The following is a 120,309-nucleotide window of genomic DNA, read 5'->3' as shown; positions in this document are numbered from 1 at the left end:
TATTTTGTTTTCTCTGACAAAATATTTTTGTGTTTAGGTGTAAAAAAATGTGTTTTGTCCATAAATATACGGCCACCTGAGACGTAACTTCTAGCATCTTGGCTAAGTAAGATTGCATCTGTATGACTGAATCAGTATGATTACAGATGTGAATTATGTCAAGCTCTGGAAGTAGAAACAATGCCAAGGCTTCAAATGTTATTGTTTGCCTGAACATCCTTCTTGTACTTCTGCAAGTCCTGTTTGTTTAACATTGCCTTCTAGCACTGCAGCGTCTGCTGAGCAAAGCATCAACTGCTGATAAACTGTATCTCACTGATGTGAGATGTAAACCAATATCTTCCTGCACATGGCCTAAATTCATTAAACTAAAGACACTTTCAGATATTATAATATTCCATATGCCTTGTCTAGCACAACAGGCGCAATCATCAGTTTAACAGTAAAGTTATGGAACAGAAGTTAAGAATTAGTAGTTTGGGATGGATTCCATTTGCTTTAAAGTTGACAACTCTTTTACTTTCTTTTCAGTCAGTGTCTTTCCAAGGGGAAGATGCTGTTTTCCCTGTAAATGTGTTTCCTGTGTTCATTAAGCTGATGCCTGTCTCACTCTGCACCTACTGGACACTCTACAGTTCCAGAATGTACTGTTCACAGATGTCTCTGAGCTCATCAAGTGTTTCTGTGTTTTATTTGGTATTTTGGAGTCTCAGTCATCCCTCATGCTATACAAACAACAACATCTAGCAAGCTTCTAACCTGCTGGAGGTTAATTTAGTGTGTCTTTGTGGTCTCTTCTGAGGCTTTTTTGTTTGTTGTGATCCTTTAGTCCTTTGCCTGGGACTTGCAACATTGGTTCTCAGGTCAACTACTTCTCTATAGTTTCACTTTCCTTTGTGACTACAGCTTAGATCAACATTCTTGTATGGTTCATTTTACTTAAGAGTATAAGAGCAGATGAAATAGGTCATAGCATAGATCTATATAGCTCAACATCTCTCAAGAGTGACAAGTAATGGACATTATGGGAGACGGGGTGAGTACACAGGGTTCCTTCCCTTTTTATATCTTCCAGTTTCTAGCAACCAGCAGTTCGTTTTTTTGAGCCAAGAACCACACCCAGTCCCTGGTCTGAATGTTAAGCTGATGTTATTTTTTTTTAATATTAGCATTTACAGTGACTCCAAGATCTCTCTGTTGAATGTCAACGGCTCATTCAGAATGATATGCATTTCCTAGGGCTGTACTTTTCACAGATGCACAGTTATCACAGATGCATTTATCAGCGTTGTATTTTCTTTACTATTGTACTACTCGGGCATTTGATGTGAAATCCCCGTACTAATTTGTCAGGCAGCTTTTCTTATTGACTAGTGGAAATGACTTTGCATCATCATCCACCTTGGCTATCCACTATCTTTTCCAGGCCATCTGTGAATGTGTTGGACAAAGTAGAGTCTGGCACAGTCTCCTTTCCCTGCCTTCCTCTTCTAAATTCCTTGAATTGTGAAAAATGACCAGTAGCTCCCACCTTTGCTTTTCATCACCTAACCAATTACTAACTCACAAAGGAGTCTTCCTTCAGACTCAGACTTTTTATTGAGCTCTTGAGGATGTAGGGAATCCTATGAAAAGTTTTCAGAAAATCACCAATATATAAATGCTGGGGGAAATTGGAATGGGGAGAAGGATGGAGAGTGAGAAAACGTGAAACAGTTTGACTCTGAGACCAGAAATTATTTAGTCTTCCATATGTGGTTGAGTCACCATCCCTGGATGTGTTTAAAAACTGTTTGGATGTGGTGTTTGGGGACATGATTTAGCAGAGGGCTGTTAGAGTTAGGGTAGCATGGTTAGCTTGTGGTTGGACTTGATGATCTTTAAGGTCTTTTTCAACCTGAGCAATTCTATGATTCTATGATTTTATGTCTGAGCTTCCCCTGACCTGAGAGAACTGTGTAGTCTGCCAGACCATTGCATGTGAAAAAGCAGTATATTTCCACTGAAATCCATCTGGCAACGCTGATGACACGAGTTGAACATTCTGCTAATCTGTATAATTATGAAGTTTGGTTTCATTAACTCATATATTTGAATCTGTTCCCATTAGTAAAAATCCTTCTCTCTTCATTGTTAACAACTGTACTTCGATCAGAAAGAGTCAAACCCACTTTGATGGAATTCAAGAACAGTCCAATTCTAGCTAAACAGAAGTTGAGTAGGGTTAATGCAGATTTACTCTGAAGTCAGCGAAGGCACAGTCAGGGTTTGTGTTTGTGCTGCCTAACTGGAACAGCTTATGCTGCCAGTGAACTCAATGAGGCTTTGTCATTGATTTCGGTAGGAACAGGAACACCATTTGTCATAAAAGAATCACTTGACCTAATCTTTTTGTAAATAAAGAAAGAAGACGTTTCAGAAAATTTCACAGTGTCTTTTTTTCTTTTTATTTTGGCTTTACCTGCTTTGATGGTTACTTTATTTGTCGTCTGGCAGAAAATGAAACTCTTTTTAATCTCTTTGAATATCCAAATAGAGCTATAATGCACATAGATAGGCTTGAATTTAGGAGTGGTGCCAACACTGAGTAATTTTAATATATTATATAGTTGATAATATCTGACCAAATATTCTAGAATAAGTCAATATAGAAATGAAGGTAGGTTTCCTGTGTGGCTTACAATATCAAACTAAAATACAAAAGAAACCTGACTAGGTTTCAGTTATGAAATAATAGATACTGAGCAATTTTCAGATTTGCTCCATATTGCTAAAGTATTTAGGCAGGTGTGTTTCACAAACTTTGTGAAACAAAAGCTCGGCTGAAAGCAAATCAACATTAGGAAGCAAAACCAGTGCTGAGTGATAGTGCTTAAAAACTGTGAAACAAGAGTGGTTTTAAACAGCAACTGAAAAGATGCTTTGATGTTTTTCTAAGCACTCCCTTATACTCTAAAAACATGTTAGAGTTTTCTGTAGTTACACAGAAGAGACTACATCTTATGCTAGTGTTGCAATGAACCTAAAAGCCTCATCTCTCCACATGATCAATGGTTACCCTGTCAGTTCACAGGAATGAAAATATCTCTTTGCAATGCATGCAGGACTGACCCAAAAACGTTTGCTGAATTCAAGTGGAATCTGTAATGCAATATTTTAATTTGATTTCCATCCTTCCCTTGCACTGTAAACTGCATAAATTCTGTCCCTACACAGAACGACAAGCTGTCTCTCTCTGAAACAAAACAAGGCTCAGCAGTAGTAGAGGCAGAAGCATTTAGGTCAAAGCCTGCTATCAGAGGCAAAGCTGGACAGTGTGACCTGAGGGGAAATTAAGAAAACCTGAAGAATTCTGGCTGATTTTATGGAAGTCCCTAAAAGCCTTGAATTCATCTGAATTCACCAAAAGCAAAGCAGTTAATGCCTGAAAGTATACAGAAGCCTTTTGATAGTAGGGCTTGCATTGTATTGCCCTCCAACACGACTTAGGAAGATAAGACATGAACAATGGAGAGTTATTAATATGAATAATTTTCCATGCAAATTGGAAACACCACAGAACAATACAATTAAGCTACAATGGCTGTAGCTTAATGACACCAGGTAATCTGCAGGACTGAACATAAAATATCACGGTAGGAAAGAAATAACAAAGACAAATGCTGCTAGAACAAAACTACTTTCATAAATGACCCTGGGCAACTGGACTACAAGATCCCTTCTCCTGGATGTGGCTCCAGAGATTCAGTGCCTAGAAAACATGCCTGAAATCCCAGAGTTAAGAAACAGATGCAGATTTTCCAAATCTGAAGAAATTCATGAACCCGGCACACGAATCTGGTGGAAGTGTTTAGATTTAACTTCATTCCACCTCTTGGAGTCAGGAGGACTATGACAGGTATTTGATGGGTGAACTAAATGATCTTAGTAGTCTTCTCCAACCATAATGATCCTGATTTGCAAAAGGCTAGCAACTGTATCAAATATGTTGACCCTACAGTATAACAGGAAGCAGAGAAACACATCACTCTTTCAGGAGAGGCTTTATTGGAAAGGATATAGAAAGGAAAGATAGTGGAAGCTGTTGATATTGGGATACAAATACCCTGGGTGGTTCTTGTTTCTGTGACTTTCTCAAGACAAATTTCTGCTTTCTCTGTTGGTATGAATTACACCTGAGTAGTGAGCTGATGTTGATTCAGGTGACAGTATCTCATTCTACTTGAAATATCAATTCCAAGAAGCTCAAGGGAAAAACTGTTCACACAGCAAACAAAGAGATAGCAGCTGTTCCACTGTCTCCACTATCCTCTCCTCTCTGAGGCCACTTATACATAACTATACACTCACAGGAGTGATCATACAGAAGAAAAGCATTTCCAGCTGATGTTTTGGTGGACAGTTTTTGTAGTAGCAGAATGCACTCTGAAATATGTAAATCTCTTTTAGTTCATTCACTCTGACTGGGGTTTCTTTTAGAATACAAGCAAAAGCATTAATATATTCTTCCATTCTGCAAGGGTAGTATGGTTAGGTCATGGTTGGACTCAATGATTTTTAAGGTCTTTTCTAACCTGAATGATTCTATGATTCTATGAAAACCAACAAGGTAGAACACTGACTCTTGAGAAACAGGAGCTATATCCAGTCCGTGCTGTAAATTCAGTATATTTCTGCTCTTAGAAGAAATTTGAAATAGACCTTCAATAAAAGGGGCTGCATTTACTTATGTCTGCCTTCAAAACTCCCACATAGAGCTTTGACAATGGAAGTCCCTGAGCTGCACATTACTGAATACTAGAAGAATATTCTGGAGAAGCTGTACTATAGTCTCACCTTACTTCTTTATTCCCTCCTAGGCATTTGGGAGGGATGCCATCACTGGAAAAGGACTAGAAGAACATCCAGTCTGACCAGGCACAACTGTTCTTACTTTCTACAATTGACTCAAAGTCTTTTATGTACAGTAGCATCTACTGCCCATAGAGCTCAGCAAAAGTATTGTTCAGCTCTATGAATTCAAAATTAACATCTCAGGGGCAGTTCTATACTGTGAAGTGGGGCTTCATGTTGGTCATCATCAGTAATTTCAATCAAGATGACTTTTTTCTTTCTTGAATTTTTTTTCTCCAGAAGATGATATTATGACCCTTAATATTTCCTATGCAAACTCATTCTTTTCAGGGTGACTGGAATACACTGTAGGACAAAAGCACAGGGCATTTATAACTGAGTTAAATTGCGTAAGTTCTTGCTGCAAAAGACTGATCATTCTCACACAGAAATAAAACATTTTCTTCTTTAGTTGGTCACGATTATAAGATGAACAGAGATAAAACCAGGGAAAAACAATCTTCTCGTGTCATAAATCCAAGTGGTGATGTCAGTTATCCCAACAGAAGGTGAAATTCTTCCATGATGTCTTCAGACTAGAGCCACGTTTGAATTAATATTTGTCTCTTCTTTGCATCAGACACCGATCTCTTTTTAGGCTGCAGTGAACCTTCAGTGACCATATCCCAGTGTTAGCTTAATGGCTGACCAGAGAGAAGGCTGCTATTTCAACAGAAAAATGCAGGAGAAATTGTGAATTACACAGGCAGCAGCAAAGTCAGAAGAATGACACTTCTTGGAAATGAAAAACACCCTTGAAGTTACCTCCGGATTAAGAAACAGAGGGAAAACTTCCCAGTTCCTGAGATCAGGTACACATTTTAGTTGCATCCGAGCACCAGGACTGAAGTTTGACCTCAAAACACACCACCTCTATATCACTGACACCTCAGTAAAGAAGTCTGGATAGGCAAACCTTAAAGAAGCTATAGCACATCCCAGCAGTTAATCTGTAATTTAGCAAAGTGCTAAATTACAGATTATGCCTAGGACCTGAAATGTACTGCTTCAACTATAAATTTTACTTACCAGCCTTGGGTTGCTGTTCAGCTGGAAATCTGTTACATGCTTTGCATGCTTGTTGTGTGCTTGTGACATTCAAATTATTGTTTCATTGTTTTGTGATTCCCTGAGACACTCTTTGACAAGAAAGGCAGGGTGTCACTCTTGGGTATGCAGCACTGAGGTGAGAAAACAGGTCTGGCACCTACAGAAGAACATCACATTACTAAATTACAAGTTGTAACTCCCAGTCTCAAATATTAGTACTTATGCATTTTTTCCATTACAGTTAATATTCAGTGTAGTTTCAATTGTCATCCATGGGCAGAATTTTTAAAACCACAGAGCGTAAGATTAACTCTGCTTTCACCAAAATCAACAGCGTTTTTATTGAATTTGGTTGTGCGTTTCTGCAAAGCCAAAGAAAGCCTCCAAAGAGAATCCTTTTAAATTTAAACAATTGTGTCTTTCTCCAGCACCCAACACAGCCCTGTAGAGGCTCACATTTGATCAGGCGGTGGAGGGTGGTTAAGCACTCAAACAGGTGCCCTGAGAGACTGCGTGTAACCAAAATCCAACTGGGGAAGGATAGTAGCTGCTTGCTGCTAGCCTTGGCCTCTCTCAAATCTGTTTTTTAGCTCTGCCATCCTAGTGAATACTCCGTTTCTGTATTTCACAATGGTGTCTGCCAATGTTTCAAAGACACCACAGGCAAAACTTTAAGCCTTTCTCCCTAACATCTTTCACACAGTCCAGACAAACATCTTCAGCTCAGTCTCACTATTACGTGCCATCTTTTACTCATCCAGCTCTGTAAACCGACATATTCAGTCTATATCTAAATGGTCTGTTTCCTTTGTACATCAGCTCTCTAACATTCATCCCTTCCTTTCAGTCATCAGGGGTCAAGACACAGAGCCAGAGATCTGAGTTTTGAACTTAGTACTACATCTACTTCTATTCATCAATTGTTGTGATTTTCCCTGTAGTCTTTGATAAATCCTTTAAGATATTCTAGATTATCACAGATTTTTCTTCCCATAATTTTTCCTTTTGCTAAAAGTGTTGAGCTCTCAATTAATTAAGTAAATAAATTCTGTAAGATATGTGGGAAGATTAATTTCATGTTCTTAGCTCTCCTCCCAGTTCTTATATCCTGACTTTTTTCTTATTGGAAGACAGGAAGGGTGTTAGCAAAGATACTGGGTTTAAGATTCAGAAACCTCAGGGTAATTTCCTGCATTTGGGTAGGTCTACACTTCAGAGCTTCATTTGAATTAGTTCAGAGGCAAAAGTAGCATAGCTGGAGCACGTTAAGACTTTTATAAGTCTGATTGACATCATGAAAGTAGAATTCTTTATTTAAAGCTACCTTTGATATATATTTACTCTACTGAAGTCTACAGAGTAAACATATACAGTGATCATGCTAAAAATTGCACCTCAGGAAAATGAGGATAGCACTATTTCCTCCCTCTTTACCCTCCTTCATCTGCTTAAGCTGAATTTAAGATCGTTGCAGTAGGAATGCATTTTGTTTGCAAAGCAAGATCAGATAGACACTCTTATAAATGAGTGAACAGTTTTATGCAGAAATGAGGAAAAAGAATAACAGGTTTTACTGCTTCGTCATTTAAATGCCAGTTTTCTAAGAAATTTTTCTTTCTCTATGCTGCAGCCTTTCTTAGAGAAATAATGAGACTAAATTTTCTTATTTAATCTTAGTCCTAAAATTAAGGCTAGGAAATGTTGCTGAAACTATAATTTTCCATACAGTTTCTCTTTTCTCTGAATATTTTTGAATATCAGATGACACATGTGGGTGGGGGAAATTGAAAGTTAATCTTAACCAAATCTCAGCTTTTGCTGGAACTTCCCAAAGCCTTTCTCACCCTTTGCTCCTGACTGAAGTTTCACTAGTTTTGGGTGCATTCCAATTAGACCTTTAAAAAATTTGGTTTGGTTTTGTTGTCCTGCAGCGTTCCAAGTATTTCCAAGTTTCATTTCATCATTTAAATCTATCCATTTATTCTTCAGTCCACATTCAAACAAACCTTCTCATAATTTCCAAAAGACTTTTTATCTGAATAAGGAAGTAAATAAAATAAAATTAAAAAAAAATCTTCTACTGCAATCAATAGAGACAAAATTTAAAGGACTGAAGTAGGGTGAATCCATACTAACAGTAGCTTCCTGGTACCATTTTAGAAAGAAACCATGAAAGGTAACTTCACTCTGTTTCAGTGTAGAAGGATCACTCATTCTTGTAACCATCAGAGGAACTTTCTAATGTAAGAGGGTAGATTAGTAAGATGAGATCTGGAGAGCAGACAAACAATCCAGAGCAACTAAAGTCTTTCGACACTGTTTCTCATATGAAAACGTTAGTCTTCATAAAAGAAAAAGGGAAATGTAAACTTAGAGCAAGAATTTATTATTAAAAAGAAGATGATGGGAAGAGAGATTGATTAAACTGGAAAAATCCAAGCAGGGCAAAAGTGTTAAGGTAAAAACCAGAATGTAATGTCCAACAGAATGTGTCTCCTTCCTGGTTGAGAGCTCTGTACAGATGTATCAGAATATGTGCTAAATCATACCAGAAGCCACCAATTTCTTTCAAGTGATAACTGACTAAATACACTGTGATATTCTTCCCCACTTTAGCTTGCTTTCAGTTGCTCACGGTTTTTCTTTCCTTTTCTCACCTAACACGTAGGAATTTTATTCCTGCTTTCCCCATTTAACATCTTCTCCCACTACCATGATCCTTCCCTCTCCCGGTTCTTGGTCTATTTTACACCTCCTTGCATCACTCCCTTTCTCTTTTTTCCGTAACATTTCTTTCATGACTGTTTGTTTCTCCTCCCAACACAAATAACCTTGCTCTTACACTGTCTTTAAATCTGCCACTTCCATAGCTTTTTCTCCTTTCATCTCTGTTGGAATAAGATTCATTAGGTAAATATATTTTTATCAATGAGGCAAAAGTCCTAAAATTATGGCCAAAATCAGCATAGAAGAAATTGATGCAAATATGAACAGCAAATTTTTCTCTATAAAATCAGTGCAGTGTTGTCATAGCTCTCCCTCTTGATTTTAAACTACATTTTTCTGCACTCTACCAATTATACCATTTTCTTTCATTAGTTTGGATTTGTTTCAACAAATTAGCATTGCATCAGTGAGGTTGTTTTGTTTTGTACTTTTACCGAAACAGCTACCTGTTTTTTAACCTTACATGTATTTACTTTCTTCTGACTAATTCATACTATACTACTAGACTTCTATAGCTATTTTCTGCAGGCTTGATATTGGAAAATGGAAGAGCTCGTACTTACTGAATTATTTTGCAATAAGGTTTAACTTAGCAAGTAAATTTAGCTAATGATTTCAGATACTCCAAGTTTGTTGAACATGTGAGAAAAACTGCCTAAAGCTGATTTTATAATTTACATCTTAGACCTCCTCCAGTTCAGTTCCTGGCAACTGAATTCAACTCAACTCTCTAGTGACTTCTTAACTGAACCTTACAACTGCAGCACTGCAATCATCTCATTCTTGGTCTGCCACATCTTGACACAACTGCTGTCTATTTCTGAAAGTTTGGCATTCGTTAGCTTCAGTCTCCATTCTCTCCACCTCTTCAGCAGCTCACAAACGGTTTGGAGAACATCTTCAATGCCCTCCAGCACTAAAAGAGAAACAGTGTTCATTTTGGCTCCTTTCTCTCCCACTCCTTTTTTTCTAATTAGTCCCTCAGTGCGCTTAACACCTTCATACTCACAGCTTACAAATCCACGTTTCCATTCTAGCCATGAATCATTTTCACTTAACTAACCATGCAGCTTGTCCTCCTGACAGCTCACAGTGGATGTGAAATCATCAGTGTAAGCTTATTATGGTTAATCATCCTCCCCCAGTAATCTCCCACCTGCTCTTTTTTTTTTTCCTTTACAGTGGAAACATCACCGTCCTGACAATCAATTGGGCCCATAAAGGCAGCATCATGTTCAGCTTGAATTTCTCTCTTGATCCTCATGCAAGGCTACAAGGAAATCTTGTAGATACTTTCTGAATAACAGCCTTAAATAAAACATTTTTCTGTTCATCCAGCTATAAATGTTTTGTTTCTCATCATGCATCATCTCAATGCTAGCAATAATCTTCTTTTCCCGGCTTTAGCAAAACCATCCTGCACCATACAGATGTTTCAGCCAAAATGAACTTTATACCTTGATGTATTGATTTAACCTCCTTTCTTGTGACCTCTCTGCTCTTACTCTTGGCTTTCTATCATTACAAATAGAACGCTACTAGTCTTCTGTTTGTAGGATCTGTTACAGTATAGCCCTCAACGCATCTGCTGCCTGTGGAACAGCCACCTGTTACATTTTGAGATTTTCTTCTGTCCTATTATGTGTTCCTTCATATTTTCCTTTAAAATGTTTCTTTGTTGTGAGTACTAAAAAATTATGCTATAGCATACACTCTACACTACTAGCTGTAGCAGCTGTACCTCTCTTGTCTCTTTGAGTTGCTCATAGATTATAAAGCTCTGAGAGGACAGTGATGATAGCAACGGGTTTTGTGGCTCCTGAAATACATGTAAATGAATAGATAAGTGAAAAAACAACAGCTGTGTTATCCTTGCACTGATGCTCTGGTACTCTTAATACTACTGACCCCTAACACGTCAATAAATTATACATTTTCCAAAATAAATTTGCTTCTAAGCTAGACTGACCGAAGTTTGTAAATGCTTGCATAATTCAAATGATTGTGTACAAAAATGTACAATTTAATCATACTTAATTACAGTATTAGATCCATCAATAATTTCCTTATTCTACCAAAGGCAAATAAAATGAATATAATGTAAATAACTCAGTGAAATGGTGAAGCATTACATACAGACTTGTGCAAATAAATATTACTGTAATTTCCAGGCACAACACATTTTCAGTCTAAGCACCACAGTAAGGCAAATAAACAACAAACAAACACAGAACAAACACAGAGTTCTCCTGTGCATCTAAGCAGATATTTTAAAAATACTTTTTTTATACCTCAGCACCCAGTTCATTGCAGTGACACAGATACATGTGCAATTACTGGAATATAATGTTTATCAGGTGATGTGATTATGCTCTTGCGTGACTGCAAAAAGGCTTTTCATTTTAGAACAGCATCAATAAAAACTACAGAAAAATGTCCTACAATTGCTGGAAAATAAAAAGGTGAATTGGCAACAAAAGAGCATCTGTAAATATTTCATATAACCACTTACTATACAAAGAAAGATGTAAAAACATTTAGGGATGATAGAAAATTAGGCAATGATAGAAATCACTTAAGAAATACAAATTCTACACATTATGCACACTTCTTCAGAAACAAAAGTAATTTGACTTTGAGATTTTTTCCTGAAGCTAAATGAATCAGTTAGCTCTCATTACATGCTATATGGCATGCTATAATTAATGTAACACTACACTCTGCTGAGTGACACAGTTGGTTCTTTGAAGGAGATGCCAAGAGAAGGAAGAGAAAAAAGGACTGTGCTTCTCATCTTTCAAGGAAGTTCTTACGAGACCCAGAATTGATTGATGTTTTTATCAACACTTGGAATATCTCTTAAATTCATTTTCTGCTGTCACCTATCTAACAGTTTTCTTAAGATGGGAAAAAAATAAAACCACTATAGTCTATCTTGTCTTTCATCCTTAGTAAGATCAAACCACTAACACTTCTATTATCATTCAAAAAGAAAGTGATAATCTGGTTGAAAGATCCTATGAAAGAAATAGTAAAATTTCCATTAGTTTGGATAGGTTCAAAGTCGAGGTTCCAAAGACTTTCTTTGAGTTGTTGTCACAAGACAAATTATCTAAATGGATGCAAATGTATTCTTAAATTTACATCCTAAACACAGCGTAGGACAATGTTCTCCTGACCTATTAAGTCATTGGTACAATAACAATAATCAAAATTGGTCCTGAAAATAAATATTGAAAGAATAGATTCGACTTGTAAATATATTCATCAGCAGTTGAGCTACACAATAGACTTCCCACTGTGCCATACCTGCCCCTGTATTCACACACATACAAGTATATTCCCTACCAACTAGCTCGTGAATCAATGTGGTAGATAAAATTTCTACACCCCGACAAATATGCCTGAATTATTTGAGTATTATTTTTTTCATTCTGCAAACATTAGAGGCCTGCTCTATTGCTCCTTCATTTGGCTGGATCCTGACAGGTTCAGTCAGCTTTTTCCCAATGTTTTATCAGGCAAAAATTCCCATCATTTTCCACAGCTTGCTTTCACCAACTTTCCAAACTCGCTGTTGCCAGGGTGTGGGACAAAGATAGCCAGTTTCAACATGGAACAAGTAATAGGTTTAGTCTACAGGTCTCCAAAGACCCAGTTATGTCTACTGGCATGCACAGAAGATTGTCTCCACAGATGTTTTTGTTTCTCTGAAGCAATTCCTATGTCCTTTACACCCCTCTCTCCCCTTGTCCAGCTGTCTGGGACTCCCCACTTGTAGCTGAAGTTGGATTTTCCCTTGAAGGGAGAAGTTTTCCAGAGCAGAAGGAACTCACAGAGAAATGAATGTGTCTCCAGCTGAACTGAGCATTGAACAGATTTCCCAAGAGACTAACAGAGGGACAATGAATTTCTTCCCTTGAACTACCTCTTCTATGAAACACTGCGCTCACACAACAGAAAAAGGAAAAAGGAAAACAAAAACAAAAACAAAGAGAACATTGAAAAGTATGAACAAGAGCATCACAGGATGACTAGGCAGACACGGAAGCAGGGATAAAGAGTAATCAGGTATGCACACTTCCTTTGGCTGATATACCAGCTGATCTCAGTAAGACTAAGGAGAACCAAAGTACAACGTTCCGCTCTACCACTCCTAAGGAAAGCAGGAAGAGAAAAGTTGGCCCAGGCAAGGATTTTCAGATCTAGTCCAGAATGTTTCTGGCAGAGGTAACCCAGAACAGGAGAGCAGGATATGCAAATGGAACTGGACATGGAAAGAGTCTGGATATGCCTGCCGATGCAGCTGTCCTGGTAATTACGCTCCTAGGAAAGCACTCCCCTACAATTTTGTCGGATTATAATGCATCAATATAGCTCTCCTTTCTAAAAAGGCAATAGGAGTTTGACCTCAATAGAACCATGACAATTGATGTGCATAAGGTACTAGACATCTTTCTAAGATACTTAATGTAACCCTATTGAAATATCAAGGAAATTGGGAGATAATATATTCCTTTGGTGCTTTCTTTCCTCCAACATCTACTGCATTGCAAACTTCCCCTTTTGTTCTACTCTATATTATGTTTTGCCTTCGTAATCCACAAACTTTCTATTCTCCATATTCTTCTTTCATTTTGGTTTGATGAATCACCCTGCATCTTCTTTAGGGTCAAGAACTTCACATGATATGATGAGTGTGAAATGTGGGGGCATTTACAGGAATCTGGAAGCATTTCTTTAAGTATTCCTATTAAGAAAGGAGCTACATAAGTCAGAATTTGGGTTTTTTTTCAGACAGAGTAGTTTCATAGATTGTCTTCAGTGGTTTCCCTTTGTATAAAGAAAGAAACCAAAAAATATTCATTATTGTTTCATGATGGCATGATCTGAACAGTTTCAGACCAATCTTTAATTAGCTCAACTCTTTTTGTATCTGATAGTGACATCTTTTGTTTATATTGAAGTAGTGCAACTAACATTCTTTTCTTTGGATAGTTTCTTTGAAGGGGGAATTTTTTGTATCTGCAATTCAACAGACACACATTATATAGTATGTATTCTTTAATTCACAAGTCCAGTTATGTCTTTGTCTTGTGTTAGGGATGAAATGAAGATTCAGACAAGCACTGAAATTCATATCTGGACTTGTAACTGAATCAGATGTAGAAGTTTCTCACTTGACATCCCACTTCCTTCCCATATCTCTACGCTGCATCTTGAGATAAAAAACAGTTTCTACTAAATCCTCATACCTCAGACACTAATTCATGTGAAATTATTACTTACTCCTCCTATTTTAAGGAGACATGAGTTAGATAGAGCCATAGGAAAAGATCTGTATTAATAGTTTCCTGTGGGTGCCTATCAATGTATCTTGTCATAATCTAAATCAGAGACCAATTTCTATGTGAAAAATATGAAAATGGAAAAAAATAAAAAATACAGAAGACTGAATCTCAACTCTGATATTCTCTTTTCTTGCACGTACAGGAATTTTAACAGTAGCTTCATCACCAAAGAGAAAAAAAATGAGCATTAAAAAAAACAATAAGGCAGAAAATGGAACTTCATTTCAAGACTAGACATGATTTTACTCGCACCAGTGTTGCCTGGAGAAACTTGGGTCTAGATTGAAGCCTTCAAAGAACGAAATGCTCTCCTTCTCCTCAGTTTCATGAAATAAGCAGTGAAAAAACAATGCAATGAACTATTGAGATTAAAGGAATAAGTACTCCACTGCAAAGGAACACTGCCCTAATTGATATTAGGCAGTTCATTACCTGGCAAGCTCTACCTAGCACTGCAAAAATCTCTGATCATTCCTAAGAACTTGCACTGTACATGACTTCAGAATGTGTCTACCAGTTCTTAGGAATAAACAGATTTTCATACTTCACATGAGTAAGTCCTTCTTTGATCAGCCACACTGTGTTAGCTACTTGGAGAACAATTGGAAAGAGTCAGCCAGCATCTTCACCGCTTGAACAAATTTGCAGAAATAGGGGCAGGTTTAATCAAAAGCACAGCTACAAAGACCTCCATGTGAAAGGCTAACACTTTGCAAATGGAGCCAATAGAAGAAAAAGTTGCCTTCTCCACATCCCAGAGCAGGAGTGTAGGATCTCCCGATGTGACTGCGGGAAGCTTTTGTACCCACTACCAAAGCACAGAAAATCTTGACTACTCACTGCGTAATTAAGAAAAGGGACTCCCTTGCAATTCTATCTGCAACTCGGTTCTCCTCTGAAATCTTTTCTCTGTGGGAGTAGTGAGATGAACTAGAAAGCTAGCTTTGCTCCTGAAAGTGCCAGATGGGAATTTCAGAGAAAGCTTGCCATACACAGTGAGCCATAGAGAACAACTTTCCAGGAAAAGTCCCAGAAACTACCAGTAGGAAAAAAAGCCTGTAGAGAAGTCTAGTCATAATCTTTTCCAGGCAAAATTGGCCTCACTTCAGGTATCACTGAGTATTCACTCCCTCGCATCCCTAAAATATTGTTAGGAATGACCAAGGATCACACACAGACAAAGATATCCAAGCATTTTACCAACTTCTAAAACTGGCATGATACGTGGAAGAAAGCACAGAATGGTATAAAGATGACATCAAATTTGTTGCACTTGTAAAATATCCAAAACTATTCAATCTGTCTTCTGCAATAGACTTCCACTGAACAGCACTGAGCACCTTCCAACCTCCCTGTGCTCAGTCAAATGCAAGAACAATCTTTTGTTCCCATGAGTACAGTGAGATAATCAGAACAAACATGGGAAAGTGCTGTCCTTCTGGAGTAACTCAGATATCATACAACAAAGAAGATTTTGTTCACAACTACTTATGTGCACTTTAAAAAGAGGGGATGGGTAAAGGGGCAGAGGGACTCCCCTAGGTTGCAGAGCAAATGGTAACATTTAGGAGTTTTCTGGAATTAATAACCTAATCTTGGCCTTTCAGCTCCAGAGAACACATACAAACACTTTTATCATCTTTGTTACCTATTGCCTCTCACTTGCAGAGGATGTGGGTGATGTGGGCTACCAGAAAATGTTGATAGAATATGTTCTTTTGCTTGAATATGTTCCTTTTGCTTGAGAGCACATTTCACAGCTTAACTAACCGTTCATTAACAATTTCATACCGATCCTGCACTACTGTCTCTGAGTCAACCTTCCTTCAGGGACAAAAAGTCACTAAAAGATAAGGCTGGTACAATGGATATGGTTGATGGGTTTTACTAAATATTTTGTTTCAATGTAAATTACTAGTATTCTATTGTAGGTTTCATCCCATGCTTTATGCCTCCAAATAATTCTAAAATTCCTTCAACTACAAATCAGTTTCTTAATAAATAAGTCTTTTAACTTTTGTCCTCTTTTCTCAATACAGAGCTATTTTAAACCAGAGCTGGTCATGTTTCAAGAAAGCCAAACTTTACACTCATCAGCAAACCTTAAACACAGAATCACAGAATGGCCAGGGTTGGAATGGACCTCAAGGATAATGAATTTCCAACCCCTCTGCCACAGGCAGGGTCACCAACCTCCCCATTTAATACCAGACCAGGCTGCCCAGGGCCCCATCCAACATGGCCTTGAACACCTCTAGGCATGAGGCATCCACAACCTCTCTGGGCAGCCTGTTCCAGCACCTCACCACTCTCAAAGTAAAGAACTTCCCTGACATCCAACCTAAATCTTTTCTCCCTCAATTTAAAACCATTTCCCCTTGTCCTGCTATTATCTACCCTTTCAAAGAGTTGATTCCCCTCCTGTTTGTAGGCTCCTTTAGGTACTGAAAGGCAGCAATGAGGTCACCCCGCAGCCTTCTTTTGTCCAGGCTGAACAAACCCAGCTCCCTCAGCCTGTCTTTGTAAGGGAGGTGCTCCAGTCCCTGATCATCTTTGTGGCTCTCCTCTGGACCCTCTCCAACAACTCCCTGTCTTTCTTATAGTGGGGGCTCCAGACCTCAACACAGTACTCCAGATGGGGACTCACAAGAGCAGAGTAGAGGGGAACAATCACCTCTCCGTCCCTGCTGGCCTTTACACATTCCTTTATGAAGAAACACCTTCCTTTACCAGGAAACACCTTGTTCATCATGTAAAGCTCTTCTACATTAAGAAAATACATTCGGTGCAGCACCATGATGTAACAATTCATATTTCTGAGGCAAAATACTGGCTTCGATACCTTCTTGAAAATTAACTACAAAATTGCAAAACACCTGTTATCAATTGGTTGCCTGCTGGAAGAGCTGAAATGCAATCCTACTGTCCCAACCATACTGGCCCTTGTGAGTATCTTTGGATAATATAGAAAGAGTAAAATTAGAGAAATATGGCTTCATTCAGTTTCTGAAGAATTAAAGGAGAGGTATGCATAAGGTCTGGAAAGTATAGGGAGAATGGGCAAATGGCCGCATTTTGTCCAGGAAAGTGAGTTGGACACTACTGAAGTAGTGAAGTAGGTATACTCAGGGAGGCAGAAATCATCAGGGAAACAGTTGCGTTCATCATTCTTCTGTTGCCTCAGGAATATCTTAATTTCTCCTAAGATCCACTGTATCCCTCTCCTAATTCTTCTGGCTTTTCTACCTCTACCCAGCCTCGATATCTTTGGGTATGCACTGGCACTGGGCTGGTTCTGGCCAACATACTGTCTTAGTAAGTCACCAGCACGAGTACAGTGATACTGCTCACATGGGAAACATTCTGAGTCACCAACAAGGGAAGAGTTTTCTGGACAGTCAAGGAAATGAAACAAGGGCCGATTGCAGAATACAGATACAAAGAAACTAAAGAAAGAAGCTTAAACAGCTCCTGGAGAAAGGAAGGCCCACAGGCTAAGTAGTACTTTCATCACTCATAATATAGTTTCATTATGTATGTGGTTCCTTCGCTTTCTCTCATAACTTCCTTTTCAAAAGCTTGTGTAATGCACATGCAAAGATATCACGTTACTGGGAATAGCCTCTACATACCAATCAGACTCCTCAGTATCCTCCTAAATCTCTCCATGCAGACTGCACTATTTTTGTGCACTTTATAAGTGAGCTCAAGGTGTCTTCTCTCTCAGCTCCTTCAGCATAACCCCCAGCCAGGTGAGTTTAAAGAAAATCAAATTATGTAACAGAACATAGATACTGCTAGAGCAGCCCATCAGAAGAAGGAAGGAAGCACAGGACTTTTAAACAACTTCTCCTTTTTCACAAGACCTTCCCATGAGGGCTTTCACAGGTCAGCACTGTCAAGTGTGCAGCTGCATCAGGCAGCAGTCTCATACAATCCATTCACCCTTTTCAAACTTCAGTGTTGATTTGGGTACCTTGGAAAGCTTGTTGCTGAGGGCTTATAACCCGTTTTGTTTGTTTGTTTGTTTTAGTATTTACATAGAAAAGATATTATATAACAGAGCTGAGCTCAACCCTCAGCAGAAGATCCTTCATAAAAGCAGTGACTGACAGGTTGTGAATTGATTTGGTTTAGTGTGCATTGTAATGCATACTACTACCATGAGACTTAATAATATTTATCAGGAATATTAAATTAGGATGTCCCATGGATCAAACTCTTCCGCATCAGAGACTGGCCAAGTATCTCATCTGAAGTTCTGTTGCTACATTAATAATAGATTTACCAATATTGGAGGCTTAAACCACACAAAAGATTAGCTCATCCCACCTTTCAAATTAGAAAGATGAGAATACAGATGTGAGAACTTTTCTGAACAGGTCTTCATTTCCAAGAAAGAGTTTTGGAACACAAACACTAAAACACATAACTTAATTAAATATACCCTAATTAAAAACTGGAATAAAAGCTTTTGGTTCCTTTTTTATAGAGAAAATATCTATGACTGCAGCTATACTTTCGTAATCGTGTACATCATTGCACAGCTATATTAATTAATGCTAATCTAGAGTCTCTTTAAGTGGAGTTTGCTTTCCAACATAGAATAAACTGCCACAAAAGAAAATGAAGACAATGTTTGTGACAGAAACAGCATCTGAACTATATATATTGATTTCATAAAGACAGGCTATTAAATCTGAAAAGCTGAAGTTTCATTAGATGTTGCTTAAACCTTGTACCTGACTGATGTCAAGAGTAAGTAGCTCCATGTCCAAGTGAGGGCTAGTCCTTCTGTTGACAAAACAATGATTTATTATCAACAGATAAGATTTTAATCTAACACTCGCACTCTTGGTTTCATTCAATTTACTTGGTTTTCATTCTGTGTCTTACTGAAGACCTTGCCTCAGTTTTCATACCTCCAGCTGTGTTTCTCCTACTTCTGTACTACCTCAGAAGGCACAGGAGGTCTCTAGTTGGAAAAATCAAGTACACAGGGGAATGAAGGTTCACTTTCTTCTTTCACATTTGCATTATATCACCTACATACAATCATCTCTTTCCATACACCCACATTCTTTGTTCAAGAACCAAAATTATTAATAAAATTTGGTATATGAAACTGTACAATCCTGGGATCTGAGGACAAACAAAATTAGTCTTGCAAGCCCAGACACAAATTTTGCATCTCTACGTTTGGCTCTATACAAATCTTTCAAACTCACAGGGAAGCCAGAGGAAATCTCTCTGAGTAACGTATCTCACACACATCAGCATCACTGCAACAGTCACAATTTCTACTAGATGCTTTGCTTCTGGCTCTGAGCCACCTCCCTCTGTATGCAACATGCCTAACTTCTCCCTCATACAGTGGGGTTACGTGTATTGTGCAATACAGCTTCAAGCTGAACTGTTTTCCTACATGATGGTTGCTCAAGAGCTCTGCTGTGGGCAAGGAAAAAGTGAAGCACATTTGACTTTTGACGAGATCACTACCATTTCCTTCTCATTACAGATTCCCCACCTCAAGAGGAGCTCTCAGCAGAGTTCAGAGGAAGGTGAGCAGTGGGTGACACTGACTGATGATGACGACACCATCAATAAATTCATCAAGAAGGTGGATAACCAGACAGATCTTGGAAGACACAGACAAACACGCATTCCCACTCCTGTTTCAAACAAGATAATTGTTATTTTCTTAAGGTTTTATATGAACCCTAGGATGTAAATATAAGTGGGCAGCTTTCCAATATACACCTATATTGTGGAAGTGAGAAAGGAAATAATCAGTGCTATGGGATATAAGAATTATTAAGAGGTGGTTCCTCTCTAGACACCTTTCAACATAGTGAAAGAATGATTTCAGGTTTCGTACTGCTCTAGGATTACAAGTCAAGAGAAGAAGTTGGATATGGTAATCAAAATGAAATTGAAATGTTTTTTCAAGAATGATATTTTCCAAAAGCAAAGTCATAAAGAGAGGACTCAGGTATCCACATGTCAAATACCAACCTGCACCAGAAACCATAAGAACAGCTTTACAAGTGTTACTTGCCACGAGCATACACACAAAGAAATGAGTCACTACATCACAAGGGCTGAAATTGTAAGAATTACCAAACACTCTGCTCATTGCACTCACACAGCCTTCAAAAGTCATACTCCAGCACACATGAAGTCAATAAAAAGCTGGCCTCTTTCCAGCTTGCATGAAAATGCTTTACTTCAGAAGATAATACAGGTGAGAATGGCTTGACTAAATGTCTGTGCAGTGTAACCACTGTCACCCATAGTGTTAAGCAAACAGTTCACTATTTGTCCTATGATTTCTGTTAGCACAGTGCCTAAAGGATTCCAAGTGTGACTCCCATTGTGTTAGGTACTGAATATCATGCAGTTCTGCTTGCCTGTACTACTGAAAATATAGTAATAAGTCCTGTCGTGCAATATAGATGCTTGAAGGAGAACAGTGTTGATGCATTTTGGTCAAGGGTTTGGTATGCAAACAAAAATAAAAGAAAGAAATTGGTTTCTGTTAAACCCAGGCTAAATTTTCCAGCTCAACCCCTGCCATACAACTAATTAAGCAAATGACTAGTAATCCACAGAGGTTTCTGCTACTTTATTATTTTTAACTCAACTCTATGATGCATTTACATAGGTCAGGAACATGTCGTGCATGTTCCTGTTCCCATTTCTCTCATCTTTCCAATCGTGTTTATTTTTTAGATCCTTTCCTACAGTTTAAAAAAAAAAAAAAAAAAGCCACCTCTGGTTAAAAGTTGAGCATATTGTTTGACAGTAACATCTACGTCAATGGGTCTCTAAGAAACTCACTGTAACAGAGACTGCGTGACCCTGTGGCAATCCACCTTCTCAACATGGGTACCCAAAAATGAGATACATTAATTCAAGTTTAGTGAATGAACGCTCAAACTAAGGGTCTATGCAACTTTCCCCTTTCAGAACAGATTGCAAGTGGGAGAGATGAAGTTTTCTTGTTTCCCAGTCCTCTACTTGTTTCCTTGACTATTCTGCAGCTAAACTAAAAATATTTTTTATATTGCATCCACCAACAGTAATGCACACATTTCAAAGTAAAACTTCCATAGCAGTATTTTGGGAGGTGAAGACACAAAAAAAAGAAAAGAAAAAATAACCACCACCACCACCAACAACAAAAGCAACCAACATATATTGCTATGATATTTTGCCATACAGCATAACTGCAGTTAGGACTTCTGTTCTAGAAGTTTTGAATACTACAACCAGACAGAAGAAAAGACAATGATCTATGATCTATCTATCCAAAAAATTGACAAAGATTTTTTTTTTTTTTCAGCGCTTGAGTTTGCAGGAGAAGAGGAAACATGGTGAGAAAGGGAAAGAAGGAGAGGAAAGGAGAAATTCAACTCTCTTTCAGTTTTCCACTTTGGGTTTCATTGTTAGCTATTTGTACAGCAGTCACAATCCTGCACTTTAGGTTGAGCCCCTGAACCACAACAATTAATACCAGAACACATTATTTGAGCTTGTAAGGTAGTGTGATGCAGGATGCTAAATGATGACAGGCCACAGAAAAGGTCAAAAAACCCAATGGGGCAAGCAGTGCACGTGTTGAGTACTGTGAGAGCTATGCTGAGTAGCTGCACGGATAACTGAGTTTGGGGGATTTCTCAGTTCTGCTCATTGCTCTCAGAGTTTGCAGTGCTGCAAGTAGCAAAGAAAAAAAATGGGGGAGGGGATGGGAGAAAAGCTGTGCAGATGTATGGTGAGGAAGTAATTCTGAAATGTGGCAGCGCTGTTGCAGCGGTGGTGGATCTGCACTACTGGTTACAGTGCTTCAGGGAAGTATATTTTGTGCTTGAGTCTTTCATGTAGGAGGTCTGGGCACAAGTGGGGATATCCCAAATCAACGCTGAAAAAAACAGGGTCAAAGCACACATACATCTATACTACTAATTCCAGTTAGTACTGGGGATGTCTCTCTCTGAACCATGTACTAAGTTTATAGAACTATGTCATACAGAGCAAGTGTAGATGCAATCTAAAGTAATGGGGCACACTGAGGTGATTTTAGTCCAATTATTGCAACAAACCTAATCGCTTTAACAATGCGTTGCTCAAACCAGAACTCTCAAAGCACACGCTAAAGACTAAGCACATGTAAATCATTCAATTAACAACTTACATGAATATGTAATTTCATATCATCCTAATGTACTGACAGGCTGTCATCTGCCAAAATCTACTATATTCCTTGGTTTCCAAGACTATAATATTCTACCTTACAAAGCAGCTTACCAAGTCATGTTCTGCACTGATATTGCAGGAATACCTCTTGTTGTGGTGAGTTCCTTCTCCTTCCCATGCACGTGGAGAAGGCACATACAGACAGTGGTTACATTTGTTAAAACTATCCTTTCACACCTCTGGTGAGTGCCATCCTGAGTAGGCAGCCCTCCAGCCCTGAAAAGGCTTACGTTATATATTCAGTATTTTAAAAGCTTTTAGTTTTATCTGAATCAAAATTGAAAGCACTACAGCCCAGGTGTGCTTAGGAGCTGACCTGTGGGGACTGAGAGGTTGAGATCCAAGCTGCTGCTCTCCTCTGCTCGTCAAAAACCAGCTGTCCCCAGGGATGGTCTCGGCCAGCTGCAGCTAGAATCAGGACAGCTCAAAGAGAACAGCTGAAACAAATATCCAGGAAAGATGCCTTGAGGCAGAGGGCGACATAAAGGCAATGTTCCCACATTTGGGCAATAGTGAAAACAGCAGCTAATACCAGGAATATGTCTTCAGCTATCTCCTTCCTCTAACATTCTGGTACATCCTCAGGGAACAAACAGGCACAGCCTCCCCATACCCAGAAGCAGGCATTTATTTTTTCCAGAATGTATGGGTACCACTTTCTAATTTTCCTCTGTGTTATAGCCCAGTGACTAACACTGAACTTCAAGTCGTGCAACCAAGCATTTTGTCATAAGTTTCATACTTCAGTGCACCTTGGCCATCAAAATGCATGGTATTATAGCTAAGCAGGAAATTAACAATGGGGGGAAGGTAAGGCATCTCCCCAGGCTAACGTGATTTCAATGTGCAGAATAGAGTTGAGAAACTGACAGCTCACAAGCAGCAAGACTGTAGCCTGCTGGTTTGTGTCTGTTATTGCAATGAGGAGAAATCTGGACCACTGCTATTTCTCCAGGCATCATCTTCTGCATTTATATTACACAGTCATTACCTAAAATTGTCCTGGGAAAATTCTAAGTCAGAAAGTTTGGACCAGATGGATTTAAATATTACAGATTAGACAGGAGAAGAGTTCACAGGGCAGAAATCTTGAGCATAGGCAGATGGGAGATGGCTATACGTTCTGCTGAATCACTCAGACTCTAAGTATCAGTTTGCCTATAAAGAGAACATAAACTATCATTAATATATATAATTATTATTATATTATTCTTGTTTTTTACCAATACTATAGCAGTAATATCTGCTCTATGCATAAAGTGCTGTATGTGAGGTGAAGCTCACATTATATAGATATTTTTCTAGTATAAAAATAGCCCAAGAAGGGTTGGTTGTGGTAACAAAACAGCTGCTCAACTGAATTGCACAGAAATGAAGCAATGAAAATGGGTCCTGAAATACATCTGGAAGATGGCACACATGGCATCAGCATACACATGCATTTTGTATCTGCCAAATGCAAGAAAGACTTTGACTAACTCTTTTTTTTTACTGATCTGTCGAGAAAGAAAGTTGGTACATGGCCTGTTCACTATATTTCAGTGACTTAATGCTTTTAGAAGTGTGTTCTCACCTCTCCAGCACCCTCTTCTGGGCTCTAGCTAGTTAAGCACTATACTCCGTTTTCTAATGTTCACCACAGGCCAAAATAATGTTGGGATGCTAAAGATTATGAATTGTTTCCTTACTCTTGTTGAAGCTTTAGGGATTATTTTTGTGGCATAAATTCATAGGAGCTACCCCCAGAATTATGTCTTCTGTATAATAATCTGACTCAGATTCAACTTGTCAACCAGAAGATCCAGTTCCTTTTCCATGGGGTGCTCTCCAGCCTCTCTTCCCCTAGTCTGTACAGATATCCATGGTTGCCCCTTCCCAGGTGCAGAATCTGGCACCTGCTCTTGTTGAACTTCATGTGTTTGGTGATTTCCCAGGCCTCTTATTTGTCAAAATCTCTCTGTAAGGTCCCTCTACCCTCAAGGGAGTCAAAAGCTCCTCCCAGTCTAGGGTCATTTGCAAATTTGCTTATACCTCCACATCCTTTATCCAAGACACTGATGAAAACATTAAAGAGAACTCACCCTAAAAAGGAGCTCTCTCATTAGTGACTGGCTGCCAGTCTGATGTATGCCCATTTACTAGAACCCTTTGATCCCAACCTGTCAGTCAATAGTTTAACCTTCATATTATGTTGTTGTCCAGCTTTATGCTGGATATTTTGTCCAGAAGGGTATTGTAAGGAACAGTATTGAAAGCACTGCTGAAATCCAAAAAGATTACTTCAATTGCCTTCCCTTGGTCAACCAGGTGGGTAACCTTGCCATGAACAGAGATTAAGTTAATTAAACAGGACTTTCCCCACATGAGCTTGTATTGGCTGTGACCAGTGACTACATTGCCTTTTCATTTGTTTTTCAATAATCCTTGAGCTCAACCTCGTCACAGAAGGACAGTTTTGCTACTTATAAATAAGTAATCTGCCCTGCACTTTTTGATTCAGAAGTCTGGCCTGAGATACTCATTTGAACACAGACTGAAATGTCAAATCTGACTTCAGCTTCAATCTTCATGTACAGAAGACAGCAGATCTAGGATTTGCCTTTATATCTGAATAATGAGAATATTTGCCAAGGCAGAGGCAGTATGTCTTTGCCCCATTTGTGATAGAAAGGCAACAGGGTGTGAATGCACTGTCTCTCAATTTCTTGCAGTTGTTCATGGGAATGCAAATTAGAATGAACATTAAATAGTATCTAAGCAGTTTACATTTCAGGGAAAGGCACTGGTGCAAATGACTGGAACTAGAGGCAGCAACGCATTAGCTGTGATGCTAAAAACATGAATACATGTGAGCATGGTTTTCTGAGAAGGTATCCTTAGGTCTGCAGATACCCTGTATTTCCACCTGTTTTATTTTGAATACTAACTCCACGCAGAGTTTTAAAGATTTTTTTTCCTCGGAGGAGAGTGGGACAAAGGAGTAAATTTTTCAGAGTAATAATTCTTCCTTTAGATGAAAAAAGAAGCAATCAAACAAAAAAACTTAGAAGGCTTGTTTTTGTAGATATTGCACTTCAAATTTATTTCCTACCTCAGATGTGAGACTTATATTTGTTTATTATGGAGAAAAGGCCATATGTCAAGCTAACACTCTGTTTGCATATTCAAGTTGATGCTTTTCTAAATTACAAAAATGAGGCCAAAATTGAGACTAGCTGTTGATTGAAGCCTATTAGAGCAGAGGATGAACATAAAATTACATAAAATTTAGAATTGCTAAATTGCATTTAGGTATCAGCAGATACAAAAGGTGCCTTGAACAGAGATATTGACAAATTAGACTGGGAAACCACCAGCTACATGAAGCTTAACAAGAGCAGGTGCCAGTTTCTGTACCTGGTACAAGGCAGCTTTGCATACCTGTATAGACTGGGGGACAAGAAGCTGCAGAGCAGCCCCACAGAAAGGGATCTGGGGGTTCTGGCTGATGACAAACTGAATCTTAGACAGCAGTGTGCCCTGGCAGACCAAAGGTCCAAACGTACACTGTGGTGCATCAGGCCCAAACCAAGGAAGGGGCTGTCCCACTGTGCTGTGTGCTGTGCAGGTGCACCTCCAGCACTAGGTGCAGGTTTAAGTGCCATCATATGTGAAGGACATAAAACAGCGACAGGACCCAAAGGAATGACATGAGGCTGCATCAGGGGCGGGTCAGGTGTGGGTTAGGGAAAGGTTCTGCACCAGGGCAGTGGGCACGGCCCCAAGTGCTGGAGTTCAAGGAGTATTTAGACAATACTATCAGACATGGAGTTCAGATTTCAGGTGGTTCTCTGTGGAGCCAGGAATTGGACTTGAAGATCCTCATGGGTCCCTTCCAATTCAGCAAACACTGTAATTCTAAAAAAAAGTTTTAGTGTGCAGTCTCCTACCTAACATCAAGATTAACAACCTGGTATTGGAAGCAATGAGCAAGACAGTGCTGAGAATATACTTCCAAACACATTAAATTCCTAAAATACAGTGAGCAACAGATCCATGTACCAATGTCTTGTCCTCTTTCTCACCGAAGCAGCAAAACAAAAAGGGAGTTAGTCAAAGCCCTCCTTGTGTTTGGCAGATACAATATGTATGTGTGTTCACCCTATGAATGCCATCTTTCAAATGTATTTCAGGACTCGTTTTCATTGCTTCATTTTGCTATTATGTTACCACAACCAACCTTTCTTGGGCAGTTTTTTTTCCTATCAGACAAACATCTCTATAACCTGAATTTCACCTGTAGCTATAGTTTACTCATAGAGCAAACACTGCTGTCATAGTAGTTGGTACAAACCAAAAATAATAATATAATAGTAATAGCTTATATTCTATGCATAGGCAAACTGATACCTTAAGACAGAGGAAACAATTCAGCAGAATTTATAGCCACCTCCCATCTGCCTTTGCTCAACATTTCTGCCCTGTAAACTGTTCTCCTGTCTAATCTGTAATGTTCAAATCCATCTGGTCTGAACTTTCTGACTTAGAATTGTCCCAGGACAATTTTAGTTAATGATTGGTAATGTAAATGCAGAAAACAGAGCGGGCCCCTTCTAAATCAGGAGATTCTACGATTCTATGAAATTTATGCATTGCATAGATTGATGCTTGACTAACTGCCCCCCTAATGCCTTGGCAAAGACTTGCTAGGAGAAGTTGTAATTAAGTTTCAAATTGATAGAAGCCTTAAATATATATTTGAAAGCATTCTAAAACATTTCAGCATTATTAAATATTTAACATCGCAAGTTTTAAAAACAAGTTGAATGACTAATCGGAATTGCTTCCCAGGACACTGTCCTCGTTGATGCTTTGTTTTTCACTTAGAGATACTGTATAGTTCTTAACACAAGAGGTTATCGTTTTCAATTTCTGTTACTCACTCCCAGACAGAGGCTGAGAAGAAAAACAGGTCACAGTAAGAGGCTGTTAGTTACGTAGTCTTCCTGCTTGCTTCCTTCCTGTTTTTCAAGCCTATCAATTCTACTGCTTTAAGGAGAGAGACCCATATGAAGTTGACTGTCTCCTTTTTATTGCCTCACAAAACAATCACAGGAATAGCAACAGTGTTATAGAGACACATATGATGGTACAGTGCAGAATTTCAGCATTCACAGCTTTAGAACTACTGTCTCGTATCTTATTCTCTGGAATGTTCACTGATAACTAATTTTGTAGAGAGTTTCTCCTATACAGTGATATGCATCATTTTTCCTTACTGCTTATTCTCACTGTGGCAAAGGTTCTTCAACATTTCCTCTGGAAGAGAACCTGCATTAAAGATGAAAAACTTGCCCTCGATGAAGGCTTCATTTCACTTTAACCACCCCTGATAAAAGTGCAAACCCTTGCACTAGGCACTAGAGGGCACAACAGATGTCCTTTGGATACATACTTTAAAATCTTAACACACTATTGAAGAGAAGTAACCATGTGTACAGTAAACTTGGTATTACTCCTCAGAAAACTGTAAGGAAACTAAAATCATTCCTGTGTAGCTATAATCTATTTTATTTACTTTCCAAGGAAGATGACTGTACCTTGCACCCTAGTTCAACAAATCACTTTTGGTCATAGGGGACTAGCAGTGATGGCCTGTTGTTTCACTGTCATACTCAGTGCAAGAACGAAGGGGCATCAGCTGGAGCTGTTAGGAATCAGATGCAGAACAGCCAAAAGGGATCATTCTTCACACAGAAGGCAAGTCTGAAAGTTTTTGCTAAAAACTTTGCACATTTAAGGAACTGGCATGGATTCATAGGGAGATCAGGCAAAGTACTTAACAGAGAGGTAAACTGAAGTTTACCATACAAATTGCTATACGTTCAGATCCAAGGTAAAGATATCTGCAGGCTAAGCAGTGGGGCAAATATCCTACATGCTTACCCTGCCCTTACTCTTTTGAAGGAAGCTACTCGTGAGCAAAGTTGAAGACAGGATACTAAGTTAAACAGGCCCTTGGTCTGAATCCCTACTGCCATTGTTATTTTCTTAGGATCTGTGTTTTGTGTTAGAGAGGAGAACGTCTGTGCCAATCAAAAGTAAGATAAGCTATACATATACGTATTTCTTATGAAGTCCAACTCAGTCAGTGCTCAGGGATAACTGACAGGGACAGGAGAATTTTATTCCATTTTAATCACTGCTACTTTTTTCATTGATAATTAGCAATGAATTCCTTAGAGTGAGAAATATAAAAAAACAGAGTGAGAAAAAGAGAAGAACAACATCCTTTTCTTGCTACAAGAAAAGACTGCAGAGATGCAAATACAATGGAAAAGAAAAAAAAAAAAGAGAATAAGAGAGATTTCCAACCCGCAAAATGAAATTCTCATTGCAGGTGTACGCTGTTCTTTGATGATGTCTGAGCCACTCTTAACACTTTACTGGGAACTAATGAACATTAAAAATGAGGGGGATGCAAAAGAGGTGGAAGGGAGACTATAAGAAACTCCACTCCGTCTCACAGAGTTGCCCAAACCATTCCTCCTTGTCCTATCACTATCTAGCCACATAAAAAGTTTACTTCCCTCCTACTGATAAACTCCCTATAAGTACTGAAAGATCTCCCCAGAGCCTTCTCTTCTCCAGGCTGAACAAGCCCAGCTCCCTCAGCCTATCTTCATAGGAGAGATGCTCCAGCCCCCTCCAGACCTATTCCAAAAGCTCCCTATCTTCCCTGATGTGCTCCCTGAAGTCCTTTCTCCACATGAAACAGACTCTCCCGTTAATGTGATCTCTGTGTACAGGTGAACCTTTTCAAATATTGTTGACATTAGCTACATATGTGTTAACAACACATCTTGAGGAGGACAAAAACATTTTGTACTCAGAGAAAATCTGTCCTTCAGTTGTACATCTTAGATTCACTGTTTGCATTACAGGAGACCAAGACGGCTGTGACTTCTGTGCCAACTATGTCAAAACATAGGAATTGAACTGCTTCATGTCATGATAAGACCAAGCACGTCAGCTCCCATCAGACTGTGAGAAAGCTCTGGATTATTTGGAAAGCTTTTTGGCTTGGGAACAGCCGTCATTCACTCTGAGCAGACTCCTGATAGCAATGGGTGTGGATAGGAAAGGAAGCAGGAGCTCAGAGGAGGCTGCGTGCCAACAGAGACCTGGTTGATGTTCAGGTGATGCCCAGGCAGCAACAGTGATATTGAACAGGACAGAATCCTAGAATCATTTGAGTTGAAAGGGACACTTAAAAGTCATCTAGTCCAATTCCCAGGCAATGAACAGGGATGTTAACTCCTAGATCAGGTTGCTCAGAGCCCTGACTGGTCTGTAAGTCACTGCTGTCACCAGTGCCTGCAGTACATTCTCCCTGGGAAGTAATGGGAAATGCCGTGGGATTTGTGTCTCCCGTAACTTGGGCAGCAGGTAAAAAATGCCAGTGGCACAAGCTTTGCACAGAGATTTTCTCACTGTAGGAGGACACAGGTAGCTCTGGCGTTTATTGATCACTCAAACACTTGGTTTTTCCCTGAGATTCTCCATTTGGAAACCCCAGAGTCATTCTCAGCCCCTCTACACACGACAGTTGGAGGAGGTGCTCAACAAGCTGCTGTTGCCAGCGACGAGCATCGGCCTTTACAGCAGACCACGAGCACGCGATCATCACATACATACACCTATACACGCAAACACAACGGGAATGACAGCGTGCAGCATAACCAACGCCTCCAGCGGCGGCAGCAGCCGCAGCCTCGGGCCGTGGCCCGCCCCGCATTGGGCCCGGCCCTCCGGAAAGCGGCGGGAGGGCAGCGAGGACGCGCAACGGCCGGCCGGCCGGGCTCCGCTGCGGGTAAAGCACGGCGGGAAGCGGTGCGGAGCCGCCCCGGGGTCTGCCCTGCAGCGAGGGTGGAGAGCGGCGAGAGGGTCTGAAACGGGGTTTGAAAAGGCTAGGGAAGAAAGGCCGAAACGCAAGCGCGATTCTCTGCCTCGTCAGGGGACGAGGAGAGATTTAAGAAGTCCGTTCTCGCGTAGCTCTGTCTGCCCGGCAGAGCTCACGAAAGATCTGCTTACGGGCCCCCTGCCCCGCTCCTGCAGGCAGAGATCTTCTGTACCTCCTGGTGGTGTTCCTCACCTAAACGAACGCGTCGTTTGAGCTTACAGGCCGTATAGGAGTCACAGGACAGAACCTTCCAAGCGCTACTGGAGAATGGCAGGTAAGAACAACTGCTGATACAAACGCGATTCACTTAGACCCTCGGCAGGCTGGTGCATGGAATGCCTGTAGTGTTGACTTGTGATACTAAGCCGTTATTTTGTCAAATCACCTCAATTCCCTCAGCGAAGAATACATTTGAGAACTCCAGTCTCTCCAAACATGGTGTCACAGTGCCCCCAGCTCCACTCCAAGGGCAACAAATCAGTGGAGAAAATGAAATCATGAGATGCCTGAATTACGCATTGCCAGCTGGGAACTGAGAGCTGCTCGTTTTGCGTATTTCTTTGGCAGTTGCGTATCCTTGTTGGCAGTTTGACATAAACCAGAAAACTCACTGGCACACTAAGAAAAATCATGTCACTTTTTGTTGGTGTCCCCATGAAGACACTGAAGTGCGATAGTGGCATCTGAACATCTGATGTTGCCGCTCGCACAGCACTGAAACAGAAGATGTAGAGAGGACCTACAGGAAGGCGCTCCGAGCTCCCAGAAATCGTTTCTACAACAGTTTCGAGGATGAGTAAATTGGTGCTGCTTCGATCCCATCCTGTTTGCACAATTGCTGCGGCCTGTCTACCCGGCTGAGGGAACTAAATCAACAGAAGGCTTTTTTTTTTCCCCCGTCGCAGGGTGTTTTGTGGGGTAGTAGTGGAATCAGGCAAACACAAAAGCTGATTCAAGAGGACCTTGGCAGAAGGAGAAATTGGAAAGCCCCAAGTTGAGCTGGTGTAGGGCAGCGTGGCCTGCTAAAGAAATACACCCACTGTCTACTGAGTTCCACCCAGGAAAACCCAGCATTAGCACAGAATTGTTGGAGGGGCGCTTAATTACTTCCTCATGAGTCACCTCTGTCGAGCAGGAATCAAATGCTGTTGCTGTGATTTTCACTATTTTGGTGCTGCTCGCAAAACACAGCACAGAAAGTGTTTTGTATCTGCCTGCCTCAAAGGTGTCCTCTGCTTTTCTTTCTGCCTCCAGGGAGAAAAGTCCTGATAGTCTACGCACATCAAGAGCCCAACTCTTTCAATGGATCTTTGAAGACGGTTGCTGTGGAAGAACTGAGCAAACAGGGCTGCAGTGTCACAGTGTCTGACTTATATGCAATGCAGTTTGAGCCACGGGCAACAAGAAATGACATCGTTGGTGAGAAATTTTTCAACAGTAGCAGTGAGACAAATTTGCATCTTGTTCATGCTGTGCATTAACAATCTAGAGCCCATGCTGTTAGGTGCACTCTGAAAAGCAGTTGCTATCATTCTGCGCAAATGTTACTCAACTAACAAAACTGATTTTTATTTTCTGCAAGCACTGATCAAGAAATGTCAGTGTAAGTATCACCTATTTTTTAATAAATCTTAGAAATGCCCCCTCAATTAGAAAGATGAATCATCTGTATAGTACAGACCTGTAAAACAGTGTTCTGTCTATAGACTGAAGGGAATCAGGGATGCCATTGTTTTCCTGGTATTTGCAATCAACTGAAGAGACACTTTAAGAACAACCTCCCCTTAATGAACAATATTGCAAATGCTTTCTGCAAATTAGCTCCAGACGTTTAAGTGCATGGGCTTGAGAGTCATTTTGGCATCCCACAACTATTTAATAGCATTTAGCCATAGTAATTTTTCTAGTCAAGAAAAATAAAACACCATCTATGAGAACTGACAGTCTTTCTTTAGAGCAAGAATCAAAAAGAAACATCACAGGTCTGAGGTGAATACTGGCAAATAAAGGAGATGCTTACCGACAGTGAGACTACAAGACTTAAGCATTTCTAAAAGTCTACTCCTGGGCATGACCCTTGGCTCACAGTGAGATTACTGAGAGACAAAAATGCATTGCACTTGTTCAGAATCAACCTCTCATCTGAAGTCCATTTCTCTTGGGTGAGAAATGCCTTCAGATATCATTGTACAACTTAGTTCAGTTTATGAGGTTAATACTTCCACCTTCCTATACTTTTAACCAGTCCTTTTGCTGAAGACTGATGAACTGCTAATTCAATCAGCAGGAATGGATGCATAGTTTGATTTGGATATACTTGAATCATGAAGGAGCCAGCACAGCCAGCGGATACTGGGGAACCACCCAGCCTCTGCTGAGTTGCCACAGAAACTGAAGAGCAGCTACATAGTGTTGTGACTGCAGTTTCAGTAATCTCTAATGCAGAGGCAGAACAATTAGCAAAATTCTCATATACATCTTCTTAAATCATCCACCTGCATCACCAGATTAGATCTTTTTGCACATCACACGTTACTTCAGAAAGGTGAAAGTTTCAGTACTCTGAGATCACACATTACTCCCCACTTTGCAGTCAGGTCATCATCTATCAGCTGTGATGATACTGAATAGCCATGAAAAAAATGTAAGTGGGAAAAAAAAGGCAAGCAGTAACTCGTTTTAGAACTGTTTGATTCTTATTTGGCTACAGTGCCGTGGATGGAGTAAGCAATGACTATGCCCTTCTCTCCACAGGTTGCTTGCACAACTCAAACGAGTTCAATTATGCAGTGGAGATGACAGAAGCTTACAAGAAAGGATGTTTGTCCAACGATTTGATGGAAGAGCAAAAGAAGGTGCAGGAAGCAGACTTACTGATTTTTCAGGTCATTATTTTAAATTGCATTAAAATACTTCCGTTGTAATGTACAGGGCTGAACAGCCTCAAAGGAGTAGTAAGTGAGAAGATTACAGATTTCATTAGGTACATTGATTTTAGCCAGAGTGAAAACAGGCAGCAGTTCAGCAATCAACATAAAATGGTTTGTACCCAGCATAGCAATTTCAAGGTGTCAGGTTTTTCTGATATGGTGTATATTTCAGAAAACATCAAAAATACCAGATCGAGTGTATTACTGGTGCTAGCACAGTAGGAATTTTTCACACAAATAATGGCTCCACACTGACATTTTTAGCAAATAGGAAGGCATCTGAAATCAGATCTTGAAAACAGCCAAGTAAAATTCACATCTGCACTTCACTTAGAAACTAACATTCAAAAACAGTGCAATTAGAATACTTTTGTGAAGACTGCTTCTTATGCCACTGTACTCTGAAACCATTGCATGGGTCCACTCAGACTATCAAGTACTGAGTGCAAATAATGCTATAATTCTCAGTATGAGAACAGTGCCTTATTATCATGCAGCCCAATACTATACTCACATCTTGGAGCACAAGCAAAGCAAACACAGATTTATGTACAGGAACGTAAGGGTTTAAATGCGAGTAAGCAGTTTCAAGTTTGGGAAACTGTAGCAGACACCAAACCATCAGCTGTAAGGACAAAGGTTTCGTCTCTAAATAATGGCACAGGAACAAGCACAGATCAGGAGTACAATTATTGGAGTAGTTATAACAGCAAATCCAGAAACTTGCTGCAACAAGGCCAAATGTAATGTTGTATATTCGCAATGATGTACCTGACCATGGTTATCAGGCAGCAGGAAGCTGGGCATGGCTTCTTTTATGGGCAAGGAGTTTGGGGCAGCCAGCAAGCTTGGGGAGTTCTGACTTCCCCAACTGTACTGCCCTCTTTCAATGCTGAGTTGGACAAGCAATGTCTGGACTTGCTAGCTGACTTTTACAACTCATCTCTGCTCTCTTCTGCAGTAGTCCTGCCTTTGGCGTGCACAAGGCCCAGAAATATCACAGGAAGCAACACTAGCCCCACAAAGTGGAAAAAAGCATTCCCTATGGGAGACAGATGCCTGGGTACAGAGCAGGTCCTAAATGAAACAGCAGCGTCAGCAGTGTAGAGAGTGAAACGTCACATATTTGTGCAAATGCAGTCAGTAGCAAGGATAAAGTACACAATGTACTGGCCTACAGAGTGCTGATATTCAGGAAAATATTGTGACCAAATTCGTAATCAAACTGTTGGCCTAGCTACAGCTTGCATATATTCAGCTGTCCTGTTCCTGGTGAAATTTAGGATATGACTGCATCCTGAGCAAGTATTTCAATGCACGTTTTCATCATTTTCAAAATATTGTTTCTCAGATAAGTATCAGAACATCCTCTGATGGAAGAGGTTGCTTTCTACTTTCTGTCTGTAAAATACTAGGAGTTGAGCACATTCTGGTGCAGAAAAAATATAATAATAAGAAAAGAGGGGGGGAAAAAAAAAAGGAGATCTCCTGTTAGAGAGGAAGCTTTCTTCTCAAAATAGTGGTTCAAGATCATCATGTCAGTGGGCTGCAAGACAGTGTCTTAAAACATCATGGCGTTAACAAATGTCAGATCAGAACTGCTCACGAGATGTCCTGGTAATAGGTCTCCCTGTGACCATTTTGGCAACAATAACCATTAGCTTCTACATTTCTTTTGCATTTTGTATGGTCTTGAGTTTGAAAAAATGACATTTTCCAGCTCTACCATTTTCCAACTTCCATTCATGTGGATGTTCTGACATTCACCATGGTATTAACGCACTACAGCTGCTTAGCTATGCATGATTACTACAAACAGAGAGCACTTCAGTTATTTTTGCCAAGCATAGTTACTGCCTCTCCGTCCTCAAAGATGTGTACAAGATCTGAACAGATTAGAAAAACAAGAGATTGCCTACAGACCAGGCCTAGGGACGCCCTATGCTCTCTGCACTAACAAGGTCATTCATTTTTTGCCTAGTTTCCCTTGTACTGGTTCAGCATGCCAGCAATCATGAAAGGCTGGATGGACAGAGTCTTGGTCCAAGGATTTGCCCATGATTTTCCAAACTGTTATGACTCCGGTTTGCTCCAGGTATGTTTCTGAGACTGTTTTATTAAGTTCAAAATTTTTGCAGTGCGCTTTAGGTAATAGTCTTTTCATAGAATAGCATGGCTTGGGTTGGAAGTGACCTGTTCCATTATACTTTCAGCTGTCCTCCATTCCGTGGAGGAATTACTTGTTTTTAGAAGCCTCTGGCTTTATTCAGGCCTTCAGCACTGCAGTTATGAGGGCTACTCCAAAAGTAATGCCTCCTAATTTATTATGTTGGCCCATGATGTCAGATGGTGGTTATATGCTTTTTGTATCTGTTGTAGTTTCTCTGAAAATAAATAGAAGGCATTACTTTTGGAGCAACCTTAATACATTAGTTCAGGTCTTTGACACTGAGGTACTTGTCAGTCCAAAGGGACCTCGAGCAGCTCTCAATAGTTGCTTGTTAAGTACAAGGAATTACAAAAACTGCATTCTAGTCCATTACTGGGCCTCATTCCCTCAGCTTCCTCCAAAACATAATCCAGACATCAATCCTCTTCAATACATTGCAAAAGGCAAAAAAAAAAAAAAAAAAAGAATCATTTTAGAGTCAAGGGGGGGAAGACGTAAGTTCCATGCTTCCAAATTCCAGCTGTAGCAGTCATTTTTCGTTGCTACTTAGAGATATTCATACCAGCTCAGACTAATTTGGGCTATAGCAGGTCAATATCTTTATTCTTCCAAACAATCCTTCTGTGCACTGTCATCTATATCATTTCTGATTTTCACTATTCCAAATATTTCAGCTGGTTTACATTTGAGAAATAGCTGCCCCACTGAGATGAATAAGAGTAAACTGCGATCATCATAGCTGCAAGCTGATAACAGACAAGGAAGCTGAGATACTGCACTGAGTCATGCCAGGAAAAATGTAATTTTAATTACTAAGACAGAGAGAACACATGCTGGGTACAGGCCTGTGGCCAATACCACAGTTATTGAATCAGAAGAAACACAGGGGTTTTAGAACACCTGAGAAATATTTGGAAAACCAGTTATAGCTTGAAAAGCGACAAGCAATCCCAAGTCTGAATGAAGACTGTAGCATTCAATTTTTGTGTTCATGAGAGAAGAGAATGAAGATACTCTCAGTAACAGAGTGTTTTCCAGCCACAATTTTCCAAACATTTAATCAGAGAAAGCGAGGGTCAGCCCTGTTTCATAAAAGGGTGTCAGTATACGTAATTCCTTTTCTTTATGATGTGTCTCTGCCTAAAACCCTGATGCACAGTCCATCATCTAGCTGCACATGCTCAGCCTGTGACTCTGGGCTGCTGCTACACCTGAATTCAAACAGGACACCCCTAGAAATTAATGATGTCCAGGTTTCCCTGAATCTCTCTTAAACTGTTCAGCAACTCTTCTTTAAACATGCCTAACTTAAGCACTGTGTTGTTTTGTTTTTTTAATTCTAGAACAAGTTAGCTATGTTTTCTTTCACTACTGGAGGAACTGAAGAGATGTATGCAAAAGGAAGTATGAGTGGTGATATCCGCTATATCCTGTGGCCCATGCAGGTATAATAAATGAAATCTATTGTTGTTGTTACTCATTTGCCTGAATTTTTACTATTCAATTTTTTCTCTCATTCATATTGATGTTAGTTTTACATAAAATTTATTGTATATTATAAAAAGAAATAACTCCTTTGCTAATTCCAACCATCTGCAAGCTAGGCCCTATAATCCTGCAACTGCTTTGAAAGTCCAGAGAGTTTTAAAGTTGTCTTGTACATTCTTTGAAGAAAGCCTGTGTTTGTCTCTTAGCTTCTCTGGCGTAATAGGATTTCCTTTAGCTCTAGCATGCAGTTTCTTTTTCCCATACCTACCTGAGTCATGTAGGATGGGGGACAGGAGGGCACTCAAGTTATCCTGGCATGTCTTTTCTTATTGCTGCTCTTTTGTCAGAGGTAGAAAAAGTGCTTTGAGTAATTAAGGTGGTAAGGCAAATTGAGCCAGCTACTTCTTGATATAACATAATCAGTATGTATTAATTTCTCTAGAGATTCTTTGGTCTAACCATTTTGAATACTGGCTGTGTGCCCTTATGAGGCTACCCAGCTGCATATCTTGCATCAACATAAAGAATGCTGAATGCAGCTGTGAATTCAGACATGCACAGAGAAATGGCAAGTTGAGCTGACAAATTCCACAGACCAGGATCAGTGAAGCTGACCATATTCAGTGCAGTGTATGCCATTCTGCTTAATGCCTGCCCTTCAACACTAACCAACTGCCAAGATCAATATTAAATGCCCACAATTAATTTCCCTTTTCCTGATAAAGGCACTGGCTTAGAAAACCTGTCTCACATAGGGTCATAGAAACAGTTTTAGATTTCAATATTCCACATGCTAGAATTGAAAGTGAAAAGCTAACCATCTGCTAAGGCATTTCTTTCTTTTGGGTTTAGCATGGCATCATGCATTTTTGTGGTGTGAAAATCCTTGAGCCTCACATCTGCTTTGCTCCAGAATATGTCTCTGAGGAGAAAAGGAAGGAGATGCTTACTGCCTGGGCACAGAGACTGAAGACTCTTTGGAAGGAAGAACCCATAAACTGCACTCCTGAGTGGTATTTTAATTAATGTTCGAGCACAAGACTACAGATGCTTTTTCTATTATTTTGGTGCTTTATCTCAATATCAGAATGTTAGCTTCAGAATTCACATGCATTATAGGTATCTTGAATACTACAGTTGGCAGCCTCGCTGTCAATAAAGCATTTGTCTTTACTGATTTCTGAAGAATTCTCTTCAATGATGGATGCACTGCTCTTTGTGAAGAATTATCCTTGCCCATATAAACAGTGACTTTCTGCCTGCACGTGGTTAGTAACAAAAGAGTTGCAAATTATACCATTACTGCTTATGAAACAGTAAAGTACGTTGCCAATTTTATTTCAACACTCTTCATATCAACTGCCTCTTTCTTTTTATTGGCCAGGAAATCACTGCCTATACTCATTGTGGCCAAACCTGTTTTTTTTTTAAACAAAAGATCTACGCTTGTGCCTTTGAGCTATGAAGCTTGACTGCAGATAAATAAAAGGATGTACAGTTGCACAGTGACTCAGAGCAATAGACAATTTTGCCTTGGTCCAATATCTCTTGTGCATGACAGTGAATGGGAATAAAATGGAAAATGTCATATGCACAGGTTGCGGGGAAAGTACATTTTTGTCCTAAAGACAAGGAAAATAACTTCAAGTTACCTAAAGAGGGATTAAAGAACAAGTAAAACCCTTTCCACAGGAGAATAAGTGCCTAAGCATGGAAGACTCATTGATTTGAAGGGGGGTAGTTCTTTGGAAGACATACAGTATTATCCATATTCCTCAGAGTATCTTCAGATATGTGGAACTTAATTTTACAGTTTTCTAGATTTTATAATAATGGTGCTTACCTTGCCAGAAGACAGATGAGTATCCAGTATCAAGAAAAAAATCCCAACTGACATGGAAATTCTTCCGTTCTACATAGCTAACCATGATTGTCAGATCTGGTTCTTCAGCTGACAACCAACCTTGTGTATATCGTGTATATAAAGAACATCTGAAAAGAATCATAGAACAGAATCACAGAATCACCAAAGTTGGAAAAGACCTCTGAGATCATCCAGTTCAATCATACACCTATCACACCTATTTCCCCACTAAACCATGTCCCTTAGTACAACATCTAAATGTTTCTTGAACACTCTAAGGGCTTTCTCAAGAAGAAAATTTCTTGCCACTGTCTGGCTGACAAGGATTCACAAAATGCATAAAAATTCTTTAAAAATCCCTATTACAATTTCCTGCCAAGCACAGAATCTCACTGCAAAGCCCAATCAGGTCAAAACATTGGCTTAGTAAAGGATTACCCCTCGCTCTTCACTGTGTCGAGTGATCTGACTAGTTAACTGAACATAAGAAAATTATTTTCTAAAAATTTGGAAAGAATAAAACATTATTCAGGGTCAGTGGAATACTTACTGTTATTCCCTAAGGACAACTAATGAAACTATATCAGAATTTCCCAGCACATCCTGTATGCATTATTTCCTGCAGAGGAGTTCACACCGGAGACATGGGCAAAGATGGAATTGAGGAATTACATGGCACAATGGGAGGTGTCTCCATCAAAGCAATCAAGACCAGAATACAATAGTTTTTAAAATTATTATTATTTTAATGATAAGCCTAATTTCAAATGTGAAAATTTGCAGCTTCCCAAGTCCTTCCATCATTAAACCCATGAAGGAAAAAAAAAAGTTTCTGAGAAAATAAGAATTAACTCAGAACTCTGAGATTATCATGGATGATAAGGCTACTAAGGGACATAGTCAGGTTGACAGTCAGACATGACCATCTTGAACATCTTTTCTAATCTATGTGATAGTAAATGCAAATATTAAAGTTGTACAGGAGAGAAATCATCCTTATCTTAACTACGTTCAGTTACCAGAGAATTCAAGAAAGAAGCAGACATGAAAGCAGAAGCTGCAACTGTCAAACAAAGTGTTACTTTGCTGCACTTACTGCAGTGCTTAGTAGGTTTAATCATTAGGTGAAGAATATGATTAATATACATATTATTCCACATGTATATTATTATATACATGCTATATACGCATGCATTATATACATATATTATTAAATATATGATAAATACTCAAATATGATTAAGATACACTTCTGGATACTACTTGCTGCTGTGTGTCAGCTCATTTACATCCGCATTGATAAGTGCCTGTATCAGCCCAGTTATGCATGAAGTAAGCATATACAAAAGCAGCAGAGTTAGCTCAGAACAAGGGTTCTCTAACTCCAAAACTTTTCAACACAGTGGTTATAAACCAGGAAGAACAAGCACTTCCCCTGAATACTGTCCCAAACTCTGACTACATTTAGTTTGGGGGATTTCCTGGGCTATGTTTGTTTTCTCCATATTTATCAGCTCCAATAGATCTCTCCTCTGTATTTTATTCGGTCCTCTCATGGATTTACATCAGTTTTAAGCAGTCAGCGCTCTTTGGCAACATTCATCTAGTCAACCTTTTCTTTGCACACAGCATTGGAGTTGGGGAAGCCCAGGGGGGAGAAGCATCTGGTTCTGAGAGCTTCATTTGTTTACTCCCAATCAAATGATCAATTCCATCCATTCATCCACATGACAGAGTTTTGTAAACATGCACCACTTTCTCTCCTAAATAGTTTATTTCCTGTGAAATCCTACCTCGCTTATGTAATTCTTAAGAGAGAAGAAACTGGACTTTGGAAATTGTTGTTGCTCTCCTCTGGACTCTTCCAATTTCACCATCCCTCTATTGAGAAAAGGGGATCAGAATAATCACTACTTTAGTTACACTGTTGTGAATCATACCTAAAAACACCTGGGAAGGGTTTATTTTATGCATAAAATAAAAATGCTGAAAAACATCTGGCAAATGATTTTTTTTTAAACCATGAAAACAGAAGCTTGAAATACAGCTACAAAAAAAGAAAAAAAAAAGACAAATTTTGAAGAAGCTGGGCAACAGTTATAAAAAGCAATTTTGCACAAGTTATAAAAAGATGAAAACAAAGTTTGAATGTCATTAAAAAATACCCAAGCCTTCATTTTATAATCTTTAATCTAATTATAAGAAGGAGCTGCTTAGTTCCCTGCAAAACAAGGAGACCTTAGATGGTTTAAGCAGTAAAAACAGAGGTTAGAGAAACAAAAATAGTGCTAAATTAAAGCACTTGGAGGCCAAAGGCTTTGAACCTGGGTTTAAGCAGCCATTCCAGCCTTGTGAGGCAGGGGCTAAAGAAATTTGGGCTGGTGCTAACAGAGCTCCCACCAGAATTCCTACCGGCAGTGAGAAAAATACTGCTTTATATCTCTCACACCACAGGCCCCGCGCTGAGAAGGAGGCTGAGGGTGTGCTCCCCATTGTGCTTATTTCAGACCAGATAAATATATACTGTACACTGGCACACATTCCACAAGGAACAAAGATTTTACTGTAGCGGGCAGATCAAGAGCCCTGAGATGCACAGTTTCACACAGCCGTGCCCCACTCAGGCTGTGCCACAACTTACATTGCACACGTTTGTACAAGATGCCAGCAGTTGGCCAGCAAGAGGAATTAATGAAGACAATTTAGAGGCAGGCGTGGCCCATCTTTACAGCTGTTTGCAGGTAGCCAAGGTGCATTGCTACTCTGCAGTAAGCTCAATAGTAGGAATATGTGATGATGATTCTGCCTTGCTGAAACTGTCATAAAAAATATGAGGCCCAAGTGCTCCAAAGTGCTTTTATATGTATGTGTACACACAGACACACATATATACTTTTATACAGATAACTGCACACAAAAATATTCTTCGCATGTTTATCCACCAAAGAATGTATAGGTACACGTACATACACACAAATAAATTAACTATTCTTTATGTCTGAAGCTCTCCATATGCAAAAATCCACTGCTATAACAGAAGGATAATAAGGAGCAGTAGTAGGATGGCGAGTCAAAGAGTGTGATCTTTGGGTGATTGAGACAGATTGTCTTTTCCTTAACTGTCCAGTTAAGAATATTTTTGGCCAGTTTAATAGACAATGCATAACAAGTCTGGGGTAACTTCCTGTTTTTGTTTTAGATGTATAAAGGAGCTCTACTCGCATCCTGTTACATTTCGAAGGAAGCTCTACCTGTACCTCCCATAAGGGTCTTTTAAAAGCAACATCTGTACAGTCAAAATGAGACACAGGAATAGCTGAATCATGGATATCTACTGAATTCACACTAATTATGCTAATTCTATCATTTCATTTATTTGAAGAAATCAAATACAATTCAATTAATATTGCTTCTTAGAAAATTCATAGGCTTATGAAGAGAAGCATCTGAATAGTAGAAGATGTTTTAATTGTGTCATTATGGATGTTACTCAGCTCAATTAAGCTTAGAAAGCTGGTAAGCTAGGAGGATTGCCATGCCAGAGCTAAACTGCATTTAAGGAGCACACCTTTAAATGTGTATTAGGAGGTTTTATTATTTGTAGCTCCAAATCAGAGCAGCAACTATTGATGTACTTAAGTTGAAATCAGTCGTCCTCATGCAAGAGAGCATATACCTCAGTGAACCCCATGCTTAACTCATGCTTTATGCTGGACTCCCTTTTGCATGGCTAGCACTCCCAGTCTCTTACAAGAGAGGAGGCTTCAGCCTGTATGGATTTTCCTGAAGCTGCTACCTGCTGCATGAGTTGGCCTTGCTCCCTTCTAATAGGAGCAGATAGCCCTGCAGCCCCTGCACAGAAGGAACAACAACCTCCAGTGACATGCTCTCAGCCCACTCAGCAGCTAGGGGCAGAGAAAAGACCAGGACATTCAAATATAGCAAAGATCTTCAAAGCTTGTTTCTTAAGTATTTTTGGATATAACTGTGGGTGCTGAGCACACTGCAGACTTTCACAGAGGCAGCACACATCTTCCATTGTCTAGCACTTTCCAGATGGAACCTTAAACTACTCAGAGGACAGCATGATGAGTACACATACTCAAAAAGAACAAGTTTACTAAAGCATTAATGGAAATTCCCAAACTGGCTCCTGCCTGCAATGGCAGTCACTTTTAAACCAGTTTCACCTACAGCCCTTTTAAGTGCATCACTTCCATTCTCTCCACGCAGCAGCAGATGATTATTTTCCTCATTTCAGCCATATGCTCAGCATTGACAGATTTCTTCCCCTCCATTTGCCCTGAAGGACAAAGATAGAACCATCACAGAAGCACTGAAGACAAAGGACAGTGGTTCACCACTTCCAGTTCAGCAATAACCCACAAGCAAATCAGAGGAGCTGCTGGCTACGGACTGTTTGGATAGATACAGACTACATACATACATACTCTACAGCTGGATTCCACCACGTCCTTAAAAGGTGGAGGATTTTCATCAGGTCCACCTTAAAAAATATCAATCTAATCCAGAATATAGATAGAAAGAAAATACTGTGAGGTTTCCTGATTCCTTTCCTTCATGGAAAAATGGAAAAATACCTCAGCCTGCATTAACCAAATACTTTGAACCGCCTACTGCAAAGAGAAGCATGCCAACCTCTCCAACTCCTCTAAGGCAATAGATAAATAAATAAAAGCACAGAAAAATAAAACTAACCAACCAAAAAAAAGGCAGATTTTACCAGGCCATTGAACTTCTTTTGCAGACTGTGGTCTGCAACCATAATATACAATCAATGAATGTACAGATGTTATAGCTATGAGTATACCAGAGAGCTTGGCTACATAGTTCTTACACCAAAGCAGAAAAGATAAAACACTCACCCATATCCCAAGCTTGCTTGTAAAACTCCAGCAGAGCAGACCTCCAGAAAAAAACCTTCCCCACAGCTACTCAGGTCTTTAATGGGTCTAGGAGAGGTGCAGCCAGGCTCCACCCCTTCCGGCAGCACAGGTGAATTACCTTCACCTGTACTCCCGTGGCTGACATATTGCTTACCTCAGGTGATCAATCAGAGGTTCAGAATGTGATTCAGCAGTTCCCATATGCATGGTGTGCTGAGAGAAATATTTACATCAATTCTCTGCTTCTTTGGAATAGAATTCTATATTGGTTGATAGCACGAGTACTTCTAACAAACATATGAATATAAACTGCATTTTTGTCTCTGCTCAACTCTTTCTACATGTCTAGAAAGTGCACAAACTCACAAAAGTATATCCCGTCCCAAACCATCCCACTGGGACAAATGCAGGAACTTGTCAGAGGAAGGAGAACACACAGAAGTGCAAAGAATCAAACTCAAACCCAGTAACAGCATATAGCCGTTAGTGATCTCCTAAATTTTTGAAACACTTAAGTTGTATCATGATTACTCCATGATTCCATGAATTTTCAGAACAGAGAAGAGCTTAATATGACTACTATCAGATTGGGAGACATGCAATAAAGTTTCCAACAGAAGGAACCTTTGTCTCAGAAAAGACAGTTATAAAAACCTTCATCAAACAGTCAGCAAAAAAGCCTTAGGTTGTGCACTGAAACGCTTTCATCAAGGCCAAGATCCAGCAAAGTATTGAGAAATGTAGGAGCTTCAAGTGAGACTACAAATTGAGGAAAAGTAAAGTTAGCTAGCAGACTTGGAACCACATCGTCACCTGTGACTATCCTGCAAAAAGCTGCAACAAGTGCACCTCTAATAAACCTTCTGGCACCTCAGTCAGGAGGTCAGCAGAGCCACCTCGTCCACTCAGTGCGGACGTGGCAACATCAGCTGAACACCAACAGACCAGAAGTTACATGTGAAGCGTGTTAGGCTTTGATTTCATCACATTCCACAAACTAAGCAGGATCGGGATAGCAATCCCTGACATGCATCAGGTAACCTCTGTAGGCCTGGTTCTGGAAGGGTACGGGGTACGTAGCAAGCAAACCCTGTGTAGTTACTGAACAAAACCAGCTGGGACTGCTCGGGGTTCTTGCGTAGGTGACCATGTTCAGGCAAGGCACACACACACATCCTATTCACTGGTGGTCAGTTAATTTCACAGCACTTTGACAAGCACGGACAGTTTCCAGTTGGCTACTCAGCATCTCAGTAATGAAAGCCTATTAGTGACTCTAGTTCTCCATTCTAGTCAAACGTGGTCCCCTTTTGGTACCCTGCTCAAGCTAAACAGCAGCCCTACGCTGCTTCTGCGGCGGCTGGCTTTGCAGCAGACCAGACCAGCGCACACTTAAGATCGAATAGAAAATATTACATGCATCAATGAAGGAATGCTGCCAACATCAGGGAAAGCTTCGCTAAACAGCGATCATGCATGTGGGTAACATAGAATCATAGAATCATTAACGAGGGAAAAGGCCGCTAAGATCATCTAGTCCAAGAGACAGAGGGAAGCGTGAACTTTTATTGAACGATAAACCTTCACGGTGTATGAGCCTGGGGCTGCCTGCCATGGGCCAGAGCCACCCAATGGACCTGTGGGAAGACACGGCCCAGATGCCGGTAATTGGTGTAAAACACTGACACTGAGCACACGAGATGGGCGGCGGGAATGGAGCGGGCAACGGCGCTGGGGAAAGCCCAGGAACGTGTGCTGGGGCTGCGGTGCTGCTGGCACACGTGCAGCAGGTGAGGCCGGCGCACGGTGATGACCAAGCAATGGATGGCGACATCGCTGTGGGACGGGCGGTGATGTCACCCAGTGAAGGCGAGGACTGGCGACACGGCCAAGCCGTGGTTTGTGACGTCTCCGCGTGATGCACTGTGACTGCCTGGCCCACGCTGCTTTAACGCGGGCGCGGCAGCCCGGCCCGGCAGTTCGTGCCTGGCCTCCGACCGAGCGTGTGTGCGAGGACTGGAGTGTGGACAGGGCGAGCTTTGGAGCTGGAACGTGCTCTGGGTGCTGCTAGCGCAGCTCTCAGACGCCGTCTCAGAGCCATTTGTGCCGTACCCCGACCCTGCTGGCAGCAGGCAGCCGGGACATCGCGGAGAGGCGCGTGCAGCAGCGCAGGTAGGCAGCGCGGCAATGCCTCACACGTTGAGCTGTGGGGCTGCTGGCACCAGTTCTTGGTGCCCGTCCCACAGTATCACCAGCGTTTCCCCCAAACCTGCCTGCCTCGGGCAGCTGGGGCCGCACAGGGTGCGCTTGTAGCGGCAGAGTTGAGTGGTGCAGGACATCATGGCCCCTGCAGCAGCTGGTGGGGAACAGGGACCGGGAGGGTTTGCTGCTGAGGGACCGGGCGGCGAGTGACCCTGGCCTCTCTCTCTTTTGCAGTTCGTAACACCTTCTGCTTGCTGCAGCACCAGTGAGGGGAGCAGCTTCCCGACCTCAGCTCTCCCCAGCCCACCGCACAGCCCGGGGCCATGGACGTGGCATCCGAATGGATCTGCCCCATCTGCGGGCAAATTCGGGAAGATGTCACCTACGTGACCCCCTGCCAACACCAGCTGTGCTACGGCTGTGCCATCTGGTGGGCAAACAGGAAGCCGAGTTGTGCCGTATGCGGGCACGAAATAACCACCATCCGATACTCGGTGAGGTCGGATGACGACTACCTTGAGTGTGCTGTCCCGCAGCCCGCAGCGCACTCAGATCAAGGCCTGCAGGACGAGCAGGGGCCTGCAGAGCCGGTGCTCATCCCACCCGAGCACAGCTTCCCAGCCGAGGTCTGGGCTGCGTTTTTCAAGGAGCACCCGGAAGACCTCGAACCCCTGCTCCAATGGCTGCAGGAGGAGATCCAGCAGGAGTCCAGCGAGGACTGGTGGGAAGTCTATGCCGGACAGTGGACCACCATGAACCTCCTCTGTGAGCATGGACTGGACGAGGAGGCCTTGGTGCGGGAGCTGCAGCTGATCACCAATGGCGACGTGCTGCCCTTCGTGAGAAGGCTCATCAGCACCGCCGCAGCTCTGTACGGCCCCACGATCCGCCATGAGCTGGACCACCAAGTCAGCCGTGCTGCTGGAGGACGGGAGGACAGCCCTGCAGCCAGCGCCATCACCAGCGCCTCCTGTCAGGAGCCTCCCGCCTCGGGCCCAGGTCGCTCCACCAGCCCGGCAGGGCCCAGCACCGAGGAGCTGCCCGGCAGCTCTTCTGGGAGACCCGGGCACCCCAGCACCGCCACCGCGCCCTCAGAGGAGGAGCCGCAGGAGGAGCCAGGGCAGGCGGCGGCAGCGGGCCCCTCCGCCCAGGGCAGGGACCGCTCGTGTGGGGGGCACCGGCGCCCCCCGAAGAGGAAGGCCAGCAGCAGCCGCCAGGACTCACCCCCGCCCCGCAAGAGGCGGCCCCGGCGGCGGCGCTAGGCCGGCACCGCACTGCCGTCAGAGCACGGCTCCGGCGGGCTGGGAGGACGACATCTACCTCTCGGCCTGCTGCTTGCAGACAAAATAAACATCTGTTACAACAAAGAAGGAAAAGTGTCTGTCTTATTGACAAGGCCGTTGGCGTCGCTCTCCCTACCCATGATGTTTCCTCCATATTCCCGTCCCTGGGGGGGGTGTAGAAACGCAACCTTATTTCCACCACCAGGAATCGGCACTCATGGCAGTGCTAACAAAACTTGTGAGGGCTTCAACAAGGCGGAGATGGAGCACAAGTTACTCCAATAATCCCACCACTTAAACTAGTGGGTGGAAGGGCAAATTTCTGCACCTGGGGTGGAACACCTCCTGGCCACTCCGCAGCCGGAGCCACCCAGCTGGACAGGATCCAGGAGTCCTGCCGGACACTCGGCTGAACCGGCAAGGAGCGCTGCCCGCAAAGGTAAGTGCTGGGCTGGGCTGCACGAGGTGCCAGCCTGCTGCCAGCGTGCAAAGGGCGGTGATCCTGCCCCTCTGCTCAGATCTAAGGAGGCCGCAGCTGGAGCGCTGGGCCCAGCGATAGGCTCCCCAGCGCAGGGCACACTTGCCCTTGATCATCTTGCACATCCTCAGCCCTGGCATGTGCTAACTGATCCCGTCTCAACTGCCCAGGGGTTGCTTGGCTTGGTGCTGAGTTTGGAGGGCAGCGGGGCTTGCTGTGAGGAGCCTCAGAGAGGAGCCAGTCTACCACGCAGGTGTGACATTCCCTCGTGACTCATAACTACTGACCCAAACCTATCGTCACGTTTGCGTGTCATGGTAAGCTTTGGGCTTCATTAAACATTAAAAAAGTCATTAGAACAATGGAACACACAAAAAACCCAGGCATGCCTGCCACACACATTCTCTGTGACACAAGACGACACCTACAATCATGACTAGAATTGAAAGAACAGATAGTTACACGCGGTCCAAACCTAACCTCAAAAATCTTTGCTCCTCCTGCAGCTGTCACCACTAGGACATCGAATCTAGGCTTCTGTCTGAATATATTTACTTTTTGTTGGACATGATCCATTTCACTATTTCATACCTATTGCACATGGAGTATTTGTTTTGGTATTTACTTGGTTTTTTCCACGTACTCATCTTTGGAAATCAGAAGACTGGCAGATCATAGTTAACATAATACCCAATCAAGAAATATGAAAGTACGTACCTATATCCTCGCTTGCAAACTGCACCAGCCTCTTGCCACGTAGAGTGGATCTTCACCACCTTCAAGCATGCGAGCAAGCCAGCAGAGGGACACCTTTTCATCTGAGCCTCTTGTAGACTTATGCAGGGCGGAGATGCAATTGCAATTCTTCTTTTCCTGTTTAGAATGGAGGAGCAGAGATATGGAGAAATATATGGAGGAAAAGGAGCAAAATACATTTAAGTGAACAGAATGTACTTTCTTGGATCACAGAAGGTAAACATAATCTACTTCTCCAAGGTCTCTTTAAATACAGATCATGCTGTTCAGCAGTGTTTTCAGCACCTTCATGCTCTCACGTGTGGATCACCGCGCCAACAGATCAACAGCAGATAAAGGAAAGAGTGGTTTGTTCTGTTGCTTAAACATTACAGGGCAAACAATTGATGATACCTTGCGACCTTTCCTTGAGAGGAAGGAAAAGAAGTTGGGAAGAAGGCCTTATATCCGTATCTCCTAATTCACACAATCTAAGGTATGAGAACATACAAGCCATGATACGTGGCTTCGGGATCTATACACAGAGCACTGAGAAAGCAGCAGAAAGAGAAGAGTAAAGCAATTTTATACACAGGAGATATTTTCACATCAAATAAAACTTGAAAATGAAGCATGAGGTAGAATCAGACACGAGTCTTCTGTATTATAGACACGCAATAAAAAAAGAAAACATTGCTGTAGTACCAGGGCTTTATCATTTGGTGTTATCAGTATTCCACATCATGACATCATGTAGTGCACTGGGAGTTAAAGTGTTACTGCTCCAGTTCCATAGGCTGTCGATATTTCCAAGTACCTGGTTCTCAGAAGAGAAGAACTACATCTCCCAGAAGATGTGACTGTTCCATTTCCATTTAGAGGGATAGATAAAACTGCTCACGACTCACGGAATGGCCCCCTCCTCTTACTGCTCATCTCCAGGCATCTCGCCTTCAGCATCAGAGCAAGGCCTTCGGTAGTGGACACTCTCTCTCTCTCATTCTACTATTAGCTTCAATTCCAATTATGTTATATTATGTTATCATATTTAGTAAATCAGTCTTCCCCCTCAGCTTGTTGCCACCGCTTTTTGATTTCAGGCCTATCTCCCTGCCTTTTTTCCTTATCCCTCCTACCCCCTTCCCAGGCCGTGGGTCCATGGGTCCTTCCGCCCCAATTAGTCGCAGAATCGAGCTGAACCGGCCCAGAAACTGTAGATGTTTTTATAGGTCCATTGGCCAGGAAAGACATCCTCTTAGAACAAACTTCTCAGTACAATCCAAGAGCTTTGTTAGAGCTTATCAGTACTGCAGGACTCGTACTGCAAACAAGGCCTTGAAGTCCTCGCCGTGGAACTGTTTCTGTTCAGGGACCTGGGACCACTTGGTGGGTAATGCAGAAAAATGGGGATGTTCAGTGCGTACCACAAGGGAATTTGACGCTGGGGGATGCATACAGCAATTCCATGTATTAAGATATGCGTGTGTATTTAATGTATGTTAATCACTGATCGTATACATAATAAGCATGATGTATTCCTTGGCCAAGTTGCTTTCCACAACTTTCTCATTTTAGTAAGCGTTGCTGCACAAACCTGCTCTGGTAAGAGCAAGAATTACACTGCAAATATATGTAACCCACCGCATTTCAGCAGAGGGTAGAGACATGCCGTTTCTCCGGAAAAAAATCTTCATTCACACATTGAATGAGAATCTAAATGTCAGTTTTTAAGAGCTCAATGAAAAACTCCAAATAACACAAGGCACCAGTGACCGTTCAGCTAACACAGGAGAAATGAGAAACAATCCCACATTATTCAATGCAGTGAAAAGCTGCAGCAAGTGCACCTCTAATAAACCTTCTGGCGCCTCAGTCAGGAGGTCAGCAGAGCCACCTCGTCCACTCAGTGCGGACGTGGCAACATCAGCTGAACACCAACAGACCAGAAGTTACATGTGAAGCGTGTTAGGCTTTGATTTCATCACATTCCACAAACTAAGCAGGATCGGGATAGCAATCCCTGACATGCATCAGGTAACCTCTGTAGGCCTGGTTCTGGAAGGGTACGGGGTACGTAGCAAGCAAACCCGGTGTAGTTACTGAACAAAACCAGCTGGGACTGCTCGGGGTTCTTGCGTAGGTGACCATATTCAGGCAAGGCACACACACACACATCCTATTCACTGGTGGTCAGTTAATTTCACAGCACTTTGACAAGCACGGACAGTTTCTCCAGTGGCTACTCAGCATCTCAGTAATGAAAGCCTATTAGTGACTCTAGTTCTCCATTCTAGTCAAACGTGGTCCCCTTTTGGTACCCTGCTCAAGCTAAACAGCAGCCCTATGCTGCTTCTGCGGCGGCTGGCTTTGCAGCAGACCAGACCAGCGCACACTTAAGATCGAATAGAAAATATTACATGCATCAATGAAGGAATGCTGCCAACATCAGGGAAAGCTTCGCTAAACAGCGATCATGCATGTGGGTAACATAGAATCATAGAATCATTAACGAGGGAAAAGGCCGCTAAGATCATCTAGTCCAAGAGACAGAGGGAAGCGTGAACTTTTATTGAACGATAAACCTTCACGGTGTATGAGCCTGGGGCTGCCTGCCATGGGCCAGAGCCACCCAATGGACCTGTGGGAAGACACGGCCCAGATGCCGGTGATTGGTGTGAAACACTGACACTGAGCACACGAGATGGGGGGCGGGAATGGAGCGGGCAACGGCGCTGGGGAAAGCCCAGGAACGTGTGCTGGGGCTGCGGTGCTGCTGGCACACATGCAGCAGGTGAGGCCGGCGCACGGTGATGACCAAGCAATGGATGGCGACATCGCTGTGGGACGGGCGGTGATGTCACCCAGTGAAGGCGAGGACTGGCGACACGGCCAAGCCGTGGTTTGTGACGTCTCCGCGCGATGCACTGTGACTGCCTGGCCCACGCTGCTTTAACGCGGGCGCGGCAGCCCGGCCCGGCAGTTCGTGCCTGGCCTCCGACCGAGCGTGTGTGCGAGGACTGGAGTGTGGACAGGGCGAGCTTTGGAGCTGGAACGTGCTCTGGGTGCTGCTAGCGCAGCTCTCAGACGCCGTCTCAGAGCCATTTGTGCCGTACCCCGACCCTGCTGGCAGCAGGCAGCCGGGACATCGCGGAGAGGCGCGTGCAGCAGCGCAGGTAGGCAGCGCGGCAATGCCTCACACGTTGAGCTGTGGGGCTGCTGGCACCAGTTCTTGGTGCCCGTCCCACAGTATCACCAGCGTTTCCCCCAAACCTGCCTGCCTCGGGCAGCTGGGGCCGCACAGGGTGCGCTTGTAGCGGCAGAGTTGAGTGGTGCAGGACATCATGGCCCCTGCAGCAGCTGGTGGGGAACAGGGACCGGGAGGGTTTGCTGCTGAGGGACCGGGCGGCGAGTGACCCTGGCCTCTCTCTCTTTTGCAGTTCGTAACACCTTCTGCTTGCTGCAGCACCAGTGAGGGGAGCAGCTTCCCGACCTCAGCTCTCCCCAGCCCACCGCACAGCCCGGGGCCATGGACGTGGCATCCGAATGGATCTGCCCCATCTGCGGGCAAATTCGGGAAGATGTCACCTACGTGACCCCCTGCCAACACCAGCTGTGCTACGGCTGTGCCATCTGGTGGGCAAACAGGAAGCCGAGTTGTGCCGTATGCGGGCACGAAATAACCACCATCCGATACTCGGTGAGGTCGGATGACGACTACCTTGAGTGTGCTGTCCCGCAGCCCGCAGCGCACTCAGATCAAGGCCTGCAGGACGAGCAGGGGCCTGCAGAGCCGGTGCTCATCCCACCCGAGCACAGCTTCCCAGCCGAGGTCTGGGCTGCGTTTTTCAAGGAGCACCCGGAAGACCTCGAACCCCTGCTCCAATGGCTGCAGGAGGAGATCCAGCAGGAGTCCAGCGAGGACTGGTGGGAAGTCTATGCCGGACAGTGGACCACCATGAACCTCCTCTGTGAGCATGGACTGGACGAGGAGGCCTTGGTGCGGGAGCTGCAGCTGATCACCAATGGCGACGTGCTGCCCTTCGTGAGAAGGCTCATCAGCACCGCCGCAGCTCTGTACGGCCCCACGATCCGCCACGAGCTGGACCACCAAGTCAGCCGTGCTGCTGGAGGACGGGAGGACAGCCCTGCAGCCAGCGCCATCACCAGCGCCTCCTATCAGGAGCCTCCCGCCTCGGGCCCAGGTCGCTCCACCAGCCCGGCAGGGCCCAGCACCGAGGAGCTGCCCGGCAGCTCTTCTGGGAGACCCGGGCACCCCAGCACCGCCACCGCGCCCTCAGAGGAGGAGCCGCAGGAGGAGCCAGGGCAGGCGGCGGCAGCGGGCCCCTCCGCCCAGGGCAGGGACCGCTCGTGTGGGGGGCACCGGCGCCCCCCGAAGAGGAAGGCCAGCAGCAGCCGCCAGGACTCACCCCCGCCCCGCAAGAGGCGGCCCCGGCGGCGGCGCTAGGCCGGCACCGCACTGCCGTCAGAGCACGGCTCCGGCGGGCTGGGAGGACGACATCTACCTCTCGGCCTGCTGCTTGCAGACAAAATAAACATCTGTTACAACAAAGAAGAAAAAGTGTCTGTCTTATTGACAAGGCCGTTGGCGTCGCTCTCCCTACCCATGATGTTTCCTCCATATTCCCGTCCCTGGGGAGGGTGTAGAAACGCAACCTTATTTCCACCACCAGGAATCGGCACTCATGGCAGTGCTAACAAAACTTGTGAGGGCTTCAACAAGGCGGAGATGGAGCACAAGTTACTCCAATAATCCCACCACTTAAACTAGTGGGTGGAAGGGCAAATTTCTGCACCTGGGGTGGAACACCTCCTGGCCACTCCGCAGCCGGAGCCACCCAGCTGGACAGGACCCAGGAGTCCTGCCGGACACTCGGCTGAACCGGCAAGGAGCGCTGCCCGCAAAGGTAAGTGCTGGGCTGGGCTGCACGAGGTGCCAGCCTGCTGCCAGCGTGCAAAGGGCGGTGATCCTGCCCCTCTGCTCAACTCTAAGGAGGCCGCAGCTGGAGCGCTGGGCCCAGCGATAGGCTCCCCAGCGCAGGGCACACTTGCCCTTGATCATCTTGCACATCCTCAGCCCTGGCATGTGCTAACTGATCCCGTCTCAACTGCCCAGGGGTTGCTTGGCTTGGTGCTGAGTTTGGAGGGCAGCGAGGCTTGCTGTGAGGAGCCTCAGAGAGGAGCCAGTCTACCACGCAGGTGTGACATTCCCTCGTGACTCATAACTACTGACCCAAACCTATCGTCACGTTTGCGTGTCATGGTAAGCTTTTGGCTTCATTAAACATTAAAAAAGTCATTAGAACAATGGAACACACAAAAAACCCAGGCATGCCTGCCACACACATTCTCTGTGACACAAGACGACACCTACAATCATGACTAGAATTGAAAGAACAGATAGTTACACGCGGTCCAAACCTAACCTCAAAAATCTTTGCTCCTCCTGCAGCTGTCACCACTAGGACATCGAATCTAGGCTTCTGTCTGAATATATTTACTTTTTGTTGGACATGATCCATTTCACTATTTCATACCTATTGCACATGGAGTATTTGTTTTGGTATTTACTTGGTTTTTTCCACGTACTCATCTTTGGAAATCAGAAGACTGGCAGATCATAGTTAACATAATACCCAATCAAGAAATATGAAAGTACGTACCTATATCCTCGCTTGCAAACTGCACCAGCCTCTTGCCACGTAGAGTGGATCTTCACCACCTTCAAGCATGCGAGCAAGCCAGCAGAGGGACACCTTTTCATCTGAGCCTCTCGTAGACTTATGCAGGGCGGAGATGCAATTGCAATTCTTCTTTTCCTGTTTAGAATGGAGGAGCAGAGATATGGAGAAATATATGGAGGAAAAGGAGCAAAATACATTTAAGTGAACAGAATGTACTTTCTTGGATCACAGAAGGTAAACATAATCTACTTCTCCAAGGTCTCTTTAAATACAGATCATGCTGTTCAGCAGTGTTTTCAGCACCTTCATGCTCTCACGTGTGGATCACCGCGCCAACAGATCAACAGCAGATAAAGGAAAGAGTGGTTTGTTCTGTTGCTTAAACATTACAGGGCAAACAATTGATGATACCTTGCGACCTTTCCTTGAAAGGAAGGAAAAGAAGTTGGGAAGAAGGCCTTATATCCGTATCTCCTAATTCACACAATCTAAGGTATGAGAACATACAAGCCATGATACGTGGCTTCGGGATCTATACACAGAGCACTGAGAAAGCAGCAGAAAGAGAAGAGTAAAGCAATTTTATACACAGGAGATATTTTCACATCAAATAAAACTTGAAAATGAAGCATGAGGTAGAATCAGACACGAGTCTTCTGTATTATAGACACGCAATAAAAAAAGAAAACATTGCTGTAGTACCAGGGCTTTATCATTTGGTGTTATCAGTATTCCACATCATGACATCATGTAGTGCACTGGGAGTTAAAGTGTTACTGCTCCAGTTCCATAGGCTGTCGATATTTCCAAGTACCTGGTTCTCAGAAGAGAAGAACTACATCTCCCAGAAGATGTGACTGTTCCATTTCCATTTAGAGGGATAGATAAAACTGCTCACGACTCACGGAATGGCCCCCTCCTCTTACTGCTCATCTCCAGGCATCTCGCCTTCAGCATCAGAGCAAGGCCTTCGGTAGTGGACACTCTCTCTCTCTCATTCTACTATTAGCTTCAATTCCAATTATGTTATATTATGTTATCATATTTAGTAAATCAGTCTTCCCCCTCAGCTTGTTGCCACCGCTTTTTGATTTCAGGCCTATCTCCCTGCCTTTTTTCCTTATCCCTCCTACCCCCTTCCCAGGCCGTGGGTCCATGGGTCCTTCCGCCCCAATTAGTCGCAGAATCGAGCTGAACCGGCCCAGAAACTGTAGATGTTTTTATAGGTCCATTGGCCAGGAAAGACATCCTCTTAGAACAAACTTCTCAGTACAATCCAAGAGCTTTGTTAGAGCTTATCAGTACTGCAGGACTCGTACTGCAAACAAGGCCTTGAAGTCCTCGCCGTGGAACTGTTTCTGTTCAGGGACCTGGGACCACTTGGTGGGTAATGCAGAAAAATGGGGATGTTCAGTGCGTACCACAAGGGAATTTGACGCTGGGGGATGCATACAGCAATTCCATGTATTAAGATATGCGTGTGTATTTAATGTATGTTAATCACTGATCGTATACATAATAAGCATGATGTATTCCTTGGCCAAGTTGCTTTCCACAACTTTCTCATTTTAGTAAGCGTTGCTGCACAAACCTGCTCTGGTAAGAGCAAGAATTACACTGCAAATATATGTAACCCACCGCATTTCAGCAGAGGGTAGAGACATGCCGTTTCTCCGGAAAAAAATCTTCATTCGCACATTGAATGAGAATCTAAATGTCAGTTTTTAAGAGCTCAATGAAAAACTCCAAATAACACAAGGCACCAGTGACCGTTCAGCTAACACAGGAGAAATGAGAAACAATCCCACATTATTCAATGCAGAGAAAAGCTGCAGCAAGTGCACCTCTAATAAACCTTCTGGCGCCTCAGTTGGGAGGTCAGCAGAGCCACCTCGTCCACTCAGTGCGGACGTGGCAACATCAGCTGAACACCAACAGACCAGAAGTTACATGTGAAGCGTGTTAGGCTTTGATTTCATCACATTCCACAAACTAAGCAGGATCGGGATAGCAATCCCTGACATGCATCAGGTAACCTCTGTAGGCCTGGTTCTGGAAGGGTACGGGGTACGTAGCAAGCAAACCTGGTGTAGTTACTGAACAAAACCAGCTGGGACTGCTCGGGGTTCTTGCGTAGGTGACCATATTCAGGCAAGGCACACACACACACATCCTATTCACTGGTGGTCAGTTAATTTCACAGCACTTTGACAAGCACGGACAGTTTCTCCAGTGGCTACTCAGCATCTCAGTAATGAAAGCCTATTAGTGACTCTAGTTCTCCATTCTAGTCAAACGTGGTCCCCTTTTGGTACCCTGCTCAAGCTAAACAGCAGCCCTATGCTGCTTCTGCGGCGGCTGGCTTTGCAGCAGACCAGACCAGCGCACACTTAAGATCGAATAGAAAATATTACATGCATCAATGAAGGAATGCTGCCAACATCAGGGAAAGCTTCGCTAAACAGCGATCATGCATGTGGGTAGCATAGAATCATAGAATCATTAACGAGGGAAAAGGCCGCTAAGATCATCTAGTCCAAGAGACAGAGGGAAGCGTGAACTTTTATTGAACGATAAACCTTCACGGTGTATGAGCCTGGGGCTGCCTGCCATGGGCCAGAGCCACCCAATGGACCTGTGGGAAGACACGGCCCAGATGCCGGTGATTGGTGTGAAACACTGACACTGAGCACACGAGATGGGGGGCGGGAATGGAGCGGGCAGCGGCGCTGGGGAAAGCCCAGGAACGTGTGCTGGGGCTGCGGTGCTGCTGGCACACGTGCAGCAGGTGAGGCCGGCGCACGGTGATGACCAAGCAATGGATGGCGACATCGCTGTGGGATGGGCGGTGATGTCACCCAGTGAAGGCGAGGACTGGCGACACGGCCAAGCCGTGGTTTGTGACGTCTCCGCGCGATGCACTGTGACTGCCTGGCCCACGCTGCTTTAACGCGGGCGCGGCAGCCCGGCCCGGCAGTTCGTGCCTGGCCTCCGACCGAGCGTGTGTGCGAGGACTGGAGTGTGGACAGGGCGAGCTTTGGAGCTGGAACGTGCTCTGGGTGCTGCTAGCGCAGCTCTCAGACGCCGTCTCAGAGCCATTTGTGCCGTACCCCGACCCTGCTGGCAGCAGGCAGCCGGGACATCGCGGAGAGGCGCGTGCAGCAGCGCAGGTAGGCAGCGCGGCAATGCCTCACACGTTGAGCTGTGGGGCTGCTGGCACCAGTTCTTGGTGCCCGTCCCACAGTATCACCAGCGTTTCCCCCAAACCTGCCTGCCTCGGGCAGCTGGGGCCGCACAGGGTGCGCTTGTAGCGGCAGAGTTGAGTGGTGCAGGACATCATGGCCCCTGCAGCAGCTGGTGGGGAACAGGGACCGGGAGGGTTTGCTGCTGAGGGACCGGGCGGCGAGTGACCCTGGCCTCTCTCTCTTTTGCAGTTCGTAACACCTTCTGCTTGCTGCAGCACCTGTGAGGGGAGCAGCTTCCCGACCTCAGCTCTCCCCAGCCCACCGCACAGCCCGGGGCCATGGACGTGGCATCCGAATGGATCTGCCCCATCTGCGGGCAAATTCGGGAAGATGTCACCTACGTGACCCCCTGCCAACACCAGCTGTGCTACGGCTGTGCCATCTGGTGGGCAAACAGGAAGCCGAGTTGTGCCGTATGCGGGCACGAAATAACCACCATCCGATACTCGGTGAGGTCGGATGACGACTACCTTGAGTGTGCTGTCCCGCAGCCCGCAGCGCACTCAGATCAAGGCCTGCAGGACGAGCAGGGGCCTGCAGAGCCGGTGCTCATCCCACCCGAGCACAGCTTCCCAGCCGAGGTCTGGGCTGCGTTTTTCAAGGAGCACCCGGAAGACCTCGAACCCCTGCTCCAATGGCTGCAGGAGGAGATCCAGCAGGAGTCCAGCGAGGACTGGTGGGAAGTCTATGCCGGACAGTGGACCACCATGAACCTCCTCTGTGAGCATGGACTGGACGAGGAGGCCTTGGTGCGGGAGCTGCAGCTGATCACCAATGGCGACGTGCTGCCCTTCGTGAGAAGGCTCATCAGCACCGCCGCAGCTCTGTACGGCCCCACGATCCGCCATGAGCTGGACCACCAAGTCAGCCGTGCTGCTGGAGGACGGGAGGACAGCCCTGCAGCCAGCGCCATCACCAGCGCCTCCTATCAGGAGCCTCCCGCCTCGGGCCCAGGTCGCTCCACCAGCCCGGCAGGGCCCAGCACCGAGGAGCTGCCCGGCAGCTCTTCTGGGAGACCCGGGCACCCCAGCACCGCCACCGCGCCCTCAGAGGAGGAGCCGCAGGAGGAGCCAGGGCAGGCGGCGGCAGCGGGCCCCTCCGCCCAGGGCAGGGACCGCTCGTGTGGGGGGCACCGGCGCCCCCCGAAGAGGAAGGCCAGCAGCAGCCGCCAGGACTCACCCCCGCCCCGCAAGAGGCGGCCCCGGCGGCGCTAGGCCGGCACCGCACTGCCGTCAGAGCACGGCTCCGGCGGGCTGGGAGGACGACATCTACCTCTCGGCCTGCTGCTTGCAGACAAAATAAACATCTGTTACAACAAAGAAGAAAAAGTGTCTGTCTTATTGACAAGGCCGTTGGCGTCGCTCTCCCTACCCATGATGTTTCCTCCATATTCCCGTCCCTGGGGAGGGTGTAGAAACGCAACCTTATTTCCACCACCAGGAATCGGCACTCATGGCAGTGCTAACAAAACTTGTGAGGGCTTCAACAAGGCGGAGATGGAGCACAAGTTACTCCAATAATCCCACCACTTAAACTAGTGGGTGGAAGGGCAAATTTCTGCACCTGGGGTGGAACACCTCCTGGCCACTCCGCAGCCGGAGCCACCCAGCTGGACAGGACCCAGGAGTCCTGCCGGACACTCGGCTGAACCGGCAAGGAGCGCTGCCCGCAAAGGTGAGTGCTGTGCTGGGCTGCACGAGGTGCCAGCGTGCTGCCAGCGTGCAAAGGGCGGTGATCCTGCCCCTCTGCTCAGCTCTAAGGAGGCCGCAGCTGGAGCGCTGGGCCCAGCGATAGGCTCCCCAGAGCAGGGCACACTTGCCCTTGATCATCTTGCACATCCTCAGCCCTGGCATGTGCTAACTGATCCCGTCTCAACTGCCCAGGGGTTGCTTGGCTTGGTGCTGAGTTTGGAGGGCAGCGGGGCTTGCTGTGAGGAGCCTCAGAGAGGAGCCAGTCTACCACGCAGGTGTGACATTCCCTCGTGACTCATAACTACTGACCCAAACCTATCGTCACGTTTGCGTGTCATGGTAAGCTTTGGGCTTCATTAAACATTAAAAAAGTCATTAGAACAATGGAACACACAAAAAACCCAGGCATGCCTGCCACACACATTCTCTGTGACACAAGACGACACCTACAATCATGACTAGAATTGAAAGAACAGATAGTTACACGCGGTCCAAACCTAACCTCAAAAATCTTTGCTCCTCCTGCAGCTGTCACCACTAGGACATCGAATCTAGGCTTCTGTCTGAATATATTTACTTTTTGTTGGACATGATCCATTTCACTATTTCATACCTATTGCACATGGAGTATTTGTTTTGGTATTTACTTGGTTTTTTCCACGTACTCATCTTTGGAAATCAGAAGACTGGCAGATCATAGTTAACATAATACCCAATCAAGAAATATGAAAGTACGTACCTATATCCTCGCTTGCAAACTGCACCAGCCTCCTTGCCACGTAGAGTGGATCTTCACCACCTTCAAGCATGCGAGCAAGCCAGCAGAGGGACACCTTTTCATCTGAGCCTCTCGTAGACTTATGCAGGGCGGAGATGCAATTGCAATTCTTCTTTTCCTGTTTAGAATGGAGGAGCAGAGATATGGAGAAATATATGGAGGAAAAGGAGCAAAATACATTTAAGTGAACAGAATGTACTTTCTTGGATCACAGAAGGTAAACATAATCTACTTCTCCAAGGTCTCTTTAAATACAGATCATGCTGTTCAGCAGTGTTTTCAGCACCTTCATGCTCTCACGTGTGGATCACCGCGCCAACAGATCAACAGCAGATAAAGGAAAGAGTGGTTTGTTCTGTTGCTTAAACATTACAGGGCAAACAATTGATGATACCTTGCGACCTTTCCTTGAGAGGAAGGAAAAGAAGTTGGGAAGAAGGCCTTATATCCGTATCTCCTAATTCACACAATCTAAGGTATGAGAACATACAAGCCATGATACGGGGCTTCGGGATCTATACACAGAGCACTGAGAAAGCAGCAGAAAGAGAAGAGTAAAGCAATTTTATACACAGGAGATATTTTCACATCAAATAAAACTTGAAAATGAAGCATGAGGTAGAATCAGACACGAGTCTTCTGTATTATAGACACGCAATAAAAAAAGAAAACATTGCTGTAGTACCAGGGCTTTATCATTTGGTGTTATCAGTATTCCACATCATGACATCATGTAGTGCACTGGGAGTTAAAGTGTTACTGCTCCAGTTCCATAGGCTGTCGATATTTCCAAGTACCTGGTTCTCAGAAGAGAAGAACTACATCTCCCAGAAGATGTGACTGTTCCATTTCCATTTAGAGGGATAGATAAAACTGCTCACGACTCACGGAATGGCCCCCTCCTCTTACTGCTCATCTCCAGGCATCTCGCCTTCAGCATCAGAGCAAGGCCTTCGGTAGTGGACACTCTCTCTCTCTCATTCTACTATTAGCTTCAATTCCAATTATGTTATATTATGTTATCATATTTAGTAAATCAGTCTTCCCCCTCAGCTTGTTGCCACCGCTTTTTGATTTCAGGCCTATCTCCCTGCCTTTTTTCCTCATCCCTCCTACCCCCTTCCCAGGCCGTGGGTCCATGGGTCCTTCCGCCCCAATTAGTCGCAGAATCGAGCTGAACCGGCCCAGAAACTGTAGATGTTTTATAGGTCCATTGGCCAGGAAAGACATCCTCTTAGAACAAACTTCTCAGTACAATCCAAGAGCTTTGTTAGAGCTTATCAGTACTGCAGGACTCGTACTGCAAACAAGGCCTTGAAGTCCTCGCCGTGGAACTGTTTCTGTTCAGGGACCTGGGACCACTTGGTGGGTAATGCAGAAAAATGGGGATGTTCAGTGCGTACCACAAGGGAATTTGACGCTGGGGGATGCACACAGCAATTTCATGTATTAAGATATGCGTGTGTATTTAATGTATGTTAATCACTGATCGTATACATAATAAGCATGATGTATTCCTTGGCCAAGTTGCTTTCCACAAACTTTCTCATTTTAGTAAGCGTTGTTGCACAAACCTGCTCTGGTAAGAGCAAGAATTACACTGCAAATATATGTAACCCACCGCATTTCAGCAGAGGGTAGAGACATGCCGTTTCTCCGGAAAAAAATCTTCATTCGCACATTGAATGAGAATCTAAATGTCAGTTTTTAAGAGCTCAATGAAAAACTCCAAATAACACAAGGCACCAGTGACCGTTCAGCTAACACAGGAGAAATGAGAAACAATCCCACATTATTCAATGCAGTGAAAAGCTGCAGCAAGTGCACCTCTAATAAACCTTCTGGCGCCTCAGTCGGGAAGTCAGCAGAGCCACCTCGTCCACTCAGTGCGGACGTGGCAACATCAGCTGAACACCAACAGACCAGAAGTTACATGTGAAGCGTGTTAGGCTTTGATTTCATCACATTCCACAAACTAAGCAGGATCGGGATAGCAATCCCTGACATGCATCAGGCAACCTCTGTAGGCCTGGTTCTGGAAGGGTACGGGGTACGTAGCAAGCAAACCCGGTGTAGTTAATGAACAAAACCAGCTGGGACTGCTCGGGGTTTTTGCGTAGGTGACCATATTCAGGCAAGGCACACACACACACATCCTATTCACTGGTGGTCAGTTAATTTCACAGCACTTTGACAAGCACGGACAGTTTCTCCAGTGGGTACTCAGCATCTCAGTAATGAAAGCCTATTAGTGACTCTAGTTCTCCATTCTAGTCAAACGTGGTCCCCTTTTGGTACCCTGCTCAAGCTAAACAGCAGCCCTATGCTGCTTCTGCGGCGGCTGGCTTTGCAGCAGACCAGACCAGCGCACACTTAAGATCGAATAGAAAATATTACATGCATCAATGAAGGAATGCTGCCAACATCAGGGAAAGCTTCGCTAAACAGCGATCATGCATGTGGGTAACATAGAATCATAGAATCATTAACGAGGGAAAAGGCCGCTAAGATCATCTAGTCCAAGAGACAGAGGGAAGCGTGAACTTTTATTGAACGATAAACCTTCACGGTGTATGAGCCTGGGGCTGCCTGCCATGGGCCAGAGCCACCCAATGGACCTGTGGGAAGACACGGCCCAGATGCCGGTAATTGGTGTGAAACACTGACACTGAGCACACGAGATGGGGGGCGGGAATGGAGCGGGCAACGGCGCTGGGGAAAGCCCAGGAACGTGTGCTGGGGCTGCGGTGCTGCTGGCACACATGCAGCAGGTGAGGCCGGCGCACGGTGATGACCAAGCAATGGATGGCGACATCGCTGTGGGACGGGCGGTGATGTCACCCAGTGAAGGCGAGGACTGGCGACACGGCCAAGCCGTGGTTTGTGACGTCTCCGCGCGATGCACTGTGACTGCCTGGCCCACGCTGCTTTAACGCGGGCGCGGCAGCCCGGCCCGGCAGTTCGTGCCTGGCCTCCGACCGAGCGTGTGTGCGAGGACTGGAGTGTGGACAGGGCGAGCTTTGGAGCTGGAACGTGCTCTGGGTGCTGCTAGCGCAGCTCTCAGACGCCGTCTCAGAGCCATTTGTGCCGTACCCCGACCCTGCTGGCAGCAGGCAGCCGGGACATCGCGGAGAGGCGCGTGCAGCAGCGCAGGTAGGCAGCGCGGCAATGCCTCACACGTTGAGCTGTGGGGCTGCTGGCACCAGTTCTTGGTGCCCGTCCCACAGTATCACCAGCGTTTCCCCCAAACCTGCCTGCCTCGGGCAGCTGGGGCCGCACAGGGTGCGCTTGTAGCGGCAGAGTTGAGTGGTGCAGGACATCATGGCCCCTGCAGCAGCTGGTGGGGAACAGGGACCGGGAGGGTTTGCTGCTGAGGGACCGGGCGGCGAGTGACCCTGGCCTCTCTCTCTTTTGCAGTTCGTAACACCTTCTGCTTGCTGCAGCACCAGTGAGGGGAGCAGCTTCCCGACCTCAGCTCTCCCCAGCCCACCGCACAGCCCGGGGCCATGGACGTGGCATCCGAATGGATCTGCCCCATCTGCGGGCAAATTCGGGAAGATGTCACCTACGTGACCCCCTGCCAACACCAGCTGTGCTACGGCTGTGCCATCTGGTGGGCAAACAGGAAGCCGAGTTGTGCCGTATGCGGGCACGAAATAACCACCATCCGATACTCGGTGAGGTCGGATGACGACTACCTTGAGTGTGCTGTCCCGCAGCCCGCAGCGCACTCAGATCAAGGCCTGCAGGACGAGCAGGGGCCTGCAGAGCCGGTGCTCATCCCACCCGAGCACAGCTTCCCAGCCGAGGTCTGGGCTGCGTTTTTCAAGGAGCACCCGGAAGACCTCGAACCCCTGCTCCAATGGCTGCAGGAGGAGATCCAGCAGGAGTCCAGCGAGGACTGGTGGGAAGTCTATGCCGGACAGTGGACCACCATGAACCTCCTCTGTGAGCATGGACTGGACGAGGAGGCCTTGGTGCGGGAGCTGCAGCTGATCACCAATGGCGACGTGCTGCCCTTCGTGAGAAGGCTCATCAGCACCGCCGCAGCTCTGTACGGCCCCACGATCCGCCACGAGCTGGACCACCAAGTCAGCCGTGCTGCTGGAGGACGGGAGGACAGCCCTGCAGCCAGCGCCATCACCAGCGCCTCCTGTCAGGAGCCTCCCGCCTCGGGCCCAGGTCGCTCCACCAGCCCGGCAGGGCCCAGCACCGAGGAGCTGCCCGGCAGCTCTTCTGGGAGACCCGGGCACCCCAGCACCGCCACCGCGCCCTCAGAGGAGGAGCCGCAGGAGGAGCCAGGGCAGGCGGCGGCAGCGGGCCCCTCCGCCCAGGGCAGGGACCGCTCGTGTGGGGGGCACCGGCGCCCCCCGAAGAGGAAGGCCAGCAGCAGCCGCCAGGACTCACCCCCGCCCCGCAAGAGGCGGCCCCGGCGGCGGCGCTAGGCCGGCACCGCACTGCCGTCAGAGCACGGCTCCGGCGGGCTGGGAGGACGACATCTACCTCTCGGCCTGCTGCTTGCAGACAAAATAAACATCTGTTACAACAAAGAAGAAAAAGTGTCTGTCTTATTGACAAGGCCGTTGGCGTCGCTCTCCCTACCCATGATGTTTCCTCCATATTCCCGTCCCTGGGGAGGGTGTAGAAACGCAACCTTATTTCCACCACCAGGAATCGGCACTCATGGCAGTGCTAACAAAACTTGAGGGCTTCAACAAGGCGGAGATGGAGCACAAGTTACTCCAATAATCCCACCACTTAAACTAGTGGGTGGAAGGGCAAATTTCTGCACCTGGGGTGGAACACCTCCTGGCCACTCCGCAGCCGGAGCCACCCAGCTGGACAGGACCCAGGAGTCCTGCCGGACACTCGGCTGAACCGGCAAGGAGCGCTGCCCGCAAAGGTAAGTGCTGGGCTGGGCTGCACGAGGTGCCAGCCTGCTGCCAGCGTGCAAAGGGCGGTGATCCTGCCCCTCTGCTCAGATCTAAGGAGGCCGCAGCTGGAGCGCTGGGCCCAGCGATAGGCTCCCCAGCGCAGGGCACACTTGCCCTTGATCATCTTGCACATCCTCAGCCCTGGCATGTGCTAACTGATCCCGTCTCAACTGCCCAGGGGTTGCTTGGCTTGGTGCTGTATTTACTTGGTTTTTTCCAAGAACTCATCAATGAGCTGGACTATTAATCACAGTTACGTTTGTTTACTTTTTTCAATAATGAAATTATGGAAAGTTCCTTCATAAATACAAGTAAGTCTGGAATGTTTGGAAGTTGTTTTTTTTTCCAAACTATATGGATTTAAAATAAAAGCAAAGCCTTAAATAAAGCCAGACCACAATCGAAGCAATTTTGATCTCACTGACTTCAGGAGCTCCAGCTTTTCACTGCTACACGAGTCTGTCTGTTAATGACATGAAGAAATCTGTTTTCATTATTCTGTTTAAGTCAAAATTTAAAATGCAGCCTCAGCTCCTCTGTCTGAGTGGAGCAGATTAGAAGTGACTTTAATGAGAAGAATACTCACTCCTTGTACTTGAACTCTGCAAGGCTCAAGGAAAAAACATGAGCAAGGCTCTCATCGGGAAAACAAGTGCCCATTAGTTATCACCAGGATGGGTTGGAGCCTTGTCTCAAAATAACACTGACCTCTCAAAGCCCTCAAAAATTAGAGAAAATCCTGGCCTAGCAGAAAAGATCCCACAGAAGATTCTCATATTAATTCTCCAAGCCCTTGTGCATCAGTACAAACAAAACACATTTCGCAATTTTCCATGGGAAAGATATAAAAGGACAATTAAATAGGCAGCAGATCTGTGGGCTCGGGGGCTCACTGGGAATGCTGAGGACAGAGGTGCAAGTGCCTATAGCACTGATCGTCACTTGAAGCTTCAACCTACCTCAGTGATCTGCAGTAGGTAGCAAAATAATAAATTAAGGCTGAGGATGGTAAACATTAGCCCCTTTTAATTCCTCACCCCTGCCAAAACTGATATGCACAATCCATCAGCAACTTGCCCTCTTGATGAAACAGCACATCTGAGTCACTTCTCCTCACCCAACCGGTCAGAAAACACCTACACGGTGGGAGAGGTGAGAGGATGAAGAACTGTAAGCAAGCCCCAAGTCTGGAGGTCTTTTGCTGTTTAAACCTGCTTGCTGCCTGGCTTTGAGGAAGTGGACTTTCAGAAAGAGCTGTGGGACCACTGAACTGCCCGGCAGAGACAGCAAAAGGGGGCTTCTCTCACATGAAATAACTGCATTATCAGTAAACTTTCTTAACTTCAGTATTCACATCCTTTTCCACGTGATTTATTTTCAGCAGCACAGATCCCTGCAGAAGCTGACTTGTAACAACCCATGAACAGAGAACCGACCATTTACAATTGCCTTCTTTGTCCTGTCTTTTAGATATGCGTCCATGCTGTGACCTTTCTTAACCTTACCTTTCCATCAAAAATTCTGATAGGAAACATGGTCAAAAGCCTCTTGGAAATGTAAATAGACTGTATCAGTCAGATCATCACTCTCCATGTGCTTTAACTGCTCATATGTAAAACATCATTGCAATTTGAAAGCCATTACACAAAGAGATGATGGGGTCTGTAAATAAACCAAGAACAACTGTCCAACTGCAATTCTTCACAGTCATCTCAGTTGATTCCTGCATAGTCTTTTCCCGCATAGAAACTGCTCCACGTGGCACATAATTCTTGTCAATCCTTTATTTCATGTCTACCTTTGCTATATCTATCCTGGGAAAAGGTAATCAGAACTCTGAACTGTGTCTAAGGGTGTGGACACATACCAGATTAAATCATGTTTGCAGAAGGGTGCTCTTGCAATGCTTTAGAAGCCAGCCAACTGTGCAACAGTGGGTGCTGAGACACTTTCAGTGCCTCCTATGTGGCACGCACTGTGCATGGTACGTGTGTGTTGTGGCACATGCCTTTCAAAAAATCAAGGGAGAATTTTTAGACAGTGGTCTGCGGTTAATAAGGAAAGAAAAGAAAAAAAAAAAAAAAGGACAGTATCAATTTCTTAGAAGTACTGGAAATGTTACAGCAATTTAACCCTAAAAATATATTGCTCTGCTGTATCACTAGAGGCTAAATACAGTCCTATCAAAACTACACTGACTTTGTCAGAGCCAGGCTAGAGCTAGGTAACTTCAGCTCTGTCTCAGACTGGGGAGAAGGGAATAAGGGCAACGTGCTTTCCCGTTCCATTTAGTTTAGGCACCACTGGTCTTGTTCTCTGAGGTTTTTTTCCAAAAAATCATAACAATTTTCCTTTATTTTATATTGTATTACAGCAGGTGAAGCACATTTGCAACGTGAGAAAGACACAGATAAACAAGTAGATCCTCATCTGATTTATATTACCAACAAGCTTCATAGCCTAGAAAAATCAAAATGCCCTTAAGGTGCTTTTAAGCCAGGTTTCAAAAACCTAACAGTTTTCAGTAGTTCCTTCTTTGCTTTAAATATTTGATTCCTGGAACAATCTCACTAGAGGTTAGTTGCCTGCTCACAGAGGAACATACCTCCAATATACAAGTTGCAAAAAGGTTCTGCTGGAAAGGAGCAGCCAATAATAAATACCAAGCATAATTCATACACAATTTCATTTTTTAAAGAAAAATCTTAATATATTAATACATATACTAAAGCCTCAGGCTCTTACATACGCAAAAGGAAAGAAAATAATTGAAGCTCGTGGTAATCTGAAGTTTCTGTGCCAGATGCTGTCTCGTCATTCTAAGCAGATTCATATACTTAAAAATGAAGCTTGAAGATTTGTGGTGTTTCCTTTTAAATTAAGTGAATCACTACAAAGACTAACTGAGAGCTATTCCAGCCTTAGTTACAAAAATCAAGTAAAAAAAGTCTAAAAGAATCTCTGCCTACAAATATTGGGGAAGAGCAACACTTGCCAGTGCCTTCAAAAGCAGTTTCCCAGGAGACCCTGTTAATTCCCTGAGCAGCCTGAAACCTGCTCTCCCCACATTCAGGGTTGAAGTTTTGGTGGTGGTTTGCTTCCTAGCAAAGATTTTAAATTCAACTACTTCACAGTCACTATGACCTAGATGGCAACTTCACCCATATACACCCTCCCTATTTAAAAGAGGAGCACATTTCCTAGTGAGCTCTCTTTGTAACTGTACCAAGAAGTTATCATCAAAGTATAGGACGAATGTCCTGTACTTGTGTGCATCAGCAAGTTGAAGTCACCCATAAGGACGAGGGCAGCTGATCCAGAGGTATCTCTTTCATTCTTAGTAATAAGCTCCTAGTAATCAGGCTGAGAGAGTTGGAGCTGTTCAGTCTGGAGAAGAGAAGGCTCCAAAGAGACCACATAGCAGCCTTCCAGTACCCGAAGGAAAGCTGGGGAGGGACTTTTTGTAAGGGCATGTAGAGACAGGAAAGGGGAAATGGCTTTAAACTGGAAGAGAGTAGATTTACACTAGATATCAGGAAGAAATTCTTTACTGTGAGGGTGGTGAGACACTGGAACAGGTTGCCCAGTACGGCAGTGAATGCCCCCTCCCTGAGGCTTTCTAGGCCAGGCTGGATGAGGCTTTGAGCAACACCTGGTCTAGTGAGAGGTGTCCCTGCCTGTAGCAGGGGGTTGGAAGTAGATGATCTTAAAGGTCCCTTCCAACCCAAACCATTCTATTATTCTGTGATTCCTAAAGACTATTTCATTGCTATCATTGTCCTGACTGGGTGGCCCATAGCAGACTCCTACAACAAAATCTCTGTTATTTGCTTGTCCCTTAATCCCTACCTAGAGGCTCCCAACCATGCCATCACCAGCTGCCAGCTCTGTACAGCCCAGCCACTTTCTCACACACAGCCACCTCCTGACCTCACCTGCCCTGCCTGTCCCTGCTGAAAAACCCAGAACAGACCATAGCAACACACCAGTCACAGGGCTCTGCCCACCAGTTTTCACTGATGCCAATGATGTCGTAGCTCTGGCACTGAGCCAAGGCTTCTGGCTCCTCTCACTTGCTCCTTGTGTGCTGCAAGCACTGGTGTAACAACATTACAAAGGTGCTTCATTGTAGCCAGCACCTCCTGAGCCTCACTGAAGTATCTCTCTAGAACACAGCCCTCACATTTTGTCCTGCCATCCTATAACTCATCAGGTTCACCACGTGAGCCTGGTTTTATTCCTTTTCCCCATGGAATCTGCTTTAAAGTTCTACTGATCAGCCCCAGTAACTCTTGTACAAAAATCCCATGAGAAAGGTGCATCCCATTAGATGCCAGCAGGCCTGGTGTTGTGTAGACCATCCCATGATCTAGAAACACAAAATTGTGTCAGTGATACCAGCCTTGGAGCCACATGTGGATCAGCTGGGTCTGCCTGTTCCTGTCAGTATTGCTCCCTGCAACCAGAAGGCTGTAAGAAAATGCTGCTGCCACCTGACTCTGACAGGAGGCTCGAGCACACCCTGGGTGGTCACATGTTCCCCTGAGAGCTCAGTTTGGGTGGCTGCAACTGGAGGGGATGCAGGGGTGACAGAGGATACAGCTTTCTGCCAAGTGGGTGCCATGACTACAGAAGAAAGCCTTTTTCTTCTCTAGGATTGTGCAGCCAAAGCACTTTACAGCTGTTACTGAATTCTCAATTGCCCTTGATGAAATGAGAACGTTTTTTGCTAATATCTAGCATAGGAAAGAAAACAAGGACTAACCACTTTTTTTCAAAAAGCAGACTGCCACATCTGCAAGTACAATTTACTCCAGTGAGATGCAGAGAGCAAAGGTAATGCCTTTTCAATATAAAGCCCAAGGGAAAGTAAATCCTCTTACTATTCTCTACACTCACAGCTGCTGCTGGGCCACACCTCAGCATCCAAGGAGGATCGCGGAAGATCTTCTAACTAAACTACAATAGAAAATTGTGGCTGCATTCAGTCACAAACAACAGTTGTCCCACATCTCAAGGGGCATCACACTCTGCTTTTGTGCTCCCTTAGGGGGTACGGCCCTCAATGCCAACTGTTGCACAGTGCTGCAGCTTCTTCCTCCTCTACCCTCTATGGCATCAGGGAAATTCAATAGTTCTTGTAGAACTAGTGGGCCAAAGGTGTCTAAACATCACAGTCTCTCCTTGCAAAATCAACTGTACAACATAATATCTTGACAGCTGTTGGACGGCAGTGGGATCAATTAGACCAGATAATGCTTTAGCTTTAGATTAAAAGGTAGATTACAGAAAGATTACAGACAAATACCTGCTTAGGGTATTGTCCACCGATCATCCCTCTATACAGCATCCTGGGCAGGGTGCTGAGCCCAGAATTAACCTCTCAGCATTGACTCCAGATCTGGGAACATTCAGTGTGAGGGATCGCTGCTCCCTGCTGCTCCCCATGGAGCCTGCAGCCATGGGCAGCCACAGTGCCAGCAGACCCACCTCCCACCTGAGTGCCGGTCCCTACACAGCTCCTAATGCGCGTGAGACACAGAAAAGAAAGAGCCTCTGAGCAGCTACCTGCCAGCTAACCACAGTCACAAACAGAAAGGAAGGAAATCCAGTTTTCCATTAAAAAGTCCCTTTCCCTATACAGCACAAACTTATTGCGATCTCATTTTATTTTTAAGATGGGTAACTGTTCCAGGTAACCTTGGTCCAGCACCTTGGTGTTCTGATACTTCCTGTTTATCAACCCCCACCATTTTTCAGCAGTACAATAGTGCCTGTGAGTTTATTTTATTTTTGTTAATACTACAATTTAACATTTTTGCTCATATAAAAACATTATTGTGAAAAGCCTTAAATTAAAAAAAAAAGTATTGAGGTAATTGCCCAGGGCAGGATAGCCTTCCTTTCTTCTCAGTCACAACTAAGAGATTTCTGTGTAACTTCTAGATTGCATTTCTGGATCAGTTTATTTTCCCTATTTGTTTTAAGAAGGGGTGTCATAACAAGCAACACTGAGCTCTTGAGAACCAACAAAGAAATGTTAATTTCTGTCTTTTTTTGCCCAGGGCTCACTGGTAAATTACTACTAATTCCCAAAGGTTTTCAACCACACAATTGTTAGAGATTTAGCCATCTTACTTCCTGTCTTCAGCCATGGATATAATGCAAAGCTCCAAAGAAGCAGAAAAACAAAAACAAAGAGCATCAAAGAAACCCAGAAACAAAATCCTGTCAGATGACTTTCGTAATGCCTGGCATTGCAACAGAAAGCCAAAAGTGCATGACTTCCCCACAGTTCTGAGATATGACTGAACTAATTTTTGCTTTATTTCATTGCTACACTATCTCCAAATCTCTGGACTGTAGGTTTCAGTACAGCCTTCTTTATAACACTTCACAATACGGACAACCAAGAAATACCTGTCCTCAGATTACATTAAACTTGTCATCTCAGCATGACAGCCCTAGGCCTCCGAATTACTACAGGTGTTAACAGCCCTTCCATTCAGAGCTGCCAGAGCATTAAACACCCGTGACTGTTTTCATTCTAGTCAATCCAGTGTCAGCTGGTAACAGGGATGCACTAGGCACATGCCAGTTCCATCGCCATCATCATCATTATTTATTATAATTATTATTTATTATTATTTACAGCAGTAGCAGAGGGACTCAGCATTTTGTGGAGATTTACTGGAAAGAAGCTGTTTGTCTAAAAAAGTGTAGAAAACTGTCTTCAGCCCCAAGGCGGAAACTTCAGCCTTGAAGTGACCATGCTACCACCAAGATTGTTCTGCCTCTCCACATACTGCCATTTCCCACTTCTCTTTCCAAAGAGACACTTTACAGAAAGTTGCCAGGTATGAGTCTCCCATCTCTTGTGGAGGAACATGCTGGCCAGCAGAATTATAGAACAGAATCATAGATCATTAAGGTTGGAAAGACCTCTAAGATCATCACGTCCAACTGCCCATCCATCACAAGCATGCCCACTGACCACGTCTCTCAGTATCACATCTGCACATTTCTTGAACTCCTTCAGGTCTGTTTCTGATGGGCAGCTTTCCAGTCACTCTGCACCAAGCCTGTAACGATGTATGGGGTTGTTGTGATCAAAGTGCAAGACACAGCACTTGGTCCTGCTGAACAACTGGACTCAGCCCATCAATCCAGCCTATCCAGATCCTTCTGTAGGGCCTTCCTACCCTCAGGCAGATCAACACTCCCTCCCAGCTTGGTGTCAGATCGTCCATAAAGATATTTAAGAAGAAACAGAAGGCACAAGTCAGACTGCCTCTTTCTCTGAAAGGGCAAGTAAGGATGCACCGGTGATTTAAAAAAATCAGATTCCTTGGTGACCACCACAGAAGGGAATAAAGGTTGATTTGCAGAGGGCCAGAGTTCCAGGATATGCCAACATTACACACCATTGTAAAACCTCAAAAGTTTTACAATACTGAAGAGAGTATCATTATTTTGTTTGCAAGAGAGGCATAGGACTGATATAAACAGCCTTAGAAGTCCTACACAGCAAAGTATCTTATCAAGGAAACTCACTGTGGGATTTAGCACAGAATTAAACAATTCCACCCTGGCCATTGTGTTTCTTCTTGATTTACAATAGTCTTGGCCCTCAGCTTCCAGCAGGAAACAGAAATAGGCTACTGGATCCCTTATCGGGATGCTTCATCACATTCCTAGAGCTTGACCTCAAGCTGTAGAAAGACCCCCTCCTTTAAACATAAGCTGTGGGCTGCTGTTACCTCCCAGGTGGACCTGCTGCTGCTGTTCTGTTAGTGCCGAGCCCTGAACTCCGTGGCACCCACTCAGCACTGTGAAGAGTGCAAGAATTCCCTAGAATGGGAAAGGCAGTTATCATTATTTCACTGAACAAACTGTGATTTAGGGATTGGTCTTATGTAAAGATGCTACATTAGCCTGTCCTATTTTAGAACAGCTTTCCTGATGAAAACAATAGAATGCATTAAGAAGTTGTGCAGTCTTCCTTGCTGTTAGTATGACAAGCAAGTTTGACAGAAGCGGGGAGGACACACCTGACCTTTACAGAGCTGAATGGACCAGATGCTTTCTGCCGGTCCTTCTTGGTTATGTATATTTCTGCAGATGAGCCACGCTTCCTCCACACTACGCTGCCTTTTAAGCACCGACGCCGCAGCAAAGAAACGCGTTTCTCCAACGTCTGCGTTATCAGCCGCATCCCTGCCTCTCCAGGCCCGCGCCCGGAGCGCAGCGCCGCCGCTTCCCGTCGCAGGGTGTGTGACTTTCGCGCAGCCCCGGTTACGCTACGCAAGAGCCGACGGAGGAAACAGCCGCAGCCCGAGCGGCCTCCTCCACTTACGAGCAGGCGCAGCGCCGGGGCGCGGCGAGACCTGCGCCGCCGGGCCGCGGGGCTCGGCAGGGGCCGGCGAGGCGGCAGGACGGAGCCCGCAGCCAAGGTAAGGCTCGACGGAGCGGGGCAGAGCGGGCCGGGCAGCCGGCTGCCCCGCCGAAAACGAAAGTCCCGCGCCGCCCCCATCTTGCGGGGACGCCGCCCGGCTCGCGGCTCCCGGGCCGGCCTCGGTGCCCGCCGGGCTGACGGCTCCGGGAGAGGAGAGGCGAGGCGAGGCGAGGCGCGGTGTGCGGCACGCGGGAACAGTGAGAGAGCGGGGATGCGGCACGAGCGGGGCCGGCAGGCAGGAAGCCGCCGGGAGGAGCCCCAGGAGGACGCGCTGCCGGCCAACGAGAAGTAGGCCTAGACCGGGTCTTGACACTAGGCTGTGTCCCTGGCGGAGGGATGCGTGTCTTTGTGAGCGCGTATAAAGGCCGGTGATACGGCCGTACTGCTGCAAAGCGTCCCGCAGACCCTCTCTGCTCTCCCCTTCTCCGTGTCCCTCTGCTCTTTTACCAGAGCTCTCTGTGTATCCTTACTGTCTGCTTCCTTTAGTTTGGCTTCTCCGTGCATTCCTGTGGACTCCCCTCTATAGACTGCCCATGCAACATGCTGTTTCCAAAAGTAAAGAAGTAAATGCTCCTCGGTGAAAAAACACCACAGAGAAAAAGAAAAAAAATAGCAGAATAGAAAGGTTTAAGTTGAGTGGGTTATGAGAGCTACAGTGATAGAGTTGTGAGGCACTGACAGGATTTGAAACATCTGCACATGTATAATTTTGTCCTCCGCTGCTGCAGCCCTTCCACATTTCTCCCCCACTTGCCCATATCAGTGATACCAGTTCCAGTTTGTTATTCTCCATTCTTCACTGCTAAGCGGCCAAGAGCTTTAGATAGCTACAAACTCGGCCCCTTGCTTTGATTGTATCTGGCAATGCCTCCCAAGAAGTTACCTGCTCCAAGTAGCGTTAGACCTAAAGGCCTGTAGTTATGGGCTGACCTTCTTCATGTTACCACGTTAATACAGCCAGCGGTGCTCCTTAACCATGAACGCCACACAAGGCCTGCGTCAGATCAGTATCAAACCAGTGGAATGGAGCGAGCTGCTTTCAAATGCCGGTTACACCCACATGGCTGGTGAGCAGTTAGGGAGTTGGTGCTGCCCTCAGGGGTCAGGGGGGAGAACATAACCAGGGGTTAAAAAGAAAACTGCCGCAGAACCACATGTTATACTTCTGCTGCTCTCCAAAGAAAAGCCAAGCATGCTGGTGACAAAAAGAAATCCCTCTCTTTTAGCACCTATTGTTCAAAGATTTTGTAGTACATATTCACAGTTGTTAAATATCAATCATCTCTAATACAGATGCTCAGAGTAGTATGTTGGAAATAATGTGTTTTGTAATCGACCAGCTGTACTGGTGAGAGTGACTTTATAGGATGCAAACTGCCTGCAAGAAGTAGAGTTGGCCTCTGTAAGGCTAGGCTGAGCTGAACCACAAAACTTCTTTTCTCTCAATCACAGACATTTAATGTGTGTATTGATGTATCACAGGTGCTAAGGACACGTCTGCATCACCATGTATCTCAAAAAGAAGTAAACTTTGAATGGACCTGAGCCTTCCTCCTTGATTTCTGCATTATCTGATACTCCCAGGTAACAACAGTCAGTACCTCATTAGGTAGCATACTGAAATAAGTAGTCATTAAATAATACGCATCTATGTATGTAATTTGTGTTCAGAAGAGCAGTACGTGCAATTCTCGCATGAGCACTTACTACTTAGGTGTGATATTACCGTTAGCATAACTTACTATGGATCACAGAATCACAGAATGGCCTGGATTGAAAAGGACCACAGTGATCATCGAGTTTCAACCGCCCCGCTATGTGTAGGGTTGCCAACCACCAGACCAGGCTGCCCAGAGCCACATCCAGCCTGATGTTAAAGTCTCATGAGTGAATTCAGGCCTTGGTACTCATGACACCTATACCCATCAGCAGCATCTCACCAACACCAACACCACCAGGGAAGCCATAAGGCCATCGCTGGGAACTTCCAAGGAGACAAGAGCAGCAGCGGGGATTCCCAGCAGCACAAGGTGCCGTATCATCAGTCCTGTGCTTACTAGGCAGGCTGGCGCTCCAACAAAACACAATCAGCATTCTTTCAACTCTAGGAAAGCCAAGAAAAAAACTCTTAGAAGAGCAAACTGCTTCAACTGTAAGAAGGATTTCCTGTTGTCTGTATGACAACAGGTCATAGCATATACATATACAGGGAAGGAACTGTTGCTTTCTGTATTCTACAGAATACAGAAAGTTGTTATTCTTTAATCTTCCGTATTTTGGCTTGTCAGTATTGAAATGATCAGCCGGTTTCCAGATCTGCACATTAACATCTCTCTTCCTTCAGCTCCTGAATGAACTAATCTATTGCTGCTGACAGTGCCTCTGTTACAGCTGTCACAGCCACCCGGAAGAAACTACAACTGCACAACCCTTCTGATCTCTTGGACTTTGCCTTTTATTAGAAAACTTTTCCTTTACATGACATAACATGATTACCTCCCGAGAGACACGTCAGGCAAGAGTACTGCAGCTTTATCAAAGCTTAAAATGGTTTGGGTATTCACTGGGGTGACCCGCCTACCCATTTCAAGGCTCTCCCAAGTTCTCAGTCTTTGTTGTTGTTGTTGTTTTATTCAGGAGTTACTGCAAGCCTTCATAATTTCTCCATCTTTTATTTTTTTTTCCAAGGGATGGGGACAAGAGAGTGTTGCCTTATATCCCCACCACAGTCCTTGCCAGTGTTTATCTCTTTAAATTAAGGCAGCTGTGAAAAGGAGTTTTCTACAGAAGCTGGGTTCTCTCTTTCATCATCCAGAGAAAACTTCCCTTTGTTTTAAACTTCAAGCAAACTCTTGAAAGCTGAATTTGCAAAGATGCTTAAGATGTAGCTTAGAGTTATATAAGTATCTAGGCAGATACTTATATATGTACTACTATTATGATAGACTGACATTCAAGCAATATAGAAAATAAATTGCCTCTCAGAATTGCTATGCACAACCTGCCCTTGGAACTGTGGCCCTTGGTTTTTCAGGTTCTTAGTTTTTGCAAGCGAAGCATGAGGTACAAAGACAGTACCAATTCACTACATATTATATGGATAAGAACACGTTATTATTATTAACGGTGATTTGCAGCAATCAGGTGAGGAAACAGTTTAACATCAGTTTAATATAACTGCAATGGATTGATAGAATACATCATTTGTGATCTTAAGGTCTCATCTTATAAGAGAACAACAGTAGCTTCAGTTTCACACTGAGGCCCTCTGAAATGCAGCTAGTTCAGAGGAGTTACAAGAGTATATATGCCAGTGTCCCTCTCCTTACATAGAGGCTTACTTAGTGGAACAGTTAAATGCTGAATAATGACACTTTCTTTTCCTCTTTCCTATAGATCCAGAAGCACTAGGGTACTTCATTTCCTTTTTACTGCTAAGCCACAAAGCCTGCAAACATGTCACTGGATGACATCCACATGAGCACAGAGGATTTGATTGACAAACAACAATTAGATGCTGGAGGATATGGAAAAATTTCATTATGCCTTCACAAGACATATGGACATGTAGTATTAAAAACAGTGTATACAGGACCCCAGCGCACCGAGTAAGTTGAAGATGTATTCTTTCAGTCTAATGAGTCCTCTAAACTCAATGGAGATAAATCTAAATAGAAGTTTACAATTTAAGATCTTTGGATTCCGGAGATACTGGGGGAAAACACTCCTAATAGAGCACTAGCAGCTTTCCTTCAAATTTTCACTTTTCCCTCATTAGCCACCTTTTCTGCAGTTTTAACTTATTACAATGAAGTTCCCAGGTTTGTTGTTCTGGTTTGGTTTTTTTGCAAGGTGTGTGCTGCTGTGAACTGTTAAGTGTTGCACACCTAAGCAGATGCAGGAACTCAGTGGACGTGTTATTTTCAAGCTTGCTGATCAGTCTTCAATATAGATGTCCACTAGGAACTAAACAGACACTGTCTGTCAGCAGTACTCCAGCCCTACAGTTATGACACCAAGAATGTAGCTCTCCTGAAAACTGTGAGCTAAACCCACTGATTTAATTCAGGGACTGAACTAGTTGTTGATTTCAGGTCACATTCTAGCTCTACTTCCTCATAGTCCTAACCATCATAGTTACCAAAGTAACCATCATCATTGTAGGTGACTCCCTTGACTCATCTACTAGAGAGAGACAAAAACCCATGTTCTTCTAATTTGAGTTAGGATAAATAATTCGAGTCTTTATTTTGCCAGTGTAAAGTGAATTAAGAGATTCTGGTAGTTTGCAGATTGCTCTGATGGCTGGGACAAACAGTTAAAATAGACAAGCTTGCCAGCTTTGTTTCTGGTTTTGTTTCTTTTCAGTCTCATTGTCCAGGCTCTTTAAGTTTTTTATTCCTTAAAAGTCTCGAATCAAAAGTCTTAAGCAACCTTCTAAATGAGCTTAAAGCAAACAAAACAACCACCTTTTCTACTACTGGAGAGGAAGACAGAGGGAGAAAGCAGTTTCCCTTTTAGTCACAGGCTAGGAAAGCATTAGCAAGCAATACAGTCTCAAGCTGTTCTTGCTTCCATTTGCCTGTGACTTACCAGGAGTAATAGTAAAATACCATCCCTTCTTATATTTAAATGCATGGATACCTTCCTTCTGTAATCGTGAGCTCCTGTCTGCACACCTGTGACTACTGGTGAGTTGTACTATGGCCCAGATGACCAGACTTTGAGTTCACTCTAAACCCATAATCCATAGTAAATGTTATCAGCATCCAGTATGTGGGTAGACTCCTCCATAGTAAATCCATTGTACCAGTTCAAAACAAACAGAAGAAATGGTTCATCTTACAGCAGCTCTGGGGAGGTTGACATTTGGCTATCATTTTCATGATCAATCAACAGTGTTTTCATTCCTGTGTTTTTTCCTAGCCCACATTCAGAGTAATTGCTTTTTTTGCAGATGTAATGCATCCCTCCTTGAAGAAGGCAGGATTATGCGCAATCTGCAGCATGACCGGGTGGTAAAACTACTAGGTGTAATTTTGGAAGATGGAAACTACTCACTTGTGATGGAGTACGTGCACCGGGGCAACATGATGAAAGTGCTCCAAAAAGTGAGCAGTGAATTGTTTCATCCCTTGCTGCTCCTTTGGGCTGATGATTGAGAGGGACAGGATGTTACTGCCATCTGCAGAGGATGCAATCCTTTTAGTTTCTGATTCTCCTTTCTGTATTAAAGGGCCAGCAGCACCCTGCCTGCTCTAAAGATGGCAGGTCGTAAAAGCAGAATACAGCTTTGGCTTCCCTGTGCATTGCAGAGGAACAGAACACAGTTGTAGGTTCAGAGTTAACGGAGTATGTTTGTAAAAATATCTGAAGAATTTTCTCAAAAAGAGTGCTTTTGTAAATATGGAGTGACTCTAAAACTACCGTATTGGAATAATTTAGATTCAGGAAGGACCTCTAGTTCATTTCATACCCTGTCTTGAGCAGAGGCATTCATAAGACTAAGAAACAAACTTGATTAAATACTGTTTCTTATTGATGGTTGTAATAGCATTCTTTAACATAAAGTTTTCCTTCATTTCAGCTCCCAGTACCTCTATCAGTGAAAGGGCGTTTTATCCTGGAGATCATAGAAGGAATGCTTTATCTACACGAGCAAGGCTTAGTACACAAAGACCTAAAACCAGAAAACATCCTTGTGGATAAAGACTTCCACATTAAGGTGCGTGTTAAAGTGAAAATGGAGAATGCTGATAATTTGCAGCATAGACCACAGTGTGTCTGCATTCGGATGGTATTCCTGACTGGTAGATGAACTCTTCTGTATTTCACTGAGCTATCGCTAGGACAATGTTAGCAGTGACCTACACAAGCTCTGCACCTTTGCATATTTGCAGATTTGCATAATCTGCCCCCATCTGTGAAAAAAAATCACTACAGCTATTAAAAACTGAGCAATAGTAGTGAGAAGTAGTGAATAATGAAACAGCAAGAAAGAAAAAACAAACTTTAGCACCCATAATTTGAATCAAAAAGTATCTTAAGGATCATGTCTTTTGTCCTTTATTGCTGGAATTTCTCATCCTGCCTCTAACTCCTTTTTCTTCTTCTCCTTTAATTATCTTCTCCTCTTTTGTCTCCCTCTTTTTTTCCCCTTAGTCATCATTTTTAAATGACAGCCAGCAGCTCCAAAAAAAAAAAAAAGCAGCAGGAGACTACTTCAAAGAATGATTTATAAAATCCGAAAGTTCCAAAGTCCTTCTAGTAACTTCAGAGGGCTTTTGGATCGAGACGTATGCAGATAGAGCCCGCTGCTCAATAAACCTGAGTAGAATTTGCAGCAGTCCTCATCAGTTGTCATGGTCAAGGTGAGTCACTGAGATAATTAACTCATTACAACAGGAAACTAGTGAATAGAATGTTGTGAAGAAAACCCTGGCACTTGATACTTCTCACACATAAATTAATGAGAAATAATTTGACAAGATTAAGATAGTAGCAAGTATCTCATAGTGCAGTATGAGCAGCTTGCAGAAAAGAGAGATAAGCTTGTATTTTTTTTTTTTAACCAAAACAAAAAACCAACAACAAACCCACCACCTCATTATCCACTTTAAAGGTAAACTGGATGATTTGGGGGGTTTCCGACTGCTTATACAGACAGGCACAAATCAGATTGTTATCACACTGTATGGCAAACCAAACTGGAGCTCAGGATCAAATTCAGAATCAGATCAGACTTAGCAGTTTGACCAAAAGTCTCGTGTAAGGCAGCTGTTGAATGATCTGTCTGCTCAGATGTGTTTAACATTGCCAATGTTTATAATGGGAAAAAGCCCATCATAAATAATAGCTGTTAAAATAAAATAAAGTAGGAGGATTTTTTATCACATTTTCCTCTGCCACATTAGACCTCCTCTCACTTTTAGACATGAACTTGGACTTAAGTCCTCAGTAGGTTTTAACTTAGAATTTCTTCCTCCTTGAATATATCTCCTCTAAATTTAGCTGAAAGCTTTAGAAACTAAAGAGGAACAGTAAGCTAGTTAGAGACAGCAGGAGAAGAGTTAGAAGTGCAGCAGTGTGTCACTCCAGTTGTATCTGAAGTGATTGAGTTACACAACTAGCTGAGTTTCACAGCTTCCTGTGGCCAAGTGAGGTAGTCCCACTTTCATTTTTCCTCTCCTGTTGAATTCCTGGACCTTGGCCACCCTGTCCCCACTATAATTTAGGAAGCCAAACCAATCAGATTACATTTTGCCTTTCTGGCCACCCTTCTGTAAGGGAGCACTTAGTTCAGCAAGCTGGTTGAGTGCCTTGCCAGTGCAGGACCAGAATAAGCCACGAGAGCACATAAGAGGAGTCTGTGAGAAAAGGAGGGTAAAATTACTTTGTTCACCATCAGCTGAGGTGAACAGTCTAGCTGTTGTAAAACAGCACCCTAGGCTTTCAGTAATGTCACATTGTCCAGTGCACAGTACCCACATACTCTGGCTTTAACTTTTTTCATGCTGTCCTTTTTCCATGTCTCTTACAGTACACACACTGTATCACTTTAGATCTACTTCCTTTTTTGTAGAAAGGTCTAAGGGGAGGGTTGAGTTAGATGGATTCTAAATGGAAAGGGGAAGGTGGTGATGTATATGCTTCTCATAGATTATTCCAAAAGCTGCTGCTTTTGTGGATCTTCTGATATGCTGTGAGTACAGCAAAGCATATCTCAAACCAGATTATCACTATGAGCAAAACTGAATGTTTTTCTCTTGCATTGTACCATTGCTCCACGTGATCTTAAACTAGTAGTTAGGTTTCCAGTTGGCAGTAATATTTTATTCAGGGGGGAAAAAAATGAAAAGCAAACATTTTTCCCCCTTTCCTTCAGTTACATTTTTGCAGCTACTGTTATAACATCGAGAACTGCATGAATTACTTCCTTATCTCCTTTTCACCACAGCACCAGCTCTGACATATTTCTGTTGTTTTTTTTTTTAATAGATTGCAGATCTTGGTGTTGCTTCCTTTAAGAACTGGAGCCGGCTGACCACGGAAGAGACCAGCCGACAGAAGAAAATCAAGAGCGCTTCCCAGAACAACGCCGGGACCCTTTTCTATATGGCCCCAGAGCACTTAAACGATGTTAATGTAAAACCTGTGGAGAAATCAGATATTTACAGCTTTGGCATTGTAATCTGGGCAATTTTTGCTAACAAAGAGCCATATGAGAGTAAGTTATTTGGAAAAAAGATTAGATTACAAGATTAAGTTATAAACACTAAGCATTTCAAGTTACAAAGTTAAGAATAGTGGGTTATGCTGCCTGTGCCCAAGTATAGCCCCTGTTTTACATCTCATGGCCACTTACAGGCATTGATTGCATCATTCCTTTGAAATGTGGCCAGGAACATCCCAGTTGCACTTGAAATACAGGCATAAGGCCAAGTTTGAACATACAGAACACGTGTAAACCTGCACTCAGTGGCAGAAATTAGACAAGCCTTGGGCAGGCCAGCATGGAATCTCTCATGTATGCTGTTTCCTAACATGGGCTAAACGTACCAGCATTTCTCTTTTAACAGGAATGTTCATGCAGCCAGTTACTGTTCCTCAGCTGTACAATGCTAATTTCTTAACATGCATACATGTAGGAAAGTAGGAGCAGACCATGGAATTCCAGAGCAACGTTTATAATTTTGAATGTTTGTTTTGTTCTGCTAACTGTCTAAACACTGCCTATGTGACTGTCTTTGTGTTCTGACCTAGCACAGAGCATAACTGAGATTCAGGTTCTGCAAATCTAGATATGTCACCCTTACATGGCACACATTCATAAAAACATTCATTAATCTTAAGTCTCTAATATACAGAAGTTAGGGAACCGGATTCAGCTTCACAAATCTCTCGAGTTTGTATCTATAACTCAGACTTCTTTCTTTGAAATCTTCATTTATATATCCACAAACATACAGGATGTTGCTTCAAGTGTTCCTTTTTTCCTACAAAGATGTGACTTTGGGGGAGAGAAAAACCTGGGATCAAAATTTGATGTGAAATTTTAATTTTTCAGATTGTATAAATGAAGCCCATATTTATTTTGGAATCATTCGTGGAAACAGACCGGACATAGAAGAAATCATTGAGAAATGTCCACAGGAAATTATTGACTTAATGAAACAATGCTGGGAGCAGAAGGCAGAGGATCGGCCGACCTTCACAGGTAAGGCATTACAGTGGGATTATTTTTGTTCTGTGTCCATCAATAGTCTGCAGTGCAGCAAACGTGAATTCCTTCTTATTAATTCTCAATTAGAAAATAAAGCGACCAACTCAGATGCCCAGTAAAACCTGTTCTCTGTACACTGACTACAAATAGCATCCTGTCCAACAGTTACAGCTTTGAGAAAGAAAAGTAGATGGAGTAGAATAGACTGGATGGAGATAAGACACTTTGTACATGCTATAATTGTTTTTTCCAATGTTGTCTGATCCTCCTTCTGAAGGTTTCAGAAAAGCTGGTGTGAAGGAACATAGTACATCTCGGGTACAACTGACATAATATCCTATCAAAACCTGCATCAAAAGCTGATTAGCCTTCCATTAGCAATGCAGCAGTTGTTACTGATCATCCTTTTTGTGGTCGGAATCCAAAACAACTGAAGTTAGAAAAAGTCTGGACTGAGTGGTCTGACAGAAGGTGGGGGGGTGGAAATAAGAGCAGTCATCAAATACACAACGTACGTAAGCCAATATTCCTCATTTCCCTTTGCCTTTTCTCTTTGTCACAATAGCAGTCCCAAAAAAGAAAAACTACATGCACAGGGAGTTCTGATTTATGCAGAGGCACCTAGAGCTTCATATGCAGCAGAATCAATATTCACAAGATGCATACAGACATGGAGAAACAAATCTGCTACTTCTGTATTTAACCTGCAGTGATGTTTGTAGATTCTTTGAGTAATTCCGTCCTTTGTAGAAGTAAGGTAGCTGTTTATCCAATACCTGAATGCAGTTAAATGCATCTTACTTATTTTGGCAGCCAAGGGAAGTTACTTCAGCCACAGATCACTTTTCTCCTTACAAGCAATAAGACGACCAAAAAAATCCATAGAAATAATCTTGTTTTTAACTACACTAAGGCTGAACAAGTTGTGTGAATACAGACTCCAACATGCGTTTAGTTTTCTCATTACTGTTTCTGACTTGATATAAAATCTTGATTGAATCCTTGTGCATCAAGATTGTTAACAGCATAAATTACTGATTTTCTACTGAAAACCATCTTCATCTAGTTCTCTTTTTTTTTTTTTTTGCAGAAGTTAGTGAGAAGTACATGCCTTTTTACTATCAAAACCTAGAAAAAAATATTGAAGACGATCTGAAGAAGATGGAAGTGAGTAATTTTTTAACTAAGTATTAAAGTGTCAGCTTCCCAAGCGTGCCGTGCCACGTCCCCACTTACTGCCAGATTCCGCCCAACTCTGATCATGCCTGACCAACCTGATTTCCTACAGTGTAAAAATGGATGGATTTGTGAATGAGGGGAAAACAGTGTACGTCATTTACCTCAGCTTCAGGAAGTTTTTCAATGCTGTCTCCAAAATATTCCTGTGTCCAGGTTCAGATGTTACCATCTGGATGGGCAGACAGCCAGATGGGTTAAAAACAGATTGGATGGTCTTAGAGGGTAGTGGTTAATGGGCCCTACTTCACCTGGAGAACGGGAACTATTGGAATAATGCAGGGATCTGCTATAATGGGACATGCCCTGATTTATACCCTGATCAATGACCAAAGGAGTGATGGAGTATGATCTCATAAGGCGTGCAGATGACAAACTATAGGGATGAATAAGTACCATCATAGTCAATCAAGGGTACCCACAGCAGGCTGGGAGATTGGGATGACAGAAACCTTACAGAATTCCAAAAAAACCCAAATGCAATATGCTGCATGAGGGGAGAAACAGCACGTGGCCTCAGTGCTGGCTGGGGAGCAGCACTGCTGCAAAGACTGGGACTTACTCAGTCTGAACAGGAGATGGTTTGGGAAAGACTAAAGAACTAAAAGTAGTAGCCTGTTCCTACCATTGAAGGGTTTATTGAGAAGCTGAAGCCGAGCTCTTTTACAGCAGTGCACAAAAAAAGAAAGGTGAGAGACAGTGAGCATAAGGTGAAACAAGAATAGCCACACAAGGACAGACAGGCAGTGGAGCAAGCTGCCCAAGGCAGCTGACAAGTCACCAGCCTTAGAGTTTCTAGGATGCAAATGGACAAATTCCTGAGCTACCTGGTCCAGCCCCATAGCCAATCCTGTTCTGAGCAGGATGTGGGACAAGACACGTCCCAAGCCCACTGTAAGCTGAATGACCCTGATAGGAATGATTGTGATAACACAGTACTTCAGAAAAGCTTCTATTGTGTCCAGAATGTCTCACTCACATAATAAAATATTATTCCCTAGAGATTCAGAAGTGTCAGAATATGATTTAAGGTAAGTATAAAAAACTCTGAATTCATGCTAGGTTGCTTTTTTCTTTAATGCCTGTAAATTCTCAGCCTGCTTGAGAGTCGGAGCTACACAACAGCAATAAGAATAGTTCCCATTTTTATTTGAAATCAGTTGTTTTTTCCTAGTGCGTAAGTTGGTTTCTCTTCCTTTTCTGACTTGAGGTTTAGGTTTACAGCTTATGATACAAAGAATGATCTCAGGACTGAAAAATAATACGAGAATGAAAACTTCTGGAGTATTGGCTGATGACAGAATCTTTTTGTAGTATTAATTTATTCATTTGTCGTGACAGCTATCAATGAGAACTGAACTAACTTCTGATATGAAGTCCAAATGTCCATATAATGATAGCAGTCCCAAATAATCATAGGGACTAAAGAACTATTTAGAAAATGGGGTATTTCTATTACTTTCTCAGGAAGAAAAGCATCCCTTCATATCAGGCCACACAGGTGAGGGGCACAGAGCGTGAATACAGCATCCAGGCAAGTCAGGATGGTGAATTGCTAGGACAGCTTCTTTAGGAACATGAGTTAGAGGGCTCAAGCAAAGCCTTTTTTGCCTCAGCACTAGCAATTATGGAAGCAAGAGTTTACAGCCCCCTAACTAAAAGGGCTGCAGGATCACAGAATGGTTGAGATTGGAGGGACGTGTGGAGATCATCTGGTCCAACCCCCTGCTTAGCCAAGAACACCTAGAGCAGGCTGCCCAGAACCACATTCAGGCAGCTTTTGTGCATCTCCAAGCACTCCGAGAGTCCATCTGAGCAAACTCTGCCACTGCTTGGTCACCTAAACAGTTTAAAAATATATTAAAAAAAATTTTTAAATTAAAAGAAAAAAAGCAGAAAAACCCTATACTGCCACTCTCAGAACCTCCAGTGGTTCCATCTGTTCCCACCACTGGGAACCACTGGAAAGAGTGTCCTCTTTACACCATGCTATCAGATGCTTATACATGCTGACATGATTTCCTCTGATCTTCCTCATCGCCAGTCTAAACAGTCTCAGCTCTTTCAGCCTCTCTCACAAGAAGGATGCTCCAGTCCCTTAGTCTTATCTGGACCCATTCCGTTGGCTCTTGTACTGCAGGGGCTTGGAACTGAACACAGCACTCCAGGTGTGGCCTCACCAATCCTGAGTAGAGGGGAGGGATCACCACCCTTGACCTACAGTCCTCCAAATGCACCAGGACACCATCATCCTCCTTCACTGCAAGGGTGTACTGCTAGTTCACATTCAATTTGGCATCCATCGGGACTCCCAGGTCCTTTTCTGCAGAGCTGCTTTCCAGCCAGTCAGCCCCCAGCTGATGTCCCTCTGGATCGTTAATGGAGATGTTGAACAGGATTGGACTCAGTGATGGCCCATGGGGTACACAGATAGTTACCAGCCTCCAACTAAACTTCTAAGTATTGATCACTGCCCTCTGGGTCCAGTTATTCAACTAGTTTTCAAGTCACCGTATGCTTATCTAGCTCACAGTTAACAGCTTCTTTGTGAGGACCTTAGGGGAGACATTAATTAAGAAATCTATCACTATGTACAGATTAAGCTTATACTCATTTAGTTAAAGGGTGTTCTCTGGCCAAGTTGGTATTTCATACTACAGTTGCATTACAGTTCTTCCTTCTTTCACTGAAGATAAGATTTTGCCCATCTGTAGCAAAGCAGTGGATATTTTCTGCAAGGCTCTGCCCTCTGTAAGAGGATCTCTTCCAATAGATTCATGGAATCTCTTCACCCAGGTGACATCACTGTGAGGATGTGTTTCCTATTCTACAGGCGCTTCCTTTTGTTAAGCTTTTACCTATAACTTGATCATATGTTCTTTTCTTACATGTAGGAAATGTGGCCCGAGTCAGAAGAATTGCTGCAGAGGATGAAATCCCTTCAAATAGATGCTGTAGTGGTAGATACTAGTAATGGCCAAATAGGTAAGTGTTCCAAGTCGCTTAACTAGCGCAGCATTTACTCTGCTAAAGTTAAAGGTTGCCCATGTACAAAGCGAGTAATGTTACCATTAAGTAGCTATGGAGAGACTCAATTATTCAGTACTTCATAGAGAATTTTAATCACTGAAAAAACTAAATTTGCTCCCAAGCTCACTAAATTTTTCCAGCATCTACAGTTCAAACCCATTTTATTTCAGCCTTGCGCTTTCCTCTTCCATGCCAACAGTTTCTTCTATACTAGATTTTTCAGTAGTCAATTTACATAGTTGATATTCCTTCCCACCCTTTTGGTCATGCCAGCAAACTTAATGCTTGTCCTATCAGCTTCAACTCCACAAACTTCCCTTTTTCCCCACTCCAGCCTTTGTTACAAACCAGGACACAAAATTATCAATAAGGAAACAACACCACAGCACAGTATTTTGTGATCTTGCTGTCCATAGTCTACCAGAAGAGAACTAACAGACGAGTCTTCTCCCCTTTCTCTCTATTTTAAACCTTGGATGAGTTGCATGTTTTATGGAGCTGTCACATCAGTATGTTACGATGTTATTCTTCTTATTCTTGTTTTACCAAAGTATCTTAACAGCAAAGGAAATGAGATCCTATTTCCAACAACAACAACAAAAAATTTACTGACACTATCCAAGCTACTTAAAAGCATATAGACTTTATTCCAAGTTTACAGTGACCTATGCAAGTCCCATGCTTTAGGCAACATGCAACATTTTCTAGACACCTGTGAAGCTTTCAGAACTGTAGTCCTGCCTGTAGAAAACACAAGAACAAGTAGTAACAAGCGAAATTTTACATTCTTGTTTAGTCTAGGAACGTTGCAGCACGATCTAAATTGTAATTCAGTCTAATTTGGGACTTCCTTTAATAGAGAGAACTAGTTTCAAAGATGACAGACTGTTCTATCTGGTAAGTGTTGCTTGTAAAGAGATATTCTTTGAGACAATGAAGAATAAACCAGACAAAATAGAAAGGATTAATCCTGAAATATCCAGACAGGATTTCTGCATAATCTTTTGCAGATATTACTTTAGTGGCAAATTATTTGTGTTGCATTAAATAACACCAATTACAGTGAGTTCTACTTTCCATCTTGTTATACTCTGCTCTTACACTTGACTGCCAGTTAATGCAGTCAAGACTTAGTAGTAAATCAGACCCTACACATGCTGCTGGGAACCTGTTGTTTCAGTGACTAAGAACGTGGTGTCGATATCAGCAGATTAACAATGAGCTCAGACACCACTTTCTTAGACATAGTTCTGTGATACTTCCCAGAAAGGGAAGTATTATATAAAACAGCTTATGCTGGAAGTGATGTTACACTTTTATCTTTTATTAGTTACCATAATATTAAAAATAAATGAATAGAATCTAATGCCACCACTAGTTATATTCTTCCAATAGAATATATTTCAAATACTTCATTTTTTTCCCTTTCAGATCAACCTAATTCTCTACACAGCTCTCAGGGTCAGATTAATGAAGCCTTGTTTGCTGCCTGCCCTGAGAACCAGCCTGTTGAGAGCTGTGAGACTTCGTTTACATCCTCTGACAATCTAGAAAGAAAACTTGAACGTGAATATGACTACCATGCATTTGGCAGCCGGATGGATAAATCAGTAGTTCCACCATACACTCCTGAAATGAGAGAGAGAGAAAGGAGACGAAAAGTTTCCAACGATTCATTTGCGAAGCTGCCTTCTGTTTCTAATTGTAATGAACATTATTACAAAGCTGAAAATACAGGATCACACACTAACCCTTGGTTTTGGCCAAAACAAGCTGCAATACCAATACGGGGAAATTTCGATAATTTTTATGGGCCAAATGTTAACAGTCTCCTAACAGGAAACACGGAAGATCTCTATGATCCCTGTTCAACCGGTGCCTTTAGCCTAAGCAAAACTCCCGTGCCGGAATCTTGCCCAAACCTGGGGGCACAGAGCAGCACAAACCAGCAACAAAAGAATGCAGACATGGATACAGGTGAGATTCCTCCTCCTCCTAACTCTTGTGTTTCTGAAAATATGTTTTTTCCTCTAAAAACAAAGCAGCCTTAATAATAGCAGGCAATGGAAAATACCGCAGCAGCTAACAAAACCAAGAGCTAATCACACTAACTACAAGTTACTAATCACACTTGGAAAGCTAAGGAGTATTTTTGACTCACAGAACGTAACATTCACACCACAGGTTGTGCATGCAAAAATGGAACTTCTCTCGTGATGTTTAGCATTTCAGAAAATAGGTATTTAAGCTTGATTTGCAGCAAGTTAAGAGATTCATGAGTTCAGGGAGCTACCAAGGAGCTAAAGCTCTTAGCTGGTTTCTCCAGAGATCACTGCTCAGTGCTAACAGAGAGATTCTCTTACTTTATGTAGTGAACTGTGGGATAGAAAGGTATGGAGAAAACAAAGAGAACAGTGGGTGTCAGTAACAAGTAGAAATAAGCCGTCAGTAACCAGCAGCAGTTAAGATACAACTTCCAGGAACTAAAGGAAGTATAGTACACAACAGTCTTCTCCTACTAGTTACAGAAGATTTTTAGTGGGGCATTCTATTCTAGATCTTCTCAGAAAAAAAAATAATAAATTGAGGACACAGCTGCTCACAGGCAGAATGCCACAAAGTTGTTATTCTGTTCAATTATTTATGCAGAAGCTGTACCTGTTTATGAGTTTACGCACTGAAGTGAGTCTAAGAGGAGTTAGAACTGTCAGTATCACTATTATAAAGAGACCAAAAAAATAAAAGCAGTTATTGTAAGGGGGCAACATACAATATCATGGCAGGTATCAGACAGATGCAGAAGACCTGCACTGCAGTTCTTCCATTGTTTTATTTGGAGACTGTAACCCAGTCACTCGCTGCCCCATCACCGGCTGTTAGAGCTCATCTGAGCACATCCAGATCCATTACTGTGCCCGACACGAAGTTCCATCTCTGCAGAACATTACTGCTACCAACAGAAGATGCAGTAGCATCCCACGCTTTTGCTGCAGCTGACACACTAACAAACCACGACCTGTCTCAGCAGTAAATAGTAGCAGTGTGCTTGGCAGCTTTCTTGGTTTGGAATTTTCAAATTGGAATATGTGATGGGAGGCAGTAATATCTGTGACTATACTATGATCCTGCACTGCTGTCTGCTGTTCATACACCCACATGGAATCCTATTGTCCTCACTGGGATCCAAGGATCGTGAAGGCTATTTGTCCCTAAGCAAAACCACGATAAGGGTAACAGCTCTTCAAGGAGTTATTCAAGGAGATAAAGTCCTGTTAATTAAAACTTCTTGTCTTTTTGTATTTAAGAGCACTGTGCACACTGTACGGTGTACAAATAACTGCAGTACTTGTAGATATTTTTTTTTAATTTCCATAATACTTGTAGCATTTCTCCTCTGTTTAGGTATCAAGGTTTCTGCCTCTTTCACCAGGGGAACTTTCACGTATTATCCTCCTGCACCTCCAATAACCAGAGGTAAATATAGCTGTAGCCTTCATCTGTCTTGGTAGCCAACAGTATATGCATTGCATCATAATCAGTGAGGAAAATCATAATCAGCATCTTGAAATAATTCATGTAATTGCTTTATATCTTTAAATATAGCAGAAGTTTACAATATTACCTGTAATATTGTATATATGTATATATGTAATATTCCTGTCTCTACAATTACATATATACACATTTATATTTGCTTGATCAAGGACATCGTCATCTTTAATGTAAAACAAAAGGATCGTGCTGATCAGCCTTCCTTGGAGCACAGGTCTCCAGAGTTCAGCTACCTTAAACCCGTACAGTTCTGTCCTGTCCTTTGTCTAGGGCATTTTGTTATGGTAAAACACAGCTGTGTCACACTACATGAAAACATGTTCATGATTGCCAGTACTTTGCAGGAGAGTTTGACTAGATGACTATTAAGGGTCCCTTCCAACTCAAATCTACAATTTCTATGTTAAATACAATACAAGAATTTAATCACTCCCTTGATTATCAAAATCTTCATCCTTACCCTTCATGCAGTACTTCAATTTTTGATTTATATGCAGATGTTTATAAAACTGTATTAATTTCCTTATACAGAAGATTCAGTCATGTACAACATAACTAACAGCTCTGGAATTCAAATTGGATCCCACAATCACATGAAGATTGAAGAGCAGAATCAACACATCAGCACTTCTCCTGCTGCTACAGAAGCATCTTACTCACACTATGAATCAATGGGTATATTCGGTAAGATGTACCTCCTAGCTTTGGTGCATTATCCTCATGCAGTTAGCTCTGGGAATCATTAGGTTTGGACAATGTGAGAACAGTACACCTTAGTCTGTGACTCCTTTTCTACACAGTAGCACAGTACTTGAAATATTTAGAGATTTGTGCCAGTACTGTTCTGTAATACTGTGTACCTTATTTGTCTTGTCAATATTGGATTAAGCTACCCTTTTATTCCTAAGTAAACAAAGTAAGGAGTCCCAGAATATAAAAGACATCACATATAAACATCAGTCAGCTATACAAGGACTTTAGGAAAGAGCTTCTGAATTTTGCAGGTGTCTAAGTAATAACTAAGGTAGACTCAGAAAAAAAAAAGCAGGTTCACCAACTGACTTGTGAACACGTGTGTTCCCACTACAGGAAGTAGTTTCTTCCCAGGAGTTTCTTTTGTGGTAATTAGGCAGTATTGCCTCCACTTTTGATCCTGTCACTGAGGTTCTACTCAAGATGTTCAAATACTTTGGAAAGGACGACTGACGTAGCATAGGGAGCAGAAGGAACGTTAAATAATGCTATTTTCTTATACTTTTTTTCTTCTTCAGACAATAATGCTGTCCTGACTGAGAAACAGCTGAATCTTGTGAGAGAAAAGTTAGCTAAGCAGTGGAAGCACTGTGCCCGTAAACTAGGCTTCAGCAACTCTGAAATTGATGAAATTGATCACGACTATGAACGAGATGGACTAAAAGAAAAAGTTTACCAAATGCTGCGTAAGTGGGTAATGAGGGAAGGCTCCAAAGGTGCTACAGTTGGAAAAATTGCCAGAGCCCTCTTTGGCTGCCAAAGACTGGATCTCCTTACTGGCTTGATGCAAATGAATGAAGAATAAATTGATTGAAACTGGGGAGGGAGGCACATAGGATATTTTTACCTGAAGACCTCCCAATAATTCTGAACAGACTTTCTGGAGCTTTTTGCACACTTTTCGTCTTTGGAATGGACTCTTCTGCCAAGCAGTTTTCAGTGAATACCTCCAGCAACTCAAAAAGTTTGTGTCAAGATAATGAGGTCTTCCAGATGTTAAAATTTGATATTTTCCTTCCGGGAGGGAAAATTAAAAACAATAATTTTCCGAACATTAGACAAATGCATTAATACTACTGATTTAAGGAAATTAAGTTACACAAAATTCCTAGTCTATCTTTAAGTATGATGAACTAAGCTCTTCTTTGGTTCTGAACAGAAAGTATGTCATTTCAGCAATGCTAATGGATCAGTACAAATATGAAAGACTGGATCACTATTTGAAAGACTTGGACAGAAAGCAAAATGAACCCTTAAATCTTGCCAATACTTACAAGGTATCCCAGATTGCTCTAAGTTAATGTGCTATTATTTTTATATCTTTTTATAATATTCATTATATATCTAGAAATCTGCTGAATAGAAGTGTGAATAAAAGCAAGAATGATTTTTTTTTTTTTTGGGGGTTGAAGAAGTGTGTAATTGGTAAAATAGTCTTCTTTCATAGGTTAACATTGCATTAGATTTTGTGCTGCTTGGTAGAGAAGATTTTACATGAGTAATCTCTGCTCTGCTTTATAACATGGAAAAAACAATCACTATGCAATCCAAAATAAAGACTTGGGAAACATGAGAGCTTTGAGAAGGGGAAAGTGCTTTATTATTACAGGACAGAAGACCCATTCTGCTCACTACGTGACTAAGAGTATTACTAGTTATTAAAACTCCGAGGCTGCATTTATACTAGTTAATTAAAACGCACTTGGGAACATTCCAGGATGCTGAGGCCAGCTGGCAAAGAGTAGCTTGCTGACAGGATAACAAATTCATTTAACCTTGAAATATTAAAGCAAGGATTGTCTCACCACATTTAAGTTGTACTGGGAAACGTTGGAAGAGCTCTGTAGCATAGATTTTGGTGTCCTACTGCCTGGGAATGTTCCTCATCATTCTTTAATTTACACATATTGACACAATCATAGATCTTTCATACCGAGAAAGAAAAATTACTGAGCTGCAAGTTTTTATGCACTAAAATAATCATGCCACACACTTCCTATGAAGAATGATATCTCTGCTTTGTTTATTACAAGCCAAACAGATTTTTTCTTTGCTGTAGAAAAAGCAGTAAGCATTGATTAGCTTCTAATTGATGCCAGAAAGTTAGCAATTTAATAGAAGCATAGGATTCAGCAGCCACCATTTTAGTAAAGGTAAAATTAAACTGGAGTCACAGCAAATTCCAACATATTTCTCAGCTCTAGAAGTATTTAGCATAAGTTATAGTGAAAGTGGGTCCCCAAAATGAGGACTTCAGCAGAAATTATAACACAGACTGTGTCATCCACTCAGATACTGGAGGACTTGTATAACTTTTGTTCACATATGCTAAAACCCATTCTTCTTTTTCTGCTATTAGTCCACAGAGTGTTAATACTACTACCTACTGTGTTACCTCATGAAATAGATTTCAGAACAGATCTAAAAACACCCATGTACTCAAAGGATTGATTTCACTGCAGTGCATCCATTCCATATCCCATTTGATTCAACTCTCACACACCTACAGTCTTTATTCACACAGTATTCTATTTTTCTCTTATAAGAACCTTGTCTTATTTGATGCACAGAATAAATGGTGAGCATGTTCAATTTTTTTCTTTATTAAGGAAAGCAAGCCAAGACTTTACATTCTGAAGTAACAGTGACAATGAAAGATGTAGAAAGATCTCAGTACAACAGGCACAGAGTAGTCAAAGACTTTTGAACTGGGATGTGGGAGGTAGAAGTTCACTTAAGCTTTGATACTGGCAAGTCCAATTCTACACTAGTGCTCAGCATTCAGATCACATTGTGGATGGTATAGAAAAGAAGGAGAGCTACAGAAAATCTTTCAGTACACTGTCAACAGAACTCAATCACAGAGTCCTGGGCAGAGTACAAGGCATTATAAGCTCTTAGGTATTGTGAAAAACCACAGCATAGCACCCAGAAGCTGGAAGCTGCAGCCAAACATGCTGAAATGCGAATCAATACATATTTAATAAAATGGATAATTAACTACTGAAATAGACTACCTACGGAATTTGTGAATCTCCATGATGCCTTTAAACTAGTACTGGACATCTTTCTTTAGACACTGATAGTAAAAAACAAAGCTAGAGGTCTCAAAGCAAGGTTAAATGGGTGAAACATAAGAAGGATTTCCAATAGGCCCAAGGAAGCGAGTTAGCACCATCCCCAGACTGAAATGCAAGGAATTTTTGAGCTATGGCAGAAGGACCAATTTAGGATTATGTTCCTTGCAATAATTTGTATTTCCTTTCTCTTTCATACTAGGCAGCCTGTCTAGGAGCTTTTTTAGCAGAGACAAAGTAAGAACTGTTTAATAGTACATGGTCATTGAAGTGCAGCCTCCATCCTGTAGCTACAGTGATTGTTACGCAGAAGCCAATGTGCAGAAATTCTTATATGCCCCGAGGATTACAATCAATGTATTCACAGCAATTTAGTCAGTTAATTTTGTTACTATATGTTCATTAACAGCACACAAGCAGCTAAGCATCTCCAGCAATCTTTACTGCTTCTAAAATAGCTGCTAAATAATACCAATTAATAGTACAGAGAAGACACTGTTGTAAATGTTTGATATATGGACTTAAAGTGGGCTGACAGCTCTTGGCTCCCTCTTCCTGCAGCCACTTTGCCAAACAGAGGCAATACTCGTGAACTTGGCCCCTGGTCAAGTGGCTTTAAATCAGCTCTGCTTTTATCTGCATTCACTTTTTTATCATTATACTACAACAAAGACCTTAATTCAGCCCTGAAGGCATGTGAAAAATAGAGTAAGAATCTTCAAGTTTCTGAAATATGCCCAGCCTTGTACATCGCCAGAGGGATCTACAAACAAAGTAGGAAAGATCATCCAGTACAAGCGGAGCCAACTACCAACTCTCTAGCACTACAGAGGGCTTTCTTCCCTAGCTTTCAGTACCCTCTAGGCATCTGTTCTGCTCACAAAGAAGCAAAATTTCTTCTGACAGATTCTTGGCAATACCAAAGTATTTGCAGGTAGGCCAATAGTCACATACAGAAAGCTCTGAACCCACCCAACTGGTGAAAGAGATCTCTGGCTACACAGCACTCCTTCTCAGGAAGCAGCCTAAATCCAGGAGATGCTCTCCCTTCAATGGCTGGCCTTTATATGAGTCCAGGGTGGCTCCACCTTCAGTCCACCCCTCCGCTCACATGGCCCACAGCACTCCATCAGCAGGTGCTCAATCAACCACCAGTTCAAGCCCTGCCCTACCAGTTCCCCTGCCAAGTGGCTCAGCTTGGCCCAGCCCCAGATGTGCACCCATTGCTCAGCAACAATCAAACCATCGGTGTGCAATCAGCACAGTTATGGGCTGGAAAACTGGGAGGGTGTGGTACAGAGCAGTGCTGACTCTTCCTCTTACACTCATTGCAGACACTCAGTCACATCCAACCCCACATGTATTACACGTGGCATGTGCTGGGGCCACTTGGTGAGAAAAACACAGCGATCACTGATATTCATATTTCAACATATCTACAAAATCTTTGAGAAAAAAAAAAAAAACAACAGACCCTTTTATAAAAGTTAGTTAGGCAGCAGCAATTCTGACTGCAAAAAAATCAGCCATTTACTGATGGTGAGTTTATTAATCTATGTATGGAAAGCAAGACAGATATAATGTATCCTGATTTAAAAAAAAAAAAAAGGTATTTCTACAATCAGTTTGTCTCATCAGACTGTAGCCAGGTGAACTGAAGAAAGTGGAGCATCTATCAAAAGAAATTTGGAGAATGAAACTGCTAATTTTAAATGTTATGCTTGGGTGATAAAGTACTGATGCTACAGATGCAGCTCCACTTGCCATTTTCATTAGAGGTACTGACGACTGATGTAATGTCACTAAAGAAATTGCTTCTTTGGTGTCATTAAAAGACACAACTAAGTCTCTTGATCTGTATGAAACAGTAAAAAACTATATTGAAGTGATGTTCTTTAACTTTTGTCAACATATCCGGTATAGCTACTGATGGTGCCCTGCCAATGGTTGGTAAAAAAGAGGGACTTGTAATATTAATAGAAGACAATGCAATTACCACCAGCAACTCACAACTGATGAAATATCACTGCATCACACATCAACAACTTAAGTGTGAAAGCTTTCAATGTGGACAATGTCGTGCAAATCATTAAAGCTGTAACTTTCACAAAGGCAATCATTCAATCCATTGGACAATTCCAGGAGTTCCTTAAAGTCTGGATACTAATTATGGGGACAGCATTTACTTTTCTGAAGGAAGGTGGCTAAGTTGACGGTAAAATACTACAAAGATTTTATGGTTTGCTAAATGAAATCACGTCCTTTAAGGAATCAAAAGGAAAATTTGTGCCAGAACTCAAAGATTAAAAATGGCTCACAGATTTAGGGTTTTCGGTGGATTTGGCTGCTCATTTAAATGAGTTAAATATGCACCTTCAAGGCGAAAATCAGTTTATCTGTGCTGTGTTTCAAATCATAACAGCATTTGAAATGAAACTTACGTAAATTATGGCAAGCTTAAGTTATGACAAATAATTTCATATGTTTTGACGTGTTGGCTAAACAAGGTCCTGTGAACAGCAGAAAAGATGCAGCCTTGCTTTTTATTTTGATAAAAAAATTTGAGAATAGATTTCAAGATTTCCAAAAGATGTCATCAATTGTTTTGTATATTTGCAGCTCCATTTTCAGTCAACATGAATACAATACCTGCAAGTTTTCAAACAGGGTGTGTAAAGCTGCAATCAGACATCCAACACAAAGAAAATTTTGATCATGTTTCTCTCTGAACTTTTATAAGACAGTCTTAGCAGAGAGAAATATCCCTCACTTCACAGCCACACCTCATTCACGTCGTCACTTTTGGCAGCACATACATTTGTAAACAAGTGGTTTCAAGGATGAAGTACAAGAGCAACAGTTCAACAAAAATCTCTGATGAACACCTGGAGAGCTCACTAAGAATTGCAACCACTTCCATTGAAGCAGACAATGATGCATTAATTTCACAAAAACAAAGTCAAATATCCCACTTGTTTTATGTTTTTGTTGCTGATTTTTTATTTTAATAAAAATAAATATATATAATAAGTTTTGTTACCTATATACATTAACCATATTATATATTCTATATGTGGCCCAAGACAATTTCTCTTCACTCGGTGTGGCCCAGGCAAGTGAAAAGGTGGGACATCCACGGGGTAATTTATGATCAGAACAGGGTCTAGCATACAGAGCCCATAGACTGCCTTTGTGCTGGAGGAAGCTGTCCCACAAATGAAATGAAAGAGTCAGAGAACTCCTGACCTACGTTGGGTTTCCCTCCTCTCTCCATCTCCTTTATAATTGTAAGTAGGTCACTTCCTTTCTCTACAGCACAGTTTCCTTATTTCTTTGGTACTGATGCTAACTTGCACCAGAACTAAGATGCAGTCGGATAAGAAGCACTAAAGCTTACAGAACTCAGAGATTCTTGATGAGAGTTGTTTGAGACAAAAATCCACTCTAATCACCTTAGCTAGTCAGTAATACCGCTTAGGTTTTGAACCATGGGTTGCAACTCCTGTGTGTCCCACACATATCTCAAGTCACGAGAGCAAAACGGAGGGCTAGAAGAAATATCTGGGTCCAGATCTGGGACTAAGTTCACCTCTTATAAACGCAAAGAGATTCATACAACCTGTTCCACAAACAGACAAATAGAAACAAAAGAGCAATTCTTACATACCTATCTGTGTCTCAATTTCTTCTACCTGCAATGCTCTTTGAGCCAAGATATCTGGAATCTTTTCCTACCAGCTGATCTGCTGATAACAAAGCACTATTTACTTACTTATGTATTCTTTCAATAGAAGTCATTTTGAACATGGCTACTACACTAACTAAACAGGTCTCCTGATATAAGAAGATGCTGCTTCTATGCATGCTTCACACCTACAAATTTCCAAAATTAATTCCATATTTGCTCAATCTTTCTTGTTTGAAAGGTCAAAACAGAATCATAGAAACATCGCTATTTCCACATCTCATGAAGAAAGGTTGAGGGAACTGGACTTGCTTAGCTTGGAGAAGAAAAGGCTCTGGGAAGACCTCACTGTGGCCTTCCAGTACTTGAAGGCAGCTTATAAACAGGAGGAGGAACGGCTGTTTACGAGGGTGGACAGTGATAGGACAAGGGGGAATGATTTTAAACTGAGACAGGGGAGGTTTAGGTTAGATGTTAGGAGGAAGTTTTTCACTCAGAGGGTGGTGAAGCACTGGAACAGGTTGCCCAAGGAGGTTGTGGATGCCCCATCCCTGGAGGCATTCAAGGCCAGGCTGGATGTGGCTCTGGGCAGCCTGGTCTGGTGGTTGGGGACCCTTGCACACAGCAGGGGGGGTTGAAACTAGATGACCATTGTGATCCTTTTCAACCCAGGCCATTCTATGATTCTGTGATCTCTGCTCTGAATTAGGCAATTCACCTCTATCCAAATCGTACCTTTCTGTGGAGCTGCAGCAACAAGGTTTTCTCCCACAGCGAATACACTGACTCATTCTTAACATCTAAAAATAAGAGGAATCCAAGTGTCAGAGCAAACACAAAAACAGCAGGATATTTAACTTCATAAAAAGCAGCTCAAAAGAAAGAAGGAAAAACAACCTACTAACATGTACACAGGCTCAAGAACCTAGTCTGCAGCAGAAAGAAACTCTATAGCAATTGCTTAGTGGAACTGGAGACAAAGGGTGAAGCTATATTATTTCCAGATTAAATGCATCTGTGCAAAATAAGTGCAGAGCCAACTGCTCCCTATGGTTGAGTCACCATTTGTAGCTGTGTTTAAAATCCATTTGGGTGTGATGCTCAGCGGTTTAGAGGAGGGCTGTAAGAATTAGGGTAGTATGGTTAAGTTGTAGTTGGACTTCGTGATCTTTAAGTTCTTTTCCAACTTGAGCAATTATATGATTCTATGATATTATGTGACAGGGAGCCAGGAACTTAGCAGTTCTATAATAGAATAATGCAGTTTGCAGGGCAAGGAAGGGTGCCACCTACAACTTCCCATACATTTTGGGCCCAGATTATCTTCCATCCTCATCCAACCTTGGCAGGGTCTTTCTTCCACGGCTGGTGCCATTGCTCTGTGGACCCAGCTGGCATCTCTCTCCCCTCAGGAGTTCCTCTCATTCATTATATTTTGTGGAGTTCATTTTCTCCACACACACAGGAAAAAAAAGTTTTTGCCAGAACCATTTCTGCTCTTCTCTCTTTAGGCCAAAGGTGGCACAAAACTTTGAGAGAGGAGTTGCACAGTCCAAGCAAGGGAAAGGAATGGTGCCTCATTTGGCCCAGATCTGTGATTAAAGGCCTGGAAACAATGCATGGTGCAGCACATCCATTTTGTTTTCGTCACAATGGCAGTGTGGTTAACTGATCCAGAACTACCCAAACCTTAATTCTTAAGTGATATATAAACCTTCTCATCTCCCTTTTCTCTTATCTGGTGACAGACCTGGGTTTACCTTTCTAATAACCTCTTTTCTCCTCCTACATTGTGTTCAATGCTTTCTATCTAATCCCTCAGTTTTTCACCACACATTCCGACAAGTTATTACATCTTCAGCCATAGTAGGAGGAGGATGTGTAAGATCAGATGTTGAAAGGCATTTTTACAGAAATGAAACTGGATACAAAAAGTCTGAGACATCTTCCTAGGTAAAACATGAGATAGGAATCCTTTTGATTTGAGAGTGCCAGAATTTAGGAAAAAGAAATAAACCAGTTTGTGTAGCCAAAGAGCAAGCTATGTCTTGTTTTTTTTTTTTGTGTGTGTGAACTCACAACAGTCAGCTATCACCATCTTTTACCAGAAGGAAGTGAGAACAGTGACATGCACAGCAAAAATGAGCCTCTGAAAGTGGAAGGAAACTGCAGGGTCTCACATATGCCACTGGGCAAGAGTAAAGGCAGCTTGTCTTGATGGTGGATTACTTGTAATTAGCTGTACTAAAGACTTTAATCTTAAATGGTTTGATCTGCTTGGGGGATAAACGAAACCAGTATGCTCACACAGCTGTGTTAATCTCTTTACGCATTGGCATTTGCTGTGTCTGTCATTCACCTCTAAGCACTGTTGGTCCTACACAAACAAACTGCAGTGGAGCAAAAAGGCTAACAATTAATCACTCAGGATAGACACTGAGCTCCCACTGGGCTGGGGGAAACATGCACAGGAACATAGAATCATTCAGGTTGGAAAAGACCTTAAAGATTATCAAGTCCAACCACAACCTAACCATACTACCCTAACAACCCTCTGCTAAATCATGTCCCTGAGGACCACATCCAAACAGTTTTTAAAACACATCCAGGGATGGTAACTCAACCACCTCCCCGGGGAGCCTATTCCAGTGCTTAGCAACACTTTCTGTACAAAAATTTTTCCCGATATTCAACCTAAACTTACCCTGCCACAACTGATCTGGTTGGAAAAATCCCTCCTGCCCAGGTCTAGGGCAGAAGATTGTGCTTCCTGGGTCTTCTCCAAGGTTGGTACCAGCCCTAGGCTTTCTGTGTTTCCCCCACTACCTGCACAGCCCTCTTCACCGTCAGCCTAGGCAGGCTATGGCTCAGACTGGCCTTTCTCCTCCACACGTGGCAGAGTTAACGGTTCTTGGTGAGGATTCCAGGATTCTACGATTTGCATTCGGCACACAGGAGGCCTCGCTCCAGAGAAGCTACAGTCCTCAGCACAGGCCCAGCCGGGGGCTTTCCTTACTATCCATGTTAAAGGCAGAGCTGCAGTTCCAAATAACCATCACAGCTTCTTTTTTCCCCCAACTCTCCTCGCACAGCTAGTAAGAACAGCAGCAATCGCGGCCCGCTTCTATTTATCCCCCTCACCACAGCACACCAACGACCAGCACCGTCTCTCCCTGCTCTGACTGACATCCGCGGCCGCCAATCAGAGCGCGGCAGCAGAGGCGCGTTCCCGCCGAGCGGTGTGTGGAGGGAGGGCGCGCGGAGTGGCCGCTGGCGTGCCGTGTGGCGGCGCTGCCTCCCAGGGCTGGTGCTGTACCGCCGCTCACAGGGCACGCGAGTGACGGCCTGAGGACGGGGCACCCCCACAGGGAAGGGGGAGGAGGCGGGGCGGGGCGGGGAGGCATGGCAGGTGTCATGGCGTGGCGGAGTGGGGCTGCGGCGCTGCTGTTGCTGCAACCTCGCATCGCGCTGCTCACAAGCCGGGGACCGGCCGCCTCCTACGGGTAATGAAAAGCACAGTCCTCAGAGGCTCGCTGCGTGCTCTGCGTTGTAGCAGCACGGTGATTGCAGGCGTGTGCTCCGCACGGCTATAAGCCTTAACGCTGCTGGCTCCTTTACATTGCGGGCTGTGGGGTTGTCGATGTTTGTTTGTCTGTTGCTTGCTGTTTTAAGTGGGTTTTTGCAGGTATGATTATGCCAGGCAATGAAAAATGTGGTGTTTTAACGGATGCTTTGCAGAAATGAAATCACGGTGGCAGTAGCGATAATGAACTGAGTTCAGACACAGAAGTTTCGTGTGGAGGAGACTACATCTATTTGAGCAATACCCGGCTCCAGGGCAGTTTCTCAGCATGTTTATATATATATATATATATATTAGTTCAAAAAGCGTTAAAAACACACTGTATGTGAAACTCTGGAATTCCATTGGACTTTACACTGAGCCACGATCCAGGAGTTGTACGTCACAAGCTCAGCAACATTCCTGAGCCCCCAACGTTAATAATTGATCAGGAGAAATGTAGAGCTGTGGAAAAAGTCTTAACACTATCTGAATCTCAAAATTATAATGTACATCCCTTGCCTACAAGAACTACACGTTGGTTACCTTCTATATGTGCTACTATTGCAGAGCAATATATACACCATAACAAGAGATTGTGATGTGTTTCACAGACAGAGAAATCCAGAAGCAGTAAGGTCAACCCTAGCTACTTCAAAATTATGTGGCATAAAGAGGTTTCTCCTCTGTAATACATATTTTTCCAACACATTTCTGTAGCTACATAAAGCTGTAATTATATTCCCCTTCTTGGATGGTCAATACTTCTTTCCTCCTTTATCTGAATCATTTACCTAGATTTGTGAAATATGAGTACAAATGACAGAAAAGGACTTCAGGAGATCAAGTCCAACTCCCCTGCTAAAGCAGGTTCCCTACAGTAGGTCTCACAAGGTAGGTGTCCAGAAGGGTCTTGAGTTTTCCCATAGGAAACTCCATCACCTCTCTCGTGGTCACGTAATGAACCCACCTGCACTCCTGTGAGGTCTTTCGTGTGTCTGTGAAAGGGCAAGTTTAGATTTTCCTATATTATCCTTCATATCTAGACAAAGTAAGTATTCTGTATTCCTTGAATGTCCTTGTAGTAATGAGAATTACCTGTCTGAATGTTTTTGTTTTCCTTGCTGCATCCCTAGTACTTCGATAACATCTGCCAAAATCCAAGTGAATGGAGTCAATCTGCATTATCAGCAAACAGGAGAAGGAAGCCATGCAGTTCTTCTGCTTCCCGGAATGCTAGGTCTGGAGATTTTGTTTTTTATTTTGTAGTGCAACCACCTCTTTAACCATCTGTTCTTTTGCTAGAGTGCACAAACTATTTTCTAATACGTCCAGCACCCGATTATAGACCATTTTCATTAAAAGGTGAATTATTACACATATAAAAGATAGGAAAATGTAGAGGTATAGCAACTAGTTAACTGTTTTTAAAGATTTTAAATATATCACCGGGCAACTTTTATACAAAATGGTATTGGTTCTCAATTTCTTAACTCTCATAGTCACTCATACCTTCTGGATTGGACTGTGGGAAAAGGAATATGGTGTCCAGCAAATAGCTACAAAAAGGTGCAAAGTAACGTGAGGAAAAAAACAGATCAGCTGTATTTGTTACACAGCTGATTGTTGCATTCCTCTTAGAAACTAGGTGCATTTCAGTTGAATTAATAAACGTTGCAGTTTATGCTCATAGAGAAAAAGGCACGGCTGAGACTTGCTTTTTGCTTTAAAACACATTTTCATGTTGTGCTTATTGAGGATAACATCATTGAAACTCTCAATGACTTTCAGAGATGGACAACAGATTCTGCTAGCTACACAAGACCTGTCCAGTGAGACCACTGCTCTTGATTATAACCCTTTGAAATTTTCACAGGCTTTTTTCCTGGGTTCTTGCAGCATATTTAGCCCTTGAGCAGCCATTTTAATAGAACAATAAGTAGCCAATTCAGTATTTCATTATATGAATATTACATAGTAGAGCTGGACAGGTTTTAATTAAGTAGTGATGTTGTTACCACATAACCATGATCCAAATTAGAAATAAATTGCAGTCTTCTCCTGGTGTTCGCAGATAGCTTAGTGCAACAATATTTTCTAGACTCAGTGTATTTAATCCTTTGAAAGTCAAGGCTATAAATGAAAGAAACTGTATTGTGTCAGGAGGAAAAGAAATCTATTTGACTTATTTTGGCAACAAACATCTTAGAAAAATAAAAAGTTAGAATTCTGTACTTTCGTGTCACTACTGTCTCTTCAAACAATGTATTTATAGCTCAGCTTCAAACACCCATAGTCTTATTGAAATGTTTCATCAAATAAGAACCATCTCACCCAGTGCTTTTCACCTGTAAATCACAATTTTGTCAGCGTATTCCTCCTCTTTCACAGTTTCCTCTGTGCTGGTCAGATGAACAGCAATAACCGTGCTTTAAATCTGTCAAAGATAAGTCCCTATCTCAGATAATAATTCCAGGAAACTCAGTTTAAGATGCTCTTCTAGAACATCCATGCAGAGCATCGTTTTTTATAAGCTTGCCTTCCTACTAGAAAGTTTGCTCTCATCATACTGCAGATACTTCTAAAGATTTTTATTATGTACTTCATGGCTGAGAGTTGCAACCCTTAGTTACAAATAGAGATAAAGTATAAAGCCTCTTTTTTAGAATTAAGATACAAGTTTCCCCAGTTTCCATCTAGAGTATATATGCTGTATATGTATTATGGTGGTTACTTTAATTGAAGAATGATGGTTTTCCAGGGAGTGGTCAAACCGATTTTGGACCACAGCTTAAGTCCATGAATAAGCAACTATTCACAATTGTCGCTTGGGATCCACGAGGATACGGACAGTCCATCCCTCCCTCTCGAGACTTCCCTCCGGATTTCTTTGAGAGAGATGCAAAAGATGCTGTGGATCTTATGCAGGTAAATATAAAACCTATTTTTCTTAAGTTTTGCAGGTGGAAGAGTGCTGCTAAGTATGTATTGTATTTAATATTTAACATTTAATATGGATTTAACTCCAGCAGGCAGCTCAGCAGCACACAACTGATCGCTCACTCTCCCCTGATGGGATGGGAAAAAGAATCAGAAAGATGACAATCGTGAGTTGAGATAGACAGTTTACTAGGTAAAGCAAAAGCTGTGCATTCAAGCAAGGCAAAATAAGGAATCCATTCAGTACTTCACGTTGGCAGGCAGATGTTCAGCCACAGGAAAGCACAGCTCGTCACACACAACTGTTACCTGAGAAGGCAAACACCTTCATTCTCAACACCTATCACCTTCCTCCTTCTTTTCCCCTAGCTTGTGTTGCCAAGCATGGTCTCATGTATGGGACATCCCTATGATCACTTGGGGTCAGCTGACCTGGCTTTGTCCCCTCCAAGCTTGTCTTGCACCCCCAGCTTCCTCACTGCAGATCAGTATGAGAAACAGAGAAATCCTTGACTGTATAAGCACTGCTCTGCAATAACTAAAGACACTGGTGTGTTATCACTGTTATTTTCATTAAAGATCCAAATTACATCATCATACAAGCCTCTATGAAGAAAATTAAGTCTATTCCAGTCAAAACCATGACAGCACATTATTTCCAACAGAAAACAAGTTAAGCTAAACATACAAATGAAGCCTTAAAACTGGGCAGATATACACCGTTCTGGAAAATATTTTCTTCTGCAATATACAGAGAAGTTCAGCTTTGGGAATTACAAAGGAATAAGTTCTTATTCCAAAACCCTGCCCTAAGAGATTTACAGATGGAAACCATGTAAGTTAGGTAAACTATATATGAAAAACAAAGACTAAGCCGGGTGATTTAACTAGAAGAGATTACAATAGTGAAAATTCTTAGAAATTTTTCTGGCTAATACAAGCTTGACATTTTACCTCGAGCAATCCAGTTCAAGAGACATCTGATTCTGAAAACTGACTTGGTGCTTTGCATTTTACAGCCTATTACTGAAATAATTTTTGTGGGAAATCAAAGGATTCCTGTAATCATATCAGATCTTAACTAATGCTGCTATTGTGATTATGAAGACTACGATTCAAAGTTGTTATTATTTCTCCATCTTACAGATTCTTTTTTATTTCAAATCTATGTTCCTAAGCTGTGCTTTTATTCCATCCTCTAAGTGCTAACACTGTTTTCTGGTTTAGTTCTAACTAATATTTTGGCCTTGTTATGTTAAGCTATACAGTTTCTTTGGCCATGTTAAGAAAGTTGGCAGAGCATGAAAATTCCAAAAATATGAGAGAAGATTCAGTCAGTGAATCCAACTGTATTTATGTAACGAGCAGTAACCTTACAGAAAGAACCATATGAAGCTGGAAATGCAGCCTTCCTCGAGTATTCTGCATGGTGAAACAAAATAAATCTGACAGCAGAATCAGGATTAAAATACAGTTGTGCCCTCTAACCATTTAAGCAATCTCTCTGCACAGTAAGTCAACAATTTCTTCTGCTACACAAACAAAGAAAATAAAGCTGCTATCATGGGTAGGTGACAAACTTTCTGTTTAAATGGTTGTAACTCCCTTTCCCTGCCTCTGTTGAAAAACTAATAGCTGCAAAATAGAAAACAGAGCTAGAACTGTCCTTAAAAAGCATATAATCATAAGGCAGGCAGTCAAAGAGGGCAGCAGTCCACAGATTTCTGAAGCTGCCAAAACAAATGAGATGTGGCATCCTGTTTTTTTGAAGATGTTCACTGATGTAAGCATGTAACAACTATTTGTTAAAATCTTCCCAAGGGCAAGTAACTTGATTCTATTTTAGCAGAACATGTGAAGGATAGCACAAATCCCACGTAATCACCCTAACTAGGATTTCCAGCATAAAACAAAGTCATAGCTCCTGCAGAGGGCTGTCTAATGGTATGTGGTTTGTATGCAGACAGCCTGCAGACAGGCAAAACCCATTTGTATAGGTGAGTCTTCAGTACCTTTATTCTGGACTCTTTCAGATTCTGGTGCCCCTCCTGGAGCTGTGACTGCTGCGGGATTTCAGTGAAGTAACAGAAGTATAAATTCTGAAGAGTGTTTAGCACCTTGATGCAGATGACAGTGCTATGTATCACTGAACATGTTCTGCAAAGGAATTGAGATAAAAATGAAGGAATCTAGTGCATATAGGTCCATTCTGCTATGTTCCATCCCAGTCTCTAACAAAAAACACAATGAAGGCCCAAAGCATTAAAGATTATTACTGTGGAAACAGTCAGTTGATATTTAAGAGGTTCTTAGTCTGGAAATCTACTGTTGAAGTAAAAAGGTGGGTTTGGGCTTCTCCCAGTTTTTGTAGATCAACTGCAGCCCTTGTGGCGTACTTGCTGTGGTCCAAAGAAATAATATAGTACAGAGTTCATTTTGTTCATTTGTTGGGTAAAGACAGCACAAAATCACCCACGGAACTGAGAAGCTGAAACCTAGCTTACAGGTAACTACCAGTGTGAGCTAGAGGCCTGCAGGGTAAGTCATTCAAAACTAAAGCAAACAAACATGCACACTATTACCAAGACATCTGTTACATTGCATTGGTTTTGGCTTTTTTTTTTTTTTTTTTTTTTTGAGGGCCACTGAGGATAAAATAAATTCTTCCTGCTGAGAAGGCATCCTGAGAAAACCCCCAAAAATGCAACCAAATAACAGCTAGTTAGTGAGAGAAGTACATAACTGGCGGCAAATGGATCTCAGTTAAAGCACTGGCAAATTGCTTAGGATGGAGAACAAAAATTTTAATCATCTATTCCACCCATCAGGCAACTTTGAGATGCATAATTTGCTACTGGCACTAGGAGAACAGCAGCAACAACAAAAACTTAAGCTTTATGAGTACTGCTGCCAGCTCCTAAAACTTGCCAAGACACCAGTAACACTGGCAGAACGATACTGAAAATTGGTCATTTGTAACTAATTTTTTCTGAGACCAGGGCATACACGTAACTAGCTGCTAAAATTCAAGGCTCCTTTTTCTTGTTGTCAGATCTTACCTTACATGTCCTCTATCCCCTATCTTATTTCTTTTCTGTTTGCTAATTAGGGCTTAGACAGATGAAATCTGGGATTGAGCAAGACTACAGTGAGCCTGGTATCAAGGAAGCTGCCAAAACCAGATAAGTCCAATAGCAACAGAAAAAAAACAGGTATCAGTTTGACTGATAAGGCTGTGCCTCACTTGAGCATCATGTTTACAAGCAGGAGCAAGCTTCCAGATTAAAACTACTTTTTCCTTTCTCTGTAGTTCTTTTGTTTCTCTCATTTCCTGTTTCTGCTTTCTTCTCTCCAAAGAAAGCAGGACTGGTATTCCAACAGCAGCACACTGAGTGCCAAAACAACGCATTTAACTAACTTCTTTTTTTTTCCCTTCAAAAGTACAATATCTTCTTTAAAGCCATCTAAAAATTTTTAAAAAGAAAAAAAGAATACACACACACAAAGAAAAAACCTTCAAAACTTTCAATTATGCCTTTTTGCTAAAGAGTTCACAAACTCAGGCTCCTATATACAAAACTGCTATTGAATATTGTTCCAGTACAAACTTCAGATTTCTTTCATAGAATGGGTTGGGTTGGAGGGGACCCCAAGGATCATGAAGTTCCAACCCCCCCTGCTGCATGCAAGGCCACCAACCTCCAGATCTGGTACTACACCAGGCTGCCCAAGGCCCCATCCAACCTGGCCTTGAACACCTCCAGTGATGGAGCATCCACAACCTCTCTGGGCAGCCTGTTCCAGCACCTCACCACTCTCAAGTAAAGAACTTCCCCCTGACATCCAATCATCCAGTTCTCTCTTTGAGCTTAAAACCATTCTTCCTTGTCCTATCACTATCTACCTTTGTAAAAAGTTGATTCCCCTCCTGTTAATAATCCCCTTTTAAATGCTGGAAGGCTGCAATGAGGTCTATTCCTTTGCTTCCTAGCATCTTTCTTCCTCACCTTTTGCTCACTGAACATCATACTCACAAAATCCTCTCTCCAGTCACTGCTCTTACCCTCTACCACAGGCCTTGGAATATGAGAAAACTAGTTTCAGATTCTAAGTGGAAAGCAATGCACAAGCCAGAATTAATTAATGTCCCCGTTGACGTATTTTTTGTTCTGAGCCTTCCTTTTTGAGAAAAAGATATTGCAATATTAATGTTTTGAATTGGAATTCGTGAGGTACTAATATTTAAAATGTCATGTATGCTTCAGAAAATGTGGATTAGGCACCTAAATTTGATACAATCCTATAGCAAACACTCTTTAAGCATTTTTTAATCATTATAGATTTTTTTTAAATAGGTCAGCTAGCATCAATAAATTAATTCACTGGATTTCATTTTCCAAGTCTTAAACTTTTCTTAAGTTCATCTTGGGTTACATACCATCCCACACTGCAGTAGCCTTTGTCAATTTTATATGAAGAGAATCCACACATTCTGTGTACCGTTGGTCTCTAAGACTTCACTGTCATAGGACGTAGTGAATCTCTAATACTTCTGTATGTCTTCGCTATATTCTAAATAAACATTTCTTAATTTCAAGACAGCTTCTTAAATGCAGTTAGAATCTAATATAATCACTGATTGTTTCGTTAAATAGTCATGAAAAATTAGAAGTGTGAGTAGAGGTTTTTGTTTGTTTGTTTGTTTTTTAAGTATATGACCTTTCCTTTAGCAGGAAAATCTAGCTGGGAGTTACCCTATCTAATTCTACTATGCAGTGTTGTGTCTAGATCTGTACTGCTGGTTTTTGATAAACACTTTATATCTGCTTACTAAAACTATCAGTTTTATATAACTTTCTCGTACCAACAAAGGCACTGAAATTTAAGAAGTTCTCTTTGCTGGGATGGAGTGATGGTGGCATTACAGCACTCATTGCAGCCGCAAAGTATCCAGCCCTTATCCACAAGATGGTTGTCTGGGGAGCAAACGCTAGCGTTACTCAAGAGGATGTGAGAATTTATAATGGTACGTATAAACTGAAGGGCTACAGAAATATCATATTCTAGAATAATTCGTTTCATCTTCATCCAAGGATCTTAGTCACATTACAGCTAAGGAGAGACAGAGCTAAGGTCTGTCTCCCTTAAATTTAATTTAAAGCAACAGGGTACAAAATTCACCAAGTTGTTACACATAGGGTTAGACTAAAATCATAGGGAAAAATCTCCTGACTATTACTTAGGGTAACATAGCAGGATTAAAAAGAAATCCTCATCAATAGCCGCTAAGAAGTATAATTTCTAGTAGCTTATCAGTATATTTCAGAAGGTAAGATTTTTGTTGCTATACTAAGTTCCTAAATTTAAATTCTAAATAATCTTACTAACCCCTGGCTGAATTTACTTTCTCACATCTTGCACAACTTTTAGACATGGTCCACAGAAAATTGTTATGTTAACACGTAATAACTTTTGCCTCTAGGGCACATATAATATGTAGTGAGAAAACAAGCTCATAACTTGCCGTTTGGAGGTCAGAAAGCAAATGAATTATTCACATAGAATCCCAGAATACCTTTCTAATTTGCATTTCTTTTAAGTTAATTACTGTGGTTACAAAATCTTTCCAAAATAAACAAACACCAGATTTCTGATAACTGTAAAGTCTCTCAACAAGTGTAACTGAGGATAGTTTTATTTAAATGATTGGAGTTTGATTTATACCAGCTGTGGAACCTGGCTGTTTTTTCAGCCAAGTAACTAGTGTATGTGTTACACATGTGTACTTAAATCACCTGTACTAAGTCATTTTTATTATCAGTAGGAGTAGCAGTAGTTTATTCTGTTTCTTTCTTAGCTTTGTATACATGCTATTATATGAACAGAGATTCTATTACATAACAATTACAAAATGTACATCAGTCAGAATCAGTCATTTGGGAAAAAAAAAAGTCTTACTTTGAAAGGACTGCAGGTAGTATCTTCTCCAATGCTGACTTTTAGCCTTTTTGTGGATTGGTGCTTTCAGCATCTCTGTCTGGCTGATAAAGCTGCTCGAGTATTAGTGCATTTCATCTATGGTTGAGGGTTTGGTAAGAGAGAAAGGTTTTCTTTTGGTACTGTGTCCATTCAATATTTAGCTTTCTTTTTCTCCCATCTTCATAAAATAAGGTCAGCAGCACAGATAAAACAGCAGTTTGTAATGGAAACAGTTGGTCAATAAAGTCAGTAACAGACAGCCTAGGATGATCAAACTTATTTCCCAGTGGTTACCAATCAGATGCTGTTATAAAACAACACTTTCAATCAATCAGTACTGCTTTGCTTGTTTGGCTTCACAGATTTGTTAATTACTGCCAAACTCCTTTTTCCCCTTAATTCCTGTTTGAAGCCAATTAATAGCTTTGCTAACGTGTATATTACTGTTTGATGATTTGGTACTTTTCATTGAATAGGTCTCTTTCACATTCTCTCCTTTGTCAACATTATTTTGAGCTTTCTTGATTTAAAGAATTACAACTGAAATACGGTTGAATGAAAGTGACCTTGATGGGTGTCCGATCTGTGACCTGTATTGAAAATTTTAGGGGAAAAATAGGTGAACTTGATGTCAGATTACTTCTGCAACTATAGCCAGGATGTCATGAGTCACTGGGCTCTAGTAAGTAAAGTTGCTTGTTTTTCTCTAAGACCATGGTAGATGTATAATGATGTCAGCCTGCTGGAATGCCTTAATAAGAGCTTCATTCTTCTGAACAGTGGTAAGAATCATGGAAGAACTTCCTCCCATAAGCCAAAGGGAAAAGCAGAAGGATATAAAAAAGTGCTGCCAGCTCTGCCACACTGTTACAAAAATAGTTCTCTTTTTATACACAAAGTACCTCCTTGAACTCCTTCATACCCTCAAAAAAGAAAAATCAGAAGTCATAGAACTGTCCTATGTATATAGTTTTGTTCCTAATGAATGTCATAAGCCAGTTTTGCAACTCACACTCCAGCAGGGATAATAAAACAACTTTTTTTTTTTTTTAAACCTTTTCCCCACTAAGAATTGTTGAAAACCATTCAGTGCAGTTTCAAGTTTGAAATAAATGTCTGCATTCAGCTTTGAAAAATTATTCAAACGTTGTCGGTATTGAGTTTTGTCTTATTGCAGGTAAGATCCTAACATATTTCAATGTTATTTTATGTAGGTATCCGAGATGTTTCAAAATGGAGTGAAAAGGTTAAGAAACCACTTGAAGAGCTGTATGGACATAAATACTTTGCAGAAACCTGTGAGGCTTGGGTAGATGGAATAGCCCGCTTTGCTGAGAAATCAGGTGGTAAGGCTTCCACGGTGTTAATCTGAAGCAGTTACAGTAGCAGACAGTTCTGGCTAAGAATCCTAGTAGTCAGGAAAGGAAGGCCTCTTCATATGGCATTAAAAGCTGGGTCTGACTCACACTTATGAATAAAGCAGTTACTTCATAGACAGTTCACAGAACCAGCAAGGTACAGGAGGATAAAAGATTTATGGAAATCATTAGCTGATGAGTCTCTTTGCTTGTTCTGCCATAAAACTACGTTAGTAAATAGTTTCTGTCATGCAGACTGAACAGGAGGGATTCTGCTAAGCTTTTTTCTCCTCTACTTTCTCAGTGTTGAAGGACTACCTCTTGGTGACATTTGTAAGCTCTCCAGAACGTCAGGTGTGTTCATCTAAGTTTCTGAAAATGGGAGCTGAAACACTTTTTAAAAACTAGTAACATATAATGAGTACAAAAAGAAGGAAGTTCACATTTTGACAGTTCTAACTGAACAAAACATTAAAAAAAAAATACTATTGACGCAGCTTGGCTATTTAAAATCCAAAATAATTAAACCAGGCAATATAATCATTACTGAATATTCATCTCTGAAGATTTGTCCAACTACTCTACATAGACTTTTGCAACAAAGAGTAAGTCAAAAGCCCAGTCCAGTTAAACTTTGAAGCCTCTCTTTATTTCAATATAGATGACTTCAGAAAGTGAATTTCTAGGGCTTTTGTTTTTTGTGGGTTTTTTTTTCCAAATTAAATACTAACTACTGACTTACTGTCTTTAAGTGGCCCAACTAGTATATACTCTTTACATATAAAAATAAAGTCTTTATTGAAACATAGGTTCGTGTGCCGTGAAATTTAGTGGTAAATATGTTGAAATTTATCTCCTGTCCCCTGTATTTCCTGTCAAGCTTACATGAAGCCTGCTTAGCTGCAAAAAAATGTAGAGGTCTGTAGTACTCGGCTCCATTTTAGGGCCAGTTGTCTTTAATGCTTTCATAAATGACTTGGATGCAGGACTAGAAATTGTTTTCAGCATGTCTGTTGATGATACTAAATTGGGAGAAGTTGTTGACTCCATCAAGGATGGAGATACCTTGTAGAGATTTCTTGATTAGAAAGCAGGACAATCACCGACCACGTGAAGTTTAACAAGAGTGGGTGTTGGATTCTGCACCTGGGAAGGGGCAGTCCTGGCTATGTGTGCAAACTGGGAGATGAGCTGCTGGGGAGAAGCCCCACTGAAAGAGATTTGGGGGTCTTACACACCTATGTAACAAAATGTAGCATTGAATGCAAAAACAACAAAAACTAAGGCTGAAGAGAAAAAAGCAGGGCTGGGGACAGTAGCTTCATTTGCTGTGTCTGTTTCTGTTAATGACCACTAATGGAGCAAATTTTTGTACGCTACTTAAAAGAAATAAATATTAGTCTTGTTAATACACTTCTGTGAAATAATTGCTTGCTATCCACAAGGAGAAACAATAGCTAGAACCCAAGTAGAGGTTGAGACCAAAGTAGAAACAGCTTTGGTCTTTCATTTTTATTTTTTTTTTTTAATGAAGTGTAACCTTCATTTATTTTCTCCCTAGGTAGTATCTGTCAACAGTTGCTGCCTCATATTAAATGTCCTACATTAATAATTCATGGTGAGAAAGACCCTTTGGTTCCACGCTTTCATGCAGAATACATTCATGAGCACATCAAAGGCTCACGGTAAGTTACACAATGGAGTGTTTCTGACTGATTGTTAAGGAAAAGCAGAAATTAAAATCCACAATGTTAAAAAAAAAAAAAAAAAAGCATTTGGACAAATCGGTCCTGACGTAGATGAAAGTATTCTCAACTTCCCTGTCAAGTTATGCAAACAGTGTATTTGGGCCTTTATGTAAAAAATAAGAATCAGTAATTCAATAAGTACCTTCCTAATGTTCTCCAAAAGAAAGTAAAGAAAGTCCTCTTGATCTTTCCACTTCTCACCATGTATACATATATATATCTTATTATAGTCATTGCATTCCTTATATTGTGAGATACCTAATTTCTGTTCCATTCAGTGGAGCAATGAATTTAGATGCTACAAATAGAGCAAGAGGACTAGCTAATAGAGAGAAGCAGAGGATACTGATCTCTGATCTTCCCTGTTAACGTGAGCAACAATCTCTAAAATTTTATTTTTCAGAAGTTCCTTGAATTTGTTGTTTCAGAAAAGTGACGTGGGGAAAAAAAAAATCATACAGTTATGTTCAGATATTACTCCATAAACAAGAAAAGTCAAGACATTCATTCTGAAAACCCAAAAATGCTACCCATAAAAAGGAGGGATTCTACTATCTTTCTTTTCTTCATAGATTTGCATATAAATTCAAGGTTTCTATTACTACTCAGCAACAGATCATGCTGACTAACACTCAAGAGAAGAATTAGAACTGAAACATTTTTATGAATGCAAAGTGTAAGAATCTGTTTCACTGATGTCATCTCTGCGAGAAATTGAGTGATGTGTTTACCTTAAAGTCAGCTCCACCATTCATAAAAGACATTATGCAACAGGAAAGATAAGGAGACCTTCTTAATAACCACATACAGACTTTTATTTTAAGTGCTTGACAGTCAGTTACTCCCACAGATGTCCTGCTTGGAATACCTATAGTCGTGTTAGATTTCCCTGAAAAATGCTCTAAGGCATGCCATAACAAAAACTAGACAAAGATCAGATAGTTTCTTCAGAAGGACCACAAGGGTAGAAAGTGTTACCAGTTGCCAAACAGTAAAACATAAAGCTGTTCTTTACATGTCTTTGTGCTGAAGTGCTCTCCCATATATGCATTTATCCAATAAAAAATAAAACCAATGATTAAATATCAGAAATACAGAGAAAAGACAGGCACATGACCTCCTTTTTCTCGTTGCACTGAAGATATTTCATGAAAGGTGAAAAGTTCTAAGATTAGCATATTTTCAGTAATAATTTGAATATCACCTTTTCTTGCCTTGATTTCTCTCTGAATAGTGAATTAGAAAAGGATTTGTTGTTTGTAGTGCAGATACATTGTTTCTGTCATAAGCATGCCATCATTCTGTATTTGTATGGCTAGAATTAGGTAATACTAGGTATATCATTGTGGATGGTATTCATGGCTGCTGTTACGTTTGCATATCTGTATATTGCTTTGTCTTTGAAGAAACAGTCTTAATGAAATTCAGACAGAAATACTAGAAGAACTACGTAAGTTCACACTGGTGCTCTTTTCTTCCTAAAACTAAGCATCACTTGATCACCACCAAAAGAATTATTGCCTTTGCTGTAGAAGGATTTAAATGGCATGAAGACAACATAGCAAAGTATCAGACAATGTGGTCTTTAGCTGTTGAAGCTGATAAAAGCTGTTAAACAAGGAGTTTCACAACATGATATATGTGCTAGAAGTACATACATGAAGTTTTTCCCAGAGAGAAAACAGCAGCAATTAGTTTAGTCTTGGCTCGCCTATCAGTTAACAGCCTAAAGATTTAGACTATTCAGAGACTTTACTAAACCTTCTTCTAGCTTAAGTCACAATTTAACTACAGAAGTATAGACTTCACTTATTACTTTAAAAAAGTAGATTATATTAGTTCTGAATTTGTTTTTATTCAGAAAAATGAGTCAATGCAAATACCAATTAAGTTAGCTGTGGCTACAGATTTAGTTTCACCATCCAGACTGTTCAGCACTGGCACTGTTCTCTGACAGAGGCAAAGCAGCTCAGGTGCTTGACATACCTTTAGATGTATCCTACTCACCTAAATTTCAGTGTCATCTTTGCAGACCACTGAAGAGGTTCTTAAACTAGGTCTGAGACACAAATTTGTTTAAAGCATAGTTTATCCTTCGCAAAGTGGAGGAACTATGTTTGTTGTTTCAACTGTTTCTGTAGTTGACATTCTGATCCACATACACAGAAACAGTGCAGTGTTACATCAATATTTTCACTTGGGAAACCAAGAGCAAAGGAAAAGGATAAACTGTTTACCTGTGCTCCCAGAATATAGTGCATATTCAGAATACTGTTTTTTTTTTGTTTGTTTTTTGTTTTTTTCTTCCCCCTCCCTCTTTTTAGGTTGCATCTGATGCCAGAAGGAAAGCATAATCTACATCTGCGTTTTGCAGAAGAGTTCAACAGAGAAGTAGAAGAATTCTTACGATGACCTAAACTGTAAAGTTAAAAGTATTTGTCCTTGCACTGTTTAGGAAATTTAGTGATTTCATTTTTCATTCACATTAGGTATGAGTCCTGTAAAGAAAAGAAAAAAGATATTTGCATGACAGGGATCCATATTAACAATATGTAAGCTTATGTGGATCAGAATATACCACTGTACTTCAAGACATCTAACATGCCTTGAAACTTAATCAGCCAGTGGGGCAAGAAATAGCTGATGGGGGAGTTAAGAAAGACAGAAAACATGATCTAGAATGCATGCCTTTATGTGCTCTTAACATTATAAAGGACAAAAAACCATTGTAATAACTTGGGATTCGGAACTGTTACATTGATAAAATCTGTCAAAGTTACAAGTGCAAAGAGGATAATTGGGTACACAGCATCTAAAGAACATGCTTTACCACTACTATCAAAAGTCATTCCATACACATGCCAGCTTTAGACGTTCTTCTGATAAGAGGGAACTTAAGCCTCATCCTCCTCTCCTTCCTCTTCAAATTCACCCTGCTCATCAGCAGTGGCATCCTGGTACTGCTGGTACTCCGAGACCAGGTCATTCATGTTGCTCTCTGCCTCCGTGAACTCCATCTCATCCATGCCCTCGCCCGTGTACCAGTGCAAGAAGGCCTTGCGCCGGAACATGGCCGTGAACTGCTCCGAGATCCTCTTGAAGAGCTCCTGGATGGCCGTGCTGTTCCCTATGAAGGTGGCGGACATCTTGAGCCCACGCGGGGGGATGTCGCAGACGGCCGTCTTCACGTTGTTGGGGATCCACTCCACAAAGTAGCTGCTGTTCTTGTTCTGCACGTTGAGCATCTGCTCGTCCACCTCCTTCATGGACATGCGGCCTCGGAAGATGGCAGCCACCGTCAGGTAGCGGCCGTGGCGGGGGTCGCAGGCGGCCATCATGTTCTTGGAGTCGAACATCTGCTGCGTCAGCTCGGGCACCGTCAGGGCTCGGTACTGCTGGCTGCCGCGGCTCGTCAGCGGGGCAAAGCCCGGCATGAAGAAGTGCAGCCGCGGGAAAGGCACCATGTTGACCGCCAGCTTGCGCAGGTCGGCGTTCAGCTGGCCGGGGAAGCGAAGGCAGGTGGTCACGCCGCTCATGGTGGCCGACACCAGGTGGTTGAGGTCCCCGTACGTGGGAGTGGTGAGCTTCAGGGTGCGGAAGCAGATGTCGTACAGGGCCTCGTTGTCGATGCAGTAGGTCTCATCCGTGTTCTCCACCAGCTGGTGCACAGAAAGGGTGGCATTGTAGGGCTCCACCACCGTGTCCGACACCTTGGGAGAGGGCATGACGCTGAACGTGTTCATGATGCGGTCGGGGTACTCCTCGCGGATCTTGCTGATGAGCAGGGTGCCCATCCCCGAGCCGGTGCCGCCGCCCAGCGAGTGGGTCAACTGGAAGCCCTGCAGGCAGTCGCAGCTTTCCGACTCCTTCCTCACCACGTCCAGCACGGAGTCCACCAGCTCAGCGCCTTCGGTGTAGTGCCCCTTGGCCCAGTTGTTGCCGGCCCCGCTCTGACCTACGGGCAGACCGGCAGCAGCGAGCCACGTCAGTGCCCCCGGAAGGAACGCAGACCCACCTCCGCCCGCCCCATGGGGCTCACACCCCTTCTGTTCCCATCCCCAGAGCGCTGCTGGGATCCAGCCCCCGGCTCGCTCACACGCCTGCTCTGAGCCTCCTGCACGCACCTCGCTCACGCTGGGGGACGCCTGCACGGCACGCTCACTCACCAAAGACAAAGTTGTCGGGTCGGAAGATCTGTCCAAAGGGGCCGGAGCGCACCGAGTCCATTGTGCCGGGCTCCAGGTCAACCAGGATGGCACGGGGGACGTACTTGTTACCTGCGGGAGGAACCAACGCAGCCTTATGGCCCTGCAGCCACAGCAGCACCGCTGCGCTCACCACAGGCTCTCCATATTTCACTGGAGAGTTGCACTGTCTAGATCAGGGCTATGAGAGCCATTCTGAGAACAAAGCTCTGTAGATGGCAGCTCTTACTCAGGTATCTTTCAAGCTATGACCTGGCATTTCTGCCTTATTTATTTAAGGATGTCAGAGGACACAGACAAACTCACCGGCAGCTTCATTGTAGTACACGTTGATCCTCTCCAGCTGCAGGTCGCTGTCCCCATGGTAGCTGCCAGTGGGGTCAATCCCATGCTCATCACTGATGACCTCCCAGAACTGGAAGAAATTTTTGTGAAAGGGCAGCTGTTAACTACAGCTGGCCGGTGCCAATCACACGCATTAGCAGTCTGTGCGCACAGCGTCCCCGACCACTCCCTAGCATGGTTGAGCGGCTGCCTGGGAGGAAGCTGCACCTCCATGAGTCAGTGCAGAAGACTTTCCTTTGGCCGCGGCAGCTGAATTAACAGAAGCAACGCTGAGTAGACGAGGGCAGACGGGCAGCTGCAGCGCTGGAATTCGAGCTAATTCATTTTTAGCACATATCCGCGGGGTGACAACACTCGCATACCCATGGATCTGAGACTCTTCTATTGTCTAGCCGTGGTTTAAGACCGCCTAGACCAGCCATGCTGTTCTACCGACACGGCAGCGTCACCGCAAGACGACTGCAGCAGCCCCAGCACACACCCGAGGCTGGTCGTGACACCGCGCCCCTCTCCCTCAGGAGCCGTACGCGTGGCTGCCAGGCGGCTCCGCACGACCGCGGACTCGAGCCCGGGCAGCCCCGCTCCGGTCGAGGATAACCCCGGCGGAGCTGCGCGCTGCACCCCGGTGCCGGTCGCACGACCCTCGGCAGGCAGCCGAGAGGCGGCCCGTACCTTGGCGCCGATCTGGTTGCCGCATTGGCCGGCCTGGATGTGCACGATCTCACGCATGATGCCGATACCACGCCGCACGCGCTCCTTTACCTCCCGCACTCCGCGCTGCGGCGGCCGCGCCCCGTTCCGCGCCTTAAATCGGGCGCTGCGTCCCGCCCCTCGGTGACGTCACGCGGCAGCGGCGAGCAGCCAATGGGCGCGCGGGAGCGGGGCGGGGCTGCGGCATTGTCTCCCGCCGCGGGTCCGACACCCGAGGGCGGACGGCGGAGCCGCCCCTCGGCGCCGGGCAGCGTCCGCGGGACGGGGCTCGGCCGGGGACAGCTGGAATTCAGGAATTGCAAATGATTTACACCGAGCTGCTTCTGCACCTGCTGGGGCTCGTGCCTTTGCTTGTCCGCTGCAACGGCAGAGCGTGCACTGCTGCGTTTTAGCAGCGCCTTCCAGCCTGTATTTCTAGCTCAGGCCTGCTGAGCTACGTTTCGGCACCTTTGAAACACGAGAATCATCGTTCTATGGTTCAGACTCTTAAAACAAGCAGAAACTGGAGAACAGCCATGATAAAGCCAACAGCAGCTTTCTAGCAGTATGGTGCTGTTTCAGTTTGAGCTGTCACACTGTCCATGCAAGGCTCCCAGTTGAGGAATGCAGAGGGCCAGCATGAAACGTTACCCTGCTGCTGAAGAACAGCTTTTCTGGGAGCTGTCTGGCAACGACTGTAACTTGATGTATAATCAATGAATATACAGATGTTACAATCTAATATATTTGTTAAATGTCCAGGAAAGTTAGGCTAAGTAAGATTATTGCAACAGGAAGATAATAAATGGAAAATGCTTACCGATGTAGGCTTGCAATATTCTCCATGAGGAATGATCTCCAGGAAGAGATCCTTCCTTGGTGGCAGTCAGCCCTTAAATGGGATTAGGAGATGTGGAGCCAGGCTCCATCCCTTCTGGTAGCACAGGTGAGTTACCTTCGCCTGTGCTCCCATGGCTGACTCATTGCTTACCTCAGGTGGTCAGTGAGAGGATCAGGCCGTGATTCAGCAGTTCCCATACACTTGAACACCCATAGGAACAGGATATCTGTTTTTCTACAAGTGAACTTACATTCTGTGTTAACAAAAACCCACTTTGCACCTCATTTGGGAAGATTTTTGACCTTGCTTCTAGCATCTCTGGTAGTTGACACATGGAAATAAACTGAACTGATCCATGTCCATGGCAGATAGCTGAGGTAGGAAGGGATAGTTCAAGAGCAACAAAGAGAATGTATTTTTTAAACCAAGATATATATATATGCCTGATCTGGCCTAAGGTATTCCTGGCCATGGCAGGGGAGTTGGAACTAGATGGTATTTACGGTCCCTCTCAACTCAAATCATCCTAAAATTCTATGATATATATCATAAAATCATAGAATCACAGAATAGCCAGGGTTGGAAGGGACCTCCAACCCTGGAGGATCATGAATCTCCAACCCCCTGCCACATGCAGGGCCACCAACCTCCACATTTCATAGCAGCCCAGGCTGCCCAGGGCCCCATCCAACCTGGCCTTGAACACCTCCAGGGATGGACGGGGCATCCACAACCTCTCTGGGCAGCCAGTTCCAGCACCTCACCGCTCTCATAGTAAAAAACTTCCCCCTGGTATCCAACCTAAATCTTCCCTCCTTCAACTTAAAACCACTTCCCCTTGTCCGTGCTTCTCTCTTTCAGAGAGTTGATTCCCTTCCTCTGTATAGGCTCCCTTCAGGTACTGAAAGGCTGCAATGACGTTACCCCACAGCCCTCTCTTCTCTGGGCTGAACAAGCCCAGCTCCCTCAGCCTGTCACAGGATAGGGCAAGCTTATCAAGGAAA

The 120,309-nt window shown here is 43.1% G+C and overlaps 9 protein-coding genes across 11 annotated transcripts; 7 read left to right on the top strand and 2 right to left on the bottom strand.

Annotated features, from left to right (window-relative positions):
- Positions 1-4,026: 4,026 nt before the first annotated feature.
- On the bottom strand, positions 4,027-73,370 carry LOC116216425 (uncharacterized). Its single transcript, XM_085220287.1, has 3 exons — positions 72,678-73,370; positions 48,259-48,414; positions 4,027-6,100 (listed from the first exon to the last, which is right to left on the bottom strand). Exons 1-3 carry the CDS (start codon positions 73,157-73,159, stop codon positions 6,055-6,057), a joined length of 684 nt encoding a protein of 227 aa, XP_085076413.1. The 5' UTR covers positions 73,160-73,370; the 3' UTR covers positions 4,027-6,054.
- NQO2 (N-ribosyldihydronicotinamide:quinone dehydrogenase 2) lies at positions 29,993-38,403 on the top strand. 2 transcript variants are annotated; one of them, XM_085220286.1, is made up of 7 exons: positions 29,993-30,129; positions 30,375-30,493; positions 31,474-31,638; positions 32,974-33,104; positions 35,131-35,244; positions 36,663-36,764; positions 37,660-38,403. In XM_085220286.1, exons 2-7 carry the CDS (start codon positions 30,487-30,489, stop codon positions 37,831-37,833), a joined length of 693 nt encoding a protein of 230 aa, XP_085076412.1. In that variant the 5' UTR covers positions 29,993-30,129; positions 30,375-30,486; the 3' UTR covers positions 37,834-38,403. The 2 variants fall into 2 exon arrangements, with proteins under 2 accessions (XP_085076412.1, XP_010706715.1); XM_010708413.4 differs by having other exon boundaries at positions 30,034-30,493.
- Positions 46,104-47,042, top strand: LOC146544610 (uncharacterized). The gene has a single exon (XM_085219918.1). It carries the CDS (start codon positions 46,104-46,106, stop codon positions 47,040-47,042), a length of 939 nt encoding a protein of 312 aa, XP_085076044.1.
- LOC146544609 (uncharacterized) lies at positions 51,803-52,741 on the top strand. Its single transcript, XM_085220283.1, has one exon. It carries the CDS (start codon positions 51,803-51,805, stop codon positions 52,739-52,741), a length of 939 nt encoding a protein of 312 aa, XP_085076409.1.
- LOC146544608 (uncharacterized) lies at positions 57,502-58,437 on the top strand. The gene has a single exon (XM_085220285.1). It carries the CDS (start codon positions 57,502-57,504, stop codon positions 58,435-58,437), a length of 936 nt encoding a protein of 311 aa, XP_085076411.1.
- On the top strand, positions 63,199-64,137 carry LOC146544607 (uncharacterized). The gene has a single exon (XM_085220282.1). The coding sequence runs from the start codon at positions 63,199-63,201 to the stop codon at positions 64,135-64,137; it is 939 nt and encodes a 312-aa protein (XP_085076408.1).
- Positions 72,940-92,448, top strand: RIPK1 (receptor interacting serine/threonine kinase 1). The gene is made up of 13 exons (XM_085220280.1): positions 72,940-73,079; positions 74,564-74,665; positions 76,478-76,689; positions 78,039-78,192; positions 78,669-78,806; positions 81,080-81,308; positions 82,149-82,298; positions 83,395-83,471; positions 86,435-86,525; positions 88,002-88,547; positions 89,973-90,044; positions 90,654-90,806; positions 91,394-92,448. Exons 3-13 carry the CDS (start codon positions 76,538-76,540, stop codon positions 91,678-91,680), a joined length of 2,049 nt encoding a protein of 682 aa, XP_085076406.1. The 5' UTR covers positions 72,940-73,079; positions 74,564-74,665; positions 76,478-76,537; the 3' UTR covers positions 91,681-92,448.
- An 8,541-nt stretch (positions 92,449-100,989) lies between these two features.
- BPHL (biphenyl hydrolase like) lies at positions 100,990-115,819 on the top strand. Of its 2 annotated transcripts, none has more exons than XM_019613765.3 (7): positions 100,990-101,140; positions 102,336-102,439; positions 103,961-104,127; positions 109,012-109,165; positions 111,333-111,461; positions 113,038-113,161; positions 115,549-115,819. In XM_019613765.3, the coding sequence occupies exons 1-7, from the start codon at positions 101,040-101,042 to the stop codon at positions 115,634-115,636; spliced, it is 867 nt and encodes a 288-aa protein (XP_019469310.1). In that variant the 5' UTR covers positions 100,990-101,039; the 3' UTR covers positions 115,637-115,819. The 2 variants fall into 2 exon arrangements, with proteins under 2 accessions (XP_019469310.1, XP_010706712.1); XM_010708410.4 differs by having other exon boundaries at positions 111,333-111,464.
- Positions 114,015-118,604, bottom strand: LOC100543297 (tubulin beta-1 chain). Its single transcript, XM_085220281.1, has 4 exons — positions 118,447-118,604; positions 117,736-117,844; positions 117,391-117,501; positions 114,015-117,179 (listed from the first exon to the last, which is right to left on the bottom strand). Exons 1-4 carry the CDS (start codon positions 118,501-118,503, stop codon positions 116,119-116,121), a joined length of 1,338 nt encoding a protein of 445 aa, XP_085076407.1. The 5' UTR covers positions 118,504-118,604; the 3' UTR covers positions 114,015-116,118.
- Positions 118,605-120,309: the final 1,705 nt, after the last annotated feature.

This window comes from Meleagris gallopavo, chromosome 3, assembly GCF_905368555.1.
Source record: "Meleagris gallopavo chromosome 3, MGAL_WU_HG_1.1, whole genome shotgun sequence".
In the NCBI taxonomy this organism is placed as follows: Eukaryota; Metazoa; Chordata; class Aves; order Galliformes; family Phasianidae; genus Meleagris; species Meleagris gallopavo.
Note: the sequence above shows the minus strand (reverse complement) of the source record. Positions and strands in the feature narration are given on the sequence as shown.

Bases quoted from the DNA above. Each gene is read 5' to 3' on its own strand.
- RIPK1 (XM_085220280.1), top strand. From the start codon at position 76,538: ATGTCACTGGATGACATCCACATGAGCACAGAGGATTTGATTGACAAA. The intron at 78,193-78,668 runs GTGAGCAGTGAA...CCTTCATTTCAG, and splicing joins TGATGAAAGTGCTCCAAAAA to CTCCCAGTACCTCTATCAGT. The intron at 82,299-83,394 runs GTAAGGCATTAC...TTTTTTTTGCAG, and splicing joins GGATCGGCCGACCTTCACAG to AAGTTAGTGAGAAGTACATG.
- BPHL (XM_010708410.4), top strand. From the start codon at position 101,040: ATGGCAGGTGTCATGGCGTGGCGGAGTGGGGCTGCGGCGCTGCTGTTG. The intron at 101,141-102,335 runs GTAATGAAAAGC...CTGCATCCCTAG, and splicing joins GGACCGGCCGCCTCCTACGG to TACTTCGATAACATCTGCCA. The intron at 113,162-115,548 runs GTAAGTTACACA...CCCTCTTTTTAG, and splicing joins GAGCACATCAAAGGCTCACG to GTTGCATCTGATGCCAGAAG.
- LOC146544608 (XM_085220285.1), top strand. From the start codon at position 57,502: ATGGACGTGGCATCCGAATGGATCTGCCCCATCTGCGGGCAAATTCGG.
- LOC146544607 (XM_085220282.1), top strand. From the start codon at position 63,199: ATGGACGTGGCATCCGAATGGATCTGCCCCATCTGCGGGCAAATTCGG.
- NQO2 (XM_085220286.1), top strand. The intron at 31,639-32,973 runs GTGAGAAATTTT...TTCTCTCCACAG, and splicing joins AACAAGAAATGACATCGTTG to GTTGCTTGCACAACTCAAAC. The intron at 35,245-36,662 runs GTATGTTTCTGA...TTTTAATTCTAG, and splicing joins ATGACTCCGGTTTGCTCCAG to AACAAGTTAGCTATGTTTTC.
- LOC116216425 (XM_085220287.1), bottom strand. From the start codon at position 73,159: ATGGGGGCGGCGCGGGACTTTCGTTTTCGGCGGGGCAGCCGGCTGCCC. The intron at 48,415-72,677 runs GTGTGTCCTCCC...CATTCTAAACAG, and splicing joins TTCAGCTCTGTAAAGGTCAG to GAAAAGAAGAATTGCAATTG. The intron at 6,101-48,258 runs GTACGTACTTTC...GTTCTTCTGTAG, and splicing joins GTTTGCAAGCGAGGATATAG to GTGCCAGACCTGTTTTCTCA.
- LOC146544610 (XM_085219918.1), top strand. From the start codon at position 46,104: ATGGACGTGGCATCCGAATGGATCTGCCCCATCTGCGGGCAAATTCGG.
- LOC100543297 (XM_085220281.1), bottom strand. From the start codon at position 118,503: ATGCGTGAGATCGTGCACATCCAGGCCGGCCAATGCGGCAACCAGATC. The intron at 117,845-118,446 runs GTACGGGCCGCC...AATTTCTTCCAG, and splicing joins GCAACCAGATCGGCGCCAAG to TTCTGGGAGGTCATCAGTGA. The intron at 117,502-117,735 runs GTGAGTTTGTCT...TTCCTCCCGCAG, and splicing joins GTACTACAATGAAGCTGCCG to GTAACAAGTACGTCCCCCGT.
- LOC146544609 (XM_085220283.1), top strand. From the start codon at position 51,803: ATGGACGTGGCATCCGAATGGATCTGCCCCATCTGCGGGCAAATTCGG.